This window comes from Staurois parvus, unplaced genomic scaffold (genome assembly GCF_062004578.1).
Source record: "Staurois parvus isolate SC_StPar_1 unplaced genomic scaffold, SC_StPar_1.0 ptg000195l, whole genome shotgun sequence".
NCBI lineage: Eukaryota > Metazoa > Chordata > Amphibia > Anura > Ranidae > Staurois > Staurois parvus.
Genome location: NW_028317991.1, coordinates 4,769,133 through 4,891,028, shown reverse-complemented (window position 1 = coordinate 4,891,028; position 121,896 = coordinate 4,769,133). Strand labels below are relative to the sequence as shown.

At 40.5% G+C, this 121,896-nt stretch overlaps 1 protein-coding gene across 2 annotated transcripts; it reads right to left on the bottom strand.

Moving 5' to 3' along the window:
• Positions 1–10,843: 10,843 nt before the first annotated feature.
• ERG (ETS transcription factor ERG) lies at positions 10,844–63,620 on the bottom strand. 2 transcript variants are annotated; one of them, XM_089677903.1, is made up of 9 exons: positions 63,403–63,620; positions 52,618–52,769; positions 35,571–35,774; positions 32,484–32,564; positions 30,077–30,148; positions 26,016–26,078; positions 25,450–25,503; positions 22,914–22,961; positions 10,844–18,136 (listed from the first exon to the last, which is right to left on the bottom strand). In XM_089677903.1, exons 1-9 carry the CDS (start codon positions 63,540–63,542, stop codon positions 17,616–17,618), a joined length of 1,335 nt encoding a protein of 444 aa, XP_089534029.1. In that variant the 5' UTR covers positions 63,543–63,620; the 3' UTR covers positions 10,844–17,615. The 2 variants fall into 2 exon arrangements, with proteins under 2 accessions (XP_089534029.1, XP_089534027.1); XM_089677901.1 differs by having other exon boundaries at positions 32,484–32,540; positions 63,403–63,616.
• Positions 63,621–121,896: the final 58,276 nt, after the last annotated feature.

Here is a 121,896-nt window from a genome sequence, read left to right as displayed (position 1 = left end):
TCTGGCCCCCGGGCTGCAGTCTGGGGAAAACTGCACTATACAGATAAGAGCAACCTTTTTACATCAATAATGTTACATGTTTATGCAACTCTGAAATAACACTGCTGTGACAGTATGACACCATGATAATAATGACAATAATAATTCATTCCATTCAAAGAAAAGCAAGCACATTTTCCATCCCTTTATGAAGCTTTGCTGCCGCATGCCCAGTGCTATCACCACTACTACTAGTACTACTACTATCACCACTACAACCACCACTACAGCTACTGCCACAACTACTACTACAACCACTACTACTACTTCAACAACTAGAACTACTACTACTACAACCACTACTACTACTGCTACTACAACCACTACTACTACTGCTACTACAACCACTACTACTACTGCTACTACAACCACTACTACTACTACAACCACTACTACTACTTCAACAACTAGAACTACTACTACTACAACCACTACTACTACTGCTACTACAACCACTACTACTACTGCTACTACAACCACTACTACTACTACAACCACTACTACTACTGCTACTACAACCACTACTACTACTACAACCACTACTACTACTGCTACTACAACCACTACTACTACTACTACTTGTCAGGGATCCTACAGCGGTAGCCTCTAGCACTCCACAGACCGGATTCCCCCAAGGCGCGGAATCTACGTCCCTACCTGCTTGTTCACCAGGGCCCCTGATGGTGGGGATGGAATTGGAGCAGGCCGAGACCAGGTTGCGGCCCCTGAGTTCACCCAGCTGTGGTAAAAGCTCCGTTGGAGGTGTATAGCAGGTGAGAGTCTGATGTGAGGAGGTCACAAGAGCAGCGTCAGGCAGGCCGGGTTGGTAACAGTGGTGGCGGCGTGGTACAAAATCAGCAGGTAGAGGGATAAACAGGTCACAAGCCGGGTTCGTTAACAGGAGATCAGAACGGACAGGGTTAAGCAGGAGAATGGTCAGACAAGCCAGGGATCATAACAGGAGACGGACAGCAAATCAGGGTCAGGCAGGGTCGGCAACAAAACAATCTACTAAACAGGAACTTCAGGAAACAGGTAAGACCATACGGCACTTGAGCATTGCAAGAGCTGGGTTTAAATAGCCCGCCCGACTCCTGACAGGAGCTCCTGGGTCCTAGTGCCTGCCCGGCGCCATCATTGGTGACAGGCGCGCCTGGGTCCTAGTGCCTGCCTGTATGTCTTGTCAGGATTCTACGCATGTGCAGATTTGATCGCCGAGGCGATCTTCCCATTCCCATACTACTACAACCACTACTACTACTACTGCTACTACAACCACTAATACTACTACAACCACTACTACTACAACCACTACTACTACTACAACTACTACAATAACAACTACTACTACAACCACTATTACTACTGCTACTACTACTACAACCACTACTACTACTACAACTACAACAAAAACTACTACTACAGCCACTACTACTACTACTACTACTACTGCAACTACAACTACTACTACTACTGCTACTTCAACAACTATAACTACTACTACTACAACCACTACTACTACTACAACTACTATAACTACTACTACAACTGCTACTATAACAACTACTACTTCTACTACTACTACCACAACTACTACTACTACTACTACTACCACTACTACAACTACTACTACTACAACTACTACTACTACCAGGGGCAGACTGACAATTTTTGTCCAAATTTTTCGGAAAATGAAAAAAGTAAAAAAATTAGTTTCACTATTTTTTTTTACATACTGTCACCAGTGCAGTACAGCGTCATCATATAACTGGCATGGCGTTGATCAGGGACACTGACTGGTGACAGTATGAAAAAAAAAATATTTTTTTTTTTAATTTTTTTTTATTAAATTTTTTTTCTTTTTTAAGATTTTTTTTTTCATAATTCACTATGACCAAAGTAGTACAATGTTACCATAGTAACATTGTACTACTTTGGGGAAGTGATCAGTATTTTTTTATTTATTTTTTATTTTTTTTACACAATTTGCTTATAGCAAAGAATTACTTTGCTATAAGCAAGCATTTACCTGAATGACATCGATTCATTCAGGATTTTTTTTTTGTGCTTAGCTGTGATTTGGCCACAGCTAATCACATGACAGGTCACATGGTACCGGCAACGGGGGGCCGATACTCAGATCTGTCATCTGCCGTGTCCGAGGTACACGGCCGGTGACAGATCGCGCTGCTGCGTGGCTCTGCAGGAGCGCGATCTGCGCATGTGCGGGAGGACACCATATGGCGTCCACCCGGAATGCTGATGACATTTTCCGGCCGCCATTTGGCCATAGGGCGGGCGGCAAATGGTTAAAGTGATGTTACAGGTTGAAATAGAAAAAAAAATAAATGTCTATACTTACCTGCTCTGTGCAGTGGTTTTGCACAGAGCAGCCCAAATCCTCTTTATTTTGGGTCCCCCGCTGACGGCCCTTACTCCTCTCCCCTGCCAAGTGCCCCCAATAGTAAGCCTCTTGCTATAGGGGCACTCGAGCAGGCTCATTCCCAAGCTTCACTCCTGTGAATGCACACTGTCCATACACACACAAAGCATGGCTCGCCCCCCCCCCCCCCCGCTTTCTCCTTATTGGCTCACTGGCTGTGACTGAAAGCAGCAGGAGCAAATGGTGCAAATGATGAGCCAATGAGGAGAGAGAGACCCAGCTGTCATGCACATTGCTGGATCAAGATGAGGCTCAGGTAAGTATTGGGGGAGGGGGGGTGCACCCAGAAGGTTTTTTTTACCTTTGCATAGAATGCATTAAGGTAAAAAACCTTCTGCCTTTAGAACCACTTTAAACATGAATGATTGGCTACAGAAGTAGAATATTCAGCATTCCACTCCAGTCCTCAGCATTGTCCATAACCTACAGCCATCTCTGAGGTCCCTGAGATTGATGGTCTAGTCTATGATATCACCTACTAATCTGTCTGCAAGACTCTTCAAAAAAGTTTTGACTTCTCTTTTGTGTTGTTAAAAGTATCAGTTGTGCACTTTGAAATATGGAAACATTCCAAAAGCTTGACCTTACACAAAAATGGGGTTAAATGAGGTGGCGAGGAGGCGTCACATTACTTCCTCATCGTCTGTCAGTAGCCTCTGAGGCGCAATCTAAATGTGGATCGTTCTTCAGAGGAAAAGGGAGATTTAGAAGCATGTCTAAATTTACCTTTACAAATCCATTTCACATATTGTTGCCTGTATAATAACATTACTTATTCCTGAACCCTCCTCTCCATGTGATACCCACTTCTGACCCCTGCATTTGGTGCATTATTTACTCCTGACTCCTGCTCTCAGTTCATTATGCACTCCTGACCTTTGCTCTCCATGTGTTTCATACTTTTGCCCTCTGATCTCAATGCACATGAATCACACACTCCTGACCTCTGCTTTGTATGCGTTACTTATTCCTGACCTCTGCACAGTGCGTGTTATTTACGCATGACCTCTGTTCCCTATACATTACTTACTCCTGACCTCTGTTCCCTATACATTACTTACTCCTGACCTCTGTTCCCTATACATTACTTACTCCTCACCTCTGCTTTCTATGCATTACTTATTCCTGAATTATTCCTGACCTCTGCACTGTGTGTGTTATTTACTCCTGCTCTCAGTGCATTATGCACTCCTGACCTTTGCTCTCCATGTGTTACATACTTTTGCCCTCTGCTCTCAATACACATGCATCACACACTCCTGACCTCTACTTTCTATGCGTTATTTATTCCTGACCTCTGCATTGTACGTGTTATTTACGCATGACCTCTGTTCCCTATACATTACTTACTCCTGACCTCTGTTCCCTATACATTACGTACTCCTGACCTCTGCTTTCTAGGCATTACTAACTCCTGACCTCTGTTCCCTATACATTACTTACTCCTGACCTCTGCTTTCTAGGCATTACTTACTCCTGACCTCTGTTCCCTATACGTTACTTACTCCTGAACTCTGCTTTCTACGCATTACTTACTCCTGACTTCTGCTCCCTATACGTTACTTACTCCTGAACTCTGCTTTCTAGGCATTACTTACTCCTGACCTCTGTTGCCTATAAGTTACTTACTCCTGACCTCTGTTTTCTATGCATTACTTGCTCCTGACCTCTGTTCCCTATACATTACTTACTCCTGACCTCTGTTCCCTATACATTACTTACTCCTGACCTCTGTTCCCTATACATTACTTACTCTTGACCTCTGCTTTCTATCACTACTTACTCCTGACCTCTGCTTTCTATGCATTACTTACTCCTGACCTCTGTAACCTATACATTACTTATTCCTGACCTTTGCTTTCTATCCATTACTTACTCCTGACCTCTGTTCCCTATACATTACTTATTCCTGACCTCTGCTTTCTATGCGTTACTTACTCCTGACCTCTGCACTGTGCGTGTTATTTACGCATGACCTATGTTCCCTATACATTACGTACTCCTGACCTCTGCTTTCTAGGCATTACTTACTCCTGACCTCTGTTCCCTATACATTACTTACTCCTAACCTCTGCTTTCTAGGCATTACTTACTCCTGACCTCTGTTCCATATACGTTACTTACTCCTGACCTCTGCTTTCTATGCATTACTTACTCCTGAGCTCTGTTCCCTATACGTTACTTACTCCTGACCTCTGTTTTCTATGCATTACTTACTCCTGACCTCTGTTCCCTATACGTTACTTACTCCTGACTTCTGTTTCTATGCATTACTTACTCCTGACCTCTGTTCCCTATACGTTACTTACTCCTGACCTCTGCTTTCTAGGCATTACTTACTCCTGACCTCTGTTCCCTATACGTTACTTACTCCTGACCTCTGTTCCCTATACATTACTTACTCCTGACCTCTGTTCCCTATACATTACTTACTCTTGACCTCTGTTCCCTATACATTACTTACTCCTGACCTCTGCTTTCTATCACTACTTTATACTGACCTCTGCTTTCTATGCACTACTTACTCCTGACCTCTGTTCCCTATACATTACTTATTCCTGACCTTTGCTTTCTATGCATTACTTACTCCTGACCTCTGTTCTCTATACATTACTTATTCCTGACCTCTGCATCTCTTGTATTATATAAACTGTCTCTGACCTTCTTCTGTGTTATGTCTGCAGTCTCTCACCATCGCCTGTACTATATCCACAGTCTCTTATCATCTCTTGTATTATATAAACTGTCTCTGACCTTCTTCTGTGTTATGTCTGCAGTCTCTGACCATCGCCTGTAATATATCCACAGTCTCGTATCATCTCTTGTATAATACAAACTGTCTCTAATTATCTGATATTATTATGTCCACTGTCTCTGACCTTCTTCTGTATTATGTCCACTGTCTCTGACCTTCTTCTGTATTATGTCCACAGTCTCTAACAATCTCTTGTATCATGCCCATATTCTTTGACCATATCCTGTTCTGTACATGCTGAATATTCACTTTATGTGCAGCCCTTTTGTGATGTCAGGGGCCGCATTTGAGACCCCCATATCAAAAAAGTTGACCACCACTGCTCTAAAAACTATAGAAATACTCTAAATAAGTAATTTAGCTTCTGTTGTTACTGGATCACGATTTCCATAGCAAACAGGATTGCAGGGAACTGGATTCTTGGTATTGTTTCTCTCTTGTATTGTGGATTCTAGTGTTAACCCTTGGCAGAGTCCTTCTTTGGTGTGGTGAAGTCCCCCTTTCAGTTTGTACCTCTGGCCTTTTATTCAGAAAGTTTTTTAAAAATTTGCACATGGGTGTAGTCCTTTTCCACTTCCTACCTACATCGCTTTCTGTGAGTGAAGTGTTTCTAATTCAAAACCTTAGGTTAACGTTTATTGGCACAGCTTGGGTTCAGTGTTTGACAAGAACTCCTCTTAAACAATGGGGATAGCTAAAAGTGTGCACTTTGCTGTCCATTTACATTGCCCAATAAGGCCATAATAATATATATTTCCCCCCTATATTAGAGGACTACAAACTAGTCTTGTCCCAATGGAATTTGAGAGATGTTCCAGCAAGAAAATGATGTTGTATACTCCTGAAAGATCACATCAGATGTGTTGATGTGAGTCTAAAAAAAATAAAACACTGTTGCTTTCATTTATCTCCACTGCAAGACCCAAGTGTGCCTTTATACCTGTTCTGGATTTGTAGGGCCCTTCCTTATGTGTGAGCGCTTAGGCATTTACCATTGTACCTCACACAAGAGTGCAGTGGCTACTCTTAGGACTATATATATATATATATATATATGTGTGTGTATATATATACTGATATATATATATATATATATATATACTGTGTGTGTATATATATATATATATATATATATATATATGTAGCGATGTAACACACCATTTATGTTGCTCAACGCATTTTCTCTTTAATCCTTCAATGTCTACCTTCCTGTACCAGAAGAATGTGAGCAATTGTTTTAGATGCATGTGGCATGGTTTTGAGGGTGTGGCTTCAAATGGGGGTGTGGTAAGTAGGAAGTCATCGGATTTAATTTTGAACATTCGGTAACCTTAGAATGTAGTGAAAATTCACTATACATTAAATACAGTATTTGTGCTTGCACAAGACTGAATGGCAGCAATCAAAGGGTTAACTGTGTGCCTAACAATGTGTATAAGATGTGCAGTTTTTACTACTAGATGTGTTTGTTTTTTTTCCTGCTTTACAGGGATAAAAAACAGACACACAGCTGCTCCCGTGTACAGAGCTCTGTGTTTTTAGTAAGATCAGCAGGTCCTGCCCATAAATCATTGGCTGGGACAATGTACGTGTGCCGTGCTGCTTTAGTAAAAGTGCGGTAGGCAGTCCACAAGTGGTTAACATCATTCACTAAGCATCCCCTTGCATAATAAAAATTCCCATGTATAGTGAACAGCCTATTAGCCTTTAGTAAATCAACACCTAAATGTCTCCCAGTTAGGGTCTACATCTTTAAAATCTAAAAAGTGTGTGCATCTTACAGTATTAAGTCCAAAACAGAAGCACATTTTCTATATAAAGCACTTTATTGTCCTACAGCAATGACAACTAAATTATACAACATTTCTGTTTTCGCGTCATATACAATAAAAACAACCACAGCCAATCATGTTTACATTGATGATTTTTATTGGTTTAGATAATTGAATTACTTAAATAATAATTAGTATTGCTGCTTTAGAAAAAAAAAAGATTTTTTCTTCTTTTTTTTTTTTGCTGAGACTTCAATAAAAAGCTGCCGTAACTGTAACAAATCTCTGATTAGTGTTAGGTCTCGGTTAAAAAAGAAAATTGAACTAAACGATGTTACAGAGTACGTACAAATGTAGTGGTCCATAAAAACAGAGAAGGTACATTTGATTTTTTGGTTCTAGCACATTTTTGGTCCATGTAAAAGGCACAGATTCTGGAAAAAAAAGGCCAAGAGACGGAACACTGATTATCCCCAACTGGTCCATCAATCTAATCTCAGCAGTATATACAATAGTTTAAAGAGAAATAAATCAGTTAATAAATTGCTAATCCTATCCAGAACATTGAGATTGATTTTATATAACCCCTTTCAGCCAACATCACAGGCTGTTCACCAGGCTTCTGGGCAGCATAGAACCCTCCTATCACATGACATTATGTTGTGCAACCTCACTCCTATGTTTCAGTGCTGATGGGCTCGCAGAAAGGAGAGGGCCTCAGGTGCCACCAGGGAACCAGGATCCTATCAGATTCCTATCAGATTCATGGCCATTCAGAAATTCAATTACCACCAACTGCAGGTGGAACTTCAACCAAAAGGGGAAGTTCTACTTGTATTCCTTCACCCCTCCCTTTTTAACTTTTGGCACTTAATTTTTTTGGGGGGTGACTGGATACCTGGTTTGGACAGGTGCCTGCTCTTGGATCACCTAGACAATTTGTGCGGAAGTTCACCCTCACTTTGCCCGCAGCGTTCTGGGATACTTCACAGGTCCCAGAAGACTGCGGGACCATTCACAAAGCATAGCGCATCTTGCGCATGTGCAGTGGGAAGCGGCTTCACATCTGGCCACAGGGACCTGAAGACCAGAGAAGAACTGGCTTGGGTAAGGGCACCACTGGACCCTGGAGAGGTAAGTGTCCTTATATTAAAAGTCAGAAACTACAGTATTTTTTGAGGGGAGAGTGAAGCTCCTATTTAAGTTAGGGAGCCAGCCAGGCATGAAACTTGGAGAATTAGAGCCAATTGGCAGGTAGGTTGTGTCCCATAAGCCAGTTGCCATTCAAAATCTAAAGATTCACTGACTTTTAAACTTCTTTTCCATGGAAGATATGCAATACAGCATGATCACCAATCCACCCAAGGTTGTTCAGGCTTTCACCACACTGATGCACACACACCCATGGCCTGGAATGCTGCATGTTAGCTGCTGTCTAAGGTAGGTTTTGTGATTTAATAGCTGCTTGTGGTAATAAAAAATTTCTTACATTTTTAGTGGACAAACCTTCCTTAAAATGGATCAAGATCAAACGGACTGTTTAGAGAAACCAGTGCTCCATTCACATATTTTATTGTTCTTCCAGTAAAATCATCAGCAATTCCTATAGTCATTAAAAACATTTCCTTATAATAGAAGTCACTAGAATATTTTGTTCTGTTTCAGCCTTACAAATATGGGAGACTTGTAAATTTGACCAAACCCAAGTCAAACTATTATGTACTAAGGGACCATATTCCTTAATGCCATTTTTATTTATTTATTTATGTATTTAACTGGGCTTTAGAACTTTAATTAAAGGGATATATACTCACAAACCAAAAGAGAATAAAAACAGAACAGGTAGTCTGCAATTTCAGTCCAATGGAATACTGTGCCCTGTATAGGGATAGGCTGACGGGTTCCGGGAGACGAACTCCCGTCTTCAGAGCTCTGAAGAAGGGAGTTCATCGCCCGAAACGCATCAGCCTATGCCTATCCAGGGCACAGTATTCCATTGGACTGAAATTGCGGACTACCTGTTCTGTTTTTATTCTCTTTTAGTTTGAGAGTATATATGTATATGTTTTTTCAATAAATACGTGGTGTACCACGGAAATGCATGACGAGAGTGCGCCCTTGTTTGCTTTTGCTCACCTACACCTAGATTTCCTGATCTTTGAAGGGCTGCACCTCACTGTTTGGTATTTTGAATACCCTTTAGTCTGCATGAAGATTTGAGCCCTGGCTTCATTTGTTCTTTTTTAATTAAAGGAAAACAAAAGTATTTTTAGATGAAAAAAAAAAAATCTGTATGTGAATGTGATAACCTAATTTAAATAATGTTCTCTATAAGTGTTAATGTTTAAAACCCTGTTTCTGTGTGCGATGTTTAACTCAGGCCGGCATTGAAAGGATCATTAGAATTGCCAAATTAAAGTGTAAAACAAAGCACCTTTGGGAAATAAAATTAGAAAGGATAGGTATGGATTTGAGCTCTGAGGAAGAGGGCATTGCCCTTGAAACATGTAAGCTGCGCCCTTGTGGATGGAAATGCTTTGGGTGGCCTGTTGGATGCACTTGACATTGTGAGTAGTTTGGCATTTATTTTTTTTATTCATTAAAGAGTCCTATGGTAATGCACCAGGCTGGTGCGCTTTCTTCCTATTTTTGTTTTGTAATAGGGGTTGATTTACTAAAGGCAAATAAACTATGTACTCTGCAAATGCAGTTGTACTCATTTTCCCCCGAGTTTAGTAAATGTATTAAAAATCTTTGCTGATTTCCATCATCCAATCATGTGCAAGCCTTTTTTAGTTTACTTGTACCTGACTGGTTATTCTTTACAAAATGAAGCTTCACCACATCGCATTTACAAAAATAGGTGCAACTGCCCTTGCACAGGGCAATTGCACTTCTAAAGTGCATAGTCTATTTTCCTTTGCTAAATCAACCCCATAGAGTACTAACTTCGCCTGGAGTGCCTAGGTGTGTAACCACATGACCCTTCTGGTGAGATTCTAATAACATGGAGGATCGTGACTCTTGGACAGTTTGCAGAAGCATCACCTCCCAAGACTTGGGATACTCAGGAATTCCTAGGATCTCATCCAGGGGCGGACTGACAACTCATGGGGCCCCCGGGAAATAGGGGATCATGAGGCCCCTGTGTCCTTGCCCAAACTCAAAAAAGCCTATGAAAAAGGTACCGTTGGCATCTCATGGGGCCCCCTACTGACTCCGGGCCCTCAGGCAGTGCCCGAGTTTCCAAATGGTCAGTCCGCCCCTGATCTCATCAGAAGGATTGTGTCAACACCCTCTTCAGTGCATAAGCCAATGGTAAGATGGGTATATTTACTATTTTTTTTTCCAAAGATGCTTTATTTTATACTTTAATGGGGTGACTTTGTATCGGTTTTGGATCCCTGATGTAACGAGCGAACCCTGCTTTTTAGAGCTAGATCTGCTTAAAAGAGACACTTTGCTTTATCCACACAAGCTGCCAGACCCATGAATAAAGTATTGTGTAAGATCTAAGAAAATCTGGTCAGAGCTTACACAAGGATAAGGACTCTTCCCTCCCACATGACTAACTGGCAACCTACCACTCAGGCATCCAGTGCTGCATTACGGGAGGATGGGGGGATAGGCATATACTCCCCCATATGTGGAAGTACCAGATATTTAACATAGCTCTGGTGGGCACAGGGAGTGGCATTGGGGCAGGTATGGCTTAATTGCAAGTTCAAGATATATATATGTGTGTGTGTGTGAACAGTGCACCTATTAGTAATCCAAAGTGCAGAAGTCTGTTCTCAACATTCTTTTATCGATAACAGAAAGGATTAAAATTGGTTGCAGCACTCAAATCTTGATTTATTCACAGTTTTGGGCTAAACATAACCCTTCCTCAGACACACTACTTTGGAAGGTAGCCACAAGTGCCATATTTCACCATTTGGACAATAAACCTTTATGTACATTGACTATGCTTCACTGCTCCTCCTTCTCTGTGCAAGTCTATGACTCAGGCCTAAAAAAAATTCTTAATAAGGCCAACTGAGCTTATATCAACAGTCATTCAGCAGGGATGCTAATCACACTGCCTGATATACAAATACCTACTAGAGGGAGCATTGACCGATGCCTACATGAAATACAATTTCCAAGTATGTCACCTTGTCCCAGTTGTGTTCTGACTCACTGAAAATAGTCTATAGTTTCCCTTTCAGGGCAAATATAGCTTGCATTCCAATTGCATTTGAGATCTGTTTGAGATGGTTCTGAGATTATTCAGAATTCACTGACCGATACATTTGAGCTGCAGGTAACCTCCTTCTGACTTGCTTTTGATCTTTTTCTAAGCTGCATCAACCTGCTTCAAGCTACTAGAGTATAGGTTGTGTAGCGAGCGCTACTATAAATGGGGGCTACAGCACTTGGACATCTAGCCACCGCAGGTGGCCATCCTGAATTTACGGTCAGTAATTATTTTTGCTTGCTACCTACATTTGAAATAAACATTCACCTATACAGTATCACACTATGTGGTGTCCCTTATTGGGCTCTCTTTATGAGCACCACCCGCAGTACCTACCCTAAAAAGGGGGACCCCGGATGTTCTGTGATGATCTGATGGACCCTGGAGCCTGGCTATAATAGATGACCAAAGGATGTTAGGGAATGCGGCCTGACCAGAACGCAGATGACCTAGATCAGGCATGTCCAAAGTCCGGCCCGCGGGCCATTTACGGCCCGGGGGTCAGTTTAATACGGCCCTCCAACAGCCCTCCCTGCTCTGTGTAATGTGGCCCTCCCTTCTATGGCAGACAGTCTTCTGCTTGAGAGCAGAGGGCAGTGCGCATGCCTGACTGCGGCGCATTCTCCCTGGTCTGTGTAAATGCGGCTGTCGCACGGCCCTCCCTTCTGTGGCAGACAGTCTTCTGCTTGAGAGCAGTGCGCATGCGTGACTGCGCCGCGCTGGGAGCGACAGAGGGCGGTGACGTCAGGGCCGGGCTTCCAGCGTGAAGTGTGTTTCTCTTCCCCTCCCAGCTGCCGAGCAGAGACTTCAGCTCCAGCTATCTTTTTCACCCTTCACATTAGTGCAGGTAAGTTTTTTTTAAATTAATTTTCAATACATTGTGAAAACTCAGCTGTCAGTTGATCTTAATGTTATGAAATGAAAAGTATGTCGTTTGCAATTAACTTGGCATAAAATAATTTATTTGCAGTTAATTGTAATGGTTTAAAGAATGTTCGGAAAAATGTTCGGCCCTCCACCATGTTCACTTCATCCAATCTGGCCCTCTTTGAAAAAAGTTTGGACACCCCTGACCTAGATGTATCTGATGACAAAATAAATTTCTTTTATACTTCTGGTGAGTGCGCATTCACTTATTCAACTCTTTTCACCTTTGGATCACGTATTTTCACATTTATACGCAACTCTGGGAACTGGACATTATATTGATTTGTGATCACTAATTATATTCTCTATATTGTGCTCTATATAACAATATTTGCACATTATATATTTTCTGCTGACATTTGTATGATATTACCTCTATCCTGAGCACTGCACCTGTATTATCTCTGCTTCAAGCTACGTTTGCATTCCCAGAGAAGTAGTTCTGACATGAAGAAAAGCCCATCGACATATAAATCTTTCCAGTGGGATTGAAACAATTAATTGAAAAATTGATGCAGACTACGGACGGGCTGCATTTAACACTAAATATTGACCATGTCAATATATTTTTATATATAGTATTACATACTCTTATAGGCTGGCATTTTATATGTTTTTTGTTAGGACAATTTTGCTTAGAAACAATTTAAAGCCATTTCAATTATTCAATTAATTCTGCGAATGTATTGGCATTTAACTCGTAATATGCTTTTTGGGGGATAGAAAATGGGAATATTCACATTACTACACATGCAAATGTGTTCAAGTTGTTATTTTGTTAAAAAAGTCATTATTTCTGTTTCTAAATCAGATTTTGTCTCTAAATCGGAAGGTACAGAAGAATTTAAAAGTAGACCTTTTAAATATTTATTCTTTTAAAAACAGTTTGACTATTTGGTATAGGGGAAATACATAGCACTTAGGCATTTATCTAAGAAAGCAAACACTAAAATAGGATGAGCTAAACTGCAAGATTTATTTTTGTCAAAGTTTTGGTAAGACTTGTAAGATTTTGGCCAAATTTCACCATTTAGGTGAAACACATGGGAATGGTAAAATAAAGGTTTTTGGCATATTTTAATGGTTCAGTGGTCGTTAAATGACTCCCAAGTGTTACAGAAGCTCCTTTTAACTATCCTGGACCTGTTCTTGTGCCAAAAATAGCCCCACATTAGTTTCCTTATCTGACTTTTTTTTTCACAGAAAATAATAAAAAAGATGGCAGAAAAACATACACCAACAACAATCTAATACAAATACACAAAAACAAAGAACACTAAATTAAATAAACTAAACTACCCTGAATACACCCCAAAAACACACATTCTAAATAAGGGGAAACGTTTTTTTTTTGTCAAGCAAATTCAACTAAGCAGTTCAATTAATGAAATTTAAAATATCACGGATGGTGAAAATGGTAATTTGTCTGCTGCAATTTGCTGAAATAGTTCTACTTATCCCTAATACACCAATTGTAGCTCTCAGTGAAAAGACAGAATGGTAATTCATTTCATAAAATGACTTCTACTATGCAGCGTTGTGTCATCAACATGGCTACCTTAACGTCTATGGGGCAGCTATAGTGTAACAGGTCAAAGCTGTGCATCTTCCTACCACTCCACAAGGGAGGATATATTTGTATGCAGTTGAGGGTTGATTTGCTAAAACTGGAGAGTGCAAAATCTGGTGTAGCTCTGCATAGAAACTAATCAGCTTCCAGGTTTTATTATCAAAGCTTAAAGTGTTACTAAACCCACAGCAGTAAAATCAGTCTGTATATGCAGTAAAGCATGCTTGTTATACTCACTGTAGAACCTAAGGAGTTAATCCTCTGCACTGTGTAAAAAGGATGTTTGATCCTGTCTTCTCTGATCCTCCCCTTCCTCTACTGTCCCCAATCCATCTACTGATAGAAAAAAGCCTTGGGGCAAGCTGCACATGCTCAGTTTGGTGTGTATTGCTAGATATTTTTTTGGGGAGGGTGCATGTGATCAGCACAGGGCCAATCAGCACTGTCCAGATAGAGGGTTAGGGGTCCTGCAACCTCATAGGACAATCAGGGGAGAATTAAAACTCCTCCTACAAGCTTTAACCAGTGTTCTGCTGGACACTGATAAAAGTCACAAGACTGCTGATGAGAAAAGGTATTTAGCAGTTTATATTTACAAAAATAATTGCATTTCCATGTTCTGTGTACTGTGGGAGACCAGATATAGTGAATGCAGGGTCCTGGGTTTAGTAACACTTTGTTGTAATTGAACACGTTGAAGTTAGAAGCTGATTGGCAACCATGCGCAACTGCACCAGATTTTGCACTCTCCAGCTTTAGTAAATCAACCCCTTGGTGTCTGATTGGGCCATACCATTATAGACAAAACATATAGGATAGACTATTTGCGTCCATTGCAACCCTTATCAATGTTAAGGAGATGTATGTGGGGGAGTGGCTACCTTGCCCAGTTCCCATTCTGCATTCATTTGTCTCTGCTACTAGGGGGGAGACCATGTGATCTCTTTATGTGATAAAACAGTGGTGTATGCGTGGTCAGTGCTAACTGACTTTTCATTTTTATGAAAGAAATGTTGGAAACAATGCACCAAAGCGCTGCTGTATTTTAAAAACAAAAATAAAAAAAAATTTAAAAAAGGGGGACCTTATGCATGATTTACATTGGCTGGAATTCACCATTCTTCCTATGGTGACATAAACAGTAATAACTGGAGAAAAAAATATATTAGACTGATGCTATCTAGCTTGACAGCACAAGTATAGTTCACATCCACAACCAGGTGTACATATACAGGTGAATCTGAACTGTGTTATAGGGAATATCTAGAAATGTTAATTGTGCCTAAGGAGTACCCTGAGAACTCTACCTGGAATTTCTCCTGAAACGTAGCAGTGCACTTGCTGGTATGTAAGTGTGCCTAGTAATGCTTGGCCTAATAGCTGTATATCTGCAGTGTGAGTTATAAGGCACTGCTGGCCCTGATTGCTAGACTTAGGAGATATGGAGTGGATTTGGTGGTGTCATTACTGTGCTGCTCACTGTTCTCCTTGCTGGAGTTACTGACATGTGGAAGCAAAGCCATACCTCTGCCAAGATGGCCGCCTCTACACAGAGATACAGTATGAAACAAGACATAGTAAGTCCGTAATGGGGAAAGACCATCTACAGTAAGGTCCCATGCAATATTAGTGACTAGTGTTTGCCTTTTTGGTCACAGCTACAGCTTCTTTAAAAAGGAATATGTGTGGCAATTAGCACATGAAGATACAACAGAGCTTCCATAGGAAACTGCCTTATGATGCAGTTGTCATTACTTCCTTCTTTACGACTATATAGTAATTGTCTCAGTTGCCCTTGAACAAACACATGCCCATAAAGCAGAGGTTCCACAAAAGCAGCTTTCAAGGGATGGCTTATATATTTTACAAGGGAAAACTTTGGGTGAAAACTGCAGTCTACCGGGAAACAAGAAAAAAAAATTATAATGGAAGTATAACATAAAAAAAAAATTAAAGATCATTTTGAACCCCAAATGAAACCTTTTTACCTTCCTGTTTTTTATATAGTGAGAGATAAAAAGAAATAGTAAAACTGTATATTGTTTAATCTACCTAAATTCCTAACATCACATGACACTACTAATTTGGTCTTGGGCTTCTCTAAGTTGTTGAAAGGGTTTTTTTTTTTTTTGTAAATTGAATGTATATTCCCAAATGCCACAGATACATGTTTAAAAAAATGAGATGGGCATCTTGGTCAATATAAAATAAAAACGCATAATGCAAACTACAGTCTACATCTGAATTGCCATGCTAGGCCAAGCTTATTGTATTGCATAAAAACTGCATTTCTAAGTACTAATGGTTCGTATTGTAAACATCAAGCATACAGAGTTTAAATTCAAGGCCACAACATTTTTTTTTGTCTTAAAGTTTCAACGTGTCCCTTCTGTGTTTCTTTGGTTGGCCGAGCTCAACTCGTAGTGTATAAATGCATAACTTATATAATTATATAAAAATGAAAAATACCATTGACTTGTATACTTCAACCTGACGAACGCACAGCGTTCGCGACTCAAATAAAACTGGCGCCTGCTTATAAAAACAACAACAACAAAAGTTCAGATTGTAGCAATGAGGGAACTTACTTAATATTCAATCCTTAATCCCTCAAAGATTACAATAAAAAAATGTGTACAAAATCCACCCTGAGAGCTTTGGCAATAAAATTGGAGAAGGTTGATCGGATTCCACCAACGAGTATTGCTTCCAATATCAGTGCCATATTAAATTCTCTTGCTGCCATGGGCAACACATTGAAAAAAAAAAAGTTACATTTAGCAATGACTAGATGTGAACTGCTATAATTGTATTTTTGCGGTGTGCTAAAATTTGACCATCATTCTGCACTCGATATGTTTATAAATGGACCTGGCCTTCTAAAAAAAAAAGACAAAAATGAAAAGAATTCTGGTTGTTTTCACTTCTCTTAAATCAGCCATTGCATCTCTGAAAAAAAGTCGGGTGTTGTGTATTGTACATTACAAATGAGGTCCTGATTTTCCTTTTTAAATATCAGACAATTCCAGTTTTATATCATTAAAGATAACTATTCTAATCTATACCATTTCAACTGTATCATTTTGTTCTCAGTAATACTGATGGCGGTATTAATACTGCTGTAACATTTCTCAAAGAAGTCTCAAAAACATATGTCCCTGTATTGTCAAGCCCTCTGTCGTTTCAATAGCTTTCAGTGAACAAGACAAATCTTTCCATTACATTTCACCCTTCTCTTCGACATCTGCTTATAAACCTTCTTGAGCATAATTACTTCTAAGCACTTTCTTTGTTCCACCAAAATGGCTCATACTTTTCTTTCAGATATATCAAGGAATGTAGGAAGTCTTCACAGTTTGCCAGAAAGTTTTTTTTTTTTCCTCAAGTGAAATTTTGTCAAAATTTTGCCTTGACATTGTGGTACTGATACTACTTTTGCTTCGATGATCCTGATTGTATACTTGTATTCTTAAATACAGGTAGTTTGCACTACAGAATTTATATTATGATAGTCCACACTTTTGTATATAGCATATAGTTTTCTTATTTACGTTTGTTTTTTTTTTACAAAAAGTTTATAAGGAAGATCTCACCGTCATTTCTGGTAAATCCATCATAGACTTCAACTAGTAAAAGTCGAACCGAGAATACATATTGGTCCAATGCTGATGTCTCCTAAGTTACATGTTTGGCATTTGAACTTCGTTAGTAAAATTTTGTGTCTTTAACTTCTAGAAAAAGTTTTGTGTTTTTGGCCTATCTGCCACTTTTTTATGCACCTGTTAAATAAAAGGCACGGGTAACTCATCATGATCACCTGGCAGAGTCCCTGGTGAATGATAATCCACAGTAATGTCTTTTCTTGAGATTTAGTAGTAACTGCCAAGATGAGATGACATGTGACTTGCTGGGAGTCGGCTACTGGGATAAATACTTCCGGTTGGAGAATTCCAATAAGGGTTTGGAGCTGCAAAAAAACTGGAAGATGTCACAGGTAAAGCTGGAGGATGAGGAGCAACAAAGTTCATCTTCTGAGGGTGCGTGTGATAAGAACTCATGTAGGGAAGTTCGGAAGGATACTTGTACATTGTTGATTCTGGAGGATGTGGTTGAAGGGCTTGAGCAATCCCATGAAAGTCAAATTTATAAGCATAGCGCTTGCCATGGACTTTAGTCATAATATTCTTGTCATAATAGTAGCGGAGTGCACGGCTGAGCTTGTCATAGTTCATGTTAGGTTTACTCTTCCTTTCTCCCCAACGTCTTGCCACTTCATCTGGGTCGGTCATCTTAAACTCTCCATTCGTTCCTTCCCAAGTAATGCAGTTAGAGTTGGAGCTGTCTGAAAGAAGTTCCAGGAGAAACTGCCACAGCTGGATTTGTCCACTGCCTAGAACAATAATATTATAAAGTCATAAAAAAGAACATAAGTTAATTTCTATGTCATTTTTTTAAACATGTCCCCTCCGTTGCTAGGATGCAGTGGGCTTTGCTATTTGTCACTTAGCCAAGCATGGCCATGTAGACCCAATGACTTGCATTGGCAGCTGTATGGACTCCGCGCTGGGTATTCCATTCCGCAGCACATAGAAAATGGTAAGCATCCGTGTATATGGGGCTTTATTGTCTTTTTTTACACTATATAATCAAGATATTCCTTTGGCAGTGTATCAATTCTTTCAGCTGTATAGATGTACTATATGGCCAAAAGCTTGTGCACACCTGAACATCACATTTATATGGGCTTGTTGGACATCCCTTTCCAAAACCATTGGCATTAATATGGATTTTACTGCCTTTTTCCATTTGTGGCCATAACCAGTTTCCTTTCTTCTAGAAAGTCCATTTAGTCAAAGAAAATGTATGCTAATAATGTTTGATGAGAAGACCTGACTTCCAATCATTTCAGTGCATCCCAAAGGTGTTCAGTAAGATTAAGGTCAGGGCTTTGTGCAGGTCACTGAAGTTCCTCCACACTAAACTCATTAAACCATGTCTTCCTGGGCTTGGCTTTGTGCACAGGGGGGCACTCCTGTTGGAACAGGAAAGAACCTTCTCCAAACTGGTACCACTAGGTTTGAAGTACACATTTGTCTAATATTACTTTGTATTCTGCAGCATTAACAGTACCCTTCAATGAACAAAATCTAAACTCAACAATTTGTACAGATGTTCACATTCTTTCGATTACATAATAGGTGTGATGGTCAAGTGTCCACAAACGTTTGTCCATAATGCATACCTTTAGAACTATAGGTTGAAAGGGGCTTTATGAAAAGAAGATTCTAAAGCAAACCTATACTTTGCTCATAGTTTGCTTTATTGTCCCCCTCCCCAGCAGCACATTCTTACCTTTTCCTTGCTCCTAGACTAGAATGAACTTACACAAGGCTGAGGATTCTCTCCTTGCTATCTCCATGTGGCAGCACCTGGCCAATCACCAAGCACCAGTGATGTCACAGGAGAGGAAGAGGAATGAGTTACATGCTCCTAAATACCCAAAAGTATTTACTTTTATTTTTGCTATGGCCATATACCTACAAGGATGGTTAGTTGTGAAACCTCTCTATCTAATGTCTAGTTGTGCCCATTCCCAAATTACCATCTGACCTGGCAAAAAAAATAAATAAATAAAAACAAGTCAAGCAACTTTCATCCCATGTCTATGGGTATGCTAAGCTTCAGTCTGAAACATTTTGATTTACACTAAGTCTTTCAAGGAGCAGATAACACACTTGAGAGAGAAAGAGCCACAGTAGGCCAGATTAATATCCTCTTACTAAGAGTTCCAGCTACCAGTCAGAGTCAGACTGCAGGCAGGTTTAAATCTAGGTGGTAGCTACAAAAAAACGATTCCTGACCTTTGTAAGAACGCATTGATAGGCAAGGTCAGTAGGAAGCTGCTACAGTGAGATAATGTTGACTAAAACACAATAGAATGTGGCCCCACCATCTTCGGCCAATGTGGCCCCACCATATTAGGTCAATATCATTTGACCTACTATGGCCATACTAGGTCAATAATGTCATAAGCATCCCCACCCCTTTGTGTACATGCATTTGGGGGGTGGGCATGTCCCAATCACAGCTGATTGGCCCAGCGATGATAGCTTACTTATGGTTTCGACAGAATGTACCCAAGCTCATCACTAATTGACACCATTGACACAAGCCCAAAGCCCGTCAACACAAACTCTATTTCTGGCACATTTATTTGAGATCTGTGGACAACATCTGCACTTTTGCTCCAGTCATCTGTAAATTAACCCCAAAGTTTTCTGTGCAGTGAGAGCATTAATAAACTTCTCCAGACTCTGTGTTAATCCCTGTTAATTGCAAGCAGATGTCAGATGTTTTCATTTTATTGAATACCGATTGTTTTCTCATTGTCATACCAGGTTAACAGTCCATCTGAACCACATTAGCATTTGCTGTGTTTCAGCACATTCAGTATATTGGCCCTTTCCAAGAGCATTCCTCAAAACTGCTTTTAATAAAAGCTTTGGGCTGCAGATACTGTTATTTATCCATAGAAGAGAAAGAAAGGGAAAGATTCATTCAGTGCTAGTAGTTTGGAGGCTGCGGATAAAAAGGTCAGGTGAGGTCGTGGGAGTCAATAAGCAGCAGCAGGTAGTTGAGTAGATTGGCCAACAGGTGAACAGGAGAATTGTTAAATGAAGCTTTCTGTAAGGTGTCAGTGTAAGGTCTAAAGCAGGCCATCGATTATGCAATTTTCTTTCCTTCCCGCACAATAGTGCTGGATTCCCCCATCAATAATGACCAGGGGCGGACTGACCATTGGGGAACTAGGGAACTGCCCGAGGGCCTGGGGTCAGTAGGGGGCCCCATGAGATGCCCTTGGTACCTTTTTCATAGGCTTTTTTGAGTTTGGGCAAGGACACAGGGGCCCCATGATCCCCTATTGCCCGGGGGCCCCATGAGTTGTCAGTCCGCCCCTGATAATGACTGTGTTGTTACAAGGCATTACCTTGTTGGCAAAAGTTTAAATAGCACAGGATATGCATTTCACACTTAGGGCTCCTCAACCCAAACGCACAATAGGTTCCCTTCAGATCCCTAACATAGTTTTAACCACTTCAAGTCCAGATGCTTTCACCCCCTTCCTGTCCAGGCCAATTTTCAGCTTTCAGCGCTGTCACACTTTGAATGACAATTGCGCGGTCATGCAACACTGTACCCATATTAATTTTTTAGCATTTTTTGGAGACAGATAAAACTTTATTTTGGTGGTATTTATTCACCACTGGGATTTTTATTTTTTTCCTATATAAATGAAAAAGTCCAAACATTTTGAAAAAAAAAGTGTTTTTCTTATAAAATTTTGCAAATAAATAATCTTTCTTCATAAATCTTGGCCAGAATGTATTCATCTATCTTTTTAGTAAAAAAAAAACCCCAAAAAACAAATTTTATAATCAAAAATTATAAGTTTTCAAAAATATTTTTTACATTTTTATTTTATTTTTTTATATTATCATTTAAGCGTTATGCTTTTTTTTTAACATACTGTCACCCTAGCAATACAGTGTCACCATAGTGACACTGTACTACTTCTGGGGGGTGATGAAATTTTTTTTTTCTTTTTTTACACTGATTGCTTTTACACCCATAAAGGCTGTAAAAGCAATCGATTCTCCTACTCTCTGGCTGCATTCTTGTAGCCATTGAGAACTACTGTGTGAGCTGTGATTGGTCACAGATTGTCACATGGTACAAGGGTGTTGTGAATAGCCTTGTACCATGTGACCTCTGTGATCATTCACAAATTTCACAAGTAGTAAGCAATGATGTCAGTAAGTGACATCTTGCTTACTACTATTCATGTGATCACTGATTGGCCAATCAGTGATCACATGATCGGGACCTCACACAGAGGTCCTGTACAGCGATCGGTGTTCCGCTATGTCCTCCTGACACAGTGGGCATCGGATCGCGGTGCCATGCACTCCCGGGAGCGCGCACAGGCAGGGAAGCGGGAGGACGGTTATAAATGGCCACCCGCTCCTGCACTGCTCCCGTCTGGCAGTTTATGTACATGGGCTGGACGGGAGGTGGTTATTAGCTGTTCTAACAGTTCTACACTTCCTGTAACAGGCCAAGCTGTCCAGTAAAAGCTAGAAGTTATCTTGGTGTAATATGGTGTAAACTACAGTATGTTACACTGCTGGGGATACATACAACAGTCAGCTTTTATTTATATAATTTAAATCTTTTTTGCAAAGGAACAAAGCTTGTTGCTGTAACTGCCTAAAAAGTATTAGCTGACTTTTACTTATGCGGCCTATTATAAAAAAACAATTGCTGTCCTATGCTATATGCATTCGCCTATCCATCATGAATTCTGACAGTATGTTGCTTTATGCCTTTATTTCCTAAGATTTTCAGGTTCCTCTAGTGGCCATGATGTGGTAGTTTTCCTTAAATACATCATTCAGGATAACACTGCCTTATGGCCACTAGATGGAGCTGACGATCACAGGAAATCAACTTAACAAAATACAGTCAGAATTTGTGATGGCTGTGTGAATACTTGTGACATTTGTCTAGTGATTGGTCTCTAATTTAAAATTCATTTAAAACTACTCATGTCCATCTAAGACTACACTATCCACAGGGTGACAACGCTGCTGTGCAATTTCACTGCAGAATTAAAATGTTTGTCACCTTGTTAAAAGAAGTTGAAAAATAATGGATCTACTGGCAAGATCAACAAGTAAAACAACTCTTTCACTGGGGGAACTGAAAAACAAAACACAAAATGATATGTTAAAGCTGCTGGCAGACTTCATCATATATGTTGGTTTTAATTTTGTCCATAGTTACACTTTAACTTGAAAAATCTGAAAAAAATATATAAAAGTAAGGGCAGCATGAGGCTGCAACCAGCTGTATGAAAAGAAAAAGATCTTCAATACAAATCGCTGGGATTGTCCTGAAAAATTCACAATTTGGAAAAGAGGGCTAAATGTGACATTTATGGGATTCCTGCACTTCATTTGGCATTTATTTACTGTGGCATAGCCATCATTCTTTGATTATGTTTATGTTTTTAAATAAATTGTAGTTTTGCTACAGCTTTTATACAGTATATAAGATTTTATTCTGACATGCAAAATGAGTTACAGGCAGATGTTTTGTCTCCTTACCTGGATTCGCAAGGCGACTGCTTGTTGGGCCAAGAATCTGATAAGGATCTACAATAAGAAATAAAAGAAATCATAAATATTTCATCCTGCATGTTAACTCAATGTATGGTCATTTCCTTTTACTCCATTGTCACAATTTTGGATCAAAAGACATTGAAACATTTTCTGCAGACCCTCACTCACAGCTTTCATGGTTTTGGTAGGAATACCTGAGATCCTAAAAGGAGTGAATCTTTCCTACCCACAGGAGTGTAGCTCCTCACTCACAGCTTTCATGGTTTTGGTAGGAATACCTGAGATCCCAAAGGGAGTGAATCCTGCCTACCCACAGGAGTGTAGCTCCTCACTCACAGCTTTCATGGTTTACCTGAGTTCTCAAAAGAAGTGAATCCTGCCTACCCACAGGAGAGAACTCATTCAAATATGGGCCTATGTGGGTGTTCTTAGGGTGTACTTACACCGGCAGTTTTAACCATGCCTGGGCACAGCTCACCCCATTGGTGCGGTTCGATTGTGAATCGTGAGTGCTCTAAACTGTGCCAAGGAAACGTTAAGTCCACCATGACCAGGACCACTTGGAGAAGGTGGTCCTGGGCAGGGCCGTGGATAAGGGGGTACCACCAGTCCTCCTATATGGGGCCCAGGCCAGCAAAGGGGCCCAGGCAGCTGGGTGAATCGGATGTGGGGAGGGAGAGTGATCGGCACAGCAGGGGGCAATTACTGAAACCGATCCCCTGCATGGCTCTCTTTGCATCAGCTGAAAACTGGCTTCTTCCCTCTCCCTCCTGCTAGCTTTCAGCTGCTGCAGAGAGAGCCATACAGGGAAATGGTTACAGTAATTGCCCTACAGGGGCGGACTGACCATTTGGAAACACGGGCACTGCCAGAGGGCCCGGGGTCAGTAGGGGCCCCATAAGATGCCCCTGGTACCTTTTTCATAGGCTTTTTTGAGTTTGGGCAAGGACACAGGGGCCCCATGATCCCCTATTGCCCGGGGGACCCATGAGTTGTCAGTCAGCCCCTGTTGCCCTACCCTGATGCATCCATCACCCTCCCTGTACACCATACATTTCCCCCTGCTGCCCCCACCCCTATAATGTTGCCGGCTTCCCTCCTCTCATTCCCACAAGCAGCTGCAAGCACACAATAGAATCCTTCAGGATAGAGAGTGGGGAATGGGTCTGGTAAATATGTCACATTTACCAGCCCCCTCCTTTTCTTAATGAACACAATGAGTGGTTGGTACCAATCAGTCACTGTGTTTATTCATAATTGAAGCATAGTAAACTGTGTTTTCTTGGGGGAATGGGGGTCACTGTTGGGTTGGCTATATGGGGCCCCATGGTTTATAATAGCAGCCCTGGTCCTGGGCACAGTTCACTTTTAGTCTATTGTCACTATTCAGGTCAGTGAGCTGAGCACTGAACCTAAATCTCCATAGATCACTGAGCACAGAAGCAGGGATCGCTGTTGTCATAGAATGCATGAAGGTAAAAAATTTTGAGTCTTTACAACCACTTTAATTAAATATAGGTAGAAAATCCTATATCTAGTCTTAAAAATGTTCCATTCCCCCCTCCTCCTACCTACCCTGCTCAACCTGTACAAAAAATATATGTATACCCACGTAGTTTTAATCTGGTCCAGTCATATGATCCTGCAGCTCCCCTGTGTCAGTAAGCAGCTACTGCAGGGGAAAGAAGGGAGTGCCACAATGGCTTGGCCATTGGAGCCTAAAGGTAACGTCACAGCTCCCAGAATTCACAGCTGTTGTCAAGCTTTCTCTTACACAGTGCAGTAGGATCACGTGACCAGACCAGAGAAAATCAAAAATAAGTAAAAAAAATTTAAAATAAGCAAGTTTTTTATTTTTTTTTCCTTTTTTTTCCCCTTCTAAATAAAGTTTATTGAATATATGAGATAAATGAGGAATACAGAAATCGGGGGGAAGAGAACATAACATTCGAGAGAAAAGAATACAACCCCCAAAACATCCAAATGCAATAGTGTAAATATTGAACATCAATCAATTGCATTAATAGTATCACGTGCAGGGGCGGACTGACAACTCATGGGGCCCCCGGGCAATAGGGGATCATGGGGCCCCTGTGTCCTCGCCCACACCCAAAAAAAGCTTATGAAAAAGCCAATAAAAGGTACCAGGGGCATATCATGGGGCCCCCTACTGACCCCGGGCACTCGGGCAGTGCCCGAGTGCTTGAATGGTCAGTCCACCCTGATCACATGTCATATGGTAATTAACTATCCAACATACATAAAGGAGAAAATTTGAAAATTAAAGGGGGGCCTGTCCCCGAGAGTCAGAATATTTACAAAATATTAATTTGTCTCAGATCTTTTTTACTGTATACAGGTGAAGCAGGATAGGTATTTGGAGGGGAGACAAAACATTTTTAAGCATAGTCATAGTTAGGGTTTTCTTCAACTTTAGAATGCAACCAGATGACCTCACAAACATGAACATTTTTGTGAAGGTAAATAGCAAATGTCGTGTTTTAATAGTAGTCTTAATTACCTAGTTGGGGTCTTGGATCTTCTGTTTTTGGCACTACAGTGGGCGCTTGTGAAGCTGAAAAACAAAATAATTACTAAAAGCTATATAAACACAATTATTGAAAAGGTTTCATAGGGTGTGCTGAAATTGATTCCGGTATATTTCAATAAAGGGTTGTAAGTATATTATGGGTAAGTATACATGAGTGTTTGCAGTTTTCTGCTGCCATTCATTTGAGAGATATTTTTGAATGATCTGGAATGCAGCAATTGGATTGGATGATGGAGTGTGGATCTGGCAATTATTGTTGCTTCTGTCATGCAGGATGATGGGATTTGTACAGGCAGCCAGTCCATCCATATTAGGTGTATTTATTTCTCCACTTAGGCATTGGGAATACAAAGTGAACTCATGGTAATTGCAATTGGGAAGCAAGCCATTGCATTCTGCATCAACATATTTCATGAATCTGAAGTTTGATGGATTATGGAGTTCAAACCATGGTTACAGAAGATAGAACTGAAACTAAAAATGGTGTGATTTTTATCATTAAAAGCTTTAAATAAATGTATATGAATATCACTTACCTTTTGACTGCGGTGTGGGGTGATTGGGCCATGCAGATCTTCTTGTCTGCTCATAGGTTAAATCTGCAGAAGGAATAATCAATTGTGTTTTTTTTACCGAGTGAAGGACAAAGCTAAAATGTCCTATCTACAGAGAAAACATCTTAACCCCTTGCCTCCGCTGCCGTTCCCTGCCCAGGGGCGGACTGACCATTTGGGAACACGGGCACTGCCCGAGGGCATAGGGTCAGTAGGGGGCCCCATGAGATGCCCCTGGTACCTTTCATAGGCTTTTTTGGGTGTGGTTTGAGTGTGGGCGAGGACACAGGGGCCCCATGATCCCCTATTGCCGGGGGCCCCATGAGTTGTCAGTCCGCCCCGTCCCTGCCTCTTTAAAGTAATTAAATGCTGGGAGGCGGAGGTGGGCTTTCTGATCCCGTGACCCCTGTGATTGACTGTCACATGACTGGAAGCTCCTGATCACAAGTATGCATCAGGAGCTGCCCGTTACATTTTAGTTACTGTGCTGGGAGCCACATTATAGGGTGATGAGGTATAATGCCATCTCACTGCTTGTCAAATGCCCTCTGAAAAACTATCTGAAAGCAGATCACTCTTCAGAGGGTACCACATTCCAACATGAGTGTAAAAGAACACTAACACTGCCACGGTGCTTGCAATGGTCAGCTTTAATTCATATAGCTGTTGCAACTGTTGCAAAACCTGATTTAAAATTGACAGCTGGAGTTCAGCTGTAGGATGGCAATGCTGCTGTGACCCAGGGGTGGACTGGCCATTTGGAAACTTGGGCACTGCCCGAGGGCCCGGGGTCAATAGGGGGCACCATAAGATGCCCCTGGTACCTTTTTCATAGGCTTTTTTGAGTTTGGGCAAGGACACAGGGGCCCCATGATCCCCTATTGCCCGGGGGCCCCAAGAGTTGTCAGTCCGCCCCTGCTGTGACCTTTACCTGCGAACAAACACCACAGTGATTGTACTATAAGAAGTGGAAAAATAACATATCTACTAACTGGATCGAAAGGGAAAAATAAATGGGGGCTAAGAAAAACCAAACCTGTTATATTGGTGGTAGACTGCATCATTCAGTTTTGATTTTGCCTATAGTTTCCATTTTACGTATACAGTTTACTGTTAAGTCCTCACGCACACGGGACATTTTTACAGCGGCTGTTTTTGGCTTTTGGCATTTTTTTTTCTACAGCCAGTAAACTCCCCAGTATGTTATCCTATGTGTCCATGCACACATAGGCTGCAATCAGCGTTTATTGGCAGGGGTGTTTTTTTGTTGGAAAAAAAACCCAGAACTAGTGGGTTTCTAGAGGAATTTTTTTGCTGTAAAAACTCTTTAACGCTGCAAAACATGGTAAAACCCCACAAAACTACATTTATATACTTTTTTTGAGCAAAAAAATATTTTTTTGCTCGAAAAAATGCTAATAACTGCAAATGCAGAAAAACACGGCTGAACGCTAAAAACTGCTGAAAAACTCACATTTTTAACGTGACATTACACAGCTAACATAAGGTTCAGACTCATTGTAGGAAACATGTAAAAAAAGAGTGCTCCACATAGTGTAAAACCATTAAAACAACATTTATTTAAAGTATGGTTGCAATCACATAGAAGCAAACATCATTGGGCATTGATAGGCAAAAAATCCTAAATGGCCGCCGGCCGGTCATGCATGCGTAGTAGTGTGTGTACATGGCTCAGCCACGTGGGCGCAACGGAGCCACATACACACGCTACATTGCATGCGTGACCAGCTGGCAGCCATTTTGGAAACTGGAAAATTTGGATTTTTTGCCTATCAATGCCCAATAATGTTTGCTTCTATGTGATTGTAACCATACTTTAAATAAATGTTGTTTTAATGGTCTTACACTATGTGGAGCACTCTTTTTTTACATGTTTCCTACTACGAGTCTGAACCTTATCCTGAGTGGTATAGCTACCTTAAGTAAGGTCCATTGTTTGGAAGATCTTTACTTGCTCTCTTGGTGAGCTGAAGGAGGATCCAATTGTCCTGCTTTCTGGGTTGTTTATAACAAAGCATGATTGTCTATTCTTAACAGGGAGTCATGCCTTTCCTATGAGTGGTTGGTGACTGTCCTTGGATTTCCTTTGTTTCATCACAGCCACTGGGGATCTTTGGATGGACTATTTTTTATGACACATTTTTCACTGTCTTTTTTTCACTAATTATTTGTCACTTTATTAAGCGCTGCACTTTACGTATATATTGTTTACTGCCTGGTATCAGGGTTTTTGTGTTCAGCTGCTATATATTTACGCTTTATTTTGATTATTTACTACAATTTTCATAAGCGCAGGTTTATATATACAGTATAATTTTGTAAGGGTATTAGGATTGTTGTCAAAAGCAACCACCCCAACCCAAAGGACCCTTTACACATAGGTGCCTCCATTCCATCTCAGCAGGGGATCTGCAGACAGATCCCCTGATGAGTTGTATCAGAATGAAAATGGATGCCACATATGTAACATCCATGTCCATTCTGACTCAATTCCATGTAATCTCTATGGGTGGCCAGATGAAATCTTATCTGTTTGTATCCATTTACATCCATTCCTGTCTTGTTAGGTCTGCCAAATCAAATCTGGATACAAACTTATGGGTTTGGTCTGACAAATTATAATGGACCCAGATGGTCAAAAAACTGATGATGAAAAACCATGTGAAAGAGCCTATGTATAATTTGCCTCAGCAGCCTTCCTAATGGGGACCCGTTCCACCTCCAGGCCCCATAGTAGCTGCATGAACTACTATGGCTGTAATCACACCATTTCTCCTAATGCTGGGTACACACAGAAAGATTTTGCATTCAACCCAGCGGGCTGAATGAAAAAAAAAACAAAACATACAGATCGCTGTACTAACACGGCGATCTCCCTGCTGAACACAGTGATCAGCCCTGATCGGATGCTAGTTTTCCCAGCAAGCTCGTTTCACAGAAGCTGGTCATGAGACTGGCTTCTGTTGTATGAGGAGCTGTACACATGGGCCGAACGTTGGTCGGTTCCTGCTGAACTGACATTTTTCGGACAATTTTCGGCCTGTGCGTACCCAGCTTTAGCCACTCTTTGGGGACCATCACCTTTAGGAATGCATAGACAGGAAGTTGTCCACTCTGGCCATTGTTTGCAACAATCTAATCACTATGGGGGCAGCACAGTGGCTAAATGGTTAGCACTTCCGCCTGGCAGTTCGAATCCCAACCATGGCACCACCTGCCTGGAGTTTGCATGTTCTCCCTGTGCCTGTGTGGGTTTCCTCCGGGTACTCCGGTTTCCTCCCACACTCCAAAGACATGCTGGTAGGTTAATTGGCTCCTGTCTAAATTGTCCCTAGTATGTGTATGTATGAATGTGAGTTAGGGACCTTAGATTGTACGCCCCTTGAGGGTTAGGGACTGATGTGAATGTACAATATATATTTAAAGCGCTGCATAAATTGACGGCGCTATATAAGTACCTGAAATAAATAATAAATAAATATGGGTAAGTGCTAACACAAACACTTGATTGTTTTCAAGTGGGGTGATGATCAGACAGATTAGAAAGTTTGTTCTGATCATTATTGCTCTCTACTTAAAAGCTGGTGCTAGCAGCAAACCACAGTATGCTAACACCTTGCATTGCCTTTTCCCATTTAATTTACAGATGTATGAAACACTCTACAATACTCTAAAGATATGTCAGCCTGCGGATAGTCAAATCCCACCTGAATGTCCACCCACCTATGGGGAACACTCATGAGCACCCATTGTATAAGAAGCCTGGATACGCTCAGGAACACACTTTTTTGAGAGTCCCAGGTAAACAAGAGCAGTGCCAGGAAGGATTACATGAAGATCTTCTCTAAGCAGCCTCCAAGAGACTAAGACTAGACCAAGCCCAACAGACAATGCCTATAAGTAGAATATCCCATTTATGTGGACTTACCCTTGAACTAAAATTGAAATCCGCATGTTAAAAAAGCATTATAACAATTGAGAAAACGAATGTAACACCAAAAATAAATAGAAATTACACTTACCTGGTCTGTTTGTGATTCTCTGAGATGCTTCGGGGTATGCTGATGTATTTGGGAATATAAAGGTGGCACCTCCTGCAGACAATTAGCATAACCAGAATTGGTCTTTACTGTTTATGAAATTTTAAAACAAGCCCTTATTGTATGTAATGTCACATATTACTATAGGTTATAAAACATAGACTAGTAGTAGCTAATTTGGGTAACTTTAGGTTGAAATCTGGGAGGAACAAAATCACTAATTATCACCCCTAAGCCCGAGTTACAAGTCTAAGAAATTTCTGTCTTACATTTAGCAGACCTTGCATCAAAAAAGTTCTTTTAGTTTTGGATAGAGCAGAGACGGTTTAGAAAGATTTCCATGTTCCAGTGACAACTGTTTCACCAGTCAGAAAATCAGGGAAAATCTCCAACAGCAACACAAACAGATATAAAAATGCAAATAGGAGGTTATAATGAGCCAAAGCAATATATGTTCAGAACTACAATGAAAGTCTGTTTTCTTGCTTAACTACTTCCCGTTCGGCCCATGTATATGAATGGCAGGATGGGGGCAGTGCAGGAGCGGGTTGCCGTTCATAAACGGCACCCACCATTTTAGCCTGTGTGCGCTCCCTGGGAGCACGGAGCACCGCAATCTGGTGCCTGCTGTGCGGAACACCGATCTGTGTGAGGTCCCAATCATGTGATCACTGATTGGCCAATCAGTGATCACATGAATAGTAGTAAGCAAGATGTCACTTCTGACATCATTGCTTACTACATGTGAAATCTGTGAATGATCACAGAGGTCACATGGTACAAGGCAATTCACAACAGCCTTGTACCATGTGACAAGCTGTGACCAATCACAGCTCTCACAGTATTTCTCAATGGCTGCAAGAATGTAGCCAGAGAGGAGAAATGATTGCTTTTACAGCCTTTATGGGTGTAAAAGCAATCAGTGTAAAAAAAAAAAGTCTTTATCACCCCCAACAAGTAATACAGTGTCAGTATGTTTAAAAAAACCCATAAATAGTAATATGAAAAAAATAAAATAAAAATGTCAAAAAAGTTTTTAAAAATTATACTTTTTGGTTATAAACTAATTTGTTTTACTAAAAAGATAACTGAATACATTTTGGCAAAGATTTATGAAGTAAAAAACGATTTTTTCAAAATTGTTGGACTTTTTCAGTTGTATAGCAAAAAAAAAAAATCCCAGTGGTGAATAAATACCACGAAAATAAAGTTTTATCTGTCTAAAAAAAATGCAAAAAAATTCATATGGGTACAGTGTTGCATGACCGTCCAATTGTCATTCAAAGCACTGAAAGCTGAAAATTGGCCTGGACAGGAAGGGGGTGAAAGTGTCCGGACTTGAAGTGGTAAAGGGATGTGGGGAGGGCAAGGTGGTGTTGTGAAGGAATACGGGAAGGGTTAGTTGGCAGAGGTGGGTTGAGCGTTGCTTATACATGTAATTAGGGACAAGAACAATAGAGAGGCTGCCTAGATGAACCGGGAACCGAGACAGAACAATAAAATCCAATGGGGTTATAGCCTTCCCCTACTCTAATTAAAAAAAAACACATTTATTTCTGTCTGGGTTGTTGTTGGAGAGTTCCCTTCATTTCCTGTCTGGTAAAATGAGGTCAGCAGGACAGGAAATGAAAGGTAAATTTCTCTAATGAAGCCCCAGGTAGCATCAAAAACTTTGACAGGGGGGTATAATTCTTCCAAGTTCTATCCAAACCTAAAAAGTTTTGACTGGACATACACTTTATTAAAGCGGTAGCAAACTCCAATTTGTAAATTGTACCTTCAGGTAGGCTTAGAATAAGGCGATATTCAAAATTTCAGCAGCCGCTGATGTCATTAATGCATATACACTGTGCTCTGCATCGAAGTCATATTGAATGTGCCATCCGTTCAGAGCCATGATTGTGACTGCCGCACACATGCGCTGGAGTAACGTCATTGAGGCTTGGCCATTCAAACACCCGAAGCGCATGAATCCAGAAGAAAGACTGGATGAACATGAAAGCGCCAGTGAACATGAAAGCGCCGGCAGTGGTGTCAGCCTATTTTGAAAGGTAAGTCTGCTATAATAGTAAGCAGTGCATACTAGCACATTATGACATTACCTGCATAGGGACAGGCATTTTAAATAAGCTTTACTACCGCTTTAATTGTGAAATAAAATATTATTGTAAATGTTAGCATAACTCATTTTGATAAACATAATTAATAAAAAAGAAAAATACAAGAATAATACATACATTATTTTCTTGAGCTTTGAGAAGTATTCATGCATTATGATTAAAATTATAATTTTTCTAAACTAAAATCCACTCTAAATTATTAATATAGCAAATCTATTTTTTCGTTCAATCCAAAAGATCAGCAGAACCATCAGCGATGGGTGCATTACCTGTGTTTCTAGCATGCATTAATCGTGGTGAGTTTTGTAAGGCCTTATCAACATCATCTGAAGTCAAATGAGGAAGAGGAGCTACAAAACAAAACAAAGCAACACCAAATTGAGAAAAGGGGCAATTGAGAGGCTATAAAGTTTAATGGGAGTTTTGAATAAGCATTTTTTCCCTTTCTTTTTATTTAGTTTTCTTTTAGAGATACCTATTTTATTTATTTTTTTACATTTGCGTCTTTAAATAGAACTTCTAATTATATTTATTTTTTATTTAATGTTATATTTATTTTTTAATTTGCAATGTTAAAAATTACATACAATTTACATTCAATCTAAGTGGTGCCGTGATTAAAAAAAAATGGACAGAATAAAACAAAATGATAAAATACAAAATTGTTCTTTATTATCTATCATTAAAGCAGACTTTGCAGGAAAATACAGGACCCTTTAATATCTAACACCCACTCCCAAACAAAGTACAAATGAAAAACTTTTTGAAAATTAAATATTAGGAAACAGAAAGAAAAAAAACACCCCCAGACGACTGGCAAGCTCACTAAGACAAGGACAATGTTACTTGTCTTCCTGTAGGATCCCAAATCTCTCATGAATGTACTCCTGCGCAGTGCTGGAGCACCTTTATTCAAAATCTGCAATCCTCAGCTTTCCCAGGATCCCGAGATAAGGCCAAATGATGTCACCATAGCCCCCTCTGAGTGCTATGGAAGGGTCCAATGTATTTTATTTTTTTCCTTGAATTTAAATGAGCTTTTCATTTGTGTATTTTCTTTTTTTTTGGGAGGGGGTGTGCTAAGGAATAAACCATAGCTCCTATGAGTGCACTGGAAGGGTCCAATGTATTTTTTTTCTTAAGTTTAAATCCTTACGCTTTTCATTTGTGTCTTTTTTTGGGAGGGGGTGTGGTAAGCTTTACACAGACCTTGCTTTTGCAATAAATTCAATGCAAATAAACCCATTCTATTTGAATGGGTATAAATTGATTGTGATTGCTTTACTGTAAAAAATTAAGTGGATCATGCAAGGTCCACTTTAATATGTTTTTCAAAATATTAGTAGTTGTATTATTATACTGTTGGTATCATTTTTATTTTATTATCATATATTTTAAATTGGTTTAGTAATAATAATTTAGATTTTTTTTATGTACAACTATCATGACCAGTACAATAGAAATGTTATAAATAAAAAATGACTATTTAAATCCCAGCTGTAGGCAAAACTTTTTTTTTCTATAGTAAATACTGTTAACCCTTTGAGGACCATAAGATTTTGGAACGCCAAAAGAATCAATTTTTTTGTTTTTAAAGTTCGTACACTTCAGTTGCTGTAACTAAGCCATTTCATGAAATAATTGGCAAAAAGCTAGATCCATTTGTTGTTTGTTGATAAGAACTAATATTTTGACTCAAACCAAAAAAAAAAAAGAGTTGTAAGTTCTAAATCAGATGATACAGGAAATTAAAAACATGGGACAAATACGTCCTTTGGTCCTCAAAGGGTTAAAAGCATTGTCTTGCTCTTATTGTCTGTTGATTTCTTCTTACCTCCTGATTCACCAATGGGATGGGAAGTAGTGAGAATATCTCTAACGTAGACACAAGAAGAAATTACAGAAGCTGTTGTTTTGCTTCTTTTAGTTTGGAAGGGGGTAGGATCTTCTGCTAAATTCTTTTACGAGGTGGTATGAAAAAGTTTCAAGACTAGTTTTGTAACACACCAACAGATGGCAGCACAAGGCTGCACATACAGTCACAGGCAGCATCGACCTTCGTAAGTCAGTGTGCCAAAAGAATCCTCCTGTGTACATTGGGAGCTGTGCAACTGGTGCTCTTCTGACCACATGTGTTACCACGTCTGTTATTTCATCATGGACAGCAAAAAAGAACAAAGAGCAAATGTGAAATTCTGCAAGAAACTGGGCAAATCTGCTACAGAGATGTTTGACATGATTCGGCAAGTTTATGGTGATGCTGCAATGAGTTGTTTGTGGTGTATTGAGTGGCACGCGCACTCAAAGAGCGGAAAACCATCACTGGAAGATGATGAGATCAGGAAAACCTTCAGCGAGCTCAACCCTCAAAAATGCCCTCTTCCTGAAGATGAAGATTCAGCTCAAAGGTCGCCGTTTTGACAACATTGTGGAGATCCAGAAATTTGCCCAGTTTCAAGCAGAATTTCACATTTGTTCTTTGTTCTAATTTGCTGTCCATGATGAAATATCAGACGTGGTAATGCATGTGATCAGAATAGAACCACGCAGGATGGTGTCTTTTGGCCTCGTACATTGCTGCCTGTGCCTTGCATGGGTGATTGTACTTCATTTTGCTAACTAGGATGAGAAGCATGGGAAATCTAAAAAGCAGGAAAACCCTGACAGAGGTATGAACCCTTCTACACTTCATTCACAACAAAAAAAAAATTATGGCAGTTAGACTTTAACTATAAAGCTATTAGTACTATATATTTTTAAACTCTATAAGTAAAACCTATTATTACTGCCTAGATTTTTTTTAAGAATCCATTTACACTATTGCAGTTGGTCTAAATCGTTGTATTAACACGTGCACTATAACTGGCATTATGCCATGTGTTACCATGGGTATATAAAAACTAAAAATGATTAAAAGCTGGAATTTCTACCACAAAAATAATAAAAATCTAAAAATATAACTATGGGAAAAAAAACAAATTATATTAAACTTAGTACAGATAAACCCATTTCATTTATTAGGCTATAATTTGATTATGTTTACTGTAAAAGATTACCTGGTTAATCAGTCTTTGGTATATGCATTGATTTTTGTATGCAGATCCTCGACCATTTAAAAGTAAAAAAGAAATAAAGATGGTAGCAAATAGTGTGGCAGATACAAATATAAAATTTGCATGTCGTAGATAATAAATATTAGAGAAAGTGGAAATAATTAATTTGCATGAAATCAGCATGCACAAATGCAAACATAATACTCAGGATTTAAAAAGAGAATATATACAAAATCATAATGATCACCAATAGAAATAGTAATTTATTATTGGAAAATAAAAAATGAAAACTGATTGGCATACTTTCTCTGAGGTAGTGGAGATGAGAGAGCAAGATCTCTGCGTTGTAGCTGGCCGTTAGTCTGTGGAAATCCTCTTTGGTCATTTTGCATAGTTCTTTCCCGTCAATATTTTGGAAAAGCATGACATCAACATCTGGTAGTCCATATTCTTTAATTGCCCATTCCAGCCACTGTCGCACATGGTCCGTGCTCCATAATGTTGGATCTAAAATTCAGCAAGAGGCCACATATTATTGCACCGATATTATTGAAAAAACACTGAACTTTTCAGTATCATGGCAAAATTGTAAAAATGTTAAGAGTTTTAAAAAAAGGAAACAAAAAGAGACCTGCTGATCTGCCAATGATACACTCAGCTCTTAAGCATTGTGGACTGACAACACACTGGACTTTGGTGGCCTAAGTGTTGTCAGCCCTGCCCATTGTCCTTTGCTAGTGCTCAACCACTCCTAGTCTCAGATCCCCACAACATAAAGGCAAATCATTTTGTAGTCCAAGATAAGAACTAGAAGGGCTCCTTAAGATAAAACAGTAAAAATGCAGAAGACACAGGACAGCTCTAGATTTCTGACAAGATTAACAGTTTTTTTTTACTCATCAAACAGCACAGTGGCTAAATGGTTAGCACTTCCGCCTGGCAGTACTCGGGTCATTGGTTCGAATCCCAGCCACGGTACCTCCTGCCTGGAGTTTGCATGTTCTCTCTGTGCCTGTGTGGGTTTCCTCCGGGTACTCCGGTTTCCTCCCACACTCCAAAGACATGCTGGTAGGTTAATTGGATCCTGTCTAAATTGGCCCTTGTATATGAATGTAAGTCAGGGACCTTAGATTGTACACCCCTTGAGGGTTAGGGACCTTAGATTGTACACCCCTTGAGGGTTAGGGACCTTAGATTGTATGCTTCTTGAGGGTTAGGGACTGATGTGAATGTACAATATATATATGTAAAGCGCTGCGTAAATTGACAGCGCTATATAAGTACCTGAAATAAATAAATAAAATATAACAAAGAACTGCAGGAAATGCAAAAATCTACCCCTGCTGCACCCGCACTGCAAGAGTTAAGTCTAGGAGGGCCATGGTGAAGGGCTTACTTGATCCTCTGCTCCTGCAGGCTCCTCTGCACTGCTAGATTGGTCCCTGCAGCTTCTTCTCCCCCATGCTCTGGATTTCCAAGGTTCTCTGGCATCATCAAGACCAATGCAGGGACCACTGCTTGCATTGGGTGTGAGTACACTGAGGAAAAGTCCACCACTGAAGCATGGGGGAGTACATTTGTCGAGGGATCGGAGGACCAAATAAGTAAAGCTGCTTTTCTCATCATCTAGACACATGCAAGCAGTTAACTCTTGCAGTGTGGGTGCAGCCCTATTGCAAAGGGATGGGGGAGTGTTTCCCGGTGTTGGGCTTTAACAGATCGAAGGGAGCAATGTGCCAGCCTGTATATATTCCTTTATTACTAGGCCATTTTTTGGGTTTCTGTGCTGTGTGACTGATAATTACGCCTCCATGCAACACTGTGGGGTTGCTTTATTGAAACTAAAGCATATAAAATCTGGTGCAGCTGTGGTAACCACTTCTAACTTCAGCTTAATAAATTAAGCTTTGACAATAAAACCTGGAAGCTGATTGGTTTCTATGCTGAGCTGAAACTCATTTTTGCACAGATTTAGTAAATCAACCCCGGTGCCCAGATTCATTTTATATAATTTAAAAAAAATAGTAAATCTCTCTTTTGGTGGTATTTAATAGGTATAAAACAGGGATTTTGAAAAAAATTGTTTACTTTTGTTAAAACAAAAATTCCTGCACAGTGAGAAACCCCCCAAAATTACCCCTTTTTGAAAGTAGAAACCCCAAGGTGATCTTATTTCTTGCCACAATTTTTTGGAAATGAAAAATCATGCTGCTATTGAGGAGTTAAAACATGGAGCTTGGAAATGGTATGTATGTACTGGTGATATGCATTGGGAGCAGGGGCGGACTGACCATTTGGAAACTTGGGCACTGCCCGAGGGCCCGGGGTCACTAGGGGGCCCCATGAGATGCCCCTGGTACCTTTTTCATAGGCTTTTTTGAGTTTGGGCAAGGACACAGGGGCCCCATGATCCCCTATTGCCTGGGGGCCCCATGAGCTGTCAGTCTACCATTGATTGGGAGAATGGAGATGAAGAGGTTAACGTACAGATGTGCACACAGGTCACATACAGAGACAATGTGGAGATCAGATGTGTAGTAGAGGAGGGGATGAAAGGGTTAAACTTTACTTTGTGTTACTGTTGTGATCTCTACAATGCTCAGGAACTAATAAATGAGGAATTCATCCATTAGTTCCTGTTTCCTTCCCTTCCTCTGTTCCTCTTAGATATATGTCCACTCCACACCCACTGTTTACATCATCTCTAATCTGTAATCATCTGTTTACATCAACTGTTTACATTGTTTACATCACTGTTGGTCTTCTTATGGCCAATCACAGCAATCTGAAGGCACAGAGCCACTCCGATCATTTCTGTACCTAGTGCCTGAGAATGGAGCCATCCAAAGACAGCTTGGTTTACAGGCAGAACTGCCACCCAAGAGTGCTTTATCCACTTGTGTTTCTAAATGACACCGGGTAAATAACTGTCTACCGCTTTGCCGTTTTTAAACGAGTGTTGATACAAAATCGTTGCAAAAATTAAATCTGAACTATGCCGTAAAATGAAAAAATGGCAAGCAGGCAGGTTTTTGTCGTGGAAAAGTTATACTATGTACTGTATATTCTGAAATATAAATGTCTTACCTGCCTGCTAGCAATCTTTAGAAAGTAAATTCTCAGAATGCCTTGGGTCCTGTGATGAATAAACTCCCGCGTGCATGCGCAAAAGTTACATCATCCCAGCCAACCAAGATGGCCATATATTCTGAACTCGGAGGAAGGGAAAGTGGGTATAATTCTGCTTTTAACATTTAGAGGCTGTACCAGTAAAGGAGATAGTAAATACTTACCTCTTCTGATGCCTGCCTCTACTGAACGCTGCTCCAGTGAAGTGAAACTAGAGCCTGAAGTCTGTGGTGCAGTTCACACCTCCTAAAGTGTCGATCTGCTTTGTTCCCCACAGCACTCAGTGGTTCTTGACAACAGATGGACAGAGAAAACTAAATGGCACAAAGGCCTAGTGCATTACCAGATAAAACTTTTAATAAAGATAAATGCGAATAAACGCATATTTACAAAATCCCAAGACTCGCTAGCTATTGCATTTCCAGGGATGGGCCCTCTTCATGAAAACGGTTATGGAAACGCGTTAGCTGGCGAGTCTCGGTGACGCCAGGGAGTATTGACACTTCGCTCTACGAGGGTCACTTTGCCAATTGGGTCTGGTCTTTATTGCTTATCAGCTTTCGGCTTTTGTGAAGATACATTTATTCATGTTTTTCTTTGATCTGATAATGCACTAGGCCAGTGGTGGGCAACCTTTTTTTTCAACTGAGCCAAATCTCGCCAAAACCACGATTGAAATTTATTTTGAGAGCCACATTTTTAAAACTGAAAATACATCCCCCATATAGTAATTCATCCCCCATAGTAATTTATCCCCCATAGTAATTCATCCCCCATATAGTAATTCATCCCCCATATAGTAATTCATCCCCCATAGTAATTCATCCCCCATAGTAATTCATCCCCCATATAGTAATTCATCCCCCATAGTAATTCATCCCCCATATAGTAATTCATCCCCCATATAGTAATTCATCCCCCATAGTAATTCATCCCCCATAGTAATTCATCCCCCATATAGTAATCCATCCCCCATATAGTAATTCATCCCCCATATAGTAATTCATCCCCCATAGTCATTCATCCCCCATATAGTAATTCATCCCCCATATAGTAATTCATCCCCCATAGTAATTCATCCCCCATATAGTAATTCATCCCCCATATAGTAATTCATCCCCCATAGTAATTCATCCCCCATAGTAATTCATCCCCCATATAGTAATTCATCCCCCATAGTAATTCATCCCCCATAGTAATTCATCCCCCATATAGTAATTCATCCCCCATAGTAATTCATCCCCCATATAGTAATTCATCCCCCATAGTAATTCATCCCCCATAGTAATTCATCCCCCATATAGTAATTCATCCCCCATAGTAATTAATCCCCCATATAGTAATTCATCCCCCATATAGTAATTCATCCCCCATATAGTAATTCATCCCCCATAGTAATTCATCCCCCATAGTAATTAATCCCCCATATAGTAATTCACCCCCCATATAGTAATTCATCCCCCATAGTAATTCATCCCCCATAGTAATTAATCCCCCATATAGTAATTCATCCCCCCTATAGTAATTCATTCCCCATATTGTGTCAATTCACTTACCTTTGCTCCGCGCGTTCCTCTCGCCGTGTTCCCGCGCCGTTCCAGTCTTCAGGGCGGACTGTGAGAGGAGAGGAGTTCGTCACGCTGCCCCGCCTACATCCTGACAGCCAATGTTTGCCACGCACCGTAGTTTTCCCATTGCTGGGCTAGCTGCAGAGTCCTGACTTTTGGGGCGGCCGCCCAAGAGGAGGGAGGGGAGCGGGCGCCCGGCACACAGAAGAGCCGCATTAAAGTTTGTAAAGAGCCGCATGTGGCTCGCGAGCCGCGGCTTGCCGACCACTGCACTAGGCCTTTATGCCCTTTTGTTTTCTTTATTTGTTCATCTGTTATTAAAGTGTTACTAAACCCACAACAGTAAAATCAGTCTGTATATGCAGTAAAACATGCTTGTTATACTCACTGTGGAGCCTAAGGGGTTAATCCTCTGCATTGTGTATAAAGGCTGTTTGATCCTTTCTTCTCTTCCCCTCCTCTTGTTGAAATGACCACCTGATACAGACTGAAGCTGTGGTCACATGCACATGCTCAGTTTGGTGTGCATTACTAGAGAGGTTTTTTTTTTCTTGGGAGAGTGCATGTGATTAGCACAGGGCCAATCAGCACTGTCCAGACAGAGGTCAGGGGATTTCCATCCTCCTAGAGCAGAAAATAAAATCCTCCTACAAGCTTTAGCTAGTGGTGCGCTGGACACAGATAGAAGTCACAAGACTGCTCTAACTGCTGATGAGAAAAGGTATTTAGCAGTTTATATTTACTAAAATAATTGCATTTCCATGTTGTGTGTACTGTGGGAGACCAGATATAGTGAATGTGGGGTCCGGGGTTTAGTAACACTTTAACCACTTGCCGTCCGCCTGCTGTTGATAAACTGCAGGGCGGTGGCAGTGCAGGGGCGGGTTGCCGTTCATAAACGGCACCCGCCTTTTCTAGCTGTGCGCGCTCCCTGGGAGTGCGCAGCACCGCGATTCGGTGCCGCTGTGTCCTCCGGACACAGTGAAACACCAATCGTCGGACGGGACCTCTGTATGAGGTCCCGATCATGTGATCACTGATTGGCCAAGGAGGAGACTGAGGAAATGCTTTCTCCTGCCTGCAGAAGACTAATAACAGCATCTCAACCTAGGCAGCCTCAGCCTAGACAAAGACACTCACTTGAAACTCAAATATTTGAGAAAAGGTAAAGCTAGTTTGTAAAATTGTACTGTTACTATAACATATTGGCATTTTATGATATAGCAGGAATTTATGCATGCAAGCTTGTAAACTTACTGAAAAGTTTGCTTTAGGATAGATGTCTGGAGGTGTGTAAGTCGAATAGCAGGCTTCTAGAAAGGTGAATTAGTTTGGGGTGTCAAGTTGGACCTCTTGTGTAGAGTTCACAAGGGTAGGCTTGTGAAAATATTGTATTGGAATCCTGTATTGGGAACCAAAGATAGGTCCACTAGTTGGAAGGCCTGGATAAGCTCCTGGAAAGGTGAATTAGACTGGGGTGTCAAGGTGGACCTCCTGTATAAAGGTCATGAGGGTAAGCTTGTGGAAGTAGGTTCAAAACTGTAATTCTGTATAAGGGAACCAGAGATTTGGCCACTAGTTGGAGGGGCTGGATAGGTCTCCGATTGGGGCTTTGGCAGAATGAGGATAAAATGTTAGGGAGGCCAGAAGGACTCTTGTAGTAAGAGGGTATCTAATGGGAGCTGTTGATACAAGGCATAGGCCTAAAATGAGCCCAAGGGGAGTGTTTCCTCCCCTGATACTGCATATTCTGTAAATCACAGTGTTTTGCTAAAACTCCTGCTACAAAGAGCTACCGCAACTGTGTTTACTTTTTACTTCTCAAACTTAATTCCCTATATGCCAGAGTTCCTGATATTTGTTCTGCTGCCTTGAAATGATTAACGCAACGTATTTACACAGCCCTAAAACTTTAAAGACAGTCTGGACAATTAGCTTTTCAGGAAAGTATGCACTTGGCTTCGTAGGTTATCCTTTACTTTGCTGACCAAGCACATCGACTCCATCAAGTACTGAAAGTTAAAAACACCTGGATGTCAGACCACTAAGCACATAGGAACATTCAGAATATTTATAACAAAATGTCCACTTTTCAGTAACAGAATAACAAATACTGCTAACGGGCCGCTGAAAAACATTTCACACTTGTGTGTCATAACACTGGAATCTTCATAAGTTTACTCTATTCCCTTTGTGGTGCTGCAGTACAATTAACCTTTGTGATAGACTTAATTTATTGGGCTGCCTTGATTTACTATACTAACGCTAATCCCAATACTACGTGCCATGAGTGACATTGTACTATGTATCCACCTGGACAAAAGGGGACATAAATTAAAGAGGAAAGTCATGCACAAAAAGGGAACACTTTGAAAACTCATCAGATCTCAATGGGGAAAAATATGCTGGATATCTAAACTGATATGGATGGGTAATGTGTTAGGAATGTAAGGATGCCCCATCGTTTGATAGAAATGAAAATTATCAACCTACAGAGCACTGAATTCAAAGACACCCCGAAATCAAAGTGAAAAAATTATGCAGCAGGCTAGTCCATTTTGCTGAAATTTCATTGCAGCAACTCAAAATGGTCCTCAGTAATTTGGAGGCCCCCATGTGTTTGTATGCGTGCCTGATAACGTCTGGTCATGCTCCTAATGAGACAACGGATGGTGTCCTGGGGTATTTCCCCCCAGATCTGGACCAGGGCATCACTGAGCTCCTGGACAGTCTGAGGTGCAACTTGGCGGCGGCTGATGGACCAAAACATGATATCCCAGAGGTGTTCTATTGGATTTAGGTCAGGCGAGTGTGGGGACCTTTCAATGGTATTAATTTCTTCATCCTCCAGTACTGCCTGGACCTTGAAGAAGGGGACATTCCCCGAAAGCTTGTCCTCAAAATTGTATGTTAGTGCAAATAATAAAAAAAAAGTATCACGTCAGTACTCAATTGTTTCATCCTCCAGGAACTGCCTGCATACTCTCACCACATGAGGCCGCCATTGTCATGCACAAGGAGGAACGCAGGACCCACTGCACCAGCCTAAGGTCTGACAATGGGTCCAAGGATTGCATCCCGATACCTAATGGCAGTCGGGGTGCCATTGTCTAGCCTATAGAGGTCTGTGCATCCCTCTATGGATATGCCTCCCCAGACCATCACTAACCCACCACCAAAACAGTCATGCTGAACGATGTTACAGGCAGCATAATGTTCTCCATGGCTTCTTGTGTTTGTTACATGTGCTCAGGGTGAACCTGCTCTCATCTGAAAAACAGAGGGCACCAGTGGTGGACCTGCCGATTCTGGTGTTCAATGCCAAATGCCAATCGAGCTCTATGGTGCTGGGCAGTGAGCAGAGGGCCCACTAGAGGACGTCGGGCCCTCAGGCCACGCTCAAGAAGTCTGTTTCTGATTGTTTTGTCAGAGACATTCACACCAGTGGCCTGCTGGAGGTCATTTTGTAGGGCTCTGGCAGTGCTCATCCTGTTCCTCTGATCCTGAGGATGGGTTAAGGACCTTCTACAGCCCCTTCCAGCTCTCTTAGAGTAACTGCCTGTCTCCTGGAATCTCCTCCATGCTCTTGAGACTGTGCTGGGAGACAGAGCAAAACGTCTGGCAATGGCACGTATTGATGTGCCATCCTGGAGGAGTTGGACTGCGTGTGCAACCTCTGTAGGGTCCAGGTATCGCCTCATGCTACCAGTAGTGACACTGACCCTAGCCAAATGCAAAACCAGTGAAAAACAGTCAGAAAAGATGATCAGGGAAAAAAATGTCACTCGCCTCCACTTGTAAAATCATTCCTGTTTTGGGGGTCAGCTCATTGTTGCCCCCCAGTACACCTGTTGTTAATTTCATTAACACCAAAGCAGCTAAAACTGATTAACAACTCCCTCTGCTACTTAACTGAGCAGATCAATATCCCAGGAGTTTAATTGACTTTATGCTATACTTTGATTAAAAAGTGTTCCTTTAATATATATATATATATATAAAAGCACTCACCGGCCACTTTATTAGGTACACCTTGTTGCTAGTACCAGGTTGGACCCCCTTTTGCTTTAAGAACTGCCTTAATTCTTCATGGCATAGATACAACAGGGTGTTGGACGCCTTCCTCAGAAATTTTGGTCCATATTGACATGATAGCATCCTGCAGTTGCTGCAGATTTGTCGGCTGCACATCAATTAACAGGATACAAGGCTGGATGGATCCATGCTTTCATGTTGTTTACACTAATTCTGACCCTACCATCTGAATGTCGCAGCTGAAATTGAGACTCAACAGACTTTCCAATCTTCTATTGTCCAATTTTGGTAAGCCTGTACGAATTGTAGCCTCCATTTCCTGTTCATGGCTGACAGGAGTGGCACTCAGTGTGGTTTTATGCTGCTGTAGCCCATCTGCTTCAAGGTTTGATGTGTTGTGCAATCAGAGATGGTATTCTGCATACATTGGTTGTAACAAGTGGTTATTTGAGTTACTGTTGCCTTTCTATCATCTCAAACCAGTCTGCCCATTCTCCTCTGATCTCTGACATCAACAAGGCATTTTCGGCCACACAACTGCTGCTCACTGGATATTTTCTCTTTTTAGGACCATTCTCTGTAAACCCTAGAGATGGTTGTGAGTGAAAATCCCAGTAGATCAGCAGTTTTTGAAATACTAAGAGCAGCCTATCTGGCACCAACAACCATGCCTAGTTCAAAGTCACTTAAATCCCCTTTCTCCCCCATTCTGATGCTCAGTTTACACAACTTCACCAAGTCTAGATGCGTAAATGCATTGAGTTGCTGCCATGTAATTGACTGTTTAGCAATCTGTGTTATCAAGCAATAGAACAGATGTACCTAATAAAGTGGCCGGTGAGTGTGTATATATATATACAGTGGGGATCGAAAGTTTGGGCACCCCAGCTAAAAATTTGTGTTAATGTGCATAAAGAAGCCAAGGAAAGATGGAAAAATCTCCAAAAGGCATCAAATTACAGATTAGACATTCTTATAATATGTCAACAAAAGTTAGATTTTATTTCCATCATTTACACTTTCAAAATAACAGAAAACAAAAAAGTGGCGTCTGCAAAAGTTTGGGCACCCTGCAGAATTTATAGCATGCACTGCCCCCTTTGCAAAGCTGAGACCTGCCAGTGTCATGGATTGTTCTCAATCATCGTCTGGGAAGACCAGGTGATGTCAATCTCAAAGGTTTTAAATGCCCAGACTCATCTGACCTTGCCCCAACAATCAGCACCATGGATTCTTCTAAGCAGTTGTCTAGAAAACTGAAACTGAAAATAGTTGACGCTCACAAAGCTGGAGAAGGCTATAAGAAGATAGCAAAGCGTTTTCAGATGTCAATATCCTCTGTTCGGAATGTAATTAAGATATGGCAGTCATCAGGAACAGTGGAAGTTAAAGCAAGATCTGGAAGACCAAGAAAAATATCAGACAGAAAAGCTCGCAGGATTGTGAGAAGAACAATTCAAAACCCACGTTTGACTGCACGATCCCTCCAGAAAGATCTGGCAGACACTGGAGTTGTGGTACACTATTCAACTATAAAGAGATACTTGTACAAATATGGTCTTCATGGAAGAGTCATCAGAAGAAAACCTCTTCTACGTCCTCACCACAAAAATCATCGTTTGAACTTTGCAAATGAACATATAGACAAGCCTGATGCATTTTGGAAACAAGTTCTGTGGACCGATGAGGTTAAAATTGAACTTTTTGGCCGGAATGAGCAAAGGTACGTTTGGAGAAGAAGGGGCACAGAATTTAATGAAAAGAACCTCTGTCCAACTGTGAAGCATGGGGTTGGATCAATCATGCTTTGGGGTTGTGTTGCAGCCAGTGGCACAGGGAACATCTCACGAGTAGAAGGAAAAATGGATTCAATAAAATTTCAGCAAATTTTGGATGGTAACTTGATGCCATCTGTGAAAAAGCTGAAGTTAAAGAGAAGATGGCTTCTACAAATGGATAATGATCCTAAACTCACCTCGAAATCCACGGGGGATTACATCAAGAGGCGTAAACTGAAGGTTTTGCCATGGCCTTCACAACTCCTGACCTCAACATAATTGAAAATCTATGGATAGACCTTAAAAGAGCAGTGCGTGACAGACAGCCCAGAAATCTCAAAGAACTGGAAGACTTTTGTAAGGAAGAATGGGCAAAGATACCTCAAACAAGAATTGAAAGACTCTTGGCTGGCTAAAAAAAGCGTTTACAAGCTGTGATACTTGCCAAAGGGGGCAGTACAAGATATTAACTCTGCAGGGTGCCCAAACTTTTGCAGACGCCATTTTTTGTTTTCTGTTATTTTGAAAGTGTAAATGATGGAAATAAAATCTAACTTTTGTTGACATATTATAAGAATGTCTAATCTGTAATTTGATGCCTTTTGGAGATTTTTCCATCTTTCCTTGGCTTCTTTATGCACATTAATACAAATTTTTAGCTGGGGTGCCCAAACTTTCGATCCCCACTGTATATATATATATATATATATATATATATATACACTATATTGCCAAAAGTATTGGGCCGCCTGCCTTTACACACACATGAACTTCAATGGCATCCCAGCCTTAGTCCGTAGGGTTCAATATTGAGTTCTATGGGAAGGTTTGACCATTCTTCCAGAAGTGCATTTGTGAGGTCAGGCATTGATGTCGGACGAGAAGGCCTGGCTCACAGTCTCCGCTCAAATTCATCCCAAAGGTGTTCTATCGGGTTGAGGTCAGGACTCTGTGCAGGCCAGTCAAGTTCCTCCACCTCAAACTTGCTCATCCATGTCTTTATGGACCTTGCTTTGTGCATTGGTGCGCAGTCATGTTGGAACAGAAAGGAGCCATCCCCAAAATTTTCCCACAAAGATAGGAACATGAAATTGTCCAAAATGTCTTGGTATGGTGATGAATAGGAGTTCCCTTCACTGGAACTAGGGGGCCAAACCCAACTCCTGAATAACAACCCCACACCATAATCCCCCCTCCACCAAACTTTACACTTGGCACAATTCAGTCAGGCAAGTACCAATCTCCTGGCAACCACCAAACCCAGACATGACCATCGGATTGTCAGACAGAGAAGCGTGATTCGTCACTCCAAAAAAAATGTCTCCTCTGCTCTAGATTCTAGTGGCGGCATGCTTTACACCACTGCATCCGACGCTTTGCATTGCACTTGGTGTAAGGCTTGGATGCAGCTGCTCGGCCATGGAAACCCATTCTATGAAGCTCTCTACACACTGTTGTTGTGCTAATCTGAAGGCCACACGAAGTTCAAAAGTCTTTAGCTATTGACTCTGCAGACAGTTTGTGACTTCTGTGCACTGTGCGCTGCAGCATGCGCTGACCCCGCTCTGTCATTTTACGTAGCCTACCACTTGGTGGCTGAGTTGCTGTTGTTCCCAGTTGCTTCCACTTTGTAATAATACCACTAACAGTTGACCGTAGAATATTTAGTAACAAGGAAATTTCACAGGTGGCAACCTATCACAGTACCACGCATGAATTCCTGAGAGCGACTCATTCTTTCACAAATATTTTCAGAAGCAGTCTGCATGCCTAGGTGCTTGATTTTGTACACCTGTGGCCATGGAGGTGATTGGAACACCTGAATCCAATGATTTGGAGGGCGGACCAATACTTTTGGCAATATAGTGTATATTTATTTATTTTATATTATTTTATTACAGGTACTTATATAGCGTTGTCAATTTACACAGCGCTTTACATGTATATTGTACATTCACATCAGTCCCTAACCCTCAACGAGTGTACAATCTAAGGTCCCTAACTCACATTCATACATACTAGGGCCATATATATATATATATATACACATTTGCAGTAATTGAAACATTTTAAAATATTCTAAGGCAGCCCTTTGAACCTTTTTACGTAAAAGGAACCCTTAAAATTATTTTCAGGTCTTGGAGAACCCCTTCTACAACCAATTAATTGGAAGTCAGTGTGAAAATTCCCCTTACATTTGAGGTCAGAATGCCACCCTTATGGACTGCTAGAAAGGTCACTGGTGTCATACAGCTGGCTCTGCCAAGTGGCACTGGTACCAGAGCTATGCAGGCACCATTAAATGGGAGCCACAGCTCAAGGAACCTCTAGCAATCTCTGGAGGAACCCAGGTTAAGAATAGCTGTTCTAAAATCAAAACCTTTTTATTTTGAATTGAGTAGGGAAAGGTTAAAACCTTTGTCAAGTTTTTTTTTGTACTGTATGTGCTGCTGCAGAGATTTTCCTTTACTTTCTGTCCTGGGGATGCAGAACATAAGGCGAAATGTCTCCCAAGTGAAAAAAATGTCCATCTTAAAGAGTTGTCACTGTAATAGATGCTCCCATTGGAAACCCTGGTGACAACTCTAAATTTCTGAATTTTCCTGACTTTCTATCATTATGATAATGGTCACCAGGATGAAGAGAAGTTTGCATTTCCTCAGTGGGGACACTGACAGCAACATAAACTTGACAAACAGTTTAAACCCTCCCCAATCAATCCAAAAATTAATAAGAAAAATATGCCTTTAAAATATTTTAAATATCAAGATTTTGAAGAAGATGTTGGATAACTTAATATTAACGGAATCCTGAATTTGACAGATTTCTAAACTGGACCATGTTTATAGAGTTTCCAAGGCCAATCTGCTGTGTGTTGAAAGACTGTTAAAAACAAAACACATTCATATTCTTTGTTTCTGATTAGGAAGAATCTCTTTGAACTCAGAAGGGGTTTTTTGCTCTTTCTGAAATGTTTGCTATTAATAAAACTTTTTTTGTGATTCATTATCATAGCAAACACTCAGCCTAACCAAGTCGGGCTTAAGTCCTAAAGGCTCCTATGTACATGTAAAATATCTGGAGGGTTCCTCATGAACAATGTGAGAATTGATTTCTAAGCTTACAGTTCCTCCTTTATAAAGTCTCAGCTCCAGCTCCCAACACATTCTGCCATACTTAGCAATTGTCTTGTGAGTTACCACTTACGTTCCCAGGGCCCTTTGTGGCTCTTTGCTGTGCGCAGCCCTCAACAGGCAGGAATGGGAAAGCTATCTCTAGAAATAACATGTCCCAGTCTCTGACTAAGAGGTGTAGCTTGAAGCTTGTTGGCCCCAATCAGGGGCGGACTGACAACTCATGGGGCCCCCGGGCAATAGGGAATCATGGGGCCCCTGTGTCCTTTCCCAAACTCAAACAAGCCTATGAAAAAGGTACCAGGGGCATCTCATGGGGCCCCCTACTGACCCCGGGCCCTTGGGCAGCGCCCAAGTTTCCAAATGGTCAGTCCGCCCCTGGCCCCAATAGAAAAGTTGATGTGGCAGGGGGCAGGCAGGCCATGTTCTGAGCTGCCCATTGAAAGCTGTGGGCTTGTATGTAAAAGAGGAAACTTAGAGGGCCTGGGCTGGGCCCAGGGGTGAGCATGCCTTCTGACTTCAGATTCACATACAGGCCCACCAATTTCACCTGACAGCTCAGAGTGTTGCCTGCCTGTCTCCATCTTGTGTGCACATGCATGGGTGAGCAGGGCCGAGCAGGGCAAGGAGGGGCTGTACTGGGCTGCACGGGAGGGATGAACAGAGAGTGTGCAGGGGGAAAGGGCTTGCCCCGTCACACTGTATAGGTAAAACCAAAAACTCTGGTGAAACCGAAAAGCCTGGTCGGGCCCCTGAGTTTACTGAATTACCTACGCAGGGTTGCACAGCAAGTGCTTTTACCCAGTAACACAGTGTAAAACGGTGTACAAATGTGACAGGAAGGCCGCATGGGCCCCCTGCAGCATGGGCGGAGTCATCATTGTAACCCCTCAAGCTCTGCCCATGCTCTGAGTGTACCTTGCAGCAGTCCTCTATGTCTCTAATCATTCCTGTAGCATCTCCAAAATCTCTGAGCATCTACTGTCTGCTATCTACAAAAATCTGCTCTACCATAGAGAATGATTACCCAGTGAGATTTATAAAACTTTCAAACCACCAAAGCTTCTTATACCCATCGACCCTATTCCCTGTAGGTCAAACATGACACTGTCATAGCTACCATTAAAGGGGATTGCAGGTATAATATTGCTTCCATAACCCTTGTTTCACTCTACTCTTCTCATTTTAGAGGTAATTACCATGACATTTAGCTGGTGTAAAGAGACTAGATTAAGATATGATATAATATAATATAATAATTACTCTTATACAGGATTAATATAGCACCAACAGTTTGTGCAGCGCTTTACAATATAAAAAGAGACAATACAGCTACAATACAATAAAATGAAATACAAAAAGGTTAGGAGGGCCCTGCTCATTAGAGCTTACAATCTAATAGAATATACCGTATTTTGCGCTCCATAAGACGCACTTTTTTCCCCCCAAAAAAGGGGGGAAAATGTCAGTGCGTCTTATGGAGCGAATATGGAGCGGCCGGTCCGGTATTTCCACCGCCGCCGTGTCAGAATACTGGGTCGGCCACTCAGCTCCGCAGCGGGACCTTACCTGTTCCTCTATCCAGCCGCGCACTGTCTTCCCGGCTTCTGTAGTGTGGGCGCTCGTTTTGACAGCCGGGTGCCAAGTGCGCATGTGCAAGAAGCGGTGCTGTTTGTGAATGGTAAGGCGGCACCTGGGACACATGACAGGTCCCAGAAGCCGCCGTACCAATCACAAAGTGCAGCGCTTCTCGCTCATGCGCACTGGGCACCCGGCTGTCAAGCCGAGCGCCCACACTACAGAAGCCGGGAAGACAGTGCGCGGCTGGATAGAGGAACAGGTAAGGTCCCGCTGCGGAGCGGACGCTATCTAAGGAACAACTCCGCAGAAGTAAGAATGGGTACCTGTCAAATTCAGGTACCCGCTCCCCCCCCTTCCCAAAGGTCAGCAGTCATCTCCTGTACTGTCCGCAGTCTCTGGTGATCTCCTGTACTGTGTCTGCAGTCTCTGGTCATCTCCTGTACTATGTCCGCAGTCTCTGGTCATCTCCTGTACTGTGTCCGCAGTCTCTGGTCATCTCCTGTACTATGTCCGCAGTCTCTGGTCATCTCCTGTACTATGTCCACAGTCTCTCGTCATCTCCTGTATAATGTCTGCAGTCCATTGGTTCGGAATATTTTTTTTCCTGTTTTCTGCCTCTAAAACCTAGGTGCGTCTTATGGAGCGAAAAATATGGTCATATATTCTTATATAAACATAGGTTGCAAGTTATTAGACAAAGAAAAACAATAACAATAGACATTTCTCAATTAAACTATATTTAAACTATATGGAGGATGGTAAATATCTTCTCTAACAATGCAGGTTGTGGTGTAAAAACTGAACAATGAAAGCAATGGTCACAGCAAGCTTGACTGGATCTATAGCAATTGCAGCAGTTCTGATCTTGAAATCAAAGATACTTCTTCGTTATTGCAACAGAAATTCTTTCAACATTACACATTGGTTGTATTGTGTGTGGAATCTGCATTAAATATAAGTCTGATGGCATGACTAATACACCATAGATAGGCTTGTCCACTCCTACTTCCACCATTACCTATCCATACCACTCCCCACCCCCTTAACCAAATAAACTTTACAAAAAACATGACACCATTTGGAGTAAATGGCCAACATGGCCTTTTATTAACAACTTCACATTTTAACATACATCAACCGTTCCTTAACGGAAACCAAAGAATTGTTGTTGGTCTTCAAAGGCACCCACAAACGATCCAAAATGCACCTGCGGACAACCCTATACACTAGGCCTCCAGCCGCAACCAAAAAGCTCGGAGACAACCATACCGTCCGCAGTGCAGCACCACCACCTTCCAGTTAAACCTTGGTTAACTGGGAATATCCACCGGGCCCCCCATACCACGGATGGGGTCCCACACCATTGTTTTTCCTTCCAAAATGAGAACCGCCTCCAAAGACCAACAGAAAAACCCACCTCTCCAACTGGTGTCTTTTTTTTTTCTCTTTCTTGCTCACCTGCCCCCGGATGAGACCCTATACCCAACCAAACAGGGAGGGCGGGAGGGAAGCTCTGGTCCTTGCACACGTCCAGCTCCACTGACGCCCCTTCCGCAGAACCCCCACCCTAAGGTGCCACAGACCCCTCCTACACTCCACATCTGCCAATCCTGTAATTCCCCAATCAATTCCCCAGCCCCTGGAGCTAAATTTAACCCTTTCCGTTCCCTACACCACTCTGGGCCTAGTCATGTATGCCCTGCGCTATTTCCATTCTTCCCTATTCACTACGGGCATTTCTTTTTAAATGGGTGACCATCAACATATCCCTAAACTGTAACCTTGAATCAAACAAACCTTCTAAGTGGAGCTATGATCAACTTTATTGCTGTATGTGGCGGGAGATTTTCCCTCACATCCGTTCAGGTGAAAGTTGTCTCCAGGACAGGGAATGAGAAAAATCTTTCAAAGAAGGCCACAGACAGCAATCTCTTCTTACTCTACTAAAGACTACATAGTAAACATTTTGCCTGAATCTTCTCTTTCATCACTTCAGTATACTATCTCAACCACCATAATCCTAAAGGCACTTTTACTTTTATGTTGGAAATTTTCATAAACCTATGGTCACATAACTAAGTTTTCAAGGAAACCCGCACCAACACCCACATGGAATTGTTCTTACCTGCAGGGACAATAACTCTCCTTTCATTGGTTGTCATATTGGGAGGTGGAATGTGTTTTTCCTCAATGTAGCTGCCATAATTCATTCCAATATTTTCGGATCCACTGCTCATTTTGCCACCTTTGGAAAGGCTGCAGTCATCTGGGGAATTCCTAAAAAATACATATTCTTTAAGATGCAATATATTTTTTGTTCCAAACAAGTGGAGGGAAGGAAATGTCGTAGAGGTTTGTAGAGTCTAGGCAGTAGATTTATTACCAAATGGTAATAATCCAAAAACATACTGGTAGGTAAAGCTAACATTTCCCCAACAATAACAGTCAGCATCATTCTCTCCACCACCCGCAGCCCCAATCCCCCAGCCTGTTACACAATCACATTTTTCTTTTCAGGAAGCTAGTACCTTTTCTCTGGTGGTACTCACTTCTACTTCCTCCTTCCTTGCCTAGTAAAACGTGATGTACCCCCAACCCCCCTGCATCCCCTCTGCAGTCTCCTAGGAACCATGTCACACATCCCAGGACGCTACATGACATTTGTCTCTACAGTACGTGATCTTATACAGTAGGAGACCAGCTGTGAGTGATAGCTAGCTCCTGAATGCAAGATGGTGGCCTAGAAAACCAAAAGCCCTATGAATAATTAGGTGAATTGAAGATAGTGCTGGATTTCATGGCCTGGTAAGTATGTACATCTAAAAAGTTAGCAGCTGCAGTCCTTGTAGCTGCTGACTGTTAGATTTACCATAGCCAAGAGAAGTTCCTCTTTAAAGAAGTTATGTTCCCTTTAATCAACTAGGCATACATTAAAGAAGCGGAGAAGGGGTATGAAAGTCATCTATCAACTATATTAATCATAACTCTTTTCTCTGACCATCTGATGGCCTAGGCAGGAGCCTAGGGTCTGTGGATATTCAGAGGTCCCAGTTACAACCTTTAAGCTCCTGTTGTAGACCAGGGGACAGTGCAGAAGGTCAAAAGTGTTCCTTCACAAGTTTGTAAGTAGTTTATATTTTAGGAGGAGACTGCTAGCACAGATAGTGCAAATTATATGGGAATGGGTGTAAAACTGCTACTTTTCCTAGGGTACCAATCTTCTTCAATCTGCTTCTGGTTGGCACCCACAATGCAGGGCAATTACATGTCACATGACTTAACGTGCAAGCTTGAGGTGACCTGGAACTGAAATGCAGTGGAATTTGCTTAATATACCTCCTTAGGTTAATTCATGGTGTCTTTCATATCATTTCCCTCCCTATCTTACGCCTACCTTTTATTTTAAAGCAGAACTAACTTTAGGTTGGCTTTAACTGATTCTTCCAAAACTGGTTGCACAAGGAGAGCTTTTAAGAATGTTATGCCAATTTTAGACTAAGATGAGGATATGAAAGGTTTTGTGTACTCTGTAAAGTATTAGGAAAATTCACCATATCTGGGGGGCAGCACAGTGGCTGAGTGGTTAGCACTTCCACCCAGTAGTACCAGGATCGCCAGCTCAATGGCACTTGTGCTATGTTCTCCTTGTGTCTGTGTGGGTTTTCTCCCACAATTCAAAGACATGCTGGTAAGTTAGCTGGCTCCCGTCAAAATTAGCCCTAGTATGTTTATTTATGAATGTGAGTTAAAGACCTTAGATTGTAAGCTCCTTGAGGACAGGGACTGGTGTGAATGTACAATATATATGTTAAGAGCTGAATAAATTGATGGTCATATATAAGTACCTGAAATAAACAAATATATTCCTATTCAACAGATGAATAAAATATATGTATGTTAAAATGTAGATTGAAAGTACCTATTGATGCCTCCTACAGAAAAGTAGGGTCCTCTCTTGAGCTCAGTGCCAGTGGCACATTTATCTAGTAATATGGACATCATGTCCTTGCTGTCCTCAGAATAAAAGAGGTAGTATCAGTGACCAATCTCACTGGTTTGACCAGAGCAGGAGTAGAGGTAGGTGAGATAACTCTTTGTAATTCTTTTTACTGGTGCATTGACTACAGCACCAGAATTCATATTATGACATGGCCCTTGGTGTCTGCAGAGGATTCTCTCTAAATAGAATTGTCAGAAATGTTTTACTTTTAGAAAACTCAGTATATTGTGTATCCGTTGGATGTAAGTCAAGACAAGCTTATTTATGTAGAGAGCTGTACATTTATGACTTTTCATGTCTTTAGATTTTATAGATCAAGAAACATGATAGCGCAGGCAGGCGGGCAATTTTCTTTCCTTTAAGCAAAATATTTTTCTTGGTGTAATTTCATATAAGGCGTTGAGCTGGGTTTTGGGATCTTTTAATGAAGATTACATTAGTAGCTCTCCTACCAAGAATCCATAAACTTACAGACAGTTCCTAAGATATGCAGACAACCATGAAACACTATTTAAACTAAATGGTATGTATTAATGAAAAATGGATTAAAACATTTCAAAACAACATTATAAGAAGTTGTATAAGCACCTGAATGTGTCTTCATATTGGAATCCTGCCCATACAGACCAGCGTCTGCTTTTTGACCCCTACCACCCACTGAAACAAAAACTGGGTGTTATGAAGACTTTGTTACATCTAGAGTAGATGGTAACAACAAGAACAGAGTTTAAAGACAAATAATACAGGCATTGCAGAAGCATTCCAGACTGGGGTTTTGCTAAAAGATCAAGCAAAAACACAGGACATTGAATGGATAGCAGAGACAGAAGATACAGAACAAGTTAGTCACCTGTAGGTGGCTGAAGTGACAGAAAAAACTCAGACGTATTTTTAGTAAACATTGCATCCTTTTCAATATATCAAGCCCAGAAAAGACTGTACAAGATCCAACACTCAAAGACAAGCGAAGTAATTTGGCATAACCTGATACGGAACTCAAAGTACATCCAAGTTCTGTACATCAAAGAGACAAAATGTCTACTGAACAAACGATATGGCCCAATATATGAGGAAAGAACAACTGGTTACCAAAAGTTGTTTAAGGTGCCATCTACATCAACCTAGAACAGCCATTCTCCGCAAGGGTTCCGTGAAACCATAGGGTTCCTTCAGAGGTTGCTAGGGATTACTTGAGATGTGGCTGATTGACCTCCCATCTGATGGTGCTTGCATAGTTCTAGGACCATTGCCACCTGGCAAACTCAGCTGAATGACACCAATAATTTTTTTTAGCTGTCTGTATAGAAGACATTCAGACCTCCACTATAAGGGAGGCATTAATCTTAATGACAACTAATCTAAGGGGAATTTTTCCCATGACCTCCAATGAATTGGTTTTAACAAGGGTTCTCTGAAACCTGAAAATTATGTCAAGGATTCCTCTGGGGTAAAAAGATGAGAAATGCTGATCTATAATAACCATACCTACACAGGGATGTGCGTATTGGACACCACCAGTCATCAATATATAATGCCCATTTAATGTCTAATGATCTGACAACAATTCATACATTCATCCATCCTACTAAGTGACATATCAGCATGGATGTCACTCCACTTCCTCAAACTCAATCTTTCCAAAACTGAGCTCTAAGTATTCCCCCCAGCCCGTGCCCCCTCCCCTGACTTCTCCATCAAGATCAATAATACAACCATCATTCCCTCTCCTCATGCCAGGGTACTAGTTGTAATCCTAGACTCCCATCTGTCCTTTCAGTCCCAAATCCATTCACTGTCCAAATCTTGTAGACTTCACCTCCGCAACATCTCCAAGATACGCCCATTCCTAACTTTGGAAACCACTAAGCAACTTATTCACTCCCTTGTTATATCTCGCCTTGACTATTATAACTCCCTCCTCATTGGCCGACCTCATCGCAGGCTATCCTCTCTTCAGTCTATCATGAATGCTGCTGCCAGACTCATCCACCTTACTAACCATTCTGTATCTGCCACCCCCCTCTGCCCGTCCCTCCACTGGCTTCCCATTGCCCAACGGATAAAATTCAAAACATTAACAATAACGTATAAAGCCATTTATAACTCTGCCCCAAATTACATCACCGATCTTGTCTCTAAATATCACGCAAACCGTACTCTCGGCTCCTCACACGACCTCCTGCTCTCTAGCTCCCTCGTCTCCTCCTCCTGTGCTCGTCTCCTGGACTTCTCCAGAGCTTCCCCCATCCTCTGGAACTCTCTACCCCAATTTATCAGACTATCGCCTACTCTGCTCACTTTTAGGAGATCTCTGAAAACCTATCTCTTCAGGGAAGCCTATCCTGCCCTCAGCTAATAATGGAATCTTCTACTCTTCCAACCAGTCCATCCCCCACAGTTACAACCTTTTGTACCACTAGCCCCTCCCTCTTAGATTGTAAGCTCCAAGGAGCAGGGCCCTCCTATCCCTCTTGTATTGAACTGTATTGTTGCTGTATTGTCTCCCGTTATATTGTAAAGCGCTGAGCAAACTGTTGGCGCTATATAAATCCTGTATAATAATAATAATAATCCATGTAACAGACTTCATGAAGACGTGGTGACTGGATTACGTAATAAGAACAGTGTGATTTCACAAACAGTCTTTGGAAAATCAACATCTGCCTTGATGTACTTCATGACAACATGGTAATAAGATTTAGATGACTAAGTTGGCCATTAGGATATACAGTATTAAAGCTGGTGTATGCACCCATCACTCAACTGAGTGAAGGAAGCCTTTTGGATGAGTGGTGAAACATCTGTCCGTTATAGATCATGTCTAATTACTAGTAATAGCACAGCCAGAATACATGAAAAATTAAACAATCAGGAAGAAGTAAGGTATGTATAGGAAAAGAACTCCTATATTCAGTTCCCTTTTAAATGTTTATCTCTAAATGTTATGAAAGCAATTTTTATACAAACCAACATAGCATTTGTATCTACTGACTTTTTTAATGTACCCAAAGCTTTTGAGCAAGATACTGTATGCTGCAATTGAGGAGGGCTGAAAAGGTAGGCAATGAGCACCTACCTGGGAAGAGTTGTGCAAGAGAGGGTGGAGAGCCCTAGACACTCAGTGGACACCCCTTTAGCTTGATCCGTTTGCACCAATGCAGATGGCCAGCCTTGATTAAGGACATCCAATCTTTGAATTGTATGCCCATTAAGCATAAATATAGATTTGGTATCCTCAAATGAAAACAGAGTGCCTGCTATCCTTAAGATTAAGAGGCATTGGCTCAAACTGAGATAAAAGGATTTAACAATATGTTTGTACTCATGGGATATGGACATTCATCGAGTAGCATACTGTCAACTCCTGAGAAATTATTGAGATAACTAGCAAGGGAACAATATCTCTGATGCCCCTTGAGGCTCCTGAACTCAGCCCTGGACAGTTGGGTCACTGTGTGCATACATGTATGGAAGGTACTTCCAACTGTTATACTGTAATGAGGCTGGTTGGTTCTCACATGAACAAGAATTATTGCCATTAACAGAGGGTTCTATAGGAAATGGGCTCTTATGTCCATGAAATGCAAGTTGCTAATCTGACTCTATTATTATGCAACATGAAAGAAATTGGATTTACATGATATGAAAATGATTATAAATATGTTGTAGGATGGGTTTGTAGAGGAGTTGCTGTAGCAAAGTGATGTACATACACAAGTCAGCTTTGTTTTATGCTATGGAATTTTTAATATAATATAGTACTACCCCTGAAGGAGCCGCTGGGTTTTGGAGCTATTTCCCCACTTACAGCACCCACAGCCAGGCATATGGTATTTTCCCCTGACTTGCAAAGGTTCAATAAACAATCTAAGGGTTTTAGTTTTGGTGTTTTATTGGGAACGTTAAACATGGATGGAGAGGGGAGCATGTAATACCCCAAACGTACAAACGGTAGAGCTTTGTACAAAGAACAGGAGGACTTGCTAAGTCTCTGGCTGCTCTGTAATAAGATGCAAGCTATACTGCACAGACATGGGAATGGTAGTACAAGTGCCCCTGGCTGTCTTGCACTGCACTGGGCTACACCTGATCCTGCACTTCACTGTCTCCTCTCCCTTAAGTGATGGCTGGTTTGATACTCACTCAGTCCCACCTTTGAGCTTCCTGACTCCAGATCTGCTGCTGTCTCAAGCTGACTCTCTGGCTCAGCTGTTGGGTCATCAGCTAGGCCTAGCTGAGACCTTTAAGCTGGTTTGGCCTCCTGAGGCTCTCTCCTTTCACTTCTCCTCTCTGCCCCAGGGGAAGAGCCCCCAGCACAGTGGTCCCTCTCAGATGACTGGACCCTGGACTCTGCTACCAGACTGCCAGACTTCAGAATATTTATGGGCTTCTTCCTCACCTTCTGAGCCTGCCTTCCCAGGAATTAATGAAGTGCCATACATATTTAGGCTGCTAGCCCTGCTCTCCCACCCACTACATTCTGGAACACTCCAGAAGGCAGGGGTAAGTAACAGGCCAGCAACCTGTGAAGAACTGCACAGCCTTCTAACACAGTTAACCCCTGCTCCTCTGCCTACAGAGGGGCCAAACCAAATTTGTCTATTACCTACCAACCTTACAAGGTGCTACAATAATATTAATAAACATGCAGATTTTATGATATTTTTGTTGACTTGTTTTGACAGAAAACGCAGTCTTCCAGTAATTATTTTGTTATATAATCACCTATAATGACAAACTGCATAAGGCAATACAGACTAAATACTTCCATAACGCACTAAAAATGTAATAACGGAAAAATACAGCTTCCTCCTTCTAACCCACCTCCTTTATGGAAGTACGTACAAGGGTTATTTACTAAAACTGGAGAGTGCAAAATCTGGTGCAGCTCTGCATAGAAACCAATCAGCTTCCAGGTTTTATTGCCAAAGCTTAATTGAACAAGTTGAAGTTAGAAGCTGATTGGCTCCCATGCACAGCTGCACCAGATTCTAAATGCTCCAGTTTTAGAAAATCTCCCCCACATTATATTACTCTAGGACAGGTGCCCTTTAATACAAATGTATTTACCAAGTCAAGAACAAAAGGTGCTATTAACAGATGGAAAAAACTTCTGTAAATACCAGAATCATAAAGAATGTAAAGGCTGAAAAAAATCTTTGTGGTTTGTGATTAGAATGATGAATAGTCTAAGTAAGAAAGACATAACATTATGAAAGGGAGATGGTTGGCTATGTAGCGTGATGAATGAGGCCTTGCTCTCAACTCTCTGTCAAAACATACAGTAGAATTTGTCCAGCATGGTGTGCCGCCTCCTCCCAGTTTTTAGCTTGACTTATTGCCCGCTTTCACATATAAAAACACTTTCTTTTTTCTTCCAAACATATCTTAAGAGTGTTTACCCTAATTTAGACAGGGATGATTGGCACAGGGGTGATCGGTCTGCTTTCTTTACCACCACATCAAGTCAGATGTGGATGCCAAGAACGGGAATGTACCTCAGTTCTCTGCTAAATAAAATGACTAAGTCCCAGATCAAAGCCTAAAAACATTCAAATTTAGAACACCTTTTCCACTCCACTGTTTAGATTTCAGCTTTGCAGTAACTTGACTAAATAAATATCGGGGATGGGAAATGCAGGCAGCTAAAACCAGGCACAGAATGAGGGTTGTGAAACAGAACGATGGAGCGCTCAGGAACGTTTTGCATCTTTATGCAAGCTAAAGTAGTTCTTTTCTTCTTTGAATAGCTTCTCTTTTATGCCTTCCAAACCCTTGGCCACATCAATTCTCAAAGGTTTATCATTCCACGTCACTCAGACTGATGATTATGGTGCACAGGAAGAAAGACATTTCCTGGGTTGGTTAATTTGACCAAAAAAAAGGCTGCAGGAAACTTTTTTGCCCTTGGGCCAAGTGTCTTCAGAAAGAAGAAGGAATGCGGGCAAGACAGGCTCAATTCTGGGCAAAAAAAAATTCCCATACAGTGGGGCTGCACCTGCACTGCAAGGGTTAATTGTTCATTTTTTGTCCAGGGGGCAGGAGAAAGGAGATATACTTACCTGATCCTCTGATCCTCCCAGCACAAGACCGGTACATGCGGCTTCTGCCCCTCTTGGTCTAAAGGTCTTGAGCAGTGGACTGTTCCTGACATCATTAAACCCATAGGCCTACTATGGATATGAGGACCTCAGGAACAGACCATGGGGGAGCGCTGTTTGCCACTGGAGTGGAGGATCAGGTGAGTATACGTTTTCTCATCTATACAGCCTCTGGATCATTTTTACAGATGCTGGAAGGAGATTCCCTGCAGCCTTTGCTGGGCTCTCCCGTCCCATGAAACAGCCCAGTAACGATCCAACAACTTCAGTCCCTTGGAAGAGTGGCAAAAATGGAAGTTTCCACCACTCTTCTGTAATGTCAGAACTTAGAAACGAGGAGGATTACGTCACTTCCAGTTTTTGTTTGTTTGTTGACAAGCTGTTACCGGCTTGTAAAGCATCGATAAAACCAATCTCATTTTGATCAGATGCTTTGGAAGCCAGAGGAGAGATCTGGCGTCTAATAGACCACAGATCTCTCCATAAAGAGGACCTGTCACAACCCATGGTATTGCAAGGGACAGTGTTCATTTCTTGTGATAGCAATAAAGTTGATAAAAAAATTAAAGATAGAGTGTAAAAAAAAATCTAAAAAAAAAAAATAAACAATAAATTATCATGGATATTGCAACACCTACCATTTTACTCTCTAGGGCATCTGCTTAAAAATATATATAATCTTTTGGAATGCTAAGTAATTTTCTAGACAAAAATGCAGATTTTTACATGTATGAGAGAAATGTCAGAATTGTGCTAGTGACTTGAGTACTAGTACTCCGGTGCTAGAAGCTAGAGTACTAGTGACTAGCAGCAGGGCCCTAAAAGTGTTGGTTGAGGACATTGGCCCATTGACACTTATCACCTCAAAAACCAGACCACCCAAACACGAAAACCTAGAATAACTGCACATCAAATAGATTTCAAAGTAACTACATCCATGCAACAAAACAATGTCACAAACAGCTTCATCTAGATGCGAAGTTGGGGGGCAGTAAAATGTATGATCAAGCCACGGTTTTGCCGCAAACCAACCACTACCATTTATGCTGCAACAGGCAGCCGACACGGGTGTTTATATGCTGTGGTCATGATTCTTCACGGGTGTTTACATGCTGCGGTCGTGATGCTTCACGCCTGCAGCAAAGTCTACCCAACATGTGGTGAGCAGCAGGCAGCAATACAGCCAAAACACGACACATTCTGGCAAACAGGGAAGCAGCACAAATGCCCCGCAACCGCATGCAACGAGGCAGACTTGTCAGCAAAATGAGGTTAAAACAGGTGGTGAAGAGGCATCACATCACTTTCTCATCACCTGTCAGTAGCCTCTGAAGCATGACCCAAACACTGATCATGCTTCAGAGGAAAGGTAGGTTTAGATGCACATCTAAATCTACTCTTAAACTTGGGATTCCAAAACCATGATACACTTTCACTTGGGGATCAAACTACAACAGCTCACATTTACATCTGGAACAATGAGATACTGATTGGATAGTGGTGTACTGACCATTGGGATCTCAGAACAAGGAAAATCTTGGGGTTCTACACCAGCAGTACATTGACACATGGGAGTCATTATGGTACATCAATATTTGTGGTGAAGTAGTACATGACATGACATTTGCATGACATGAAAGTTGAGTTACTGCTTATTAATGCTTGATAGTCAGAAATTAAAAGACATTGACACTTGGGGACCCAAAACACTGACTTCTTGGAAACTCAAAATACTGCCACACTGACAATGGTAAACCAACATTTTGGCAAACTGACACTGATCTCAAACAATGGTACTGGAAGAGAGTGGATATAAGATGGCCAGGGGGCCGAGTTGTCTTGAACATGTGATCCTTGATCATGCTCATTGCCTGTTTTTCATTAAGAATACTCAACATTAGCCAGATCTTCCCATATCTGTTATATTTGGCCACCCCATGGAGCAGGTTACTCACTTCTCAGTGCAGGTCATGCCTATCTCCACACCTAGGCATTAAGAGTACCAGCATGATACCATCTACATCACTGGAGGGGAGAAGCAAGCATGATCTTGAGTCCCCAGCATTTGCGTACTGTTGGGCTCCCCCTAGAAGCTCACCCCTTGGGCTAAGAAAAGGATTTATTTGGTAATGGGTAAAGACAAGTAAGCAAAACAAAAAATGGTGTTAGAACAGAGGCGCGGTGTGGGAGAGGGGTTAAATGAAGTGAAAAAAAAACCAAATCCTTTAAAGGGACTTCAAGGGCAACCATCTTGATGACTGTAGTTCATCTCTCTTTTTTTGCCTATCGTACAATTTTGATTTCCAAGTAGGGTGCTGAAACACTATATTGGTTAAATTTGCAAGTTGTGGATAGACATATCTGTTGCAGAGTAGATTGTGCTGGGAGGCTTGATTTGCCTAAAGCTGGCCATATATACGACTCAAATTTTGACCAATTCCTGAGAATGGACCATTGTTGGACTACCTGCCAGCACCACCACCAGACTGAAAGAGTCAGGCAGAAAAAAGCTGGCCTAACAGTGACCTTGGGCAATTAGTTGCAGTCATGTTATTACTCAGACAGGTATTCAGACAGTTGCAAGTGCCTGCTGTTAGAACACGTTAGCTGGCAATGGATGATTCATCCATCCACACTTTTTAACCTGGATGGGGGAATCTATGAATTCTATGGAAACTTTGCAGGTATATAGCCAACTTAAGACTGGCCACCTATATACTTACACTCACAGAGCAATGGCTGAAAAACCATCTTGGTAGTACTGAGCGTAAGCTAGAAAATGTGTACAAATTTGCCAATTTTTCCTTACCGGGATCCGTTAACTTGAGTGGGGTTACATTCCATCTTGATGGTGACTCTGGATGGGGGCTGGGACAGCCAGTCTTGCTGCGGGACCCGTGGACTCATTTTCGAAGTTTGCCCATATTCACTGGAGGATGAAGCCGTCATCTCAGACTTGGTAAGGTGTGGCGTTCCGTAGGCGCACTCAAATAATGACTGATCGTCGCTCACCACTGATAATGCTTCCTGTACACAAACAGAGGGGATTCGAGAGATTAGAATGATTTATAAGAAACCCAAGGCTATAAAGGCCAAAGAAAAATAAACATTTTTTTAAATGCAGATAAGATAATGTCCACAGGCATGGAGAATTTTTATCAGATACTTGACAATGGCCAACAATAACCTGAATAAAATAATGGAATGTAGTGAAAAAATGTTGGCCCTAAAATACATAGGAGGACTGAGTGATGGATGATTCTCAGAATCTGTTGCTAAATGGCCAGACAGAGACATAAAAACAGGATTCGGATTTCCCTGTATGGATAGCTTACATAGTTTTAAAAAAAGTTTAAAGCCTAACTCCAGCTAAAATGTTTTTGGGATAAAGTGCAAGAAGTATATTTATAAAGGAGAGAATCAGACCGTCAGCAAACATTTTCTGTAGGTGAATCTTTCATCTGTTTTATATAGTCAGTTGGGCTAAAAAAAGTTCATCCAGTTCACCCAATAGAAAAAAAAATAGAATAAATAAAGAAAAAATAAAAGAAAACCTCCATATACAGCAGGGGTCTCCAAACTCCTGCCCAGGGACCGGATGCAGCCCTTTGCTTGCATTTATCCAGCCCTTGGAGCTATATATTATCCTTTGATGAATGGGCACAATTCCTCCCAATGACATCAAAGATGGGGCACAGTTCCTGCTAGTGACACCAACGATAAGGCATGGTTTTTCCCACCAAATGACACCAACGATGGGACACTATTCTTCTTACTACCACAAAAGATGGGGCATTGTTTATTCCCACTGATGCCAGGACATTTTCTACTTCCAATAGCCACAGTCTGGCTCCACTAAAGTTTGAAGGACAGTAAATTGGCCCTTTGTTTAGAAAGTTTGGAGACCCCTGATATACGAAACCCCATAGCTACAGTTGATCCAACAAAAATAAAAAAATAAAGCATGATCCAATTTACTTCATTGGATGAATTATTAAATCATTCCTGATCCCCAAGAGGACACTCAGATATTCCCTGGATCTACTACTCCTAAGTTTATTACATATACATTTAAAATCCAGTTTTATTTTGGTAATTTACATTAGGAGGAAATGAGATTTAACCTCCACATTCGGAAAAGGCTTCTTCACAGTAAGAGCTGAGAAAATGTGGAACAGACTCTCTGAAGAACTGGTTCTGACCAGCTCAGTAGAGCTATACCTATAAATGGTAATATGCAGGTATATTGTGTTAATTTAGGAAGTCATCTAGCTCTTTATTAAAGCAATCTATTGAGCTGGCTCAGAACAAGCTGTTGAGGGAGACTATTCCACATTTTCACAGATCTTACTGTGAAGAAGCTTTTCCGTATCTGGAGGTTAAATCTAATTTCCGCCAGGTGTAAAGAGTGCCCCCTTTTCCTCTGTAATGAATAATTTTGCACCAATTTCAGTGCTTCATATGAACCACTGATGTATTTATACATGTTGATCATATCCCCCTTAATCTCCTCTTCTCAAGAGAAAATGAATTCTGTTCAGCTAATCTTCCTTCATAGCCAAAGTCCAGCACAGAGATAGAAGCTCTGTCAGGTTTATATTGCATTCTGTCCCCTCCTCCAAGATATTCGCTCTCACTATTATTATTATACAGGATTTATATAGCGCCAACAGTTTGCTCAGTGCTTTACAATATAACAGGAGACAATACAGCAACAATACAGTTCAATACAAGAGGTATAGGAGGGCCCTGCTCCTTGGAGCTTACAATCTGAGAGGGAGGGGCTCATGGTACAATAGGTAATAACTGCGGGGGATGAACTGATAGGAGGAATAGAAGAATGAAAGATCATTGGCCTAGGTCAGTGGTCTCCAAACTGTGGCCCGAGGGCCAGATGCAGCCCTTTGCGTGCCTTTATCTGGCCCTTGTGAACTATTCCTCCTTCAACAGTGGGGCATAATTCCTGCCACCGACACAAAGGATGGGACTATTCCTGAGTATTCATGATGCAACAGTATTCCAACAATGGAGCAGTATTCCGCCCACTGGCTCCAACAATGGGGCACTAGGTCTTCAACTGATACCTATGATGGGGCACTATTTATGCCACTAACACCAATGATGATTTCCCTAAGGTAATGTTTATTCTTATTGATGTTGGGTCAAGGACATTTTCTACTCCCGTTGCCCACAATCCGGCCCCCTGTAAGTTTGAAGGACAGTAAACTGGCCCTTTGTTTGAAATGTTTGAATACCCCTTGCCTAGGTTATGAGTGCCCTTATCTACTTCAGAGAGCCAAGGTGTCAAGTTTTGTTTTCCTTGGTCTTCGTACACTCAAGTATGCCCATGTGAACGAGGCCTAAATATGCCACAAAAACACAAAATAAACACACAAAACCTCAAAATTGCCTACATACACTATATTCAAGTGTAGCAACTTGTCATGTCTCTGAATCTTAACACACCTTCATATTCCGGTTTCCAACACACAATGGCATCTTGAGAATCTCTAAGGAGTTATTGTCTGTGAACGTCACATCATTTCATTCCCAAGACTTGTATTCCTAACCTTTGGCTGAGGTTCACTACTGTAGAATGTCTGGTGGAAGTGACTGGTTAAGGTTACCCATCCTGTCTAAATAATAAAAGCTTTATACAAGGTTCTCGGGGGCCATCGCTGGAAGGTACAGAAAGTTCCAAAAGTATGCAAAGTGACAATTATTTATTCTCAAGTGGCATCAAAGTAGAATCTCTGTTAAACTCCAGCCTTCCTTTCCATCTTATACAGTTGCACAAGTTCTGTTGATTTTAGTGCACACTGTGAGGTTCTCACAGTATGCACCAGGACAGGGGTATCAAATTAAAGTCATGGAGGTCAGTAAACTTTTCTTCTAGTAGAGGTATGAATTGCATGTTAGTACAATAACTCAGATCCTTCCCATTACAGCCCCCTCATTTTATATCACAATCACATTCTTACATCAGTGTCCTCAGTCCCCCAGCACATCACAGTCTCCCACTTCACATCAACCCCCCACCCAGCACTGCCCCCACTTTGGATCACCCCCCCCCCCCACAGCACTGTCCTGCTTCACATCAACTCCCCACAGCACTTGTCCCCCTTTACATCATTCCCCCCCAAGCACTTGCCCACTTTACAGCACATCCCCACCCCCACAGCACTGCCCCACTTCAAATCACCCCCAGCACTGTCTCTCTCACATCATCCCCCTCCACAGCACTGCCCCTCCCTTTAAATTACATCTCTCACCCCCCCCACAGCACTGCCCCCCTTCAAATTCCCCCTCCCCACAGCATTGTTCCCTTCACATTCCCCCCACAGCACTGCTCCCTTTTACATCCCATGCCACAGCACTTGTTCCCTTTACACTTCCCCCCACAGCATTTGCCCCACCATTACATCTCCCCCCCCCCCGCCTCCCAACATTACTGCCTTCCTTCGCACTACATCTTCCCTCCCCACCATCACTTGCTCCACCCTTCACATCACCCCCCCAACAGCATTGTTCCTCTTTTCATCTCCCATCCCCCTACAGCACTGCTCCCCTTTCACATCACTCTCCCCCCATCACAGTAAAATGCTCTGCTTCCTCCAGTCTGCCCCCCTTCATATCACCCCCCCACACACACACAAACACAGTACTGCCCCTTCACGTCACCCTCTGCCCCTTCCCCCCACCTTCACAGCCATGTCCTCTTGCCAATGCTCTCCTACCTTACAGGAGGCACAGCAGCGCTGGATGAAGGGCGGGAGCTGGAGCTGCCAGGTTAACTTTTCATATTAAGAAGCTGGTGGTTGGTTGCTAAGACCACCCAGCATCCTAGCAACCAATCACCTGCTAGTTCCACCACATCCCAAACTTTTCATATTAAGAAGCTGTAAACCTTAGAGATGGTTGTGCGTGAAAATCCCAGTAGATCAGCAGTTTTTGAAAGACTTAGACCAGACTGTCTGTTACCAACAACCATGCTCCTTTCAAAGTCCTTTCAAAGTCACTTAAGTACCCATTCTTCCCCAGAAGTTCAGTTTGAACTTCAGCAAGTTGTCTTCACCACGTCTAGATGCCTAAATGCACTGAGTTGCTGCCATGTGATTGGCTGATTAGCAATTTGTGTTACCAAGCAATTGAACAGGTGTACCTAATAAAGAGTCCAGTGCAGGGGTGGACTGACCATTTGGAAACTCGGCACTGCCCGAGGGCCCGGGGTCAGTAGGGGGCCCCATGAGATGCCCCTGGTACCTTTTTCATAGGCTTTTTTGAGTTTGGGCAAGGACACAGGGGCCCCATGATCCCCTATTGCCCGGGGGCCCCATGAGTTGTCAGTCCGCCCCTGGTCCAGTGAGTATATATACGTACATTGGGACAGCTAAATTACCCTTTACCTATGCAGCCTGTTATACCTGTATATATGAAACAATAATATACATACTGAACAGCAAAATAAACACGTAAACTCTAGTTTCAGACAAATGATCCTATAAGTTAAAACAAAGCTGAAAATGGCAAAATAAGCTTTGAAAAAAAAATTACATTGCTGAGTGTTGTAAAAAGAAAGAAAAAAGTCAGCACTGCAATGCATTATAATGACGCATTTAAATTTCTTTTACTGGACATGTTTAATAGCAAAAAGTAAAAAAATATTGTTTTTTTCTCAAAATTGTCGGTCTTTTTTTTAATAGCACAAAAAATAAAAAATGCACAGGTGATCATATACCACCGAAAGAAAGCTCTATTTGTGGTAAAAAAAAAGGACGTAAATTTCATTTGGGTGCAGCGTTGCATGACCGCGCAATTGTCAGTTAAAGTAACGCAGCGCCATAACGCAAAAAATTGCCTGGTCAGGAAGGGGGGTAAATCCTCTGGAGGGAAAGTGGTTAGTAAATAAACCCCACTGTGTGATGTGAATTAGCCCCACATCCTTGGCTCTGAGCATAAATACTGTCAAAAAATATTCAGCATGGTGCCACCAGAAGGGAATTTGGTGTCACGCCATAACTTTCACTTGGCTGTGAAGACCCAAGAGAAACATGTTTCCATACTTAAACAGAGAACTGCTATGTGGCCAAGTGCAGCAATATCAAAGCCTAGCTTCTCTAGCACCCTGAAAACAAGTGGAGCTTATGGTGTAACTATGGAAAAAATAAAAACCATCTACAATCTGTCATTTGCATTCATACAACAGTATTTCTTTTTTCAGAGCCCTGTTGATCCTGCCAGTAGATCTGGTATTTTGACACTTGCTATAATAGGAAGACAACACTGTTTGTTCTCAAGCAAACTCACACAGCAGCATTGTCACCCTGTGGGCAGGTAGCCTTAGATGGACACATCATTTTAAATGGACTTTAAAGCGGTATTAAACCCAAAAAGCAAACATTTGTTATATTGCAGCTTACCAATTTTTAGATGTGATGGCTACATTAGTTTTCCTTTTTAGGTGTTCTTTTTTCATCTGGTGATACAGCCAGTAAGTCTGTTGTTTTTCAAAAGAACAAGCTTTCCAGTAAAATGTATCAGTTACAGGGATGTGACAAACCATTTACCGCTGGCAGAGATTTTTTACAATGATCACTTTATACTTATTTACAACATACTGTATATAAAACCTTTATCCCAAAAGGAAAAAAAGTGTGCGCACTGTAACTGTTTATAAAATGTGAGCTGGAGCTTGGCTTCAATTTGTTAGTGTATATAAATCTGCTCAGGGGCGGACTGACCATTTGGAAACTCAGGCACAGTAGGGGGCCCCATGAGATGCCCCTGGTACCTTTTTCATAGGCTTTTTTGAGTTTGGGCAAGGACAAGGGGCCCCATGATCCCCTATTGCCCGGGGGCCCCATGAGTTGTCAGTCCGCCCCTGAATCTGCTAGTACATCTAACACTCCATTCCCCCAGAGTGATAATGTTGCTGCCTACTGTGCCTCTTGTGCTCCTTCATCCAGAGTTGGGTTTCACAAATTCAGGAGGTGTGTTACTGGCCAAATCACCAGGTGAAAACAGAGGGGAAAAAGCCTAAAAAAAAAAACGAATAAAGCCACCGCATTTAATGATTGTATGCTGTAATATAATATATTTTTTGTTTGAGGTTTTATATCACCTTAAGTAAAAAGCAAATTAAATCCTAACTCCAGCGAACACGGGCACAACAATTTTTTTATTTGAAAAAAAATCTTTATATAAATAAAAAGCAGACCAGTTAAAGCACCCATATGTGATTTTTCCTAATGTCTGAACCTAACATTAGCACTGGACAGCTTGGCCCGTGACAGGAAGTGGGAAATAACATATGATACAGGAGGAACACTTAACAACAAAAACTAAATTTAGTGACAGACCTCATCATATATGTGATTTTTTTTTAAATTTTGTCCATAGCTCCACTTTAAAGATGGTTTTCAATGCTTTTGCTAGAGAACATAGTATGGCCATACCAGGGGCGGACTGACCATTTGGAAACTCGGGCACTGCCCGAGGGCCCAGGGTCAGTAGGGGGCCCCATGAGATGCCCCTGGTACCTTTTTCATAGGCGTTTTTGAGTTTGGGCAAGGACACAGGGGCCCCATGATCCCCTATTGCCGGGGGGCCCCATGAGTTGGCAGTCTGCCCCTGGGCCATACCATTTCATTGATCACAACATATTTGAGCAACTCAACCCAAACACATAAACATACTGATACAATTAAAATATATTTACAACATGTCACCTTATAACCTCATCCAGTCAAGAGTAGCCATAACGGCCCATCAGAGCCCATCCCGTGCTTGTCTAACGTGAGCGGCTAGAAAAGCACCAGAACCTTGCACTATGGGGTACTGCATTCAGGAGCTAACCCTTAAGAAAAATAACTTTTATATTGCATAAACTAAATAAAAAAGCCTCTAAAGATGATCCCATACTCTGACAGCATAGAAAATAAGTCTAAACGAATGCAATTCATTGTAATTTGTTAAAAACTAGTTGGACTTTCTTGTTTTGTTTTTTTTTTAAATACAAATATTGTATTTTTATCAGTCCTACAATGCACTCAAAAGCATCAGAACATCAGAAATGGACTGAAGTTTAAAAAATGTATCCATTTTTTTTACTTAACAGCTACTAAGATTATTCATTTATTTTTTTCAGAGTTGCAGTTTAGTAGTTTTGCTTGTGCATACGAAAATAAAAGCGAGAAGAGATTTTCTTGAAAAGAGGAACAAGAAGGAACCGTCAGAGGAAACACTTTCTAAGAATATATACAGAAAAGGTTTTTATCATACACGGCACACCGTACGTGGTCAGTATGGTTAAAGATATTCTAAATAATTCCTTGTGCTAGGTATGATAATATAGACAAAGAAGAAAATATGCACAAATGTTGGGTCACGTTAGACACTTTTTTAAATAGTTTTGGTTATTTGTCTGTTCAGTGAACCAGTTTAAGATAATTTTTAGTAAATATTTATTAAATTATTAACTGGATATGTTCATATATCATCAAATATTAGTATTTTTTATGAGAAAACAATGTAAAGCAGAATTGCATTAATTAGAAGGATTTCCAAATTATTAAAATATGCTGTACATAGAGAAATTCATACTTTTTGAATGGAAAACAGTATAATATATTCCTAGGAACTATGAACATTTTACTGCATAAGGTGCTTTAAATGGAAATTAAATGAAAAACATATATATATATATATATATATATATATATATATATATATATATATATATATAGTATTTTCTAGTTAGATGTTTGAATGGTTGTGGGTTGACCACAGAAATAACTCTTTTTATTCACTACCTCCTTAATGTATATGCAACCAATTTTAATTCCAAAATATATTAAATGGATCTAATATAATACATTTTTGGGACTACAGGTTTTCAGGATTTAGCCTACGTCTAATATATTCAATATATGGGACTGCAGGTTTTCAGGATTTAGCCTACGTCTAATATATTCAATAGTTGGGACTAAAAGTTTTCAGGATTTAGCCTACATCTAATATATTCAATATTGGCATTACAGGTTTTCAGAATGTAGCCTACATCTAATATATTCAATATTTGGGACTGCAGGTTTTCAGGATTGAGCCTACGTCTAATATATTCAATATTTGGGACAAAAGGTTTTCAGGATTGAGCCTACGTCTAATATATTCAATATTTGGGACAAAAGGTTTTCAGGATTTAGCCTACGTCTAATATAATCAATAGTTGAGACTAAAGGTTTTCAGGATTTAGCCTACATCTAATATATTCAATATTGGCATTACAGGTTTTCAGGATTTAGCCTATGTCTAATATATTCAATATTTGGACTGCTCGTTTTCAGGATTTAGTCTACGTCTAATATATTCAATATTTGGACTGCTGGTTTTCAGGATTTAGCCTAAGTCTAATATTTTCAATATTTGGGACTGCAGGTTTTCAGGATTTAGTCTACGTCTAATATATTCAATATTGGGATTACAGGTTTTCAGGGTTTAGCCTATGTCTTAAATCAGATTTCTTGGATTTAATAGGTTGAAAATCTTTTTGATGAAAATGAAATGTAAAAAAAAAAAATCAAAAACAGTGCAATGCTCTTTTCTGCGCAGCTGCTAAATACTCATTTAGTAGTAATTTGCACAGTTACGGTGGAAGAATACATTTGCGATTTTTGCAGTGTGTACAACTTATTAGCCAAAAAAAGCAATGTTTGTATTTCTTTGTCTTTCTGTTACTTTGAAACATTTTGGGGAATTTTGGAAAAAAAATTCAGGATAATATACCATATCCCTGAATAAATAAAAATTAAAACTTACATGGCTATAATCCTCAAAAGCTGGGGTGAACTGTGTCTGTAGCATCTTTCCCGGTTTAACGATAACCAAATGGTTATGGTTTGCTGTGATCCATATAGTAAAAAATCTTGAGCTGATAATGAAAAAATGAACACAAAGTCCTGGTAATAATTGATTTATCTTTACTCAATGGTAAAGTCCGAGCACAGTTGTTTAGATTATCTTGAGGGTCCTCTTTTTCATGAATGGTTGAAAAGGTAATTAGGACACACACGGGTAAACTCCATAACGAGGCCAAATTCCAATTTTTCAGGATTCATCTTGTAGAGTAGATGCCGGTTTTTGGAACCTAGCACAGAGCGACACAGGCATGGGTTTGTACCTTCCAGAAATGATGTTCTTACTGAGGGATGAGGATATTGTGAAACCCAGGGATGTGTGCATATCCTAGTGATTGATGCTTCAGAAGTGCAGATTTTCTCTAATCTACAGCACAACATTTTGAGTTCCTGTCCTACTTCCTCCTGGCCTTTCCACTACAATTACTTGTAAAACAAACCATTCATAAAAAAAAGGCTACAGATAACTTTTTAAAGTATTGCTAAAGGCGGGTACTTAAAAAACTGTTTTTTTTTGTTGCTGGTGGTAGTGGTGGTGGTGGTGGTTAAACCTATATAGAGTATTTATTTTATAATTATCATTTTAGATTTATTTGATATCAAAAGTCACATTTTCTTGTCTTTAATTGGGTAACTTTAATATAAAATATTGAGAAGAAAAATCTCACAGTGTAGGAGAGCATTCTTTTGGGGTTTTGAGTACCTAAGCTCTGCCAGGAAGCAGTGGAAGGGTATGATGATGACACCTGGTGCCTACCGGATACGGATAGAAGTTGGGGTAAGAATTTTTTTTAATTGTTTAATTTTTTATTTTGTTTTTGTTTCTTTTTTATTTATTTGTGTGGCTCTCACACAATTGAAGTATATTACCTTACTGGAATAATGATTGAGTTTGCATGTTCTCCCTTGGACTGTGCGGGTGTCCTTCAGGTACTCCGGTTTCCTCTAGCACTCCAAAGATATGCTGCTAGGTTCATTGGCTTGTATCTAGATTGGCCCTAGTATGTGTATGTATAAATTTGAGTTAGGGGCCTTAGATTGAGGGCAGGGACTGATGTGAATGTACAATATATACAGTACGTATGTAAAATGCTGCGTAAAATTAGCGGCGCTATATAAGTACCTGTAATAAAGAAATAAAATAATAATTAACATGGGTATTGACACCTCTCATGATCCGCGCAGGCAGCCCCGCTTCCCTCTCTTCCTGGATTTACAAGCTTCATTGAGAGCTTGTGAATTGTTAAACAAATCCTGTGAGGAGGAAGCATGGGCATGGCCCAACCACATTGTATGTATTTATGGATGCCCAGCTCGGGTGTCCCCCATAGCTCACATCTTGCTATGGGGGCACTCGGAAGAGAAGAGAAATGGAAGGGTGAACACCAAAGATGAGGTAAAGGACCACTTTGTGCAATATCACTGCATAGAGCAAGTAAGTATATCATGCTTTTTATTTTAATCAAAGTCATTATCTAACAGTGTAGTTACACAGATGCAGTTATGTAATTTAGCCGTATACTAATGCCTTGTTGGTTGATTACATCCAAAAGACTGACAAAGGGTGGGCAAACCCCTATAATAATTATAATAAATTAATACATCTGGTCTCCTCCTCCCATGCCCGCCTCCAGGACTTCTCCAGGGTGTCACCCATCCTCTGGAACTCCCTGCCCCAACCCATCAGATTATCACCTACTCTCCTCTCCTTTAGGCGCACCCTGAAAACCCGCCTCTTCAGAGCCTACCCCACCCCCTGCTAACTTGCCGACCTCCTCCACTCTTCCTACCACTCCATCCCCCACAGCTATCTCCTCCTGTGCCACCATCCCCTCCCTCCTAGATTGTAAGCTCCAAGGAGCAGGGCCCTCGATCCCCTCATGTTTTGCATTGTATTGGTATTGTTCTGTCACATGTTCTGTCCCCCTTTGTAATGTACAGCGCTGAGCGAACTATTGGCGCTTTATAAATACTGTATAATAATAATAATAATAATACATTTCAATTTGTTTCCTCCTTCAGAAATGAATGAAAATGTGAAATGCAGGGAACTCTTTACTAATTCACTTCTGAAAAAAAGGCGGGGGGGGGGGGTCTATTTTTTTAATCAAAGAAAATAGAAAAAAAAGATAGAATATGTAAAACAGAGGGAAGACCAAATTCAGTGGACAGCCTGTGCTCTTCCAGGAGAGTAAAAGCAGCCTGTAGACACACAAACATGCTAATACTGCAGAAATGGTCGTCGAGGTCTTTAAGCATTCATGTATTTTGTGGAAAGGTTCCTCAGGGGAGGGGCAGGTTGACTCTATATTTTAACTCATGTAAGTTCTATATAATGTTGCAACCTTGCAACTACATTTCCCACTGTATATTTTGCTGCTATACACATAATTTCATGCAAACATTTGAAATCTCTGCTTCCATACAGATTGTGGGCCATAGGAGAACGCAAGAAAGACTAGGTACATATTGTTTAAATCTGCCTATGAACATGAAGCATGGGATAATTTATTATATTATGATTCCATTCACACATAGGTCATTTTAAAATGTATGTCAACCCAAACAATTAATTTCTCTTATTTGCTACCTTTTGGTCTGTAAACCCCTGAAAGTGTTTTGTTATATCTGTTCAATAAGTGCAAAACAAAATGTCCATTAATCATGTCAAAAATTCAGAGCTATCCTGAATCGTGTGCATACTTCCTGTGCTTTCTCAAAGAAACAAATTAATCCCACTAGTTTTTTATGAAGGACTACAGAAGGATTAGTCTTTATTTTGTCAAGATCTGAGAGTAGGATGGTTTGAGTAATTTAACAAAAGATAACTGGGTAGGGCTGACACCACCTAGACCACAAAAATGCTGTATGTTGTCAGCCCACAACAGGACTTAAAAGCTGAGTGCATTTCTGGCAGATCAACGGATATTTTTCTGTACTTGCACAGGATAAAACATGGGGAAATGTCAATGCATTGCAGAGATGTCCTGCATATTTTTTTTGTTTTTCCTTGACATACACTTTAATTTGATTAGCTGTGAAACAAGCAAATAATGGTCACCTTATCATAATATAAGTCTCCATTCTGACTATGTTTGAACAATTCAGTTAACCTCAACTATTACAAATATATAAGTTTATTAATTAATGCAATTAACCTCACCTATTACAAATATATATATATATATATATATATATATATATATATATATATATATATATATATATATATATATATATATATATATATATAAAACACTTAAATGATGCCAGAACAAGCCACTTTGTACTTTAGTGTAATTAAATATAAACTGCAAAAGTAAGAAATATTTTATCTAAAAAATAAATTTTAGGGTATGCTTTGTAAATGAGACCACATACCAAACAAATAGTAGGGGATTCTCAAATCTGACTTCAAAAGTGGAAAAATTCTTTAAACAGCTCACTTTGAGGTGTTTTTATATATAACAAAAAAAACAGTTCTTAGGTATTCATACAACAAAACTACTGGTACAGTTGATCTATGCAAATGAAGCAAAATCCAATCTGTTCAGACTACTTCCTCTACAGGTCAACTGCCATTCTTTCATGAAAAAAAGAGTGATTTGGGAAAATACTACATTATGGACACTAGATGGAGATAGTACTTCTTTCCTAAGATCCTCAGTTCCATCTAATATTAATGTAGTAATTTCCCCACTCACTTTATTTTTTTGGAATGAATACTACCTATAGAGGAAATATGAGAACATTTCATTTCACCTCATTGGCACAGAATGATTGAACAAGCAGCTATGCAAATTTTTTCTTTACAAATACACTCCTAAGTTTTTTATTATCAGGTAGTGATTGGTAAATCAACTAGATTGAAAAATGTGTGGCCAACTCTAGGCAGGAAAAAATCAAGTTTAACGGGCTGACAGATTCACTTTGAAGAACATTGGCCAAGTGGAACACAACTCCAAGAGCTGGCACAGCAATGTGTGGTCTAAGTAACAAGCGGTCACCAAAAGTTCCTTGGAATCGTTGCCTTTTTAGAAATAATTAGGTTTTTTTTGCTTTTTATTTTCTTTCACAGGCCCAGTACTGGCATTGGTTGGGTAACTGACATATAACATTGGCATGTCGTACAAAATAATCATGTTTTCCCTTGATATAAATCTGCTGTTTTGTTTATTGATTTAGAAGTAACTAAACAGCATGTGCTTTCACTTAGTCTGAAGGGCCTTGTGGAGCTGGAAGGATTTCGTTGCACCTCTTTTCCAAAAGTAGAGCAGAACTCCTCTCCGTGGTCTGTACAATGAAATACTCAGACAGTATGGAAAGTTGCCTGCATGGTTACTTTGGATGAGAACATAAGCACTTATACAATGGTATATTCAATATCTTAGAGGTCTGGATGTACGTGCAACATAGGACCACTAAACCTTCAACGATGAATCATGAAGTACTAAGTTATATACCCTGGCAGTAAACCGTAAACCTTTTCCAGAAGTAAATGACTGCCTCCATTCTCCTTCACAGAGATGTATTGCTTCCCACATCCCATTACTGTCATAATATGATCCTATTTAGCTGAACTGGCAAACATTTGAGCTGCTGTGATATCACTGGGTTCACCACTGTGAATCCAATTATTATTCTGAATAGTGCATTTCTTCGGGAGAGGACACTGGTACTTGCTGTCTGCCTCTCTTAAAAAAGCATATTTCAAAGATATAAATGTATCTGGCCACCAATGACTATTATCTACACCAGCCTTTCTCAACATATTTAACATGGAGGAACCCTTGAAAAAACATTCTGGTGTCAAGGAACATCTGCTAATAATAGTGTACCTACAGCTCATGGTGTGATGGTCAGTGTGAAGAATGCTTCTTACAGTGGTGATCAGTAGGAAGATAGCTGAAAAGATCATTGGTATCAGTGGTTACTTAGAGTCAAAAAATTGCTCATAGCTCAAGGAACCCGTAGCAACCTCTGGAGGAACCCTTGGGTTTTTGCTCAGTGGGAAGAATGCTCATTACATTTGTAGACATTGAGAAGAATAATTTAAATCCTATGCGGAGCAATATATCACTACAAAAGTGAATGCGATATTGTATTTATTCGATCACTTAGATCATGAAAACTTTTCTATGGGATTTTTGATTTTAATGTAGTGATGACATGTCAACACAAGAGGGTGACGTAAGCGGTTTAAAAAGGTGAAATTAAGGCAATAGATGAGTTGTTCCCTCCCAGTTCTGACGAAGTCTGTGATGATTGGCGGACGAAACGCGTCAACATAATGACATCATCACGCTCGGCGTCTTCATAGGCTGCGGTATCCATGAGGGGAAAGAAGCAAGCGCTGCAGCTCCATCTTGGATAAGCACGAGGCAACATAGAATATGGCCAGGCAATCACTCTGAGGAGCTTTTTTGGCGATTCAAGTGACTCAGTTCACTTCCACTGGTGGCAAGTAATAGTAGTTTAGCTGAGTCACTTTAGACCACAATTTTTATAAACGGGAGCTATACCCTATGCAATAACAGATTTGCCTAAGCCCTATTTTGAGGGGAATTATTGGACTCTATAGGTATATACTATATACTGTGTGTTATACAGTCAGCGATATGGGAGATCAGTCTCATGCATTTCAATAGGAACCGCACCAACTCTGTATCATAACAGATTCGCCTAAGCCCTAATTTGAGGGGAATTTTTGGACTCTATAGGTATATACTATATACTGTGTGTTATACAATCAGCGATATGGGACATTAGTCTCATGCATTTTTATAGGAACTGCACCAACTCTGTATCAAGAGCAATTTTTGGAACCCTTAGAGGGGCATTTAGAAAAGGAATCATTGAAGCCTGAATGTCTTTTTTGGAATATCATGGTTTATTACCCTGGACTCTCACCTCCCCTTTCACATACATAGGGTTTTTTTTTCATATCTTCAGTGAGAAGGAATTTTTTTCTGACCTTCCTTATGGTAATTCACTTTAATTTAATTACTGGCACTCTAGCATCACTGGTTTTTATTTTTCATCCTTTAACATTTATTCACTTTTAGAGTCACGTGTTACTGTGGATTCACTTCCATCTGTGGTGGTTATCCAGGAGGGTTTATACCTACTATACATTTTTAATGGCACAGCCATTTCCCGTTTCCTCTGTATTCATCATTATCTATTATTTAATTCCTAGGAGTTCATCCATTTTTACTGTGCTGTTCATGAAGGAACAGTTAAAGAAGAAAACGACTTCACTAGGTTATACAATATGGAACTTTACTGCAGATGAATACAGAAAGGAATTTTCATTGCCTGATATGGATCATTTTTGCCTATACAGCCATTTTTGAAGACACAGAATGGTTCTTTATTTTAATTCTTTGATTTGAATATGATTGCAACATGCTCACCCTGTCAATGTCAATTTTTTTTCATGATCTAAGTGATCGAATAAATACAATATCGCATTCACTTTTGTAGTGATATATTACTCCGCATAGGATTTCAATTAACCACTTTCCAGGCGGTCTTGCACTAGCCAACTGCCATTTCTTCTGTGCTCCAGTATCTTTAGGTTTATAATCCACACTTTTATTTTAAGTGAGTCGGAGATATTATTTAGATACGGTTACTGTATCAATTTGGATGGCATTTTTCCTGTTTTGACTATGAGAAGAATAACCCTCTTACAGATAGCTAAAAAAGATCATTGGTGTCAGTGGGAACTTCTCTGAAAGGCAGAAATTGCTCATTTGATAATAGTAATCACCTGCGCTTAGGACACAGCAATCAATAGTGCACACCTAAATACTATACTATAATGGGCTGCTGCTCCTAAAAGGTACAACCTTATCAAAATATCACACAAAATAAGAAGCGATGCCCCGATTATTAATAAATGACATAAATCTTAAACTTAAATACAATAAATACAAATGAACAATGAAAATAATGTGGAATAAAAGTCCTTCATATGAATCCAATAAGTGCAAATATTCCTTTCCCATCCAACAGGTGATACGTGCTCTGTGTTCCCCACCTGTGTGCCCCCTAACTCACCAACTATAGTGGACCCTTTTTGTAAAGTAAGAGTTATTCATGCTTTGGTGGGGCATGAAGAATTATGCTGGATCTTGTAGTCCTCCTGGTTATATAATGCTTGCCATCCTCAATTATGCAGATAAAGAGCTGGTAGGAGGTATATGCATGTACGTAATGGAAAGAGGCATCCAAATAGTGTCATTCCGTTTATTGGTTTAAAAGCAGACACACTGATATTGCACGCACTACATGTTTCCAGAGAAAATAAGCATCAATCACCAATTATACAGCAGTAATCACTTGTGCTCTTCAGACACCTGTGCTAGCATCACCACGATCCGTTTCTAATGCGTTTCGCCCCTCCAACTGCAAAGGTATAGGTCCGTGGTGATAGGTCCGTGGTGATCTCCCACTGGGCAATCTATCCACACAGACCTATGCCTGTGAGGTTGCCCAGTGGGAATGGCGAAACACATTAGATACGGATCGTGGTGATGCTAGCAAAGGTGTCTGAAGAGCACAAGTGATTTACTGCTGTATAGTTGGTGATTCATGCTTATTTTCTCTGGAAACATGTTGTGAGTGCAATATCAGTGTGTCTGCTTTTAACCAATAAATGGAATGACACTATTTGGATGCCTCTTTCTATTCCTTACATGCATATACCTTCTACCGGCTCTTTATCTGGATCACTGAGGATGGCAAGCATTATATAACCAGGAGAACTACAAGATCCAGCAAAACTTTTCATGCCCTACCAAAGCGTGAATGACTCTTACTTTACAATAAGAGTCCACTATAGTTGGCGAGTTAGGGGGCACACAGGTGGGGAGTACAGAGCATGTATCACCTGTTGGATGAGAAAGGAATATTTGCATTTATTGGATTCACATTAAGGACTTTTGTTTCACATTATTTATTTTCATTGTTCATTTGTATTTATTGAATTTAAGTTTAAAGTTTATCTCATCTATTAAAAATTGGGGCAGTGCTTCTTATTTTGTGTGAGATATTGTTCGTTGCACAAGGTACCCCTAGCAATCTCTGGAGGAACCCTAGGGTTCAATGCAACCATGGTGGAGAAAGACTGAACAACACCTTAAAGAGACGCTGTTGCTTTGCCTATACATAGGAAGTGACAGAGCCTCAACACCCAACCCATTTATACTCACCTCATCACTGTCCTCTGTTTTTTGGTCAAAGTCCTCATGAAATACCTAATGCTCAGAGTTATGGAAGAGCATGTGACCTCCCCTGAGGATTCAGTGGCTTGAACAACCATTTACCACTATCATGTGAAGATATCATCCAGTCCATGTCAAAGCTTGCAAAAGGCTTGGACTGCTGAACCCAACTGAGGAAGAGAGTGGCAGGGGGAGCAGGGAAAGTGAGTGGGTTGGGGGAAAGCTTTCAACAATCTCTTGATGGCTCTTAATGGACAACATGAAGGAACATTGCTAAAAGCCTAATTCCAGTTGATTTAAAAAAAAAAAAAAAACAGCCCAGCACTTGTTAAAATAAAAAATGCAGCTAACAGCAGGTCCTTCACCTTGGTGTTGTACCATCTAAATTCAGAGCACCATGACCCAAGGCTGGTCCTTTTCTGGGTTGCATGACGCTGTGAACTCCTGGGGGCATTTCACCACACTTTCTGCAGTGTTGGTCAACAACCACCACCCTCACTGCAGGGAGAACAAGAAGAGTATTGTGGGGTGTGTTTTATAACTAGAACCAGGGAGAAAATGGTAAAACAAGAAGTTTTGTTTATTGAGCAGCTGTAATCAAAAAACTGTATAATCGATAGTAAGATAATAATCCCATCATCTAACTTGGTGTAGATGATTAAAGCTAGGTACAATTATTAATTATTATTAGTACTATTGTCTATATATATTCAGAGAACGTTGGAGAGGGAATTGAAATCATCAGTCATCTGAAGCTTTTAGATCATCAAAATTCACCAAGCGGCATGCAGTACAAGGACCAACTTAAACAATTCATCAAAATGATATCCTCTAAATCAGACCCACATACTATTCAAATAGATTCTGGCAGATGAAATTTTAATATGTGTGAACAGAAATGCTTTAACTCACCTAGGTAGGTTGCCCATCTAGTCCCCTGGTGCCCACATGTGGCTCTTTGGTGCTTTTTGTGCAGCTCTCAGGGCCCCTGCATACACTAATGTGTAGTGCCCTATTGAATAGCAGTCCCATGTAATGTGTCCACAGTCTATGACTGTCTCTTGAAGAATGTTCCTAGTCTCCAACATCTCCTATATCATGTCCACAGTCTCTGAATGACTGCAGTCTCTGACCATCTCTTACATCATGTCCACTGTCTCTGACCATCTTTTGCATCATGTTGCAGTCTCTGACCATCCCTTGTATCATGGTGCAGTCTCTGACCATCTTTTTGACTATATCCTGTTGTGTGTCAACTGTCTCTGAGACTGAATATTCACTTACTTCTATGTGCAGTGATGTCAACAGCCACACTTTAGACACCCATGTAGAGAAAGCTGACCATCACTGACCTGGTATCTGAACTGGACATTACGGTAGCCACAGACTTTACAGAATGAACAATGGCCCTCAGGCAGAGGTTTCTCCATACCACTATAGAGCAATCCATAAACCCATATGCTCAACACTGCTGAGAATATGTTTATCTCAAAAGACAGGAGATGGGGGAGAGGAGGAAGCCTGCAGAAGACACCAGCTTACCAGGAGGGAGCAATAGCTATTAGAACAAGTTTCCTCCCTGCTCAACCCCCAAAAAGCAGATGGTTGGCAGTGTCTGTAGGCATCTAGACACATAAGATTGATACCCAATATGGCCTGAAGCAACCAACGCAAGTGGAGATAGTAGGAAGAGAAGGTGGTTAGCCTTCTTTCCTTGCACCTCTTGGTGCTGAATCCCACCAGAGATCTTATTAGTATGGTCAGGGATGACTTTAACACTAGGCACCATAGCCTTGCATATATAGATAACAAAGGGTAAGAGATAGCTTTTCCTTGTAGGCTTATTGGCCACACATTTTGTTCCTATCATGAGAAGAAACACAGTTGTCTCCTATAAGCTTATCTGCAAATCTTCACAATATCGTAAGCCAGGTTGGGACCAGCAAAACATGAAAATGTTCTGCGCATAAGACTTGATTCTGTTAAAGGGGTGTTGCTCTTGGCATCAAAGTGTATGCACCAACAGGCTCCCAAAAATTTAAAATTGGCCCAGTGTGGAGCATCTCTTCTCAGTATTCAAAACATATTAGTAGGACAGTCAGATCCCCGTCCCTCCTAAACTGGCACCTGTGTGTGTATGAACGCAGTGGAGACTTTAGAGTAGAATCTCCTTTAAGTGATAGGGACTGATGTGACTGGATCCATTTATTCTGTAATATGCTGGTGCTATAAAATTACAGGAAAAAAATAAAGTTGTTATCTTTGATTTCCATTGCATTATAAGCACCTTCAGATTAAAAGAGATATTTCAAATAGCTCCACAGAATATACTCTTGCTTTATGAAGAAATAAAAAAAGTGTTATCATTGTTGCATTGTGGATTTACAGCTCCAGGTTTAAAATCTCCTGGAGTTACAGCTGAAATGTAGGCAATTTTTACAGCGTTACATTGGTCCAGCTTGTGACCAATATAAGTATGTATCTGTCATACTTCCAAAGGGGACCCATAAGATAGTGGAGATCACTGTAGAAGCCGATGCCAGATATAGTGATTTTCAGCTTCCACAGGAATTTCACAGGTTTGGAACATACATACTTACATTGCTCCAAGCAGGACCAATGTAACTCTGTAAAAATTGCCATACCTTAACTTTGGCTTTAAAGTATATGTAAACCCTAGCAATGAACGTCTCTTAGAGTGATTCTAAAGGTTATAATAAAAAAACAAAAACATGTTATACTTACCTGCTCTTTGCAGTGGTTTTGCACACAGCAGCCCCAATCATTCTCCTCTCCCCTGCCGAATGCCCCCAATAGCAGACCTCCTGCTAAAGAGGCACCTGAGCAAGCTCGCTCCTGAGTCATGCTCCTGTGAATGGATATTGTCCATTCATACACTGCTTGTTCCGCCCCACACTCTCTCCTTATTGGCTCACTGACTGTGATTAATAGCAGCGGGAGAAAAGGGGAGCTGCTAAAAAGTTTTTAACCTTCATGTATAGAATGCACCTTCTGCCTTTAGAACCACTTTAAATATACCAGCCTTTCTCAACTAGGGTTCCTCAAGAGGTTGCTAGAGGTTCCTTAAGCTGTGGCTGATTGGCCTGCCATCAGATGACCAACCCTATGTAGCACCCTCCTAGATAGGTCCTAGGTTTGGTAAATTTAGTTCTGTTGCTCTCCTTTAATCAGTGGAGCTGAAAGAATCAAATGTACATGGTCCCAGCCAATCCCTGGGGCAGGGTGCCCAGTAGGTGGCTGGGAGGGATAAATAGTTTGAGGCCTGGAGCAGAGGGGTTCTTGTCCAGAACGAGAAGATCCCAGCCTGAAGGGCTAATGACGGTGAGCCTGGATGCTAGTGCAATTATTGGGGCAAGAACCTTGTGAGCAAATCAACCCTTTAGGGGGTGAGCGCTGCACCTACATAATTCTGGGTCCAACATCACTTGGCAGAGCTAGTGGCATGACAACAATGATCTTTTATCTGTCTGATCACCGGTGTAAAGGCCATTTTCCAATGATCCCCCAATAAATGTATTTAATCAGAGTTTCTCTGAGACCTGAAAACTATTGCAAGGGTTCCACTGGAGCCAAAAGGTTGAGAACAGCTGAAATATAATCTTGCATGCATTTTTTTTATATTTGTTTGATAAACGCAAAAAAAAAAAAAAAAGCAAAAAAAAAAAAATACATGTTGACCATGCTAGAAATCGAGTGAACTGATCACTTCCTGTGCTCATATCAGTTACCTAGTTCCCAGCTGAGGAGGTATACGGTAGTCCTGTCCTAGATTGAAAACACTACATTTCCATAGACACAGTGAGTGAGCGTTGTCACCCTAGGACAGGAAGTGTGTTATTGGCAGGACCACCAGGTGAAAAAAAATGTAAAAAGAAAACTAACACAGCTGTCACATCTATGGAGTAGTAAGCTGCAGTATATTACATTTTTGTTCTTGGGTTTAGATACGCCTAAAACGTAGACAAGTCTGTTTGCCATACACTTTTCCCTTCATGTTCCATATGTTAACACTAAGCAATTATAGCCCCATAAAAAATAAACAGTCACCCATTGTCTGCATGTTTTCTTAAACATAAACCCACTACTCGCATGCCATTCCCATATCTCCTGCACCACGTCCAGCTTCCCAGAGGAACAACAGGAAGGCAAAGTGTCAACTCAGAATAACTGTGTCCCCCTAACAATGGTCAGAGCCAGGGGACTTGATGAATAGAGGAAGGAGCAAACTGCACACATCGCCCCGAGGAGCGTTTATTGGATTCAGCAAAATCGGGACACAACAAGGTCTGGGCTGAAGGTTATCATAAGTAATAAGCCAAGGAATTCCAAGCCAATGTTTATTGTGAAGCCTATTGTTTTATATGCTGAACTTTGCAGTCCATATCACTGAAAATATCTAGTTGGTGTTTAGCCAAAGCAATTGCAGGCAAGTGAAACCAGTCAGCTGACGGTTGACGTTCTTCAAGAAGATGTGATTGAAGAAAAGAAGACAACTCAATATATTACGATCTGAGTTCTGTGTGATCCACTGCAGCCAAAATTCACAGAGCACCTAACACGTACAGAGAGTGGGAGGCCAGGTCTGCTATATGAAACTGGCACAACTACCACTCCCTCTGCATACTGTAACACCAATCACATTTACATTAAACTCTGGTTTAAAAAACTATATTCTATACAAACATGTATTCTGCAAAGAGCAGCCTGGATCCTCTTCTTCCCCAGTGGCGCTCCTGGCCCCTCCCTCCTGTCAAGTGCCCCCAGAGCAAACAGCTTGCTCTAGGGGCACCTGATCATGTGCACTCCCCAGCCACTGCTCCGTCTGTCCATTTGCACACGGAGCAGCAGCTTGGGCCTGCCCCCTCTCTCTTCTCATTGGCTCACTGGCTGTGATTGACAGCCATTGGCCCCAGCTGCTGTCTCATCCAATGAGGAGAGGGAGTCCCGGGATAGCCGAGGCTACAGTGCACATTTCTGGATCGAGAGGGGGTTTAGGTGAGTATTGGGGGGGGATGGGGGGGATGCCGCAGAGAGAAATCTTTTTACTTTTATGTATAGAATGCGTGAAGGTAAAAAACCTTGAGCCATTACAACCACTTTAGCCACTTCCTGCCTGGCCCATAGGAAAATGACGGCCTGACGGGACTTTTGTATATCCGGGAGGGTGTCATATGACGTCCCTTGCACGTGCACGCTGTGGTGAGATCTGTCACTGGCTGTGTACCTTGGACACAGCCGAAGACAGATCTGTGTACCGGCCCTGTTGCCAGTACCACGTGACCTGCTGTGACCAATGTAAACAATTGATGGCTTCCTTTCATGCCATCTATTGTATACAAGTGTGTCTGGCTGTGAATGGTCACAGTGATCACATGCACAGGCTGGGCCAATCACAGCCCATCTGTGTCATGTGATTAGTCGTAGCTAATCACAACAAAAAAAACTGAATGAATCGATTTCATTCAGTTAAATGCTTGCTTATAGCAAAGAAATTCTTTGCTATAAGCAATCAAATTGTGTAAAAAAAAAAAAAAAAACAACTGATTACTACCCCAAAGTAGTACAATGTTACTATGGTAACATTATACTACTTTGGTCATAGGGTAATATGAAAACAAATCTTAAAAAAATAAAAAAATTTAATAAAAAATAATAAAAACATTGAAAAAATGATAATTTTTTTTCGTACTGCCACCAGTCAGTGTCCCTGATCACAGCCACACCAGTTATATGGTGATGCTGTACTGCACTGGTGACAGTATGTAAAAAAAAATTGTGAAAATAATTTTTTTAATTTCTTCATTTTCCAAAAAAGTATGCCAAAAAATGATATCTTCAAAAAACTCACCATGCCTTTTATGAAATACGTCGGACTGTCTACTTTGGAAAAAGGGGTCATATGGAGGATATCTGTACTGTTCTGACATTTTTTGGGGCCTCAAGAAGTTAGATTGGCTGTCAGTACTTCAGGATTGATCAATTTTCAGATCTATCCCATAGTTTGTGGACTCTATAACTTTCCTACATAATAAATACTGATTTGGGTTATTTTCACCAAATAAATGTAGCAGAATACATTTTGGCCTAAATTTATGAAGAACAATTATTTATTTGCAAACTTTTATAACAGAAACAAAGAAAAACATGTTTTTTTTTAAATGTTTGATCTTTTTTAGTTAATTTAGCAAATAATAAAAACCCCAGTGGTGATTAAATACCACCAAAAGAAAGCTTTAGTTGTGTGAACAAAATGATAAAAATGTAGTATGGGTACAGCATTGCATGACCGCACAATTGCCATTGAGAGCACTGAAAACTGAAAATTGTCCTGGGCAGGAAGGGGGTAAAAGTGCTCGGTATTGAAGTGGTGAACAAACTGGTCAAAAGTGGTCAAAAAACTCACTATGGCTCTCAGCCCCCTCCAAATGGCCACTATTTTTTTTTTTTTTTTTGCTGCTGTGATCCAACTTCCTGTTAGAGGGTGGCTACATTAATTCCCCATGATCCAGCTGTATATAGGAATGTAGCCACCCTCCCTTTCTTATTCCTGAGATGGACTGTGAACTATGGGATTTGTAGTGTGCATAGAGCTGTGTACATGACCACATCTTAAAGCGGAGTTCCACCTAAAAAAAAAAAAAAAAAGTCAGCAGCTACAAAAACTGTAGCTGCTGACTTTTTAAATACAGACACTTACCTGTCCCTCGGTCCAGCGGTGTCCTCACCACCACTGCTTTCACCAGCCGTCTTCTCTCCCTGGCGTTGGCATCCTCAGTGTGGGCACCCGGCTGTGACAGCTTGCAGCTTCACAGCCAGGTGCCCACTGCGCATGCGCGAGAAGCTCTGCACTTTGTGAATGGCCCCATAGTCTTCTGGGACCTGTCACATGTCTCAGAAGACTACGGGGAGAGAGGGGGGGAGGACAACCTCTGCTTCTGATTGGCTAGGTGATTGCACAGGAAGTGGGAGCAGGTACCTGTCAAATTAGGGTACCCGCTCCCCAAAGGTGCCAATCTTTAATGGAGAGTGGGGGACAAAGGGTTAAAGCGGAGCTTCCCCTTTTGGGTGGAGCTCTGCTGTAAGAGCACTACTCGTCTCAAGCAAACAGAAGTGAGGTGGGAAAGGGAGAGTTTTTGGAGGAGCAGGCAGAAAAACACTGTAAAAAAAAACTATTTGATGAAAAATAGATTACAGGGCCATTAAATAGCAGATGTGTATGGATTGTTTTTGGAGAAAAGGATATAGTTTAGTGTCACTGTATACTGGTAAAGCATGTTTGAATCTGATTGGCTGCTCTGCTCTGCAGTATATACAGTATTTAGTACTTACCATTTAGGCTCAAGTTATCAAAAGCATATTGCCCTTGGTATTGTCAATGCTGTGCTTTACCTGACTTGTACGATCAAAGGTGGGTATTTCATCTCACTAAAGCCAGAGGCACATGCATGGTCAGCTGAATTTTACAGATACCTAGATGCATTGGGATTGCATAGGCTGTTTACTTTGCAAAGGTAGTTAATGGATAGATAGATAGATAGATAGATAGATAGATAGATAGATAGATAGATAGATAGATAGATAGATAGATAGATAGATAGATAGATAGATAGATAGATAGTGGAAGGATAAAAAAATAGATGGAAAGATAGATAGATAAAAAGTGGATGGATACATAGATAGATAGATAGATAGATAGATAGATAGATAGATAGAAGGAAAGATAGATAGATAGATAGATAGATAGATAGATAGATAGAATGAACGACAGATAGAGAGATAATGGAGGGATAGAAAAATAGATGGAAAGATAGATGGATAGAAAAGTGGATGGATAGATGGATAGATAGATAGATAGATGGATAGATAATGGATAGATAGATAGATAGATAGATAGATAGATAGATAGATAGATAGATAGATAGATACAATGAAGGACAGATAGATAGTTAGATAGATATTGAGGGCTAGATAAATAAATAGATAAATAGATAGATAGATAGATAGATAGATAGATAGATAGAATGAACGACAGATAGATAGATAGATAGATAGATAGATAGATAGATAGATAGATAGATACAATGAAGGACAGATAGATAGTTAGATATTGAGGGCTAGATAAATAAATAGATAAATAGATAGATAGATAGATAAATAGATAGAATGAACGACAGATAGATAAATAGATAGATAGATAGATAGATAGATAGTGGAAGGATAAAAAAATAGATGGAAAGATAGATAGATAAAAAGTGGATGGATAGATAGATAGATAGATAGATAGATAGATAGATAGATAGAATGAACGACAGATAGATAAATAGATAGATAGATAGATAGATAGATAGATAGATAGTGGAAGGATAAAAAAATAGATGGAAAGATAGATAGATAAAAAGTGGATGGATAGATAGATAGATAGATAGATAGAAGGAAAGATAGATAGATAGATAGATAGATAGATAGATAGATAGAAGGAAAGATAGATAGATAGATAGATAGATAGATAGATAGATAGATAGAATGAACGGCAGACAGATAAATAATGGAGGGAAAGAAAAATAGATGGAAAAATAGATAGATAGATAGATAGATAGATAGATAGATAGATAGTTGGACAGATAGATAGATAATGGAGGGATATATACATAGATGGAAATATAGATAGATAATATGTGGATAGATAGATACAATGAAGGACAGATAGATAGTCAGATAGATATTGAGGGCTAGATAAATAGATAGATAGATAGATAGATAGATAGATAAATAGAGGATGGATAGATAGATAGATAGATAGATAGATAGATAGATAGATAGATAGATAGGTAGATAGATAGATAGATAGATCGATAGATAGATAGATAGAATGAGTGGATAGATAATTAATGGATCCATAGATAGATAGTTAAATAGATGGAAAGATATATAGATAAAAAGTGGATGGATAGATAGATAGATAGATAGATAGATAGATAGATAGATAGCTGGATAGATAGATAGATAGATAGATAGATAGATAGATAGATAGATAGCTGGATAGATAGATAGATAGATAGATAGATAGATAGATAGATAGATAGATAGATAGATAGATAAATAGATAGAATGAACGACAGATAGATAGATAGATAGATAGATAGATAGATAGATAGATAGATAGATAGAATGAACGACAGATAGATAAATAGATAGATAGATAGATAGATAGTGGAAGGATAAAAAAATAGATGGAAAGATAGATAGATAAAAAGTGGATGGATAGATAGATAGATAGATAGATAGAAGGAAAGATAGATAGATAGATAGATAGATAGATAGATAGATAGATAGATAGATAGTTGGACAGATAGATAGATAATGGAGGGATATATACATAGATGGAAATATAGATAGATAATATGTGGATAGATAGATACAATGAAGGACAGATAGATAGTCAGATAGATATTGAGGGCTAGATAAATAGATAGATAGATAGATAGATAGATAGATAGATAGATAGATAAATAGAGGATGGATAGATAGATAGATAGATAGATAGATAGATAGATAGATAGATAGATATAATGAGTGGATAGATAATTAATGGATCCATAGATAGATAGTTAAATAGATGGAAAGATTTATAGATAAAAAGTGGATGGATAGATAGATAGATAGATAGATAGATAGATAGATAGATAGCTGGATAGATAGATAGATAGATAGATAGATAGATAGATAGATAGATAGATAGATAGATAGATAGATAGCTGGATAGATAGATAGATAGATAGATAGATAGATAGATAGATGGATGGATGGATGGATGGATGGATGGATGGATGGATAGATAGATAGATAGATAGATAGATAGATAGATAGATAGATAGATAGATAGATAGATAGATAGATAGATAGCTGGATAGATAGATAGATAGATAGATAGATAGAATGAACGACAGATAGAGAGATAATGGAGGGATAGAAAAATAGATGGAAAGAGAGATGGATAAAAAGTGGATGGATAGATGGATAGATAGATAGATAGATAGATAGATAGATAGATAGATAGATAATGGAGGGATATATACATAGATGGAAATATAGATAGATAATGTGTGGATAGATAGATACAATGAAGGACAGATAGATAGATAGATATTGAGGGCTAGATAAATAGATAGATAGATAGATAGATAGATAGATAAATAGAGGATGGATAGATAGATAGATAGATAGATAGATAGATAGATAGATAGATAGATAAATAGATAGATAGATAGATAGATAGATAGATAATGGATAGATAGATAGATAGATAGATAGATAGATAGATAGATAGATAAATAGATAGATAGATAATGGATAGATAAATAGATAGATAGATAGATAGATAGATAAATAGATAGATAGATAAATAGAGGATGGATAGATAGATAGATAGATAGATAGATAGATAGATAGATAGATAGATAGAATGAGTGGACAGATAATTAATGGATCCATAGATAGATAGTTGGACAGATAGACATAACGGATGGATAGATAAATATCCCAATCTTTTGGTTCATATAGTGTACATAGATAAATATGACAGGGTAATGAAGAAAAACAAATCTGATAGACGATAATGTGAGAACACACACACAACACACATATACTGCCCATGGAACACTCGGATCCCCTGACGTGACAAAACACATATAATCCTGGGCAGACTTTGTGCCTATAGGCCGGTTCTGTACATTACAGCAGATAATGGTCAGACAAGCTGCACTGTGATCCCGCTCCATTAGTCTGTGTATCCGGTCAGCGGAGAAGACAAAGGACTGAGCGGACCCCAAGGACTCCTGCCTTTCCTGATAACAAGCATCTATCTTGGAAGAAGCCTACACGGACAGCTTTGTTTTGGAGGAAATAACAACTTGGAAATATTTTCATTATCTCTCATCTTCAAGTGGGTTCAGAGCACACAAAATACACATTTATTTTACTCACAGAAGTATTTAGACTTTGGGAACTTGTTTTGGGTGACAGTAATAAAAATGACAATAAAATGTAAAAATATACTCCACCCTGACCCCCCCCCCCACCACCACCAAAAAAGAAATAAGGTTTATCCAAATAAAATGTTACAAACACAGCCAATTACCTCCACCACTCCCTGCAATGGAAAACACCGAAGCCATTTCCAAATGTTGGCTATTATGTTGTAGTCTATGAAGTTAGTAGACACTATAAGACCCTTGGCCCTAAGTGGCCAAAATCCAACATTGGATGACGTATGTTTGCCTCTTTCCCCAGACAAGTTTCTGAATGTTGTTGCCTAGGTCTAAGTATGGTTTGTTAATCAGTAAATCCCATCAGATCCAGATCTGTGTGGCACAGGGGCTGAACATACACAGGGATGTACCTGCACTGAGAATGGAGTGTCTAGTATTGGCTCCAAAGTCTTAGTTCTCACCCCTCACGTGCCTCCGTGATTGCCATGTGAGTCGGCCACCTTAATGGGTCTCATAGTTGGCATGGCCCTGTCTTCCTGTACTATGTACTCTTTACTCATTCACAGAGTAGACGTATCTGAGTGACCTCTTATTGTTAATGGGAGCTTTCAGATTCTGGTAAGCACCTTACCTGCAGACTCCCACAACCAGTGAGCAAGGGTTGTGGGGAGGAGGCCCTTGTCCTAACCAACATGGGTACAAGGTGTTTTGCTGGGGGACGGTTCCCCCCTTGCAAGGTACCCCCCCATTCATATTGAGGACATGTGGCCTGATATGGTTCAGAAGGAGGAGTGCATCCTCAGCCTTCCTAGTCTGCCAAATTGCATGCTCAGAGAAGGGTCTGATATGGATTTTTAGGGGGGACCGCATAATTTATTTCTTGATTTTTGCATGAAGTTCCCCCAATCTGGTCCAGAATCTAGGGAGGGATCGTATGATTTTTCGGTGAGATAGCAGGAATCTAAACAGACCCCTGAAAGGAGATTAAGGACACAGCCCTACATCTCCGCAGCCTCAGCTGCACAGAATTAATGGACAGGAATCGTTCTGTACAGAGCTTTCTGTTCATTCATAAACTGAAGTATAGCAAATACAGTTTACAATGCCTCAGTTAGGAATGGACAAAGTCAGTGATCAATACTGATCACTGATTTTCCATTCAGACAAGGAATTAAGGGACATATTTGCCAGCCACTTCCCCATTCTTCATCCTGACAGTTCCCCCGAAACATCTGGCCGGAGAGGGGAGGGGCAAACTCATCAGCGCTGAGGGGGAGGAGAGGGTCCAGGACAGAGCATACAGGGGACCGGAGAGAGCACAGGGGGACCAGGAGAAAGGACAGGGGCCAAGGACAGCAGAAAGAAGATGGATAAGAGGGACAGTGGGGAGGCATATAGAGCACAGGTGTCAAACTCGCGGCCCTCCAGCTGTTGCCAAACTACAAGTCCCATGAGGCATTCAAAGACTGATAGTTACAAGCATGACTCCCAAAGGCAGAGGCATGATGGGACTTGTAGTTTTGCAACAACTGGAGGGCCGCCAGTTTGACAACCCTGATATAGAGGAACCATTCTGTCCATTTCTCTCCTGCCACCGCTGAATGCCTGCAGGAGGGACATTCAGTGGTGGCAGGAGGGAAATGGGCAGATCGGTTCCTCTGTATGCCGCACCCACTGCCCCTCCTATCCAGATGGCCCCAGCCCACCGGGCAAATGCTCAGTGTGCCCTATGGCCTGGCTGAAGCTGTCAATTGTCGACAATTTAAACTGGTTACATAGTTAGTCTGGCTGAAAAAAGACAAAAGTCCATCCAGTTCAACCATTAAAAAAAAAAAGTAATAATCCTATACCCACAGTTGATCCAGAGGAAGGCAAAAAACCCAGCAATGCACGATCCAATTTGCTCCTGCAAGGAAAAAAATTCCTTCCTGATCCCCCGAGAGGCAATCGGATATTCCCTGGATCAACTTTACCTATAAATGTTATATCCAGTTATATTCTGTGTATCTAAGAAATAATCCAGGACTTTTTTAAAGCAATCCACTGAGCTGGCCAGAACCAACTCTTGAGGGAGTCTATTCCACATTTTCACAGCTCTTACTGTGAAGAAGCCTTTCCGTGTTTGGAGATTAAATTTCTTTTCCTCCAGACATAAATAATGCCCCCTTGTCCTCTGTGATGACCTCAGGGTGAAAAGCTCTACAGCGAGTTCACTATATGAAAAACTGATGTATTTATACATGTTGATCATATCCCGGTGGACTGGGCTGTGTTGTATGGCAGAGCTGTATTAATTGCAGAACTGAATGAACACAAATCCTAAAGTAGGTTACAGGGGTGGACTGACAACTCAATGGGGCCCCCAGGCAATAGGGGACCATGGGGCCCTTGTGTCCTCGCCCACGCTCAAACCACACCCAAAAAAGCCTATGAAAGGTACCAGGGGCATCTCATGGGGCCCCCTACTGACCCTGGCAGTGCCCGAGTTTTCAAATGGTCAGTCCGCCCCTGGTAGGTTAAAGTTCCCTAATATATACTGTACTGACCTGTGTATTTAGCTGTTCAACTTTATACTGCACATACCATGAGAAAAATATGGAGGCCACTATAGATTCCTGAGTAAAAATTTGCCAACTCCCAAACCAAAGAAAGAGAACATACCCTTCTTTAGAAGGCCTAAACCTATATTCCCCACCTCACCCATTAAGGATTTTCCTATAAGAATGGTTGCGGGGATTAATGGAGCTGAGATGTAAATGAACGACTGGCAGCACACCGAAAACCATAATGAGTTCCCTGTAATTTAACTAATGCATGGGAGAAACTTTTTGGTTAGACTCAACCGCTGAACAACAATAAATCAAGACAATAGTTCTGTTTTGTAACTGACTCAATATGCCAAGTATGAAATACAGATGGGAAGAATGCCACGGAGCCGTGGTCTGTACTTCATCTGGACTGGGACTGCACAAACCACAAATGACATGATTTGTATAAACCGCAGGATAACAATCCCAACAGAATTTCATACAAAGCACCTGCCATCAACTGTACCCGTAAAACACTGCCTCGGGGTGGGATATTACTGTGACCTATGCCGCAGAACGAGCACTAGTCTTGGCTCCCACCAAACGCACATTGTAAACATTTTTTATTACTTATATTTAACGGTAAATGTTAATAAAACGTGATAGTTGAGAATTATTATTATTATTATACAGTATTTATAAAGCGCCAATAGTTCGCTCAGCGCTGTACATTACAAAGGGGGACAGAACATGTGACAGAACAATACCAATACAATGCAAAACATGGGGGGATCAAGGGCCTTGCTCTTTCGAGCTTACAATCTAGGAGAATTGTAAATTTTGTTTTAACTCATTTATGAAATGTTGACCCTTTGCTATGGTTGATATGTCTATGATGGTTCTCATTGATCCGGGTCATGTTATACCTAGTAGTAGTTCAATCCAACTGGACTTGTTCTGTAATGTTGATTAAGGTATACTGGCCTTCTGTATAGCTTCCCTGGAACATACCCAAGTCTTTATAGACACAAGGCTAAAGTTGGCCATAGATGGATTAAAATTTAGCCAGTTCACCAGGGGCCAGTCAAACTTTGATCCATGTGTGGCCATGCCATGGCCATGTTCAATAGAAGTCAATCGTCAGATTGACTTTTGCTGAATGGGCACGTTGGAAAATGTTTCTCAAACAGTGGCTGCAATGGAGAGTCCCACTGTCAGAATACAATGTTCCAACGGGGTGGATTCCTTTATCTATCTCGCTTGTATGGATGGAGGAATATGTTTGTTTTTATTCGTTCAGCCTATTGATGAAATGAAAAAAAAAAAAAAAATTGTATATGGTCAGCTTAACTCAGCCACCTTCATGACAATCAACATCTGCCTTGACATGTTTAATGACACCATGGTGACTGGGTTATCTCTTTGGCTATAAATGCTGCAATATAGACTTGACACTCAACTGTTTGGGAATTCTGGGCCATGTAAACAAAGTGACAAGGATAATTAAAAAAAAAAAAACACACTGTGGGGTTCCCCCCATAATTCGCACCAGGCCTTCAAGGTCTGGTATGAATTTTAAGGGGAGCCCCATGCAAAAAAAAAAATAGCAAATTGTATATCAGGCCTCCAAGATGTCATTGGCCAAATACAGGCAAAGCCCATATATTATCAATGACATCAATTGGGAAACCCCACCTCTTTGTTTATATCAGCTGTTATCCATGGGCAAGCAGTCAAGATCGTATTTGTTAGAGGTCACCGTTTTGTTTTGTCTTTTAGCAAATTGGCAGTCATCGTTCATTATGATTGACATCTGCTGGATGGCATGATTGATGATGGATGGCATTGTGGGACATTTTTGTTAATGAAGTAACTGTGTTTTTATGTACCGTTTGAGGGGCTTTGATATTTTGATAAGCCCCTCCAAGACCCTCAAAACAACTAGACCAGGGTTATGGGAAAGAGGCCCTTGTCCTAATCAACATAGGGACTAGATACACTGCTTTCCCTAGAAAAGTACCCCCTCCTTCCCATTTTAAGGTGGTGAACCCATACTTTCTTTTCTTGATTTTCTTAAGTTCCCCCACTGTGGTATGGAATCTGGGAGGTACTCCATGTCTTTTTTGTTCTTTTTGCATGGAGTCCTCCTTGACATCCATACTATACCTTCCTCAAGAATAAGGGCCTGGTATGTAGTTTCAGGGGGAACCCCACCACGTGATTTCTTTCATAGGGACCCTCATCTAGGATATGGGTCTGGTATAGATGAACAGAATCCTCTACAATTTTGTTTCCAAATAAAAGTAAGTCCATTGCCAGCATTTTTGTCAAACAAAATTTTTAAAATATATATTTTGGTTTGGTAGATGTTCCCTAGGGCAGTGCCCAGCCCCCAGTGACATTTGTTTGACAATCCCTCGTCTTTTAGCCTAGAAAATGGCCAGAACTGATTTTTAACTTAACTCCCATTGCCTTCAATGGGGTTCAGATTCAGCACTTCTGAAATGTTTGCTGAACCTGCCTCAAACCGAATCCAGGTGAGTTTGGCTTATCCCTAATGAGAAGACAGGGGCTGACTCAGCCCACGAGAACTCCACCCATAACTACAATATCCCTCTTACGTGAGCTGATCCCATATTTACCTGCTCTGTACAGTGATTTTGCACAGAGCAGACCTGATCCTCCTCTTCTCGGGTTCCTCAACAGCGCTCCCCTCCCTTCTCCTGCCGAGTGCCCCCAAGGAAGCAGCTTGCTATGGGGGCACCAAAGCAGGCTCGCTCCTGAGCTGCTGCTCTGCGTGTCATTCACACAGAGCTGTGGCTCGGCCCCTCCCCCTCTCTCTCCTGGCTCCTTGGCTGTGATTGACAACAGCAGGAGCCAGTGGCTCTTGCTGCTGTATCAGCCAATGAGGAGGGAGAGTCACTGGAGAACAGAGACTCTCCTGCACATGGCTGGATCATGATGGGGCTCAGGTAAGTGTTGGGGAGGGAGGGCGGGGTCGGATGCTGCACACAGAAGGTTTTTTACCTTCATGTGTAGAATGCATGAAGGTAATAAAAACCTTGAGCCTTTACAACCACTTTAAATGTTTATAATTAAATCCCATTGGAAAACCAAAAAAAATTGGTAAAAAGAAAGCAGACCCAGTGGGATATCACATTTGATTGCCTTTATGGAGTGTGTACACACCTTTCTACAGTTTGGCAATCACAGCAGTGGTCACAGGGCAATAGAATCCTATTTCTAAAGTGACATTACTACATAACTGTTTCCAGCAACCGGGACATGCAGGAAATCATAGAACTGTTTGTACCGGCACAATAATTGGGAAATTTCCTTGGTAAAGCATGCAATCAGCAACTGTCCTCCTGATTACATGAATGCAGTAATTTATAGGAGCTGAATAACCCAAAATACAAGGTATTCTTGCGCATGGGTGTTAAAGACCATGCAATGTAAATTCAGTCATATTACCCCCACCCGGAAAGTACAGCCACCCATAGACATGAATGACAATCTTTTTCAATTTTTTCTATACACCTGTACACTATACTCATATTTATAAGAGCACCTGTACAGTATATCATTTAATATGGCCGGGCTTGGCGGGGGAAATACGCCAGAATATCCACTGCTTATGTGTCAGAGACTCTACAGGAGGATGAAAAAAAACCCAGCAGACTTGTCCAGTCTTTCAACAAGACGGGTCACAAAAGTTGATGGGCAGAAAGGTGGTCACTTACTCCCCAACCTCTGTCTGTTACACCCAGGGCAGCTTTACAGCTAAAGTTCCATTACTTTATACACTGCTCAAAAAAATTAAAGGAACACTTTTTATTCAGAGTATAAAAAACTGTAGCTGCTGACTTTTAATAAACACACACTTACCTGTCTCAGGGTCCAGCGATGTACTTACCTGCACCATCCCTTCTCTCCTTCTTCTCTCCACCAGTCTGCGCATTCTGATTGGTCCGTCAGTCTTCTGGGACCTGTGAAAGTTCCCAGGAGACTGCAGAAGGAAGGAGGGGGCCGAACTTCCGGCTCACTTAGCTACCCCCCCCCCCCATAAAGTTCCAAATATGGCAGAGAAGGGGGGGAGGAGGCAAACAAGTGGAGCTTCCACTTTTGGATGGAACTCTGCTTTAAAGAACATTAATTTTTACCCAAATCGCCCAGAGCAAATGTACATGCAGATTTGCTGGATGAATGGCTATGCGACTTATAAATAAACCCCCTATTTTTTTTTTCATTATTATTATTATACAGGATTTATATAGCGCCAACAGTTTTCTCAGCGCATTACAATATTTTTATCTTAGTATTTATGGGGATTTAGGGTTTGAGTTTGCTTTACCTACCAATGTCACTGCTGATGAAGTAGAATGACAACCGGGTTATCTGACATCACATAATTTCTCATTGTAAAGTTCTATTTTTCTTCTTTTTTTTTTTTCACTTAAAAATACAACATGCCCTTTTATAAAACATATGAATAATAAAGGTCAAAAATTGTATATACAATTCCAAAGCACTATACATTTTCCTCCCAAAAAAACAACGCCGACCTGGCGCCTATCTTGCAGATCCGTGACCATTTTTACATTATTTGAGGGTTTTATTTATTTTACACACATTTTCGGAAACTCTATCCAGAGGACTATAGCACTTCCTGTATTTGATACATTGTGGGAAAGCATCCAGGATTTTTCCCACAAATTCTTTTGGGTGAGATTCTCACAAATCGGTTTTTACTCATTTTTGTATTTTGGAAGACCTTTGTATCCATTACTGAATATTTTCAGACAATGGAGAGCACAGGAAGAAAAATGCTAACATAACAACATGTACCGGCTATTTTCAGACTCAAGTACAGAAAAAAAAGGATATACAGATAATATTTATTAAATGATTAATGTACATTGTACTGCATTGGAGAACAAACTTAAATTGGATATCTCAATTACTTTACTTTAACCCTTTCGCTGCCAGATCTTTTTTTAGGCCTGAAGATTACACAAAACCCCCAAACATGATATATTTTCTGAAAGCAGACACCCTAGAGAATAAAATAGTGGTAGTTCCATTTTTTTATGCCACACAATATTACCGCAAAGGTCTAGGAAATGCAATATTTCAGTAAAAAACACATTAAAGTGAATTGTAGGGCAAACAAAAGCAATAAATTACCCAAATTTTTAGTAAAATATAAAAGCAGAGGTTGCGCCAAGTAAATAGATACCTAACATGTCAAACCTTAAATTTACACTTGTCCGTGAAATGGCAACAAATGTCAGTACCCTATATTTTCTATAGGTGACACTTCAAAAGCCCCCCCTGTTGGTCATCGGTTTAGTGTTACGGAGAAGGCCTTCTACTAGAATTATTACTCTCATTCTGGTGTGCATGGTGATATGTAATATGTGTATCACAATCAACATTTTCATGCATAGGCACCCCAAACGCATGCGTTTACATTCGTACATGCGTATATGTGGGGGTGGGGGGGCCTCAAATTTTTTTGGGGGGATGTTATTTGCTTGAGTGTAACTTTATTTTTTGTGATTAACTTTAATTGTAATTAACTTTTTTTTTCTTCACATAGGGGACACAAAGTCCCCTATGCAGGGGCGGACTGACCATTTGGAAACTCGGGCACTGCCCAAGGCCCCGGGGACAGTAGGGGGCCCCATGAGATGCCCGTGGTACCTTTTTCATAGGCTTTTTGAGTTTGGGCAAGGACACAGGGGCCCCATGATCCCTTATTTCCCGGGGGCCCCATGAGTTGTCAGTCTGCCCCATGTGATGATTTTTTGATGACAGGTTCTCTTTAATGAGACATACAAGGTCTAAAAGACACTGCATGTCTTCTGTGGGCTCCACTGAATGTATTGCAATGTAAATCGCATTGCAATACATTCTTTCCTGGCTATGCTAGTCAGGAAAAGTGACATAGTGTCCTGGAAGTGACATCCTACAGGTTGCCTTCCAAGTCACAGCAAGGAGGCCAGCCAGCAACACATTTCCTGTCTTACGGTGTCTCCCCTCTGGAGGTGGATCAATGGAGACACCCTTGGACTCCAGCATTATCAATCTGGAGAGAGGGGATTGTTAGATGTACTAACAAATTGATGGAAAGCCATCATTTTTTAACATAATGTTTTTTTTCCCTTTTGAGATAAAGGTTTTACATAAATAAATAAAAGATTATCATTGTAAGCTGCCGTGTCATTAGGAAATGGTTTTCTCAACCTTCTAACTGCCACTTTTGCTGAACTTGATTGGCAAAAAAATGATAGTATGAACAATAACCAACAGTATGGGTTGTTGTGCAGACTCAAGCAAGAAAAAAAAGTGTTTCTGAATCTTAAAGTGTTACTAAACCCACAACAGTAAAATCAGTCTGTATATGCAGTAAATCATGCTTGTTATACTCACTGTGGAACCTAAGGGGTTAATCCATTGTGTAAAAAGGCTGTTTGATCCTGTCTTTTTTTATTTCCTACACTTCTTAACTAGGTGGTACCATCAAACTGTTATGTGTGGCCAACTTTAGATGTATCCTAGATTGTAAGTTCCAAGGAGCAGGGCCTTCCTAACCCTCTTGTATTGAACTGTATTTATATTGTAAAGCGCTGAGCAAACTGTTGGCGCTATATAAATCCTATATAATAATAATAACAATATTTTATGTGCTACTGCACTGAGTCTCTAAAGAACATATTTGACGAAATAAGATGGACATTGTAGAGAGACCAGGCCTTGGTTAGAGATTAAGTCTGTCTGCCCATCAAATCCTGTAAGGAGAGAGTGGAGAGCATGGCTGAGTCGCAATGTGTGTGTCTATGGATACACACAGCCCAGGAGCACACACATATAGATGCCACCTCAGCAGTGGACAGAGCTGGCGGGGGACTGCAGGTAACATTTTTTTATTTTAACTAAAAAAAATCCTTTAAGGACCCATACATACCATTCTGTGTGCATTACCATGCTCAATGGTGCATGTTTTTGTGTGTATTTAAATGTATTGATATCACTCATTGTACATTCGTTTTGAGGATCATCCCATTCATTTTTAATTGACCTCCAACTCATGTTAACCCACTTGACCATTCAATGCATAAATGTAAATGCACATGCAATGTAATATATTGCAATGGCAATAAAATAATTCAGCAATGTTTATTCATGTTGAAGGCCTATAGAAAATGAAGGGGGCTCATGAAATGCAACATGCACTCAAAAACCTACATCTAATACCTGGTGCTGCAAATAGGTAACATTGTGAGAAGAAATTCTGCTGTTCAGTCCTGATTGGGTTGCCTCCCAATACCCCAAATCATATGGGTAAGTATCTGGTGCCTGACTAAATGCTTGAGTTAGTAACATTATATTACATTTGATATAAAAGTCTACACACCCCTGTTAAAATGTCAAGTTTCTGTGGTGTAAAAAAATGAGACAAAAATAAATAATTTCAGAACTTTTTCCACCTATGTGACCTATAAACTGTAGAACTTAGTTGAACAACAAACTGAAATATTTTAGGTGGAGGAAAAATAAAAAACTAAAATGATATGGTTGCATAAGTGTGCACACCCTTAAACTAATACTTTGTTGAAGAACCTTTTGATTTGGTTCCAGCACTCAGTCTTTTTGTGTATGAGTCTATCAGCATGGTACATCTTGACTTGGCAATACTTGCCCACTCTTCCTTGCAAAAACACTCCAAATGTGTCAGATTGCAAGGGCATCTCCTGTGTACAGCCCTCTTCAGATCACCCCAGAGATTGTCAATCAGATTCGGGTCTGGGCTCTGACTGGGCCATTCCAAAACTTGAATCTTCTTCTGGTGAAGCCATTCCTTTGTTGATTTGGATGTATGCTTTGGGTCATTGTCATTCTGAAACATGAAATTCTTCTTCATGTTCAGCTTTCTAGCAGAAGCCTGAAGGTTTTGTGCCAATATAGACTGGTATTTGGAACTGTTCATAATTCCCTCTACCTTGACTAAGGCCCCAGTTCCAGCTGAAGAAAAACAGCCCCAAAGCATGATGCTGCCACCACCATGCTTCACTGTGGGTAAGGTTTTCTTTTGGTGATGTGCAGTGTTGTTTTTATGCCAAACCTATCTTTCTTAATTATGGTCAAAAAGTTCAACCTTGATTTCATCAGACCAAAATTTAGCCGGGCTTGGATGTTTTTCTTTGCAAGAAAAGGCTTCCGTCTTGCCACTCTACCCCATAGTTCAGACATATGAAGGATACGGGAGATTGTTGTCACATATACCACACAGCCAATACTTACCAGATATTCCTGCAGCTCCTTTAATGTTGCTGTAGGCCTCTTGGCAGCCTCCCAGACCAGTTTTCTTCTAGTCTTTTCATCAATTGTGGAGGGACGTCTAGTTCTTGGTAATGTCACTGTTGCGCCATATTTTCTCCACTTGATGATGACTGTCTTCACTGTGTTCCATGGTATATCTTCTTTTGTACCCTTCTCCTGACTGATACCTTTAAACAATGAAATTCCTCTGATGCTTTGGAAGCTCTCTGTGGACCATGGCTTTTGCTGTAGGATGCGACTAGGAAACTGTCAGGGAAAACCTACTAGAACAGCCGAACTTCATTTGGGGTTAATCAGAGGCACTTTAAATGATTACAAGTGTGTACTGACTCCTTTTTAACATGATTTTGAATGTGATTGATTAATTCTGAACACAGCTATATCCCCAGTTATAAGAGGGTGTGCACACTTATGCAACCACATTATTTTAGTTTGTTATATTTTCTTCCCCCCCCTAATAGATTTCAGTTTGTTTTTCAATTGAGTTGTACAGTTTATAGGTCACATTAAAGGTGGAAATAGTTCTGAAATGATTTAACGTCTCATTTTTTTACATCACAGAAACCTGACATTTTAACAGGGGTGTGTAGACTTTTTATATCAACTGTATATCCTCTGGGGAAGGAACAAATATGAATGGCTTTACATTGTAAAGCACTGTGTAAAAGGCTGTCTCTTTGTAAATACTGGAAATAATAATAGTAAAACTGTATTTTTGGCCTTGGAATTCCACAGCAATGTCTAACATCCTTCCAATATACACCAGGGAGTAGAGAGTCATAAAAAGCACACAAACCCCCAGCCATTGTATCCCAGATAACATAACTTCACTGGAGCATCAAACAAAAGAGGCGACCAGTTTATTTTCCTTTGTTCTGATACAGCTGCTATTAGCAATTTCTTGGAACAAGTGTAATTAGTTTTGTTAATTCTTCAGGCAGTTTCCTTTGAGTTAGTGATTGTGATGGTCACTGCTTGATCGGGGTTATGCCAGGAATCTGGGCGAGAGCAAGAGCGATGATGGAAAGTACAAAACGTAATGTCTAGTGCTAAACTTCTAATGCAGTGGTCTCCAAACTGTGGCCAGTTTTATCTGGTCCTTGGGGCATTATTCCAGCAATTGACACCAATCATGGAGCACCATTTCTTCTACTGACACCATCAATGGGGCATTATTCTTCTCATTGATATCAACAATGGAGTACTATACCTCCCATTAAAACCAATGACAGGACACTGATATGATATCCTGACGAAGTCACGTGCCTGAGTGACGTAACGCGTAGATACGCCAGCAGGAGGAGCTTTTGACGATCGATGGCTTGATGTCATATCCGGCGCGGGCGCCATCTTGGTGCTCCGGTTTCCGAATTACAGTACACCCCTGGAGTGGTGTAAAGGCTTGTTTGCTTGAAATCCTGTGTAAGTAGGTTTTAGTTTTCTCTTGCTAATAAATAAAAGGTTTTACACTATATGAGTCTCTTTTGCCTCACTGGTGACCGTATTGGAGAGCCATATACTGGAGAGACACCACGGATATCATCCACTGCTAATGCTATAGCCAAGAGGAGGGAGTTGCACCATTACTGCCAGAGGGATCCATCTGCTATCTGGAGGAATATTCCATTTATTACCTAAGGCTCTTTGGTCCCTAGGGGCCTGGGCAGGAAGGTGAGGGGGCACACCAGCTATAGAGGATTGGCACACTGCAGTTCACATCTGCATGGAGTTTGTGTGACACACAAGGACACTATTCACCATTTTATTCATGTCACTTCAATGCATGTTATTCTCATAGTTGTCTGCTTCACCCCACACTGATGTCAGTTATTTATATATGTGTTTAATGTTATTTTGCATATTTGGGGTATATATCATTGAGCCGCTTGCTTTCTATTATAGCGCCGTATTAATTGTTTTATATTCTAGTTGATGATTTTGGTGCTGTGGCTGTGGCACCTCTAATACTGGCTGCTTAAAGTATCTATATATAGTGGCGCAGGAGATCTATTTCTATTTGTAATGAGAAACTAGTTTCTGCTCGAATCTATCATGGGGTTGGTGAATAGGAATTTTAACAGTGAAAAGTCAAAAAAAGGAAAAGACATACAGTGGGGATCGAAAGTTTGGGCACCCCAGCTAAAAATTTGTATTAATGTGCATAAAGAAGCCAAGGAAAGATGGAAAAATCTCCAAAAGGCATCAAATTACAGATTAGACATTCTTATAATATGTCAACAAAAATTTGATTTTATTTCCATCATTTACACTTTCAAAATAACAGAAAACAAAAAAATGGCATCTGCAAAAGTTTGGGCACCCTGCAGAGTTAATATCTTGTACTGCCCCCTTTGGCAAGTATCACAGCTTGTAAACGCTTTTTGTAGCCAGCCAAGAGTCTTTCAATTCTTGTTTGAGGTATCTTTGCCCATTCTTCCTTACAAAAGTCTTCCAGTTCTTTCAGATTTCTGGGCTGTCTGTCATGCACTGCTCTTTTAAGGTCTATCCATAGATTTTCAATTATGTTGAGGTCAGGAGATTGTGAAGGCCATGGCAAAACCTTCAGTTTACGCCTCTTGATGTAATCCCCCGTGGATTTCGAGGTGTGTTTAGGATCATTATCCATTTGTAGAAGCCATCCTCTCTTTAACTTCAGCTTTTTCACAGATGGCATCAAGTTACCATCCAAAATTTGCTGAAATTTTATTGAATCCATTTTTCCTTCTACTCGTGAGATGTTTCCTGTGCCACTGGCTGCAACACAACCCCAAAGCATGATTGATCCAACCCCATGCTTAACAGTTGGACAGAGGTTCTTTTCATTAAATTCTGTGCCCCTTCTTCTCCAAACGTACCTTTGCTCATTCCAGCCAAAAAGTTAAATTTTAACCTCATCGGTCCACAGAACTTGTTTCCAAAATGCATCAGGCTTGTCTATATGTTCATTTGCAAAGTTCAAATGATGATTTTTGTGGTGAGGACGTAGAAGAGGTTTTCTTCTGATGACTCTTCCATGAAGACCATATTTGTACAAGTATCTCTTTATAGTGGAATAGTGTACCACAACTCCAGTGTCTGCCAGATCTTTCTGGAGGGATCGTGCAGTCAAACGTGGGTTTTGAATTGTTTTTCTCACAATCCTGCGAGCTGTTCTGTCTGATATTTTTCTTGGTCTTCCAGATCTTGCTTTAACTTCCACTGTTCCTGATGACTGCCATTTCTTAATTACATTCCGAACAGAGGATATTGACATCTGAAAACGCTTTGCTATCTTCTTATAGCCTTCTCCAGCTTTGTGAGCGTCAACTATTTTCAGTTTCAGTTTTCTAGACAACTGCTTAGAAGAACCCATGGTGCTGATTGTTGGGGCAAGGTCAGATGAGTCTGGGCATTTAAAACCTTTGAGATTGACATAACCTGGTCTTCCCAGACGATGATTGAGAACAATCCATGACACTGGCAGGTCTCAGCTTGGCAAAGGGGGCAGTGCATGCTATAAATTCTGCAGGGTGCCCAAACTTTTGCAGACGCCATTTTTTAGTTTTCTGTTATTTTGAAAGTGTAAATGATGGAAATAAAATCTAACTTTTGTTGACATATTATAAGAATGTCTAATCTGTAATTTGATGCCTTTTGGAGATTTTTCCATCTTTCCTTGGCTTCTTTATGCACATGAATACAAATTTTTAGCTGGGGTGCCCAAACTTTCGATCCCCACTGTATGTGGCAAATCAAAGAAGGAATCCCAGATGTGGAGTGAAATATCTTTCAGATTCTAATTAAAATTAAATGAAATATGATGCTTGTGTGGCTATCATGAAGCCCATATTATTTTTAGTCGTGTCTTGGTCTGATTTTTGTACTGAATATTGCAGAATCTCTACCTCTATAGTGGGCGGTCGGCTATCCGTTCATGTTTGGCAGATCATGACCCCACCATGAAGTTAGCTCTGGGATCCATTATTTTGTTTTCATAAGCAGCTGAGGAGCATTAAAAAAGTGACCTTAAATGTCAAACCAGAATTTGATTTCTAGTATTGGATGGAGTGCGGGATAGAGCTGTCTCTACTATATGGGAGTCCAATTTACCATCATTTCCTTTCTGGCTGACAACAGTTTCACCAGATAGGGAGTAAAGGAATTTAGGGGCAGTGCAAAAAGGACATGGAAAAAAAACCTGACAGGGGTTATAGCATTCCCCTACTCTGTGTCTGTGTTGAGTAACCCTTTATTCCTGTCTGCTTCAATGTTGTCAGCAAGACAGGAAGTGAGGTTACATCTCTCTAACCAAGCCATCGATTGCAATAAAACCATTCTAATTGTTTGATATTCCATCCAAAACTGAAAAAAAAAAGGATGGACATTTAAAACTTACCTTTGAAAGCAGTTTATTATATCTGTTCGATAAGTGCAAAAAAACCCTTTTGATTCTGCAAGACATATGACCTGTAACTTCCTTTGCTGCACTTGTCTGCTTTGCCCAGTTCACTTCTGTAAACTATAATACAGTGAGTGAGCATTGATCACTAGGTGAAAATAAATGGAAGAAAATGCCCTAAATGAAAACTAACATACCCAAACGGACTGAAAAGCTGTAATATATTAAGGTTGTGGTATTCTTTATACATACATTTTTTAACTGTGTCTTCAGTCTGATTGCTTGACCCATGTGGTCCTTTTCCTTCTTTTCTGTCCTTTGTCAGTGGCTACTGAACATTTTCTTATGAGCCCCAGGCAGGATGACGCACTCTCAAGGGGGCATGTCCTTGATGCCCTGGGCTCACATAAAGTGGGTTGAATGTGGATAGGCATCATTCAGTCTGCAAGAGGACCAGTCCTGGACTGTGAAGGAGGACAAGAGGACCAGAACTGGACCATGGAGAAGGACAAAAGCCCAACATTGGACTATAGAGGAAGACAAGAAGACCAGCACTGGACCATGGAGAAAGACAAGAGGACCAACATTAAACCATTGAGGAGATTAAAGGGACCAGGATTGCAAAAGGACAAGAAGACCAACAATGAACCACGGTGAAAGACAGGAGGACCAACATTAGACCATGGAGGAGGTCAAGAGAACCAGCATTGGACCATGGAAAAGGACAAGACGACCAGCCCTGGATCATAGAAGAGGACATTGTGGGCAACACTGGAGTGTGAAGAGAGTAAGTATTGCTTGGCAAACATGTTTTTACTGTTGGGGTTTCTATGTTAAAAACAAAAAAAAACATGAACTGGGCTTTAAGCAAAAAGGCTGAGTAATTGCAAGATATACCTTTTATTGGATAATTTACAAATCTGTACATACTGTATGTAAAACGCAGTAAAAAAATATAGAGCAGCGAATATGAAAAGTTGTAAAAGTTACAGAAAGAAAAGACTAAAACAAATCTAAAGCTAAACTTTTTTTATTCTTCTCATTTTGAATAGACATTTAAGTACGTACTCTTTCACAAAATTAAACGAAGAAAACCAGAATGGTTTTAAGGGGATAAAATATTGCCATGGTGATAATTGTTCTTATAATTATTAAAGTTTTAATATTTAGGAAATTATTATTAAGCAAAAAGACCATATGTGTAACGTGACCAGACCAACATATGCATGATATATACATCATTTGAAAATAGAATAAATTAAAAAATTGTAATTTTATTTATATTATGTTGTTTCCAATTTACCTGGAGTTTCAGGAATGTTCCACAAAGTATATCCTCTTTTTGTATGACAGTTTTGAAAGGAGTAAGGAATAAATAAAGACACACTTTTTTTTGCTAGTCTTGTCCCTCTACAGAGATTTCCTTCCACTTTCTGTCTAGAACATACAATGGGAAATAGTAGGAAATCTGTGCAAAGCCAAGGAAATCCCATTTTACTAGTCACTAGAAGAGGTGTCTCTGTTGGAAGATTTCCCCTCTATTCCTGTTCTGGTGGCAATTCACAATTTTGGATTTCTTCTCACTTTCAGTTCTGGTGACAATCATCACCCTGACAAATGGAGAAAATAAATCTCCCCATCTGGGACACAAACAGGTATAGAAACCTAACAGCGGTTTTATTCCTTCCCCAATCAAGAACTAACAAAAACAATTTGGCATTAGACACTTATACTCTGCAACAATTATTCAGAATGCCTGCTAACTGAAAATTCCCTATACTTCCCCTTTAACTTCTATTGTTGATGTGATAATTTTAACTTTTTTCTTTTTTTAATGGCAGGCAACTGAGAACAGCCTCTTGATTTGTGGCTTGGGATAGCAGTCTACCCTGATAATGATGTTATCGCTTGGCCTTCAACTGAACGCCAACATCGCAAAACAAAACACAGTAAAAGGTCTAAAACAAAAAAAAAAAAAAAAACAGTTTAAAAGTGACTACAAAGGGAAAAATCATGTTCAAAGAGGCGGTAACACAATTAGAGAACCCCCCACTGAAGACATGAAAAGCCCAACATCATTAATGTCCAGAACCCATTAAGTCCTCTAACGATTGTTGGAGCTGTTTATGAATCACAACCTTTCAAAAGTAACTGAAATTGACTCGAAAATGTTAAAGATGTTCCTTTGCGATAGAATAGGTTCTCCTCATTGTTTCACGCACTAAAGCTTTTAATACACCGCTGGCGTTCCAGTTTGCTCCCAAAAGCCGCTGACAGGTCAAATGGCTGAACAGAATCAGTTGAGGGAAGAGGAAGTCTTGTCGGAAATGAGATTAATCTTGTAACGAGTGTTCAGGCCTGATAACCCATCTGCGTTTAGAAGAGCTTTAACTAGCGAGCTATTAACCTTCACCTGACAAGCGGCATTCAACTGTTATAAACAACATTAAAAGGGGCAGGCTCCCTTTTTCCATGTAGACTAAACACTGACGGTCGAATTCCATGTCGAGGACACAAGATGCGGGCTGTAGATTATGAATTCTATTCCGTGTGATAGAGTGGGGGAAAAAAGTGGATATCTGTTGGTAATTCCATTGAGAAAAAAGTCTGAGTTCGTGTGACACATAAAATATAAATCAGCTGATTATATAAAATGATGGCACTATCCACTGATAGTCATGTCTGTTTATTAGGGTCTGTGCAGATATAGATGGGCATCCTTAGATAGCGCTGTGTCCCCCTCTTTAGGCTCTCCAGGATCCGAAATAGGAAGACTCAATGACCAACTGGGAAACTCGGGAAGTTGGTGGGAATGGGGCCAAGCTTTTACCTTTTTCTCTATCTTTCTACAAGCAATTTTCACTTTCCATGTCCATCTTTTATAAATTGGTGCCAAAAGTGAGGTGTTTTCTGCAAAGCTGTAACTACATATTACAAGGCTCTATAGCAAATTTTTAAAGGGTCTCACAAACTTCCCCCTTCTTCTTTCTGGTTGAGGCTCAATGGACCAGAAGTTGTGGCTAAACTGGTATCCTACCCTTCAGATGAGATCATGAGACCAATGATGGCTTGGAATTTGTTTGCATGATTGGTATCAGAAAGGGCCCAAAGTAGCAGTTTCTTAAAGAAGCATCAGCAAACTTATCATCTATAGCAGGGGTTTAACCTTTCTATAATATACTTCAACTAACCCGTCAAGTTGGTTTTTACACTTTGATTTCAGGCTCAATAATGCAAAAAATCATATTTCTATTTTTTTAATTATCAAGATATCTAATTGATGGCCATATTCCCAAGGGGTATAGTTACCTCTGGTTAAGAAACCCTGAATATATTGAGGCAGACTGTCGACAACAGTCTGCCTCAATATATTGTTGAGGCAGTCTGTGTTGAGACTGTCAACAACAGTCATTGACTCCTATAAAAGCTTAAAATGTACTGTTCTTACCAGATGCATTTCTAGACCAGGGGCACCTCTGAGAACACAGAATAAAAATGTTGAGGGGCTGGTGGGATATCATAATGACAGGTTTGGATCAAACCAATCATACTAACTAATCTGAGACTAATATATTTTTAACTGAACAAAAATAAATTGTTTTAAAGAAACAATAATTGAATAGTTGAAAAGTAGATACAGATGAAACTCGAAAAATTAGAATATCGTGCAAAAGTTCATTTATTTCAGTAATGCAACTTAAAAGGTGAAACTAATATATGAGATAGACTCATTACATGCAAAGCAAGATAGTTCAAGCTGTGATTTGTCATAATTGTGATGATTATGGCTTACAGCTCATGAAAACCCCAAATCCACAATCTCTGAAAATGTTACATGCAATCAATAAAACAAGGATTGTACATAGAACAATATTGGACCTCTGAAAAGTATAAGCATGCATATGTACTCAGTACTTGGTTTGGGCCCCTTTTGCAGCAATTACTGCCTCAATGCGGCATGGCATGGAAGGTATCAGCTTGTGGCACTGCTGAGGTGTTATGGAAGACCAGAATGCTTCAATAGCAGCCTTCAGCTCTTCTGCATTGTTTGGTCTCATGTCTCTCATCTTTCTCTTGGCAATGCCCCATTGTTCAGGTCAGGCGAGTTTGCTGGCCAGTCAAGCACAGTAATCCCACAGTCATTGAACCAGGTTTTGGTGCTTTTGGCAGTGTGGGCAGGTGCCAAGTCCTGCTTGAAAATGAAGTCAGCATCCCCATAAAGCTCGACTGCGGAAGGAAGCATGAAGTGCTCCAAAATCTCCTGGTAGACGGCTGCGTTGACCCTGGACTTAATGAAGCACCGTGGACCAACACCAGCAGATGACATGGCTCCCCAAATCAACACAGACTGTGGAAACTTCACACTGGACTTCCAGCAACTTGCAGTGTGTGCCTCTCCATTCTTCCTCCATACTCTGGGTCCTTGGTTTCCAAATGAGATGCAAAAGTTGCTCTCATCATAAAAGAGGACTTTGGACCACTGAGCAACAGACCAGGTCTGTTTTTCTTTAGCCCAGGTAAGACGCTTCTGACGTTGTTTGTTGTTCAGGAGCGGCTTGACAAGAGGAATACGACATTTGAAGCCCATGTCCAGGATCCGTCTGTGTGTGGTGGCTCTTGATGCACTGACTCCAGCCTCAGTCCACTCCTTGTGAAAGTCCCCAATACTTTTGAATTACCTTTTCCTGACAATCCTCTCCAGGCTGCGGTCATCCCTGCTGCTTGTGCACCTTTTTCTACCACACTTTTCCCTTCCACATAACTTTCTATTAATGTGCTTTGATACAGCACTTTGGGAACATCCAACTTCTTTTGCAATTACCTTTTGAGGCTTTCCCTCCTTATGGAGGGTGTCAATGATGGTTTTCTGCACAACTGTCAGGTCAGCAGTCTTTCCCATGATTGTGATTCCTACTGAACCAGACTGAGAGACCATTTAAAGGCTCAGGAACCCTTTGCAGGTGTTATGGCTTAATTAGCTGATTAGAGTGGGACACTTTGAGCTGAGAATATTGCACTTTTTTTTTAAATATTCTCATTTTCTGAGATTGTGGATTTGGGGTTTTCATGAACTGTAAGCCATAATCATCACAATTATGACAAATCACAGCTTGAACTATCTTGCTTTGCATGTGATGAGTCTATCTCATATATTAGTTTCACCTTTTAAGTTGCATTACTGAAATAAATGAACTTTAGCACGATATTCTAATTTTTCTAGTTTCACCTGCACATTTACAATGTTCCAAAACTTGATGATTCATAAAATGAATCATCTCCATATCTAAAAAGAAGTTTAAATAAATAAATAAAAAGAAAACATGGGGCACATGCCACGGAGGGGGGGGGGGGGTCCAATTATGCCATGCCTCTGGTTCTTCTGTACAAAAGTGCATTTTCACTTAACTAAGCATGAGATGATATGACAATGAAGAACAACAGTTTATCAACTGGAAAAAAAAAATCCCGCCTTGGGAAATTCAGTTTCCCTTCTGTGCCCCAAAAACAACCCAATCTACTTCCAAATTGGTCTCAGTTACAGAGAAATAGTCATTTGTTGAAAAATAAGCAATACATTGTAGTCTTTTCCATAGACGTTGCTTTTACTATTCACACACAGACCAGAAAATTTGGAGCCTGCCAGGGATGGTAAAGTGCACGTAGGCATTGGCTGGTTCCGCCGTTTAGCTCATTAATCTGAGCTAGACACTGAGAAGCTCTGCAGAACATAACTCGCTCTCCCTGTGCACTTAAGATAATGCAATATAAATATTTTCTACAGAAGCTCACAAATGGTTATTTGACTCACTCTTATGCTGCACATAATTACAACAGTTGGAGTTCCAAGTTAAATAATATTAGTCCAGCCTGAGCCAAAAGTGGATTGGGACAGAGCCAGACTGAAAGACTTGTGGAACAAACCCCAACCACACCAAGTTCCACAAGCCTGTGTAGATGTCACTATCACTTACACACAGCCGTTTTCACTGTAATCATAATAAAGGAGAAGAAAAGTTTGCTAAGGGTTTGCTTCTGTTCTTTTATTAGCTTCAAATGGTAAAGGAGTACAAGAATAATTATATTCTTGCATTGACTTTTAGCGGGGATCTCCAAGCTACAGCCTATGGGCCATATCTGCATGGGGACCCTAATGAAGAGGAGACTCTGATGGGGACCTGGATGTAAGGGGGGACTATCATGTTAAGGGGGATTCTGGTGTAAGGGGGACTTTGATGGGTACTCTAATGTAAGGGGGCTCTGATAGGGATCCTCATGGGCTCAAGTTTATTTGGAATATATTTTCTTTGTTCTATTGAAGTTCTTTTCTAGCTCCTAGCAGGACTGGTAAGGCCTTGGATGACTTTTGAACAATCATTTACAATATTTTGCGCTACTATGGATGTCTTTCGGGTCCATAGGCTGAGACTTCTTTTTTTTAAATGGCTTGGCTGATAAGTATTCACCCCCAGCCCCCATCTAGTGAGTGTACTTCTGCCTCTGATGAGGATTTATTCGAAACGTGCTCGGCAATCTCCACACATATAAGTTGTAGAAGATATTATGAATCAAGTGTGGAACATGGAGAACCTCTATGTAGGGGATGAGTTATACTTAAAGTGGAGCTCCACCCAAAAGGGGAAGTTCCGCTTTAAGGACTGCTCCCCATTAAGGATTGGCACCTTTGGGAGGCGGGGGGGGGATCGGGTACTCGAATTTGACAGGTACCCACTCCCACTTCCGGTCCGATCAGAAGCAGAAGGTGTCCTCCCTCCCTCCCTTCCTGTAGTCTTTTGGGATAAGTGAGAGGTCCCAGAAGTCTACAGGACCATTCATGAAGCGCATGCGCAGTGGGTACCCGGATGTGAAGCCGCAAGCTATCACAGCCGAATGCCCACACTGAATCTAGGACGGCCGGTGAAACGGGCTGCGAGGGACACACCACAGGACCAAGGGACAGGTAAGTGGCTGTTTTTTAAAAGTCAGCAGCTACAGTTTTTGTACCTACTGACTTTTATTTTTTGTCCGGTGAGTGGAACTCCACTTTAATCTGCCATTACATTTATGTCATATAATAATGAAAGGTTATACTTTTCATATACATATAACATTGTTTATATATATGCCCTAAAAGTCCTATATACCCAAGCGAATATTTTTCACAATTGTGACTAAATGGTTAGCACTTCAGCCTGGCAGTACTAGGGTCGTTGGTTCGAATCCCAACCATGGCACCACCTGCCTGGAGTTTGCATGTTCTCCCTGTGGGTACTCTTGGTTCCTTACACACCAAAGACATGCTGATAGGTTAATTGGATCCTGTCTAAAATTGGCCCTAGTATGTATGAATGTAAGTTAGGGAGCATAGATTGTATGCCCCTTCAGGGATAGGGAATGATGTGAATGTACAATATATATATATATATATATATATATATATATATATATAGCACTGTGTAAATTGATGCCGCTATATAAGTACCTGCAATAAATAAATAAAAAATCATTTTGAGAGATGCTTGCATGAACCTACAGTCCTGCATCACCTATCTTAAAACAAAGTTTTTTTTTGTCATTCTAAAACATATCATACCAATTTAAAAAAAAGTAAAACTCATTCACTCCTTTATTCAGTATACTGTAAATGGAAACCTTTTTTTTGTTTTGTTTAGGATAGAGTGGAGAGGATTTATTATTATACAAGATTTATATAGCGCCAACAGTTTTTGCAGCGCTTTACAAAATGAAGGCAGACATTACAGTTACAATGCAATTTGGTACAAGAGGAAAGAGAGGGCCCGGCTCCTTAGAGCTTACAATCTAAGAATTAGAACACCTACCAGTTTTTATTTCTATCTGTGTCCCTGTTATAGATATTCATTCTCTCTATTAGTCCTGTTTACCATTATCATCAAAAGTGAAAGAGAGAGAAAATCCCAAATTTTGGGTTGTCCCCAGAACAGTAATAGAGGGGAAATCTTCCAAGATTCCAAGACCCTAGTTCTGGTGACACCCCAGGTACACTCACATGAGCTTCTTCGCGAGAGGAGCGTAATGCGTATAGAAGCAGGAGCCACACTGGTAAGAAAGATCGTTATGAAGATGTGGAAGTGTTGACTAGGGGTGCACTGAAATTTCGGTGGCCGAAACGTTTTGGCTGAAAACACCACTATCGGCCATTGGCAGATATGAAAATAAGCACTGGAACAGGCGCCGATAATAACCCCTGCCCCCTCGCCGTCACTGCCGCCACCCCCCGCCGCTCAGTAGTTCTCAGACTTACCTGAGGAACCACTGAACTATCCCAGCACTGGGCATAGAGATAAGTGAAGGAAAGATGGCCTCCACTCCTCTCTATGCCCGAAACGATGTCACTTCCGGTTCCGGTGCCTTGTAAACAAGGCTGTTTTTTTTCTTTTTAAAGCACTAGATCAATGCTTTTTTTTAATCTAAGGCTTTACATTGTAGAGGAGAGATGTGCCCCCATCCCCCCGTGCTCAGATGTAGTGGTGAATGCATACGTAGGCCACGCCCACATATGTCAACGGTTTTCTTTTTAAAGCACTAGATCAATGCTTTTTTTTATCTAATGCTTTACATTGTAGAGGAGAGATGTGGGGTCTTATTGACCCCATATCTCTCCATAAAGAGGACCTGTCACTAATTATTTCTATCACGGGGATGCATGCATTCCTTGTGATAGGAATAAAAGTGATTAATTTTCTTTTAAAGGGACAGTGTAAAAAATAAAAATTAAATTAAATTAAAAAAAAAATAATTAAAAAGTTTAAAGTGCCCCCACCCCCCCCTGCTCGGACGTAGTGGTGAATGCATACGTAGGCCACGCCCACATATGTCAACGGTTTTCTTTTTAAAGCACTAGATCAATGCTTTTTTTGATCTAATGCTTTACATTGTAGAGGAGAGATGTGGGGTCTTATTGACCCCACATCTCTCCATAAAGAGGACCTGTCAGTGCTTATTTCTATCACAGGGGTTGCATGCATTCCTTGTGATAGGAATAAAAGTGATTACTTTTTTTTTAAAGGGACAGTGTAAAAAAAATGTAATTACATTTAAAAAAATGTAATAAAAAAAATAAAGTTTAAAGTGCCCCCATCCCCCCATGCTTACATGTAGTGGTGAATGCATACGTAGGCCACACCAAGGGTGGACTGACAACTCATGGGGCCCCCAGGCAATAGGGGATCATGGGGCCCCTGTGTCCTCATCCACACTTAAATCACACCCAAAAAAGCCTATGAAAGGTACCTGGGTCATCTCATGGGGCCCCCTACTGACCCCGGGCCCTCGGGCAGTGCCCGAGTTCCCAAATGGTCAGTCTGCCCCTGGGCCACACCCATATATGTAAATGGTGTTCAAACCACATATGCGACGTATCGCCACGAACATCAGAGCAAGAACAATAATTCTAGCACTAGACTTCCTCTGTAACTACACTTCCTGTAGAAATTTTTAAAGCGTCACTCATGGAGATTTTTAAGTACTGTAGTTTGACTCCATTACATAAGCGTGCGCAATTTTAAAGCGTGACATGTTGGGTATCTATTTACTCACCGTAACTTTGTATAATTTGGTTTTTTTTAATCATTAAAGAGTATTGTTTTCCAAAATATATATAATAATTTTTAAAAAATGTCCATTTCAGTTTTATTTTTCGGCTAAGTGCATCCTGAATTTTCGGTTTTGGCACTAGAATTTTCATTTTGGTGCACCACTAGTATTGACCATAAGTTTTGATATCTTATACTGTGAACAATGCACATTGGGTGCTTTTTTAATGTGAGTGTATCTATTTGGCATTTTATTGAAATAAATAAAAGTATATGTATATTGAGAGCACTGTTTTGGTCTTATTTTATATTTGCATGTACATTTACCGGAGAGTGGAATACGGCTGGTGGAGTACTGCAGGTGGAGTATAAAATCCCTAAGGAGTGTGGATACCTAATAGCCCATTAGGGGCCAAAGACTTGTTATGACCTTAATATGACATTGGGGTCAATAAAAGAAGACGAGCGTGTGGTATGAACACAGGATGGAGCACGCAACACTTGAATAGAAGTAGAAAACTCTATGATCACTACACAGTGGTGAAGGATTTATTTATGGACATTTGAAATATTTATTTGATGATTGGACAATTTCGTTTGTTTTTTAAATTTTTTTGTTTTTTTGATTGCACTACATCCAAATGTTTGATATATTATAGAGGTGTGGTGAAAAAACACTAGGTGATGTTTTAGCAGCAATGAACATATATATATATATATATATATATATATATATATATGGGTTTTTTTTCACCAAAGTATTACATATAACAGTGCTGATTGGTTTAATCACATGTAATAGTGATACAAGTACTGTCATGCGCATGAGGTACGTTAAGTTAATCAGCGCATTCAAAATAAGAATCTGGGACAAACTGCATTTTCTTTGTGCGGTGCACACGCGTTTAGGTGCACCATTCTCAATGATTGGCACCGCAGCTCTCCAATTCCTGTAACGTGGCACTCTGGTGTGAATGGGTTTTCATCCGTAGATACCGCCCAAATCGCCCACTCTGCTCCTCCCAAGAGATCTTCCTTTCTAGCTCCCTCATCACCTCTTCCCACGCTCACCTCCAGGACTTCTCCAGAGCCTTTCCCATCCTCTGGAACTCCCTACCACAGTATGTCCAGTCAGCCCCCACCCTGTCTGCCTTTAGGCGATCTTTGAAAATTCACTTATTTAGGGAAGCCTACCCCACCTCCACCTAAGAACTGTACTTGAATCATCTCCGCCAGATCATCCCCCACAGCTATCACCTTTTGTATCACCTCCCCCTTCCTTTTAGATTGTAAGCTCCACGAGCCGGGCCCTCCTATTCCTTCTGTACTGAAATGTATTGTAATTGTACTGTCTCCCGCAAACTGTTGGTGCTATATAAATCCTGTATAATAATAATAGTTCTATGTATTATCATGTGGGGTTTTTTTGTTTTTTTTGTATTTAATTGCAATGTGTGTACTGTCTTTTTATTCATTTTTAGGATTCCTCCCCCTTCCTGACCAGGCCATTTATTGCGATACAATGCTGCGGTACTTTAACTGACAATTACACGTTCATGCAACGCTGCACCCAAATGAAATTTATGTCCTTTTTTTTTCCCACAAATAGAGCTTTCTTTTGGTGGTGTTTGATCACATGTGCACTTTTGATTTTTTTGCGCTATAAACAAAAAAAGATTGATAATTTTGAGAAAAAAAACAGTATTTTAGACTTTCTGCTATTAAACATATCCAGTAAAAAAAATGTAAAAATCACATTTTGTCAAAAATTTAGGCCAAAGTGTATTCTTCTACATGTCTTCGCTAAAACAAAATCCCAGTACGTGTAAATTAATTGGTTACAAATGGTGGTATAGATAGTGGAAATTTTTTTTTTCCACTAGTAATGACGGTGATCAGCGACTTATAGCAGGACTCCCCAGTGACACCAATACAGTGATCAGTGCTAATAAAAAGCACTGTCACTGTACTAATGGCACTGGACAGGAAGGGGTTAACATGGGGGGCGATCAAAGGGTTAACTGTGTGCTGTTTTACTATGTGCGCTGTGTCTGTGTTTCACTGTAGGCGCACTGCTTTGTATGGCTCTGCTATGCAGAGCCATACAAAGCAGTGTGCAGGAGCTGACAGGGGAGAGATCTGTGTTGTTTATACACAGGTCTCTCCCCTGTCAGAGATACTCGGCGATCACCGGATGCTGGCAAGTAATCACCGGCCAGGACCCGGTGATTGACAACCGAGGCCACGAATGGCGGCGTGGGTAGGGTGCACGCGCACCCCCTACCTGGAACTGCAAAATAACACACATATATATACAGTGGGGATCGAAAGTTTGGGCACCCCAGCTAAAAATTTGTATTGATGTGCATAAAGAAGCCAAGGAAAGATGGAAAAATCTCCAAAAGGCATCAAATTGCAGATTAGACATTCTTATAATATGTCAACAAAAGTTAGATTTTATTTCCATCATTTACACTTTCAAAATAACACAAACAAAAAAATGACGTCTGCAAAAGTTTGGGCACCCTGCAGAGTTAATATCTTGTACTGCCCCCTTTGGCAAGTATCACAGCTTGTAAACGCTTTTTGTAGCCAGCCAAGAGTCTTTCAGTTCTTGTTTGAGGTATCTTTGCCCATTCTTCCTTACAAAAGTCTTCCAGTTCTTTGAGATTTCTGGGCTGTCTGTCACGCACTGCTCTTTTAACGTCTATCCATAGATTTTCAATTATGTTGGGGTCAGGAGATTGTGAAGGCCATAGCAAAATCTTCAGTTTACGCCTCTTGATGTAATCCCCCGTGGATTTCGAGGTGTGTTTAGGATCATTATCCATTTGTAGAAGCCATCCTCTCTAACTTCAGCTTTTTCACAGATGGCATCAAGTTACCATCCAAAATTTGCTGAAATTTTATTGAATCCATTTTTCCTTCTACTCGTGAGATGTTCCCTGTGCCACTGGCTGCAACACAACCCCAAAGCATGATTGATCCAACCCCATGCTTAACAGTTGGACAGAGGTTCTTTTCATTAAATTCTGTGCCCCTTCTTCTCCAAAACGTACCTTTGCTCATTCCGGCCAAAAAGTTCAATTTTAACCTCATCGGTCCACAGAACTTGTTTCCAAAATGCATCAGGCTTGTCTATATGTTCATTTGCAAAGTTCAAACGATGATTTTTGTGGTGAGGACGTAGAAGAGGTTTTCTTCTGATGACTCTTCCATGAAGACCATATTTGTACAAGTATCTCTTTATAGTGGAATAGTGTACCACAACTCCAGTGTCTGCCAGATCTTTCTGGAGGGATCGTGCAGTCAAACGTGGGTTTTGAATTGTTTTTCTCACAATCCTGCGAGCTGTTCTGTCTGATATTTTTCTTGGTCTTCCAGATCTTGCTTTAACTTCCACTGTTCCTGATGACTGCCATTTCTTAATTACATTCCGAACAGAGGATATTGACATCTGAAAACGCTTTGCTATCTTCTTATAGCCTTCTCCAGCTTTGTGAGCGTCAACTATTTTCAGTTTCAGTTTTCTAGACAACTGCTTAGAAGAACCCATGGTGCTGATTGTTGGGGCAAAGTCAGATGAGTCTGGGCATTTAAAACCTTTGAGATTGACATAACCTGGTCTTCCCAGACGATGATTGAGAACAATCCATGACACTGGCAGGTCTCAGCTTGGCAAAGGGGGCAGGGCATGCTATAAATTCTGCAGGGTGCCCAAACTTTTGCAGACGCCATTTTTTTGTTTTCTGTTATTTTGAAAGTGTAAATGATGGAAATAAAATCTAACTTTTGTTGACATATTATAAGAATGTCTAATCTGTAATTTGATGCCTTTTGGAGATTTTTCCATCTTTCCTTGGCTTCTTTATGCACATTAATACAAATTTTTAGCTGGGGTGCCCAAACTTTCGATCCCCACTGTATATATACATATATATATGTGATTTTGCACTCTGCTGGCACCCTGTAGCAGTATTTCTGCTATAGGGTGGCGGGGAAGCGGTTAAAAAAGACCTGGATTGTTTCCTAGATACACAGAATATAACTGGATACTAACATTTATAGGTAAAGTTGATCCAGGGAATATCTGACTGCCTCTTGGGGGATCAAGAAATAATTTTTTCCCCTGCAGGAGCAAATTGGATCATGCTTTGCTGGGTTTTTTTGCCTTCCTCTGGATCAATTGTAAGTATAGGATTATAACTTTTTTTTTTTTTAGATGGTTGAACTGGATGGACTTTTGTCTTTTTTCAGCCAGACTAACTATGTAACTATGTAGACATCATAGAAAGCCATAGGGCTGTTTCATAGTTAGTCTGGTTGAGAAAAGATGTAAGTCCATCCAGTTCAGCAGTTCCTGTCAAAAAACCAAAATATCAGCTCTGTGCAGAGTGGCCATTAAATATTTGCTGCTGCCAGCATGACGCATTACCCAACCACTCACAGATCTTTGTGGTTTGTGTATCTCTTGCATTGAAGCTGTTTTTTCAGCGGTCAGACTCTGCAGCATAGTGGGAGTTTATATTTTCCTGATAAAACCCCCAGAAAGCAGAGCCAGGAGCGAGGATCCTCTTACCGTACATCCATCCGTCCAGCTATATAGGATTCAGGGCTCAGGACAGAACGTCTCATGTAACCAGCATGTGGGGGAGAGAAATAGGAAGGAATAAAATTCCTTCTTCATGACTATATACTTAATAGCAGGACTTGAACCAAGACCACACAACTATACCGAGCAATTATGGGGCTTACACATTATACTACACAAATAAAAATGAAGTTACTCAGAATGACGGATGTGATTCAGGATTTGTCACACTTAAATATCTTCTTAAGGCCATTGATATATTTTCACTTTTTTTTTTCAGCTATAGGCATGCTCTCATACTTACATACTTGCTGTGCCCTATTTGATTAAATGTACAGATTTGTAGGTGCTCCATCTAGTGGCTATGTGTGTCACAGCATCAGGTAATGCAAATTGCATCTTAGCTGAACAGCTGTAAAAATTTAATTACGGTTTAGAGAGTGTAATGTGTTCAGTTAAAACCCCAAAACAAAAATGTAATATATTGTGGTTTACCAATACTTAATTGTGGTGGCAGCATTAGTTTTCTTTTTTTTTGTTTTCTTTTGTATTCACCTGGTGATCTAGACCATCCTTTCTCAACCAGGGTGCCCAAGCACCCTGGGGGTGCCTTGAAGTCTCTTCGGGGGTGCCTTGGCAAAATGTCTAAAAATTGCCCAAAACTTGTATGCAAGCCAGCGGGTGGAACAAACCCGCCTTTAAGTTATACAAAGCCACAGGTTTTCATTGTGCA

Excerpts from the sequence above, each read along its gene's own strand:
- ERG (XM_089677903.1), bottom strand. The coding sequence starts at position 63,542 with ATGACGGCTTCATCCTCCAGTGAATATGGGCAAACTTCGAAAATGAGT. Across the intron at positions 35,775-52,617 it reads GAGAGTTATTGTCCCTGCAG|ATCCAACATTATGGAGCACG; the intron begins GTAAGAACAATT and ends GCTGAATTTTAG. Across the intron at positions 22,962-25,449 it reads AGATCCAAGACCCCAACTAG|ATCCTTATCAGATTCTTGGC; the intron begins GTAATTAAGACT and ends TTCTTATTGTAG.